General features: G+C 35.6%; 25 protein-coding genes across 25 annotated transcripts in view; 13 read left to right on the forward strand and 12 right to left on the reverse strand.

Annotated features, from left to right (window-relative positions):
- Positions 1 to 39,670: 39,670 nt before the first annotated feature.
- On the forward strand, positions 39,671 to 42,273 carry EAE97_009816 (uncharacterized protein; the record flags this gene model as incomplete). Its single annotated transcript, XM_038880331.1, has 2 exons — positions 39,671 to 39,780; positions 39,834 to 42,273. 2 exons carry the CDS (start codon positions 39,671 to 39,673, stop codon positions 42,271 to 42,273), a joined length of 2,550 nt encoding a protein of 849 aa, XP_038728698.1.
- Positions 42,274 to 44,172: 1,899 nt separating this feature from the next.
- On the forward strand, positions 44,173 to 48,984 carry EAE97_009817 (uncharacterized protein; the record flags this gene model as incomplete). Its single annotated transcript, XM_038880332.1, has 2 exons — positions 44,173 to 48,828; positions 48,910 to 48,984. 2 exons carry the CDS (start codon positions 44,173 to 44,175, stop codon positions 48,982 to 48,984), a joined length of 4,731 nt encoding a protein of 1,576 aa, XP_038728699.1.
- Positions 48,985 to 51,853: 2,869 nt separating this feature from the next.
- EAE97_009818 (uncharacterized protein) lies at positions 51,854 to 54,073 on the reverse strand (the record flags this gene model as incomplete). The annotated part of the gene is made up of 1 exon (XM_038880333.1): positions 51,854 to 54,073. The coding sequence occupies one exon, from the start codon at positions 54,071 to 54,073 to the stop codon at positions 51,854 to 51,856; it is 2,220 nt and encodes a 739-aa protein (XP_038728700.1).
- Positions 54,074 to 58,984: 4,911 nt separating this feature from the next.
- On the reverse strand, positions 58,985 to 59,346 carry EAE97_009819 (uncharacterized protein; the record flags this gene model as incomplete). The annotated part of the gene is made up of 2 exons (XM_038880334.1): positions 58,985 to 59,173; positions 59,332 to 59,346. The coding sequence occupies 2 exons, from the start codon at positions 59,344 to 59,346 to the stop codon at positions 58,985 to 58,987; spliced, it is 204 nt and encodes a 67-aa protein (XP_038728701.1).
- Positions 59,347 to 59,861: 515 nt separating this feature from the next.
- EAE97_009820 (uncharacterized protein) lies at positions 59,862 to 60,600 on the forward strand (the record flags this gene model as incomplete). The annotated part of the gene is made up of 2 exons (XM_038880335.1): positions 59,862 to 59,949; positions 60,026 to 60,600. The coding sequence occupies 2 exons, from the start codon at positions 59,862 to 59,864 to the stop codon at positions 60,598 to 60,600; spliced, it is 663 nt and encodes a 220-aa protein (XP_038728702.1).
- Positions 60,601 to 60,912: 312 nt separating this feature from the next.
- On the reverse strand, positions 60,913 to 62,692 carry EAE97_009821 (uncharacterized protein; the record flags this gene model as incomplete). The annotated part of the gene is made up of 3 exons (XM_038880336.1): positions 60,913 to 61,470; positions 61,519 to 62,450; positions 62,509 to 62,692. The coding sequence occupies 3 exons, from the start codon at positions 62,690 to 62,692 to the stop codon at positions 60,913 to 60,915; spliced, it is 1,674 nt and encodes a 557-aa protein (XP_038728703.1).
- Positions 62,693 to 64,957: 2,265 nt separating this feature from the next.
- On the reverse strand, positions 64,958 to 68,177 carry EAE97_009822 (uncharacterized protein; the record flags this gene model as incomplete). Its single annotated transcript, XM_038880337.1, has 5 exons — positions 64,958 to 65,377; positions 65,428 to 65,767; positions 65,816 to 67,056; positions 67,109 to 68,035; positions 68,151 to 68,177. 5 exons carry the CDS (start codon positions 68,175 to 68,177, stop codon positions 64,958 to 64,960), a joined length of 2,955 nt encoding a protein of 984 aa, XP_038728704.1.
- A 670-nt stretch (positions 68,178 to 68,847) lies between these two features.
- EAE97_009823 (uncharacterized protein) lies at positions 68,848 to 71,935 on the forward strand (the record flags this gene model as incomplete). The annotated part of the gene is made up of 4 exons (XM_038880338.1): positions 68,848 to 68,877; positions 68,941 to 69,097; positions 69,176 to 71,417; positions 71,467 to 71,935. 4 exons carry the CDS (start codon positions 68,848 to 68,850, stop codon positions 71,933 to 71,935), a joined length of 2,898 nt encoding a protein of 965 aa, XP_038728705.1.
- Positions 71,936 to 73,305: 1,370 nt separating this feature from the next.
- On the forward strand, positions 73,306 to 81,891 carry EAE97_009824 (uncharacterized protein; the record flags this gene model as incomplete). Its single annotated transcript, XM_038880339.1, has 15 exons — positions 73,306 to 73,359; positions 73,433 to 74,980; positions 75,029 to 75,375; positions 75,437 to 75,557; positions 75,679 to 77,220; positions 77,279 to 77,438; positions 77,495 to 77,784; positions 77,831 to 78,118; positions 78,166 to 78,537; positions 78,586 to 78,672; positions 78,724 to 78,896; positions 78,945 to 79,621; positions 79,671 to 81,513; positions 81,568 to 81,820; positions 81,877 to 81,891. The coding sequence occupies 15 exons, from the start codon at positions 73,306 to 73,308 to the stop codon at positions 81,889 to 81,891; spliced, it is 7,770 nt and encodes a 2,589-aa protein (XP_038728706.1).
- Positions 81,892 to 85,888: 3,997 nt separating this feature from the next.
- EAE97_009825 (uncharacterized protein) lies at positions 85,889 to 88,026 on the reverse strand (the record flags this gene model as incomplete). Its single annotated transcript, XM_038880340.1, has 5 exons — positions 85,889 to 86,444; positions 86,586 to 86,846; positions 86,901 to 87,640; positions 87,695 to 87,881; positions 87,932 to 88,026. The coding sequence occupies 5 exons, from the start codon at positions 88,024 to 88,026 to the stop codon at positions 85,889 to 85,891; spliced, it is 1,839 nt and encodes a 612-aa protein (XP_038728707.1).
- A 728-nt stretch (positions 88,027 to 88,754) lies between these two features.
- EAE97_009826 (uncharacterized protein) lies at positions 88,755 to 92,129 on the forward strand (the record flags this gene model as incomplete). The annotated part of the gene is made up of 4 exons (XM_038880341.1): positions 88,755 to 88,828; positions 88,895 to 89,243; positions 89,292 to 90,993; positions 91,045 to 92,129. 4 exons carry the CDS (start codon positions 88,755 to 88,757, stop codon positions 92,127 to 92,129), a joined length of 3,210 nt encoding a protein of 1,069 aa, XP_038728708.1.
- Positions 92,130 to 92,540: 411 nt separating this feature from the next.
- On the reverse strand, positions 92,541 to 92,974 carry EAE97_009827 (uncharacterized protein; the record flags this gene model as incomplete). The annotated part of the gene is made up of 3 exons (XM_038880342.1): positions 92,541 to 92,561; positions 92,619 to 92,714; positions 92,903 to 92,974. The coding sequence occupies 3 exons, from the start codon at positions 92,972 to 92,974 to the stop codon at positions 92,541 to 92,543; spliced, it is 189 nt and encodes a 62-aa protein (XP_038728709.1).
- Positions 92,975 to 93,486: 512 nt separating this feature from the next.
- EAE97_009828 (uncharacterized protein) lies at positions 93,487 to 97,605 on the forward strand (the record flags this gene model as incomplete). The annotated part of the gene is made up of 2 exons (XM_038880343.1): positions 93,487 to 93,849; positions 93,905 to 97,605. Exons 1-2 carry the CDS (start codon positions 93,759 to 93,761, stop codon positions 97,603 to 97,605), a joined length of 3,792 nt encoding a protein of 1,263 aa, XP_038728710.1. The 5' UTR covers positions 93,487 to 93,758.
- A 4,557-nt stretch (positions 97,606 to 102,162) lies between these two features.
- On the forward strand, positions 102,163 to 106,392 carry EAE97_009829 (uncharacterized protein; the record flags this gene model as incomplete). The annotated part of the gene is made up of 6 exons (XM_038880344.1): positions 102,163 to 102,243; positions 102,308 to 102,496; positions 102,553 to 105,258; positions 105,307 to 105,553; positions 105,603 to 105,853; positions 105,913 to 106,392. 6 exons carry the CDS (start codon positions 102,163 to 102,165, stop codon positions 106,390 to 106,392), a joined length of 3,954 nt encoding a protein of 1,317 aa, XP_038728711.1.
- Positions 106,393 to 107,771: 1,379 nt separating this feature from the next.
- Positions 107,772 to 108,371, forward strand: EAE97_009830 (uncharacterized protein; the record flags this gene model as incomplete). The annotated part of the gene is made up of 1 exon (XM_038880345.1): positions 107,772 to 108,371. The coding sequence occupies one exon, from the start codon at positions 107,772 to 107,774 to the stop codon at positions 108,369 to 108,371; it is 600 nt and encodes a 199-aa protein (XP_038728712.1).
- An 808-nt stretch (positions 108,372 to 109,179) lies between these two features.
- On the forward strand, positions 109,180 to 110,346 carry EAE97_009831 (uncharacterized protein; the record flags this gene model as incomplete). Its single annotated transcript, XM_038880346.1, has 2 exons — positions 109,180 to 109,820; positions 109,857 to 110,346. The coding sequence occupies 2 exons, from the start codon at positions 109,180 to 109,182 to the stop codon at positions 110,344 to 110,346; spliced, it is 1,131 nt and encodes a 376-aa protein (XP_038728713.1).
- An 825-nt stretch (positions 110,347 to 111,171) lies between these two features.
- On the reverse strand, positions 111,172 to 114,819 carry EAE97_009832 (uncharacterized protein; the record flags this gene model as incomplete). Its single annotated transcript, XM_038880347.1, has 1 exon — positions 111,172 to 114,819. One exon carries the CDS (start codon positions 114,817 to 114,819, stop codon positions 111,172 to 111,174), a length of 3,648 nt encoding a protein of 1,215 aa, XP_038728714.1.
- Positions 114,820 to 116,007: 1,188 nt separating this feature from the next.
- EAE97_009833 (uncharacterized protein) lies at positions 116,008 to 118,406 on the reverse strand (the record flags this gene model as incomplete). The annotated part of the gene is made up of 4 exons (XM_038880348.1): positions 116,008 to 116,622; positions 116,677 to 117,405; positions 117,489 to 117,616; positions 117,731 to 118,406. 4 exons carry the CDS (start codon positions 118,404 to 118,406, stop codon positions 116,008 to 116,010), a joined length of 2,148 nt encoding a protein of 715 aa, XP_038728715.1.
- Positions 118,407 to 120,912: 2,506 nt separating this feature from the next.
- EAE97_009834 (uncharacterized protein) lies at positions 120,913 to 123,776 on the forward strand (the record flags this gene model as incomplete). The annotated part of the gene is made up of 3 exons (XM_038880349.1): positions 120,913 to 122,068; positions 122,179 to 123,356; positions 123,405 to 123,776. The coding sequence occupies 3 exons, from the start codon at positions 120,913 to 120,915 to the stop codon at positions 123,774 to 123,776; spliced, it is 2,706 nt and encodes a 901-aa protein (XP_038728716.1).
- Positions 123,777 to 125,765: 1,989 nt separating this feature from the next.
- EAE97_009835 (uncharacterized protein) lies at positions 125,766 to 126,797 on the reverse strand (the record flags this gene model as incomplete). Its single annotated transcript, XM_038880350.1, has 2 exons — positions 125,766 to 126,397; positions 126,533 to 126,797. 2 exons carry the CDS (start codon positions 126,795 to 126,797, stop codon positions 125,766 to 125,768), a joined length of 897 nt encoding a protein of 298 aa, XP_038728717.1.
- Positions 126,798 to 130,259: 3,462 nt separating this feature from the next.
- EAE97_009836 (uncharacterized protein) lies at positions 130,260 to 132,076 on the reverse strand (the record flags this gene model as incomplete). The annotated part of the gene is made up of 4 exons (XM_038880351.1): positions 130,260 to 130,787; positions 130,837 to 131,478; positions 131,528 to 131,793; positions 131,998 to 132,076. The coding sequence occupies 4 exons, from the start codon at positions 132,074 to 132,076 to the stop codon at positions 130,260 to 130,262; spliced, it is 1,515 nt and encodes a 504-aa protein (XP_038728718.1).
- A 325-nt stretch (positions 132,077 to 132,401) lies between these two features.
- Positions 132,402 to 134,400, reverse strand: EAE97_009837 (uncharacterized protein). The gene is made up of 4 exons (XM_038880352.1): positions 133,868 to 134,400; positions 133,747 to 133,804; positions 133,207 to 133,688; positions 132,402 to 133,158 (listed from the first exon to the last, which is right to left on the reverse strand). The coding sequence occupies exons 1-4, from the start codon at positions 133,970 to 133,972 to the stop codon at positions 132,670 to 132,672; spliced, it is 1,134 nt and encodes a 377-aa protein (XP_038728719.1). The 5' UTR covers positions 133,973 to 134,400; the 3' UTR covers positions 132,402 to 132,669.
- Positions 134,401 to 134,715: 315 nt separating this feature from the next.
- On the forward strand, positions 134,716 to 136,417 carry EAE97_009838 (uncharacterized protein; the record flags this gene model as incomplete). The annotated part of the gene is made up of 2 exons (XM_038880353.1): positions 134,716 to 135,367; positions 135,420 to 136,417. 2 exons carry the CDS (start codon positions 134,716 to 134,718, stop codon positions 136,415 to 136,417), a joined length of 1,650 nt encoding a protein of 549 aa, XP_038728720.1.
- Positions 136,418 to 137,118: 701 nt separating this feature from the next.
- On the forward strand, positions 137,119 to 139,418 carry EAE97_009839 (uncharacterized protein; the record flags this gene model as incomplete). Its single annotated transcript, XM_038880354.1, has 2 exons — positions 137,119 to 139,138; positions 139,231 to 139,418. The coding sequence occupies 2 exons, from the start codon at positions 137,119 to 137,121 to the stop codon at positions 139,416 to 139,418; spliced, it is 2,208 nt and encodes a 735-aa protein (XP_038728721.1).
- A 2,975-nt stretch (positions 139,419 to 142,393) lies between these two features.
- The window catches only part of EAE97_009840 (uncharacterized protein), a gene marked incomplete at its 5' end in the record, with an annotated part of 5,946 nt that continues 4,160 nt past the window's right edge, over positions 142,394 to 144,179 (reverse strand). Inside the window, one exon of the mRNA XM_038880355.1 lies at positions 142,394 to 144,179. This exon is cut by the window's right edge and continues 1,390 nt beyond it. Within this exon, the coding sequence (XP_038728722.1) occupies positions 143,122 to 144,179 (1,058 nt within the window). The 3' untranslated portion in view covers positions 142,394 to 143,121.

A 144,179-nucleotide genomic window follows, 5' to 3' on the forward strand; every position in this document is an offset into this window, starting at 1 on the left:
TACATTGATAAAATAGAATGAATAAATTAGAGTCGAGAAATATGTAGTAGTTTTCCAATTATTTAGAAAAGTTGAATTAGTCATTCTAGGAAAAATGATAACCCTAACGTTCATGTTTTGAAACATGGGTTATGACCGGCAGCTGGTTGATTGAGAAAGTATGTAAGGTTTGTGTAGGAATATCAAGATGTAGAGTTTAGTTGGATTGGTGAATTGGAATTAAATGAGTTATAAAATGAAAATGAAAAGAGTTTTATTATTTTTTGAATGGAAAGCTTCCCAATGAAATGATTTTCTAAAAGTATTGATACATTATAATTTATTGAAGAAATAAGTACTTCAAGAATTGAGAGTGTTGAATTGAAGCTCTAAAGTCTCTTAGCAAGTAAAGAAGCATTTTTGATTGATTTAAACGCTAAGAAATGCAATAGAAGAGATAAGACATCTTGAGCTTCTAAATTAAAGGCATTAAAAAGGGGATTCGAAAAGTAATTTGAAAAAGGATTAGAAAAGAATCAGAAAGGTGATTCAATAGGTGATTAGAAAGGTGATCAGAAAGAGATTCAGCTTTAGAATCAGATTTAGATTAATTAGATTCATTACATTTCTTAGATTTATCTGATCTGTTTAATTTATCAGATTTATCAGATTTAGTGTCGCTTTTTACTTTCAATTTTTGGAAGTGTTACTTTTTTAGTGACTGTTTTGTAGTATATTATGCGAAGAATTATTCTATGACTTTGATGTTTTCTACTACTCCATAATATTATCTTTAAAACTTAATTAAATATTATCTTTATGATCTTAAAAATAAGTTAATCAACTTTGAACTTGAATGAAATTTATTCAATAAGAATAAAAGTTATTTCGTACTATTTATAAAAAATACAGTATTATGTTTTACGATTGAAAACAAGGGGTTGATTATTGAGAAAATATTTTAATATCAATTGCATAGAAACCTTGTGATTTATTATTCGAATGCTTGTCATGTTTTCAATTTCCTAATTAATGCTATAAATTTATTGCTAGAATAACAGTTCATAATATACACTCTGTTAGGTATGTAAATTTGACCTCAAAAATCTAACTACAAAAAGTAAAAGGGATTCTTTGGTTTTAATAATTTTTGATGCTAATTTGATATGGTAATCAACAGAATATTGTATCAACAAATAATTTAATTATTCATTTTAAATTTAAGTATATTAATATTCAAAAATTCTTTTGAAAAAGGAAGATGAATTGGAGGGAGATTTCTTTTGAATATATACGGATCAAAAACTTGATTGTCAATAGATTCATAAAGTTCTCATTCAAAATGCATCTCCGAGATTTTATATAACAATAGAAATGATTATAATAGAATCTCATCTCTTTTTGAAAGTTTTCTGATTTTTTGATAGAGGGTGGAGATCGTATTGAACAAACAAATTTCTTTTGATGTTTTTTTTATACATATATACATTGTTTGGGGAAAAAATTATTATTCAATATATGAAACTTCTAGAAATCATCGAAAATGTGATACCTTTAGAATCAAAAAAACCAGATTTGAATGTATAAAAATCAGAAACTCTATAAGAAAATTCCAGAATTTCATACAATCTTGAAAAGAAATTTAGAAATTAGAAATCCAATTCTTTTGAATATAGTTTATTGATTTCCTATCGAATGCAATCGCTAATGATAAATATTATTTTGAATATAAAGAAATTGTTGTATAGGGCTTTTTTATAAAATAATTCAAATTTCCTGTCACGGATAACAATCTTACTGACTACTAAATTATCTTGGTTAATATTATGGATTCTGAAAATAGCATTGACATGAAAAAATTTGTATAATCAAAGCTTTATTTCAAGATTTAATTTTTGGAAACTAGTTTTATTAACATAGCATTTAAAACAAAGGTCAATCAATATATTATGTCAAAATCAAATAATAATATCACATATGATATTTCGAAGGAACTTGATTTATAGGATCATTGAATAGTTATAATTCGATGACTAATCAGAAATCATCATGAAACATAATTTCAAAGTTATTATGTCAGGGACCCACGAAATAGAAACAAGTTTGATATAATTGATTTTCAATATATTCAATACTTTAAGGTAATAAAACTTTCTTAAGACGTGTTTAAACTAAAATAGATAAAACTGTTTATTATATTGACATTTTATAGTATTACGAAATGTTACATGAAGAATAGTCAAGTTTGATTTAAATTATGATGGAAATATCAAAATATGAATTGAAGAAATATTCCTGGAAAATATAGTTTATCATGCTGAAAGATATTTCAATATTTATTCGAAAAAAGAAGAATCATTATATTAAGATTACCGCTAAAAATATTCAAATTATAAGAAAGTATAGAAATTACATTAGTTTTAATAATACTTATTTAGGTTTCAATAATTAGATCATTTCAAAAGCTTAATTTTGTTATTCTGAGTCTCTATCTCAATATGAGATCGACTTTTCTGACCTAGGTAATACTACTAACAATCCAAAAGCTCTGGAAATGTTATGAAAAATATCAACTTCATTTGAATAATCGGTTATCCAATTATTATTTTCTGAATTCTTTCAAGGAAACTAGCAGACTTATTAAAATTATCTTTATACATTCTTTTCATTTGAAAAAACATGATTCAAAATTGATAAAATTAGAGAAGCTTATGAATAAATTGCAAAAGAAACATTAAAATTCATTTTCAATATAGTTGTAATGTATAGATGATATATGCTTAGGTAATTATATTGTTTTTATGTATAATAGAGATTTCTTTGTCTATAAAATATTGAGCAATATAATTAACTATCTCACCTTGAACTATACTTTTGACATATTGTTTGCAAGTTTTTTTTGTTCAATATTGTTTTAGATTTCTCAATACCAGGGAATTATTATTGGTTATACTATTAGAAATCCATGAAGTAATGAAAATTGAGCACTTTTGATAAAATTAAATAGTTTTTACTTTCTTTCATTTGATTTCGATCCTTCAAAAATACAAAACGGTATGACTATTATATTAGTCTATCATACGGCTGAACTAAAGCTTATCTAATCAAAATTTGTAAAGCTCTAGCTAATTTTAAAATATACTTCATATCTGCGATTACTTTGCCCAGTATAATAGGTCACCATAGAGCTAAGTAATGATTGATCTTTTCTGTTACAGTAATCAAATCCATATTGAGAAGTTGATTGATATTATACCTAGGTACTGAGAATCGAAATCAATTCTTCTTTCTAAACTAACGGATTATTTCTAGCTACTTTGGTACATAGTAATCCGTCTTCATTGTCTGAGCCGATAATATATCCAATTTTGATAAAATAAAAAGTATTATTATTTTCCGGTGGACGAAAAGTTTGATTTAATACACATACCTTACTGGCATAAGTGGGAATTCTGAGCAACACCCCCATACTATCCCCACTCTGTATAATATCCAATCGGGATACGGTGTTTAAATTGCATTTCTGATTGGGTATAATATATATACTTCTGATATAATAGAAACAATATCAAAATATAATGAGTTTTATAAGTTTCAAAATCGTTGTATGAATATAATCTTATATAGTATTCGAAGAACTTAAATTGTATATATTAATCCCTAAAATAATAATGTAAATCAAATTATAGAGGTATAGCACTACCACTGAATAATAAATAACTTTTTTGAATTTTTATTATTAATATTATTATATTATATAATGATTTAAGTATTGATTATAATATTATTTTATCAAAAGCTTTTCTTTTAAATCCCTAATTAGGTATAATAAGGGTATCATACAGAAATTCGAGAACTATAAAAGTATTAGTCTATTAGTATTAATATTATTCAGAAAATTTGAATACCATTCAGGAGTTCGAGTATTATTCTAATTCGAGTACCATAAAAATATTACTCTGGTAATATTAGCACTACTGACATCATAGAAATGCCACTTCATTAATACTAATACATATTCGACCATTTTATATCCCTGCTTGCCCCATTAAGGTATATAAATTGCTGATAAAGCGAAAATAAAATGAAAGAATTCATATAGATAATTTGTTGAACTAGAATATAAATAGGACGAAGAAAAGAAAGTCTGACTCTTCATGATACGTTATAAAATATTTATAAGAAAAGAGTTTTAAGGTTTTAAAATGGTTTGATTGAGTTCTTTAGTTTCGATAAAAACGGAGACTTCTTTTAATTGATTATTTTCCTTGACATAGCACGTTGGAATAAAATATTAACAAGATTTATATGCAAATGTATTGTCTTAATAGGTATGATTTTAATAGTCTTATTTCAAATTTGTAGATGATATCATTAGTTAAAGTCAAAATTGGTCCCATAACATATACTATTATTATATCAACAATTGAAAGTATTTTATACAGAATCTTCCTCTCTCTTGAATAATGACTCTGGATGTTTCTATAAAATTTTAAAGAAATGTTATGACCATTTAAGAATAAATAAACAATCACTTTTCTCCAAGAGCTGCCTCGGAAAAATGCTCTGTTGTGTTTAAGATATAGAAGAAAGAAACTAGTATTAATCATAGCGATTATAGTTGATAAATACACTTGACTCGTTTTTGATGTACAATAGAGAATTGTACTATAACTTTATCAATTTTTGATATTATATTATTGTGGCTGATAGCATTTCTTCTGATCATTTTTGAAAGTTGCACCATAAAAGCTAATGAATTCAATCGAATTGTTGGGTAATATATCCCCAATCAAATGATCATTTATATTTATAGAGTTTAGAATTATAAGATATTAAAAATTCGTTTTCGTTTACTACAAATTTCTATATATCGTTTCTCGAATGATATTTGAAAGAATCCTATCTATAATAATTTTTATTTCAATTCATTTCAATTCAATGAACTCTAATAAATTTCAACACATGTACTGTCTTATACAAATGAATTCATTTTTTTTTAAGGTTTCAAGAAAGCTTTGTATAATGATTCTACAAATGGTCATTGTAAACACCATATGGATGTATACATGTATAGATATATTTAACGAAAAATTATAGGTAAGTAAGTAATTAAAGAATTTACACTAACCAAAGCAAACGGAATACTAGCTAGACTCTCTAAAAGTCTCACAATTTTTGGGAAAAAATATTGAAATTGTTTGTATAGCTTCTTTTATTCAATAGCATCAGATAAAGCTGTTAAGATTACCTTGGTATTGAAATTCTTTTCATCCAATATTGAAGTCATTTCGCTTGCAAACTAATAAGACGATGATTGTAATTAGATTCAAGTAATTACAAATTGATGGGTAATATCTAACGAAAAATTCAAGTTAAATAACGTTTAACATTAACATATTCCGATTTATGTTAGATAAGTTTCAAACCTTAGAAGGAACAAAATATCTTGTGGATAGGATAGTAATGTATTTTAATTTATATAATTTTCAAGTTATTAATAGATACAAACAAATTTTAATGAGAAAAAAACATTAAATGACGATGTATACAATATATCTTATCATTAAAGTAAATCAGCGGTTTGAAAGATAGAAAAAAGGTTAATGTGGAAAATGGAGACGTAATGTCTTTCTTTGAATATTTTAAAATATTCTTCTTTCTTAATAGTAGTAGTGATAATACTATTTATCAATATTCGAGGAGTTGGTATTAAACCAATTCTAGAAATCTATTAATAAGTATAAAAATGCTTATTTTCTATTACAAGCAATATTGATAATAAAATTGATAATCAATTTTTTTAGAAATACATAATAAATAGTATTTCATTCATAATAAGAGTTTCTTCTCAATTGAATCTATTATAAAAACATTATATTATATTTTAATTATATGTTTAAACTCAAAAGGGTTTGTATGATATTATAAGTAATTGGAAAACTAATTTATAAATTTGAAATAATTTATAGCTATTAAATAGCCTTTGAATGTTGGATACTTTATTACAAATTATTAATTCAATTTGAAGAGTGACTTGAAGATTTTTTTAATTTCTATTTTTATCAATGATAAAAGATTTTAATTGTTTTTTATTTTTGATATTTTAATTATCAGATTTTATTCTAATGTTTACCTCTATTAAAAGTAATTTTAATCACAATGTTAATTATATCAATAATAAACTTTAAAATGAATCTCGAAACGTGAATAAATGTACAGAAATTAAGATTAACAAATCTGGTAGTTGTTTCTTTTTTTTTGATTCTAACCTATTCAAAGGATTAATAAATTCCAATATCGAAAATCCAAATACATTGATGAATATTGTATTATTATTTTTATTAGATCTATCAGAAGTATATCTATACCAAGATCCGTTATTTTCATAAAATTTATAAATGAATATTAAAACAATAGAATAAATAATATAACCTACTTTATGAATGAATTTACTCAAAATATTGATAAAGCTCAGACTATTATTATTAAATTAATATATAAATTTCCTAATTGCTGGTATCACCATGAGGATAGTGAAGACAACATAGTACTATGATTCACACTGTTGTAATATTGCTTGAGGTTCTAAAAGCTAGGGCTATGATACGACTATACTATAGTGCCGAGGCACTAGCGCAAGCGCTAGTGCGGTCACATGATCACTTTCCCGACACCCATTTCAAAATACTATATTAAATACTATAATTGTTACTAATTAAATAATGAATTGATAAATAGAATGAAAATATAATTTATTATTTTATTAATATTTCATCGAAAATATTAATCGAAAATAGCATTATAATTTATAATGACTTTAAAAAGATTGTTATTACAATGAAATCAATACTTTTACATAAATATTTTATAACATGTTTTATCAGTGAATAGATTATATCAGTAAGTAAATTACTTTCACTTTAATTTATTCTTTTAAATTCATATTATTCAATAATTATTAAGTCGATTAATTAAAACTATAAAAATTATAAAAATTTAGAATATATTATATTATTTTAATAAGTTTTTACATCATATCTAATCTTTCTATACTTATTATAATGTCAATTAGAAAATACCTTTCTATTAGAATTCCTTCCTTTCTAACATTTAATACATCAAATCTAAATATTAATCTCTAACTAAAATAATATACCAAAAGCTTTTAATTTAATAAATATTTCTTTTTAATATAATTAGATTTTTTGGTATATCAGTACTTATTTAATACTTTATTTATTATTTAAAATATATAATTTTTTATATTTAAGAATATATTCTTATAAGTTAATCTTTTTGTATTTTTAGTTCAAATTGATAAACTTTTAAATATAGGTATAAGAGAGTTTGAATAATCATAATTTATTCGAGATTTAATTAATATTAATTTAAAAACTTCAATTGGATTAGAAAAGGTTTGAGAGATTTATTGATTTAAATTGAAAGAGGGGGTAGATATATAAATTCGAATATCTAATTCTGAGAGTATAACTTTAGATTTAAATGGGATTAAATTTGTTTTTTGAAATTCTGATTTCATATTTTGAAAAATGATTGATTTCTTATATATAATTTTAAAAGCTATAAAGAACTCAATCTTTGAAAAATAACTGATTTTTTATATACAATTTGATAAATTTAATAATTCAACTATTATACAAACATCTCAGATTATTAAAAAAATCTACATTAAATAATTAAATCTAAATATATAATATTATTCCTTTTGTAATATATTTGAAAAGCTTTTAATTTGTAACTTTTATATCTATCTAATATCAATATTCAATATTCACCATTTCTTTAGTTTTCAATATATTTATTAAAATTTTTTAATTATTTTAAATCTATTTTATTATTCATCTATTTATTGGATATAGATTTAATAATCTAGTCCCCAGGAAGATTGATTTTGATGTATTAATTAGAAAAATAAATCTATTCTTAAATTACTAAAAATGAAAATATAATTTTATTTTCCCTATTACTACATATAATTACTATAATTTATTCTTTATTATCTGATTATATTATTTTATCTCTATTATTTTATTTAATATTAATTATTACAATTCTTGGGTATATTATACCTATTATAAAGCCTATTTTATTAGAAATTATAGAACTTATTATTCAAAATATTATAATTTTTATAGAAAAATTTTTGAAATTTATGAACATAACTAGCATATATTTTTTATCTCATTTAATATTTTATGAATAAGAATATTCGCTTCAAAAAAATAACTTTAATATAATAACTATTGTATCAAAAGAATTAAGCGAATACAAAAGAAATTAGTTCTTTTAATAATATCTATATAAGGCCTACTGGTTTTCTATATAATTAGTTTTTTAGATAGGATATAATAGAATATATAAATATTATGTTCTTCATATTCTTCTCGGATTAATATTAATTCATAATATTATAAATTGCTTAATCAATTATTCGAAAAACCTTTTTATCTTTTTTATTCTTATTCTTTTATTTCTATTATCAAAAATATAATATCTTGAGTGAGTTTATTTAGTATTAATTTTAAATAATCTAGTAAGTAATCTAATCCATTTATAATTATATTACTAATACAAATCTATTATAAAACAATAAAAATAATTTTTATAAAAAGAATGAATAATATTTTTTATTATTTTTATTATAATAAAGTTATACTTCTAGAAATTAAAGCTTTTTACAATAAAAAAAAGGAAAATTTAAAAGATATAAAATTTAAAGAGAAATTCTTAAATTACTTTTTTTTAAAAACCCTTTTTATAATCAAGTAATTTTTTAAAAAATTTATTTCAATTTATAATTAAATAATTCAAGTAATTTCGTTAATGTATCTATTGATTTTGTGTTTAAATAATTCATATGTAAACTAAATACCGTTTTGATTTATATATGAATTTCTTTCAAAATAAAATCTTTATTTATTGCTATAATTCTATAATCTTGAATGATTCCAAAAAAATTATAATTATTAATCGTACTAGATTTTGTAAATAATTAAAGAATATAATATTTCATTCACATCTATAAAATATTCTGTTGACTCTGTCTATTAAAAAGAAGTTTCAAATATTACTATTCATAAAAGTTCATATTATGATTGTGATTATTATATTTGGAACATCAATTCGAAAAGAATCTGGATAATTCTTATTTTTTTCTAAAAAAATGTAATAGTGAAGATAATAAATCTTTATTTGAAAAACAAATCACATTTTAATATTAAATATAAATTATAATAAAGTGATTTTTAACGCAAAACTATAAAAAATCTTTTTAAATGATATAATTTGAGAATTGATAATAAATATATTACTTCTAAAGTTATCAATATTAATGAACTTTATAATTATCATAGAGATTTTCAAATCAATATAAATATCATATAAAAAAGAATTGTCAAAAAACAGAAAGGTAAGAACAATATTTATAAACAATTTAAGAAATCAAATTGAATTATAAAATTCATAATGTTCAGATATTTGTCCTTAAATTTATTCAAAAAATCATTAAATGATTTTCTAGTGATATTTAATACATTTAAAACTAGCCGTTGTGGGAGAAAAGAATTCAGACTAGAATTTCGTAGAAGTCTCCTTTTTCTTTTTAATTATTACAATGATTTTAATACTCTACAAATCTTATAAATAAATTTATATATATATTTCCATCAACATTTTCAATTCAAATAATCGATGCCACTATTATTATGAGGCTTACTCTAAAACTAATAATAATATTTGAAAGCTTTCAATTTCTTTGATATATGTACTTCTTTTTAAATAAAATTTCTTTTCTTTTAAGATTATATATTAAATCGAGATAATTTTGCAAAACTTTCCCTTTTTGCCCCATCAGAAAAATCAAGTTCTCTTTTATTTGATTAGAATAACCAGATTCTAATCAACTAAAAGTCTTGTATATTATTTACAACTAATCAGAAGAAGGTTTGTATATCTATGAATATAAAAATGATCTGCTATAGAAACATATAATTAAATAATATATGGAGTATATAACCACTTGGTTTGTTTCGACGAACCCATTATTATATTAAATTTTAATCCGATATTGATTGATCTAGTATTATCAAATTTCAATTTTGGAATGTTTAGTTTGAATTAAGTCTGATTCAATTGATGTTGGAATTTTGGGGGGGGGGATTCTTGAAAGCTTCAAATGATAATATCAGACATTTCACAACCAAAAAAAGAAAACATCCTATTAATATCAATTGTCATAATCATTCATCAATTCGGTGCATTCGAAATATTATAATTGATTATTGTTTCAAATTTGTTTTCATGATTCATCAATTGTATAGAATTTGCCTGTTACATGATCAAATATTTCTAAAAATGCAATCGAAAGAATTTATAATATATTTTTTATGATAGTGATATTTATAATAATCTACTAAACCAATATGCTGTAATGCTTTATTGAAGACAAAAAGAAAAAGGATCAATTCATAATACCTCTATATTATATAATACTTGATTAGAATACAACATTTCATATATATGTACTCTCAATCCAATATAATAACATATATACCCCTGATATAACCAAGATGCTATCTAATATTGAAAGGTATAATATATATAAAAGTATCATAGAAAGTTTAAACTGTAAACATAGAAAAGCCCTCGCCATAAACACGAATGAATGTAATTATACATGATATAATTATCAAGAATGGAGGTTCAATATTCCACTTGAAATATGTTTATAAAACGCTTTGATTTAATAAACCATATCTTATTCATGCAATCAAAATAAACATAAAGATTTATATTCTGTAATGTACATAAATGATTTTGATAAATGTAACAGTCCATGAAAAACATTATTGAAAATATGTGAAGATTATTAGAGTGAGTTAAATATCTTGTAGTACATTTCTGATATCTTTAAATTACTAAAGCGATTCACAAACTAGGCTTTATGTTACATTGAAAATTCACAATGGCAACATTGATCTTGAAAAAGCCTAATTATTAATATCTAAATAGATTACATTAAACTCTACATCATCCCTAATTCTCGACACGATTTGAAATCTATGAATGTTTCCTAGTATAATACATACCATTTACCAAGAACTATTCACAATTCCTTTGGGTACAAAAAGGGAGTTTTCTCAATATCAATTTTTGATGAGTACAGTACTAGGCATTAAGTCTACGCGAAAGGCCTTTTTCACCAAAACTCACCTTATTCGAAATAATATCAAAATCCAACCCTTTGTTTCGATTATAATAAAACTAGAGATTCTATAAAGATTTATTATAATATTAATAAGAAATCTGATTGATTTTAATTCTCTAAATAAAAGATTTATTGTAAAATATTCAATGTATAAAAATAAATATTTAATTGAAATCAAAGTATTAATATCTCTATTCAATGATATAATTAGAGATAATTTTATTTGAAAATCTTTTATTATTATAAATTCTTTCGCATTATATGATTTGATTAATTATCTATATAATTTCAGATTTTGAAAGAGATATTTAGAATTGGTGATTTTCAATTATTTATCAAAGTTGTTAAATTTATTAAAATAATCAACTCGCGCGAATTTTATTGAGGTTACTGTACTCCATTTTTGTACTTGGTTATAATTTAAATGAAACTGAAGTACTACATTCTAATTGGGTCAAAGTCTTAAGACTGTGTATAAATCAAAATTATATGTTGATATGAGTATATCAAAAAAATTCCTCCGGAAAAGTTTCATATATTTCAGATTATTTTACTCATTCTTCATTATCATATAAATCTTTGAAAATGATAGTCGTCTCGAAACTATTTATTATAATGACTCTCAATTCTCGACTGAGATATCAACTGAAATCTTTTAAAGTAATATAATATTTCTATCTGATCTGACTCAGGATATTATAATACATATATCCCTATTATATTTCAGATTTTGTTCATAAAATATTACACAGAGACTATAAGATATGCCTTAAAATAAGCAATTTGCTGATCCAGAATCTATATATCAATATTTCTCTGTATAAACTACTGAGTTGATCAAAATGACTCAAAGATCTACCTAGGTATATAATTATTATCTATAAAACAAAACCTCATTCGTCTCAATAAACATCTCTTATTTAATAAACTATTCAAATATAAAACTTATAATGAATAATCATCTTCTATTAAAATATACTTCAACCTTTTTCTATCTAATTATTGTTATCATAAAATTTTTTTCATAAAAAGATTCTTTCTATATATCTAAACTCAAAACTTTCATTTTAAAAACATTGACTTTTCTATAATTTTTAAAGATAAAATCAATCAAAAAAGGGATTTTATAAAAGTCAGAGTAGGATAACAAGAATAAGTAGAGTCTATTTAGACATAGATATTATAAAATTCTTATTATTGAATAAAAAATGAATTTTTTAAAAAAAATATAGAGATTTCACTATTACTGTTCTATTATCTTAAAAATAAAATTGCATTTTCTTTGATAAAGATCTTATCAAATTTTCAACTACTCTAATATTGATTTTCTATCTTTAATCATAACTTTCTTTGAAAAATTTCTTAAAAAAAGGGTTGAAAGATATGCCTAGAATATTATTTTACTATATACTATTTCTAATTAAATATAATGTATATATCACTAACACAATCAAAGTAATGTGTTTTATTAGTGTGCGGCCTATATTACCATACAGCCCACTTTCACCCCAATATATACTTTCAAACTCATATTTTTTTTTACAGTTATTAAATTAATTAATCAAAACTCTTAAGATTTTAATAATCTAGGATCTATTATATTATTTTAATAAATTCTTATATTATATTTAATCTTTTTATATTTACTATAACATCAATTACAACGACACATCTGCGAGCTTAGATTACACTAAGCCGCACCTTCCGACTACGTAAGCTCTAGTATCAGACACAACTATAGTCATCACTAAAGATATAAATGCTATAGCAACTATCCCTACGAAGATATTAATTATAACCAATCCTCAATTTACTTGTGATTAATTATTATTTTCATTCTTATTATTTAATTATAATAATATAAAAACTATAAGAATTACTATATCAAATTTATAAGTAATAAAAGGATTCTCTATTATAATTCAACTTAATATTTTCAATAAACAAATATAATTTAAATACAAGATTTATAAAGTATTTAAAACAATATTTTACTAATTCAAAGCCAATAATATATTAAAGAAAATAGTTTTTAATAAAAAAGTATATAATATAGTAATAAACAATATTAAAACTAGATTATTATAAAGTATAATACAATTTATAACTGAAAATAAGAATAATAACAATTCAAATTGTATTTATATAAATATTACAAAAATCCTCAAAAACTAGAGTATATTTATAAATATAATTATATATATAAGAAAGTAGATCAATAAATAAAAATCAATCAAACCCTAGAAAATTAGAATGAATATCTATCTATTAATAGTAGGAATTACTATATTATTTGAATAATAAGCCATTCGAATACTTATATATTAAAAAAAGCAATTAATAAAACTATTTCTAATTTAAAAAATATTAATATTATAATTATTATTCCTACAATTGTTAAATGAATGGTATATGCTGTTAATAATATCATATACAATAAACTTCTCGAAATCGAAAATATAAAAAAAATCAAGAAAATCCTAAATTATAATAATCTAGAATAATTTATAATTTAGTATTACTATATACTAGAAGGGATTCCAACTTTTTTTAATAATTTAAATAGAAATAAAATATCTATTATTAAGAAAATAATAGCTAAGAAAGTATTAATATAAATAGGCGTTTCTTTAATTGATTATTAAATTACTATCCAAATAATCAATTTTTATAAGTAAATCTGAATTATTAATCTATTAAAAGAAATCTTTTCCTTTAGATTTTTTAATAAATTCAAATAAATTTAATATATTAAATTAAAGTAATATCTTATCTATTGAAATTTAGAATACTAAAATTTCTATAATTTAATGATATATAAGAATACTTTAAGATATAATAACTGCAGTGTTTTATAAATAAATCATAATAATTTTCTAAAATATTATAATAAAGATACTCTTTTTAATCTATAAAGAATATATTATTATATATAAAAACCTAAATAATCTCTAATATACTTTTTAAAATATCTTCCTAATTAATAATTCATTTAAAAATCCTTATTATTTTAAAAGAAAATGCCTAAATAAAAGCAATTTAAATAAAAAAGGTACTCTTCGATATTATATTATTATAATATATTTATATAAATATCAATATCAATCTAAATAAATAGTTACTCCTTTTAGCATTATAGTATTAATTATTAAACAATTATAATCAGATTTATATAAATTAATTATAATGATTTCAAGATATATAATCCTTATTATAAATCCTATTTGATTAAAATCATAGAAATCTCTATTCAAAATATTATATTTTGTTTTTATATTTATAATTGATTAAAATTAATTTTTAATAAATTTAGAATTTTCATAAAAAGTCTTTTAAGAATTATAAATATAATTAAAATTAGTTTTTAATTCAATTTAATATTTTGTTAATTAATATATCTAAAGTTTTTCAATATACTTTATATCTTTTAATTCAAGAATATATTTCATTATAATTTTTATATTTTTAAATTTAAAAAAAAATCTTTTATATTTATATTAAGTATATATTTAGAAATAATATTTTCTTTTATTTCTAAAAAATTATAAAATATAGATTGATATTTTAAATAAAAAGTAATATTATTAATTCAATATTATAAAATTATATATCTTTAGAATTTTTTATCTATTTGTTTCTATATTTTTTTGAATAATTTTAATAATAAAAAATATATGAGCTTTTTAAAGATTCGAATTTATTATGAATTATCAATAAAATATATATTAAAAAAAAAAAGAATAAATTAGAATGAAAATAAGCTATATAATGATATAGGCTGTATACTAATAAAATATGTTATATAAAAGAGACTTATTAAAACTCTGCGGAAAAATCTAATAAAATTTCAATATGTTTGTTTTACTTTCTAAGTCTTTATAATAATTTGTTTCATTTAAAAATCAATTCAAGCAAATTAAATAGAGACTTATTCAATATATATGCTAAATTGGATCTTAAAGAAAACTAAGAAAACTAATGTTTAGTTTTGTTTCCAAGATGAGAAAATAACTAACAATAAAGACTTTTTCCTATACGATTTCTCATGATTAATAATTTTATTCTGAAATACCTTACCTGGTTATATTATATTTTTGATATAGAAAAGGTTAGTTTTAATATGTATCTTATAATATAGAATATTTATATGGTACTCTATTCAAAATCAAGATAAAATTTAATTAACAATTTTCAAATGAAATCCTAAACTTTTAATTTGTTAAAAAGCATGATATGAGATAAAATAGTTATATTATTCGAAGTTTTGTAAATCAAGAGAGATCGTTATGATATATATAGATGGGTATATGTAATCAGGTGTTGTATATATGTTATAAATGTACTAAGAGCTGAACCTTAAAAATATTCAATTGAGATAATAAAACTTATAGTGAACTAGATTAGATAAAGAACCGGGTCAGGTATCTTTATACCAAAATTTGTATATAAAGTTTGATATAAAGATACCTGACTCAATTCTCTATATAACCTGGTTCACTATAAGTTACATTATAATGTTTAGTTTTTAGTTTGAATAGACATAATATATACAATCTCAATATAATAAAAGTGTTATTAAAGTATTATATATTGATTTTTATAATTATATTATAAAGATTGTAGATTTCAATTCTTGTAGTTAATCTTTATAAAACTTTCAATTAATCTTTATAAGATCTATAATATAAACCAAAATTCTTTTAAAAGAAATAGAAAATGAGAGCCTCGAATGTAAACGAATCAATAATCTTCTAAAAGAAATCCTAGCCGAACAAGACTATTATTCAAAGAATCCAAAGATGTATTTAAAAAATCTTAAACAAGTTGATCAATAATCAAACCTTGTATAATATAACTATTTATTTCATCAAAATTCTAATAAAAATAGATTAAGGGCTAGTTTGGATATACAAATCCGTGCTGAATCCGCTAAATATTTTATACTTTTTGAAAACAGATTTTGAATTTATATTTAGATATTAAATCACGGATTTTATTAAATAATCTATCTTTCAATAAATTTAATACATTTTGAAATAAAAAAAGAATATATCATTTTAAAATAATATTAAATAATTCGCATTTTTAATAAATTTATATAAAAAAATAAACATATAGATTGAAAATAAGAATTAGAAAAAACTAGTTTTATTAAATCTATTAAAATAATTTATTCTTTTTATAAATCTTTATAAACTTTAAAATCTAAAGCTTTAATATATAAAATCTGAAATTATAATAAATAAAACTTAAAGCTATAGATTTATTTTGAATTAAAGTTTATAATTATATATAAATTTAAATAAAACTATCCCCACATTTATTTATTTAATTATTCAAATAACAATAGTATATTGAAAATTCCAATTATTTTATTTAATTTATATATATATTATATATATACTCTATTTCCTTTTATTTTGATAAATTATTTAATGGATTTGATATATAAATTATAAAATCATAAATCAATAATCCACTCTTTTTAAAACAAATTGCTATTATTGTGAAATTCGTGGTAGTATAAAGAATGGATTATTTCAGTGGATTCAGCACGGATTTTGTAATCAAACAAGCCCTAAGCTTTATAGATTCAAAATCATTTCAAAAATGACACATTATAAATATAATATTTATACAATTTCAATAATGTAAATCATATATGTATTTCTAAATACTATTTTATATTGAATTATAGAGATATAAAAGTATTCTTAAGTACAATATAGAATTTTTTGGTATTATAAAATCTATAATACTATAATTATATTAAAGTTTGAGCAACTTTTTATAGTATATGATCAAGTAAATGTTGATTTCAATATAATTTTATCAAATATTATTATAAGCTTTTACTTTCTAAATCCCTAAGTGAATACAACAAGATATAGTAAAAATATGAAATTAGTATTGTTTAGAAGTTTAAATATCGCTTAGGGTTTTAGAAACCTTAAAAGCATCATTCTATTGGCATTAGTAGTATTTCTTAGTGGTTCGAATATTATTTAGATATTTGGAAATTATAAAATACTACTAGTATTATGAAAATACTGTTTTATTAATCCTAATATCATACCTTTATTATATTATATCCTTTTTTATTTTCTTAAGATACTTCTTTTGAAAATTATTTTCTATTTTTGAAAATTGATGAATATAGTTATAGGTTTTAATGGAGCTAGTTACAAAGCTTATAAGGTTTAAATATGAAAGCTATCTTAACAGCACAAGCAGGGATATAAAACGGTAGAAGTACGGTGCTATTATTAATGGAGTAGTATTTCTACAGTACTAATAGAGTGGTATTTCTACCGTATTTGGATCCCTGAACTGTACTCGAATTCCTGAACGGCGCTAGTACTAATGGAGTGGTACTTCTACGGCTCACAAGCCCCTGAACGGTACTCGAACCCCTGTGCGGTACCCCTACCGTACCCAATCAGTGACCTAGAAAAAAAACTTTTCATAAAATAGTATTAAAATTGATATTCAAATTATTATATAGTATAATAATATTATCAGAATTATGATATAATTATCATATGATTAATTTTATAATATCAATATAAAAAATCGAAAAAAGGATATTTTATATAATGGGATTTATAGACCCCTGTAATCTGATCTAAAATATTATTTCAGGGATTGATATATATAATTTAAATTCCTTAAATATTATAAATTATATATTTATAAGACTGTATTCATATAATGATTTCGAATTAATAAAACTCATTACATTTCGAATAAAGCTTTCATATAAAGAATAATAATATCATCTGAAGGTTGATTACTAATCAAGCTTTATTACAATTTTGAATACAATTTTCGTATGTAATTTTCGAATATGATTTTTGAATATAATATTTTTCATTTGACTATAGCTGTGTTTTTTCGCTAGGGACTCACTTCAAAAGATGACTAATCACTTCAGATTTTGATGCTAAAACTTTTTTTTAAGGCTTATAATATAGAGCCTACAGGGATTAGCCACAGGGGTTGATCAGTCGTACTTTGACGGTGCTTCCACCGTACCCAATCAAGAGTATAGCTCAGACACCATATCCCGATTGGGTAATGTACAGCATGGGGTACTGTGGGGGTACCGTACAGAACTCCCACTTGTCCCCTTAAGGTAAATATAAAAGTTCAAGCTTATAGTTTTAGGATTTATATAGTATAACTATAAAGATTAATCAATTATACTTTTAAAATAACGTGTTTTATTAGTATACAGCTCATATTATTATATAGCCTACTTTTATTTTAATTCATTCTCTTCTTTTTTAATATATATTTTATTAATAATTTATGATAAATTCGAATAATCAAAAAGCTTATATATTTTTTGTTATTAAAACTATTTAGAAAAATAAAAATAAAATATATAAAAGATTATAAAGATATATAATATTTCATATGTCATATTATAATATCGAATTAATAATATTACTTTTTATTCAAAATATTAATCTATATTTTATGATCTTTCAAAAATAAAAAATAATTTATTTCTGAATATATATTTAATATAAATATAAGAAATATAAAATATATTAAAAAGTTTTAAATATATTAATTTGTAAAATATTGAATTAAATTAAAAATATATTTTAATTATATTTATAATTTTCAAAAGATTTTTTTATAAAAGTTCTAAATTCACTAAAAATTTATTTTAATTAATTATAAATATATATATAAAATATAATATTTTAAATGGAGATTTTTATAATTTTAATAAAATAAGATCTATAATAAAAATTATATATTCTAGAATAATTATGATTAATATTAAATAAAATAATAAAAACAAAATAATAAAAACAAAATAATATAATTAAATAATAAAAAAAAGATTATAATAATTATATATAATAATAAAGAAAATAAAATTGTATTCTTATTTTTAATAATTTAAAAATAAAACTTTTATTATTATTAATATATTAAAATTGATTTTCCTCTAGATTAAATTATTAAAGCTATATTTAGTAAATAAATAAATAATAAAATTAATTTAAAATGATTGAAATATTTTAATAAATATATTAAGCATTAAAGAAAAAGCAAATATCAAATATTAATATTAAATAGATATAAAAGCTATAAATTAATATTATTTCAGAATTATTATAAGAAAAGTAATATTAAATATATATATTTATCATTATATTCAAATTATTTAATTTAATTACTTAATATAAATTGTTTTAATAATCTGAAATATTTATATAATATTTAAATTAATAAATTTATTCAAACATATATCAATTATATTTCGAAAATTGAATTCTTTATAGTTTTCAAAATTGTATATTAAAAATCAATTACAATTTAGAATATAAAATTAGAATTTCGAGGAATAGGTTTAATATTTTTCGATTTTGAAATTATGTTTTCGAAATTAAATATTCGAAATTATATATTTATTTCCTTTTTTTTAAATTAAGATTTATGGATTTCTTAAATCCTTTATAATATAATTAAAACTTTTTTATAATCAATTTTAATAAAATCTCGAACAATTTGTTATTAATCAAGCTTTTTTATATTTATATTTATATTTATATTTGTATTAATTTCAATTAAAAATATAAAAAGATTAATATATAAAAATATATTTTTGAATATAAAGCTTTGTATATTTTGGAAAGTAAATGAGATATTAAGTAAATATTAATACATATAAAGATCTCCATTATATTAAAAAAGAATTTTTATTAAATAAAAGATCTTTAATATATTATTTCAATAAAAGATTAATATTCAGATTTAATATAATAAGTATCAAGAAGGGAGAAATTCTAATAAAAGTTTTTTAATTAATAATATAATAAATATAAAAAAATTGAATATATAATAAAACTCATTAAAATAATATAATAAATCCTAGATTATTAGAATCTTCAAAGTTTTAATTAATTGATTTAATAATTATAGAAAAATATGGGTTTGAAAGTATATATTAGGGTGAAAGTAGACTGTATGATGATATAGGCCGCACACTGATAAAACACATTATAAGAAGATTTATAATCATAGATAAATTTATTGTTATTAATTCGCTCAAACGTTAGAAGAGATTTATAAGAGAAATTAATAAAATGATTCATAATATTTAAATCTTGTACAAATACTATTTCAAGATATCACTTTACCTTAAGCTGTATGTTATATTTGATCATAATATAATTTGTATATTTCAGAAGCAAATTATTTTAAAAAATCATTCAATAACTATAAAAATTGAGTTAATTACAGTTCAAATAGTATACATGATTTGGATGACTATAAATTGAATCTATATAATTTTGTGTCGAAATTTTCGAGTTTAATTTAATACTTTTAGATAAGAATATCATTCGTTCTGATGTTGAAAAATAATAGAATCAAAGTAAGAGAATAAATAAATAAATCAAAGCCAACAAATATTTAATAATCTTTCAGTTAATAATAGAAACAGATTTAATCAATTTCAAAGAAATCACAATTCTCAACGAATAAAGATTCAGTAAATTACTTTAATACCACTAAAACTAAATTTATTTATACTCACACCATCAAAATCGATCTAAATTCACTCTCGTGCTATTTAGATTTTATAGGAACTAGATTCTATAGTTTTTAAATCATAGTCCATGATTTTTGAAATTAGAATTTATAAAATTCGAAAGCCAAAGTTTGTATTATAAAGCTCATTTTTATATCAAAAAACTAGAACCTATATCTAGCAACTACAATCTAAATTTAAAAAATTAGAGTCTAGCTTTAAACTATAGATTTTGATTGTAAATTATAAATCTTTAATTCAAATTATAAACTCTAAATCTTAAATCTTAGATTCTATACTTTAAGTTCTAGATTCTAATTTTAACTTTAAATTCTATATCTTAAATCCTAGATTCTATACTTTAAGGCTTAAATCTATATATAGATTCTAACTTTAAAAAGCTAGAATCTAAATAACATGAAAATAAATTTAAAACACTTTTAGTGTCGTAAAAGTAATACTTTGGGCTTTTAGTGGCACGAGAGTAATTTACCAATAAAGATTATATGATTATAAGTTTAAACAACACAAGATCCCTTTACTTATAACCAAAAAGATTTGATATAAAAGAAACTAACAATATAATTTAAAATTTTTATAGACAATTGTTGAATATTGGTAATCAGTCTCAAACTATATTTGAGGACAAAGCTGTTTTAAAAATACATAAAAGATGAAAATGAGAGATATCTAGAAATTTATTTCATTTTCCTTTTGATGAAAAGGAAATAAAAATAGTTATACGTTGACTATAGCTCAATAGATACATTAAAAAACAAATCATGAATTTATTGTGAATAAATTTTATTATAATAATAGTATATCAAATATACTTTGAAATCAAATGTTATAGATACCGTAAGAAAATTAGCTACAAAAGGTCCATATATTTAAAACGATTTCACTTTTGAAAACAAAATAGAGTTTTTATCAAATCAATTTGAAATATTTATGATTGAATATTAAGAATATTAAAAAGAAAAACATAAAGTCGGGAATAATGATATTTCATAATGTATTTTTATATAAATAAATAAAATAACTTGCATCAATCTTTTATTTATATTTCTATCATTTTGATTACATTAAATTTATATAATTTCAGAATAATAGATTTAGAACATAAAATAAATCATTAATAATCTGAGTTAATCTATTAATTATAAAAAACCTGAAAAATCCTCTCAATAAAATATAAAATATGGATACAAATGATCCTTCGTTAAAGGGATATAGAGATATTTGATTATATCATTTGGTAAATGATGAGTCGAGAAAGATTATTTCAATTGATACTTTTGATAGTTCAATATTATAAAAGAATTAGATTTTCATATCAATTTTCAAATAAAATGATAGAAAATTTGAATTTGAATCAAGAGTTCATAATATTATTAAGAACGTAATTCTTGTCTTACTTTTATCAAAAATGATTACTTGGTTTTTTTCTTACTTCTCTGAATCTATAGTTGAAATGATGATTAGTATTTATAATATCATTAATTGTAAATAATATAAAATTCGTACTTATATTTTAGTTCACATATTTAGATTATTTAGATTAAAAAGGTTCTGAATAGTTATAAGATATTATGGTAGAATTGAATTTATTTCAATATTCTAATGTTGATTATATATAAAATTTATACAAAACTGAAATTCAAATAAAGATTAACGTAGTTTAACACCAAGTGATCTATATTACCAAATAGCCCACTTTCATTTCAATTTACATCTTTCACTTTGAACATGCATTTTATTAAGAATCTATAATAAATTCAAATAATCAAAAAGCTTATATAAGTCGGATACCCCACTTTCGGGCCACCCCTCTTTTGGGCTACCTTCTATATCAAAAATCACTTTTTTAATTTATTGATATTTCTATTGATATTGAATATAATTTAATAAAAATCTATATATATATAATTCGAGCTATTTCAATCTTATTCTAAAAATTTCAGATTTCTAAGATTTTTGTAAATCGATTTCTAAAGATTCAAAATATCGATTTTCAATTTGTATAGAAATTACATACAAATTTGAAATTTTATAAAATCTACAATAACTTTTGATAAAAATAGCTAAAAATAAATTATAAAATTTTAGAATATACTTATAATATATTTATTCTAAAAAATTCTAAAAAATAGAAAATTTCTTATAAATAAATATTTGAAGAAATACCCTCAAAATTACAGGGATGATCTATACTATTTTAAATTCATTGTATATCATATCTTTATATCTATTTTTTTTTCGATTTTTTTTTTAATCTCTATATAAATCCAGATTTGGAATTTTCAAAAATGTATACAATTTTCTTTCAATTATTATTATCAAAAAGTTATTAAAGATTATATAAAAGTTTTAAATTTATATATAATTTCTATATAGATTCGGAAATCGATATTTTGAAGCTTTAAATCTGAATCCAAAAAAATCCTAAAATTCTAAAAATTCTAATATAAATCCAAAATGATTTGAAATATATGAATATAAATCTTAATTAAATTATATTCAATATTGATAGAGATATTGATAAGCCAAAAAAGTGATTTTTGGTATAAAAGGGTAGCCCAAAACAGAGGTGGCCCAAAAGTAGGGTGGTCGACTTACTCCTCATTATCGAATTTATTTATAAAAATAAAAAACTAAGTATTCGAAAAGTTATTATACTTTATAATATTTTTTAAATAATTTTTCAATATAGAATAAAAGATTTATCTTTTTATATATAAATTTGAGTTAATAGTTATAAAATTATAGAATTAAAAAAAAAATATTTAATATATATTCGATTTATATAAATTCAAAAAAATTTCTATTTAAATTAAAGAATATAAATTATATAATAAATTACATTTTTGAATCAAGGGATATGAAATATATTAAAAAGGTATAGATATATTGATTTGTGAAGTATTAAATTGAATTAAAGATATATTTTAACTATATTTATAATTTTCAAAAAGCTTTTTATAAGAATTCTAAATTTATTAAAAAGGAGTTTTGATTAATTATAAATATATAAATGAAATATAATATTTTGAATAGAGATTCTTACAAATTGAATAAAACAGATTTTATAAAAGAAATTATATAACGTGGTTTATCATCGAGTGGCCTATATTATCGAGTGGCTCACTTCAAATATATACAAAATTCGTCTATGTATAACTATACACTTTCTTTATTTATTGATAGAATTTTTTGAAAATTGAATATATAAAATTTAATTATAATAGTATTATAAAAATCTAATCTTTTTTTGAAAATTCGAATTAATATAAGAATTATTATTAAAATAAGTTTTTTGTAACAAAAATCGTAACATTTTCAATTTTTTATTGAATACGATAAAAATATTTATAAAAAAAATAGATTTTTAAGAAATTGAATTTTTATTATTATTTTATATTCTTTTATTTTTCAAAAATAATGATTAATTATTAAAATAGGAATATTCAAAAATGACCAATTTTGATCTATTTTGAAATGAGTTATTCGGTGATATGAGCCATTCGATATTAAACTATGTTATATAATAATAATTATTATTAACATTAGGAAATATAATAGAAATAAATTAATATAATCAATTAATCGAGAATAAATTATAATAATAATATATCGAAATAGAAAAATAATATTATTTATTTATTTTTAATGATTTAGGATTAGGTCTATTTTTTTAATTGATATATAAAAACAAATCTTCTTATAAAATAGATTATTAGAAATATATTTAATAAATAAATAAAGAGACAATTTTAGAATAATTAAAATATTTTAATAAATATTAAGAATTGAAGGAAGAGCAAATGTGTGAACAAGGGTATTCACTTCAAAGGAATGACTTCAATACAATGGCTACTATATCAAAGGGATTAAGCAAATAAGAAAAAAGCTAGCTCTTTCAGTAATGTCTATATAAGGCCTATTATTTTTCTATATAGTTAGCTTCTTAGATAGAATATAATTAGATATACAAAACCTACAATACGTGGGTACTACGTCTTTTGTATCCTTCTCGAACCAATAGTAAATATTAAATATTAGTATTAAATGAGTATAAAAGTTATGAATTAATATTACTTTAGAATTATTATAAAAAGAATAATATTAAACATATATATTTATTATCATATTTAAATGAATTAATTTAATTATCTAACATAAATTGTTTTAGTAGTCTGAAATGTTTATATAAGAATCAAATTAATAGATTTATTAAAGTATATATTAATTATATTTTGAAAATTGAATTCTTTATAGTTTTTAAAATTATATATAAAGAATCAATTATCTTTTAGAACACAAAAACAAAGTTTCAAGAAACAAATTTAATCCTATTTAAACCTAAAGCTATATTTTCGAAATTAGATATTCGGATTCATATATCTACTCTCTTATCTTTTAATTTAAATCAATAAATCTCTCAACCCCCTTATAATCCAATTAAAGTTTTTTTTTCTTCAATATTCATGAAATTTTGAATGATTTATTATTAATCAAGCTTTTTTATTTTTATATTTGAAATTGTATTGATTTTAATTAAAAATATAAAAAGATTAGTTTATAAAAACATACTTTTAAGTATAAAGAATTATATATTTCGAATAGTAAATAAAATATGAAATAAATATAGATATATGAAAGAAATCTAATTATATTAAAAAGAAATACTTATTGAACAAAAGGCTTTTAATATATTATTTTAATAAAAGATTGTTATTTAGATTTAATATAATAAATATTAAAAAGAAAAGAATTTTAATAAAGAGCTATTTTCTAATCGATATAATAATGAATATGGAAAAACAGGATATAATATAAAAATATATTAAAATAATATAATATCTCTTAGATTATTAAATTTTTTCATAATTTCAATTAATTGATTTAATTGTTATTGAATAATATAAGTTTGAAGATGTAAGTTGGGATAAAAGTGGGCTACTTGGTGATATGAGTCACTCGGTGTTAAACTACATTATGTAAAATAGAAATTTGTTGAGATTGTTATATATTCAAATTGATCTATAACAATACTCTAGAATTGATTTTCATAATACATTCAGATAATATTAGATATTCTTTGCATTTTAAAGATAATTACTCTAGATAAAATAAGGGTTTTTTTCTAACAGTAACAATGATATATTAGAATATTTTTAGTAATTCGAATTTAAATTTAAATCTGAAAAAAAATAAAACTTGTACACCTTGAATACAAAGTAATAATAGTGAGTTTAGGTATCAAGTTTTAGACACGTTCTAGAGATAATGGTATTTAATAAAAGCTCATTATATTAGAAAATTTTAACAAAATAGAAAATCTGAAAAATGTAGTTGGATATGTTAAAGCAAAATAATTGTTTTGCGAAAAGACTTAAAGTTTTTTATTCAAATATAATCAAAATTCCTTATTATTATTATTTGAATACTCAGAATCTTTATTTAAAATATGAAAAGATTCCTTTGAAAACTATATAAAATAAAATTCTAATATAAAAATTTCAATATTTATAAATTCTAATATTTCTAATGTTTTATCTTTGTAAAAAACAAATAATATTAAAAATTGATTGAAATGATTCTTTTAAAAAAGAACACTTGTATATTTTTGACAAAAAATGACAAAATCATATATTTAAACAATATTTGTATTATTGAATTTCAAACTCAAATAACATTTATTAATTAATTTTTTTCCTCTTCTAGAAAGCAAAGAATCTATCATAAAACTTTCGTAAAAAAGGTTAAATTTTAAATAATCAAAGAAATTTCAAAATAATTTAGATAGATGAATATTTTTTTCTAAAAAAAATGGGGAAGATTTTTTTGAATAGAGTTTATAATTTCGATAAAAAAAATAGGTACTGTTTTCTTATAATCGTATAATTAAAAGTAGAACATAGAGAGATTCTTTATATTTCAATTTTCATTATCAAAGTAACACATCATAATATTGTCAATTAGAATATCATCCTATACGTCTATATTATCTGTTAATTTATTATTAAAAAATCTATTCTGTTCAAAGCCTTGCGTATAAGAACATTATATAACTATCAGATTCCAAGGTTATTTTATATATCCTAATTCATGATTATTCTTTTTCCCCTAAATCCTATGATATTTGATGTAATGATACTTTCTTTAGTAATATAAAATGTAGGATATTTGAATTTGAAATTATCATAAGAACAAAAGTTTTAATATATCAATTAATATAAAGAAATTGTTGATTTGAGAAGGATACTAAAGACGTAGCACCCACGTATTCGTAGGTCTTAATGCATATATTGTATTCTGTCTAAAGAGCTAGCTATGTATAGAAAGTAGTAGACCTTATGTAGGCACTATTAAAAGAGCTAGTCTCTTTCGCATTTGCCTAAAGCTCAATACAGTGGCCATTGAATTAAACTCATTCATCTACATTCATATAGGAAGACGATTAATAATAAGATGGTTTTATTTATAGAAAATAAATCTCAAGAAATGATATAATTATTGATCAATAAATATCTAAAACAAAAAAAGATATTGTCAAATTCATCATTTATCATAAAGTCTATCCAATGATATAAGATTTTGAATAATAAGATCTATGATTTATAAAATTATATTTATGATTATTATTACTTTTAACCCTGATCTCAAATAAATAGATATTGAAACCTTTTTTGGTTTCTAAGAAAAAAAGAAAAATTTTAAGTAGTTTAACTTATAAAGTATGGAAGAAATATAAAAGAATATATAAATTAAAGAAGCTTCATATAAATTAAAATAGGTATTATATATAGTATAGAATGTGTATAGAGAGAGTCTCTAATATAAACTAGATTCAAAACTTAATCGGATATTATATTCACACTTTTGAGAATATATTTACCTCACTTTAAATTTATTTAATGATCATTCAAGAATGATATAAATTTTTTTTATTATTATTATGAAAACAAAAACCTAACATATTTTGTAGTTGAAGAAGAGCCTTTTGTTATTTAAAACATATTTTGATGTTAATTATATGAAAGATCTTAAAGTCTATTATTGAATCGTTGAACATACTTTCAATTTTAGAAATGATTTCAAAAGTTGACGAGCAAAATAATAGTCAATGATATTTATTTTGTTATATACATTAAAACTGAAAGTTTAAGTATGAATAATAGGAAAATTCATTTGATTTTAATAGTTCTTAATTGAAATCGATAATAAAATCAAGAATTCCATTTCAATCTTAATCTTGTGTAACAGCTTCAAAATTCTTATATTGACCTGAAAACCCAATATTTTATTTCAAATTTAAAGATATTAATATCCTAAAATTGTTTCGCAAAAAGAAACTCATTTTAGAAAAAGTTATTTTTAAGTGTACATATAAATCAAGACTTAAGCTATTAATAGATTTATAGGGTTTCTATTTAGAAACACATTTTTGAAATTTCATAGAATAACAATGGTGATAATAGTATAATATTGATTTCTCCAGAAGTTTCTTTTTTGATTAATAATAAGGATTATATCATACAAATGAATCCTAGTTACTACTTTCTTATCTATTTCGTATTTTATTTTTCTTATTTTTCATTCACAAAGGGTTTTTACTTGATTTATAATATATTTGTAAATTATTAAGAACGCAATATTCTTAAAATTGAAACACTAAATTTAAATATATGAAAAGAGAGAATTTTAGAGAATCTTAAAATCTCAATGAAAATGAAAATAAAACTAGGAGATGATTCATTCTGAATATATATCATTGATGTGTTAGTGATTGTTTATCATAGACACAATTCTGAATATAAAATTTCTATAGGAATTCTGTATGAGACAACTTATATTTTGTTTTATGGACAATAATTATGTTAGCTTTTAGATTATCTATCAAGCTTTATACTTTTCATAAACAATACTAAAGTGTAAAGATTGATATAATAAAAAATGTGATTTCAAAATTTGTCTATAAAACCTATTATATATATAGAATAATAAAATTCAAAAGCTAATAGATTATTTATACTATAATACTTCAAATGATTTAGGTTTATGTTATTGTAAAATATGCGTCATTCAATAGATAATCGAAAGTCATTATTTCTAAGCATTTGTAGCATAAAGATAAATAAATAAAAATCAATTTCGAACGTACGAAGTTTTTTGAATGGAACCTAATAGAAATATATTTTTATTAATATATGATTCTAAATTATATTAATATTGTTTAATATTGTAGTATTTTAGAAATAGAATAAGGGCTCGTTTGATTGCAAAATCCGCGTTGAATCCACTGAAATAATTCGTTCTTTGTATTACCACAAATTCCGCAATAATAGTAATTTATTTCAAAAAGAGTAGATTATTGATTTGTGGTTTTATAATTTATATATCAAATTCATTAAATAATTTATTAAAATAAAAAAAATAGAATATATATATAATATATATATATAAATCAAATAAAATAATTCGAACTTTTAATATATTATTATTATTCGAATAATTAAATAAATAAATATAAGAATAGTTTTATTTAAATTTACATATAATTATAAATTCTAATTCAAAATAAATCTATAGCTTTAAACTTCATTTATTATAACTTTAGGGTTTATATATTAAAGCTTTAAGTTTTAAAGTTTATAAAGATTTATAAAAAAAATAGATTATTTTAATAAATTTAATAAAACTAGTTTTTTCTAATTCTTATTTTCAATCTATATTTTTATTTTTTTATATAAATTTATTAAAAAATATGGATTATTTAATATTATTTTAGAATAATTTATTTTTTCCTTATTTCAAAATATATTAAATTTATTAAAATATGGATTATTTAATAAAATCCATGATTTAATATCTAAATATAAATTCAAAATCTATTTTCAAAAAGTACAGAATATTCAACGGATTTAGTATGGATTTATATATCCAAACTAGCCCTAAGTCTATCTGAATAATATTATGACCAAAATAAGAAAACATTGACTGAATATAAATAGTTGAAGAATTTAGTTTATTATTTTTTCTAAAAAAAAGCTCTAAATAACTTTTGTGAAATGGAAATTGTGATATTAAATATGTTTATAAGCCTTAAATTATAAAGAGTTGTTCATATTATATAGTGTCTCACAATCTCTATTGAGAATTTAATAATTAGAATATTTTGAAAGTTTATTTATATTATTTTAACTCCTCATCTTAGGGGATACAATCTCTACTTTCCCTAATAGTTCTATTAATCTAGAAATTCGAAAATAATATCAAATCTACCTAAAAGTATTTTCTTCAATTAGTCTTTTGTTTAAGATTGTTTCATAGATTATTCAGTTTATCAAGGTTATTCATATATGTCAGTAAAAATCACTTTTTATTCTCATTTTATTTCAATAAAAAAAGCGTATAAAAAATCTAAATAGGAGTATAAAAGTTTTGTTTTTGATATTTTCATAATATATATATATATATATAATAGAGATTTTCCCCTGCCTATAAAACCTCAAGCAATACAATCGTTTTTACTTCGTAGCATACTTCTTGATCGGTAAATATTTTATAAAATAAGAATATAATAAAAATACTTTTTAGAATTCCTGTTTGTATTATTGACATATTAAGTTTTGATTCATATCTTAATATTATAACATTTATAAGATTCTATCCATGCCAACGATTGAACATAATTTCTATATCATATATTTAATCAAATATGAAATTTAAGAAGCTCTTAGTGAAACCTTTTTTCCTTTTAAGTTCCTGATTCAATAGAATACAAGCATAACACTAACACCATTCACACATTTGGGAACCATAAAAGTACCACTCCGTTAACACTAATACCGTAAAAATACCAATCAATGAATATTACCTACTAAAATCAAAATAACACCATTTTACATCTCTAACCGATGGATTTAGATAGAATTATTGCAAATACAATAAATTCCATAATTTACTAAATACATTAAGCTTTTGATCAGAATTGTTATTACAGTTATTAAAAGCTTCCAATTTGTTTATGAATTTATCGACTTGAAATCTACAAATTTTGAATCTATAAATCTATGAATCTATGAATCTTTGAATCTTTGAATCTATAAATCTATAAATCTATAAATCTGAACATTCATAATAATTGTTTCTGTAGGTATTTCAAATCACTATAATCTATTCTCAATAACTATCCTTGAAACTTCAAATATGTTGTTGATAAAAAAACTTATTATTTAGGTATAAAAAAAATCTGTTTTGCTCTATACAACTTATAATATGATCTGATTAAATTTTATCTCTCAATATTTCGAGTTTTATTTGAGATAGTAAAAAATCGGTTCAATATGGAAAAGTTTGATCGCATTATGAATTACATGATTTTTTAAAATATCGACAAGATAAAATGATTGTTAACCAATATACCACTAATTGAAGTAATGGGCAAGTATCCCAATAACAATGATTATAGATTTTATGTAATAAAATTTAGTATTCAATGTATAAACAAAGTTTATTCAATTTCCTAGGGAAAAAAATGGAAACATGAAATGAACGTTCTTATGAAAATTTTCATCCTATACAGTGCCCAGTTAGAACATGATATCTAATTCAAATCACTGATTTCATATAGGTAATGTATACATTTCCAACATGATGAAGAATGTTTTCGAAGTTATGCTTATAACTTCTCCAATCATTTTCGTAAATTTTGAGATTTTCATATTTGAAATATTTATTTTCATTATTTCAATACACAAGAAAACTTTAACGGTTTATAATATATAAGGGTTGATAATATTCATACCCGAACCTTGACATAAGAAGTCTATTGTACCGAAAATATTATATTTAGAAATTTTTACATAATCGTTGATCAAGTTTTATTTAACAGTATAGATTATTATATCAAGCTTTATTACAGTGAATAACAATGAAATGAAAGGACTGATTGGTAATCAGGGCTTATTTTGATTTACGATATCTTTTTTGCTTAAACACTCTCTTTAATAGAGGTGTTACATCACTCTTTCATTCTGATAAAATGCTTTGATGGTTTTATATAACTTTGTTCAATTTATGGAGATATTTATAACGTGTCATGGTTTATAAAATAAATATAAGTTTTTGTTATTGCAATTTGTCGAAATGATATAGAAGAAATCATGGAATTCAAGAACGATTAAAAATAAAAATTAAAATTCCCCAATAACACAAATAGGTATTTTAAATAATATCTCCATTATACTCTTATACTATGTGACTTCCAATTGAAGTATAATATCTTAGTTATTTTTCTGATTGAATCGTATAATATATATATACCTGATATAATAAAGATATATGCAAGGTATTGTTAAAATATACAGTAGCTTTTGTAATCATATTTTATAAATTCTAAAACTACGCATTCGAATTTCTATAATCATATCCTATAAACTTTATAGCTAGTTTTCATAAATCCAATAATTTAAATATAAAAATATATATATATGATACTTGAAGTTTAAAGTGATTAGTAACCTTTTAAAATTAGTTATAATGCAAACAAAGTTTATTATTCCAGAAAAACCAAAAATATATTTAAAAATAAATTAGTAACTATATCAGAGTGTAATGATAGAGAACTGATTAAAGACATGCAAGAATATATTAGATTCTTTATCTTCTATTTTTCTGTAGTTCTTATATCATAAATTTATTTTTTTCGCCATGTAAAACCTAAATCATAAGCTTATTATAAACCAAATCCATATTCCTAAAGTTTACCATTCACTGTTCTCAAATCATATATAAACAGCGTCCTCCGAGATGACTAACTGTGTTCTACAGTGAAAAACTAATTACTAATTAAGTTTCATGTATTGTTCTTATGTATTATATTAAAGATTTTCTACAAATGTAATAAAAATTTTAAATTCTAAATCATTATATGAATTAAGTTCTATAAACATATAACTTATACCATTTCAGTATTTCAAATTGTATACATTGATCCCTAGAATGATATTATAAATTGAATTACGGGGTCATGAAACTATTATCAAATAAAATATGATTTTTTTTATTTTTAATAAGTATTACGAAAGTCATGATATTTTAATTGTATTAGAGTTTCAAGACTATTTTTGTAATAAACAATTAACGATATATTAATTTTCATAGTATTTTGATATAATTTTTAGATTTTTTTTTTCCAAAACTCTGATTAAGTATAATACTAGTACTATATAGATTCGAATAATGTATAGGGACATAGAAATTATAGAACTAAAGCTTTATTATTACTATTATCATGAAAGCCAAACTCCATCAATGTTGTTCAGAAGTTTGAGTACTGTTCAAAGGTTCGGGAATTATTAAAATGTCTTCTCGTTAATATTAGTATTGTTAAAAGTATAGGATTATTATTTTATCAGTACAGATACTATACTTTCATTGTATTATATCACTGCTTGTCCTGTGAAGGTAGTTAAATTGGGAATCAGTAGTTATTTTTTTTATCTATCTTTTACCAAGTTATCTATTTTACGGTAGAAAGAAATGAAGTAAATAATAGTATCATTTTAATTTATAGGAATAAAAAGTATTGCATAATTAGAAAATTGATTTACTAAAAACAGCTTCAGGATAATTGATCTATCCTCAATCAATTTTTTGATTTCTATAATATGAACGATTGATCTTGTTTCCTGGACTTTTATATATTTCATTCACTCATAATCTTATCAATCATCTTTATAAAACTGTATAGTTTATTTATACTAAGAGCTAAAAGAATTCTAATGAGTTAAGCAGAAAAAAGTGTTATATAATAGTATTAATAGATTTGTAGAAACAATCCAAGTTTTTATATGATTTTTGTAATATATAATTATAAATTTCTAGAAAATCATATCATTTCTAATCTTTGATTCATTTATGATTATATTACAAAATTATTGCAACCAAATATATAAATTGAAGCAAATCAATAAATTGATTGAAAAATAGATGATATTATTGGGTAGTAAACTATTCTTATACTACTAAATTTTATTCAAGTTCATCTTGATATGATTTAGATTCTGTAGTTTTTAAACTAGATCCTATAATTATTTAATTAGAATTTTTAAAATTCGAAATCTCGATTCTGTGTTATAATACTAAAACTCTTAGAAATATTTTATCTATATGATATATTACCAATCGATCTCACTCGTATCCCCGAATCCACTAAGTAGCTTTTAATCATCAATAACGCTTTCAACCATATATCTTAGTAAATTTTAAAACACTTTGGATAATTCAAATTCAATTAAACAAGTCAAACATATATATTTGAATAAGAAAATATTATCAATCAATTCAAATATTGAAAGCTCTAAGGGCTCGTTTAATTGCAAAATCCGCGCTGAATTCACTAAAATAATCTGTTCTTTGTATCACTACAAATTCCATAATAATAGTAATCCATTTCAAAAAGAGTGGATTATTGATTTATAATTTAATGATTTATATATCAAATTTATTAAATAATCTATTAAAATAAAAGGAAATAAAATATATATATAATATATATATAATATATATATAAATTAAATAAAATAATACCAATTTTTAATATATTATTATTATTTGAATAATTAAATAAATAAATATGGAAATAGTTTTATTTAATTTATATATAATTATAAATTTTAATTCAAAATAAACCTATAGCTTTAGATTTTATTTATTATAACTTTAGATTTTATATATTAAAGCTTTAGGTTTTAAAGTTTATAAAGATTTATAAAAAGAATGAATTATTTTAATAAATTTAATAAAACTAGTTTTTTCTAATTCTTATTTTTAATTCATATTTTTATTTTTTTTATACAAATTTATTAAAAAATATAAATTATTTAATATTATTTTAAAATAACCTATTTTCTTTTTATTTCAAAATATATTAAAATATAAATTATTCAATAAAATCCGTGATTTAATATCTAAATATAAATTCAAAATCCGTTTTCAAAAAGTACAGAATATTCAATGGATTCAGCGCGGATTTATATATACAAACTAGCCCTAAGGGTGCGTTGGATTTGTTTTTTAATTTATTTAAAGAAACCTGTACTAATATTAAACAGCAAGGGTATTCAGGCTAGTATATTTGAATGGTATTGAATATATTTGAGTGATGTTGAAAAATGACAGGGGTAGATAATAATGAAGATTTGTTGAAGATTTATTCGTAATGCTTCAAAAAGCTGCTTTAAGACAAATGTATGGCAATCTTGAAAGCATTTGCTATTTTAATTTCTTTGGATTATTAAGAATCGTAATAATTATTTATGAATAAATGCGTTCGGCAAACGAATTTATTTATCAAATAATTCCTAATAATTTGGTTCACAACCCCAAGTGTTCGATAAACCCATTATTTGACCTTTTTGGGCATTATTTACTAAATAAATTAGGTCTAGTAAATAGAAATAATTTAAAAGAAGTGATCCGAACGCACCCCAAGATTACTCTGGAAACAATAATATTCCTTTTAAAATCAATTACATTATATCATCGAACAAAGAATAAGTTGAAAATATATTCATAAATATTTTGATCAAAAATAAATAATAATCTCGTTGAAAACTTAAGGTTTTTTAATCAAATCTTTATTGAAAACTCTTTATTATAATCGGTAAATTACTTTCACACCATTAAACGTCTAATAAATTATTTTCATACCACTAAAATTGATATCTCTTTACTTTCATATCATTTAGATTTTAATCAAAACAATCTAGATTTTATGATAGATTTTATCTGTAAATACATAGATTCCTAGTATTTTGAATATAATATTTAATGAATATATACAATTATAGATTCTATCATATCATCATAGATTCTTCGCTTCTACTATAGATTTCATTATAGATTCTGTACTCCCTATCACCCTCTCTTCCCTTTCTCTTCTTTTTCAAAAAGAATGAAAAATGTATCTATATAATCCTAATTAGTCCTCCCCCCCCCTTTACTGTAAAAAATAGAATCTCTATAATCTACAAATGAAAATTAGAATCTATTGTAATAGAATCTATAATAAAATTATAGAATCTACATATATAAGATTAGAGTCTACTATAGAATCTAGCTTGTTTTGGTTAGAATCTAAGTGGTATAAGAGTAAAAAGATATTAATTTTAGTGGCATGAGAGTAATTTATTGAGGTTTTAGTGGCATCAGAGTAATTTACCATATTATAGTATATTATTCAGATATCCAGAGCTATTACAATTATAATAACATGACTTTATCAAAAGAAAATAAATGAATAGATAATGTTATAGAATAAAAATCAAATTCATTTCAAATAGTTTAGTTCAATACGAAAGAATACATAATTATGAAATTCAAATAAAAGAATAAATTGATTGATAAATTCAAAATTAGAGATCTATAAGTTGAATTTCAAAGAGATTTAACTACTTTACAAATTAAAAGCTTTGTTACAAATAATATACTATCAATGAATAGAAAACTTGTTAAGGATTTATCACAAGATCTGTTTGAAGATTCATAAATTTTTTACGGAAACTGTATTCTATTTGATTGAGTAATGAAGTTTTAGATTCGATTGCATTCTTGGCATTCTTAAATAAATAATAAGCAAGAAAGAAGTAGAATATAGAAACAATTATAGTATTCTGTTTTGAGTTTCATCTATTAATTTTCTGAGATCTTTCAAACTTTTTAAATTTCTAAAATTTCTAAGATTTCGATTTATTTATTACCTATGAAGAAATATTTCTATTGATTATAAAATCTCAAATAATATAATATCCCTCCCAGCAAACTTGAAAATAATTCTTCAAGATTAATCTTAACTTTCTATCAGCGGTTATAACGATTTTCCAAGCTTCAAGACTATTTATTATGTATACTATTGTCAATGAACTACTCTTACAGTACTAAATATCCAAAATGTTACTAAGATATCACTCAAATTAACATGCTTTTGTTTGTATACTATTTAAATTCTCACTTATTAAATCTAAGATCTACGCATTGATTCTATATTCTCAAATTCAGATTTAATAGATTTAACAGATTGAATATTTCAACTCTAAGTTTTAGCATTCTATGGTAAATTTCAATTCCGGATCAACAAATACCATTTTTCAATAATTATAGATTTTATCTTGAAATGTAGGATCTAGACCATTTAAAAGTCAAATAAGATTCAAATAAATTTATACCAGTTTTAATAGTATACTCAACTATCTACATTATTGTTAATAGATTAGACTCCCGATAAGTTTTATTCATTCTTATTTTTTTTTAATAGTTTACTACTAGAATAATAACCATACAGAATTGTTTAAGGGCTAGTTTGGATATGAAATCCATACTGAATCCACTGAAATAATCCATTCTTTATGCCATTACAGATTCCATAATAGCAATAATCTATTTCCAAAAAAATTAAAAAATAAATTGTAATTTTATAGTTTGTATATCAAATCTATTATAAAATCTATCAAAATAAAAGGAAGTAAAATATATATATAATATATATATAAATTAGATAGAGTAATACGAATTTTCAGTATATTGCTATTATTTGAATAATCAAATAAATAAATATAGAAATAGCTTTATTTATTATAACTTTAAAATTTATACATTAAAGCTTTAGATTTAAAAATTTAGAAAGGTTTATAAAAAGAATAAATTGTTTTAATAAATTCAATAAAACCTATTTTTTTAGTCTTTGTTTTTTTTAATTCGTGTTTTTATTTTCTTATATAAATTTATTAAAAATTGTGGGTTATTTAGTATTATTTTAGAGTGATTTATTTCTTTTTTATCTCAAAATATACTAAATTCATTGAAATACGGACTATTCAATAGAATCTGTAATTTGATATTCAAATATGAATTCAAAATCTGTTTTCAAAAAGTGTGGAATATCCAGTGGATTTAGCGCGGATTTGTTCATTCAAACTAGCCCTAAGATTCAACTATATTCCCTAATCTTTATATGATTTATTATTCAGATTTACAGACTTATACAATCAAAATTGATTAACCAGAAATAATGCTGAATTCATTAATAAAAATGAATACAGAAATAAACATTCATAGAAATACTCTATCTTCATTCTTATAATTTTAACATACGCTTAGTATTAGATCTTTTAAATTATTTTGGGTCAAGTTAAGTAAGAATTATTTGACTAGTATGAACAGAAGCCTTGTATAATTATTTTTGATCAAAGTACTCTCTGAATTATCTCGTCTACTTTTACATACCTAACATGCATCATGATTGCAATTATAGTCATAAAGGGAACGACTTCTACTTTACCATATCCCACTCGGAACCTTCGAGCTTCACATGTCTAAATTTGAATTGTAGTTCGTACTCTGGAATGCAATCTCCTAATCTCAATGAATATAGCCCTTTTTCACACCTTATCACTTTTGACAATCCGATAATATTCTTGTCATTGTTATATCGTTGCTGTATATTCATAGTTCGGGCCGAACTTCACAAGAAGTCAAAAACAACGTGCCACTTGGGCAATCATTCCCTCATATATTCATCATTTCTTACAATCATTATAACAACAGGCGAGATTGAATGGGCAGCGCAGTAGTCTGGACTACCATATCAAAACTCGGATTTCACAATTTGATAAAAGTGTAAAATTCGAAATACATACAATCCCTACCATTTTATGCATGTTGAGTGATTAATCAGATCTAGAGATTGAAAGCTTCTGGTTGCCAGACTGCGGTTCGGACTATTGGAAACTATTCTGTTGGTATGAACACTTCTTAAAAGAATTTGATGTCACTGTGAGATAGACATCGTACTCTCCAACCCCGGCCAAAGACCTGCCTGATATAATGCCTGTCGGCCAAAAGATAGGCAACGCTTTCGAGCATCATCAACTGACCTTTGACTTCTGAATACCAACCACGCCTGGGAAATGTACGTGAGTATACAGAGCAGGGAGGAGAAAGTAGACTTGTCTCTATAATGACATTCATCCATCCCCTCTCTTTATTGTTTCGCTAATTAAGTTGGTCTGGACAGGGCATTCGGTTGAAGATATGAGTTCGGAAGCTGGAACGGTAAACAATTGCATAGATCTTGTCCTTGAGTAGTGGACGGGTGGAGTATAGCCAAGTCCTTTTCGCACTAAAAGCGAGGAGCTTCAACAGTACAATCCCTCGCAACCAACAGAGAAAATCGAACACCGCACCTACAAAATCAGCACAATATTTTAATATAAATCTTTTTCAAAATCGCATTTTAATTTAGGGTTGTATCTAAAATCCTTTCCAATTATTTATGGAAAAATCAATAGTCGATGAACAACCATTCCTGAAAATTTTAAAAAGTATTATCAATTCATTGATTTGATATCAAATTTCGATCGAGGTATAGGTTGTTGGTATTTGGCTTTTGCTGTCAGTCGTGAGCCTTCGTGTAATTTATTAGGAGTACGATACGCGTATGAATACCCCACTGTTCTCCGCATTTTCTCTCGAATGCCGCCGTTCACTGGGAACAAATAGACTCGCGATAAATTCATCCGAGGCCCAAAAAAACCTTCTGTAATTGCTAGTCATTCACACCCACTTTCACGTATCGTATCCCCACACCGACGATGGTTAGATTTCACTTAGCTAACCTGACATCACACAATCGGCAGAGAATAAACCCCAACCACCCGTTTCATCGCAGACATGATTTCGTATCGGTATAAGAACGTGCTTGATGTTTCCTATATCAGGATAATTTCAAGCTCCAGCACATTATCTTCGCCTCCCCAAAAGCACGTGACCGCACTCATTCCGTGTTGGAGCAGGAGATTGAGTGATTCTGATTTGCAGGTTTTATGGTTGATATTGTCATCATGAATCCGAGTATCGCTCATTACTTGACAACATGGTTGTTGATGACAACTCAAGTTGCTGCACTTGCGACAGGATCAAGACTTTCCTCCCATTCCCGAGATCTTCACAGGCATGTTAACAATCGAAATGAATGTGAAAAATGCTAATCTTACACATGAACAGTTCGTCTACTTCTGTGACTAAACCACTTAGGATAGGACTGGCGACTGAACCAACCTTACCCCTATCGAGTGGGGCCAAATTTGAGCTTACTCCATCGACACCAGTGGCCACGCTAGATTATGGCCATGAAGTCGCAGGTTATCCATACTATGATGTAGAATTCATCAGTGGGAAAGTTCAAATTGAGGTCAAATACTCGGAAGAATTCAAGGGTCTCAGTACTAACTTCTCTGACGGACCTTTCCCCTTTGCAATTGGTCTTTCGAATACGTATCGTGTTGAAACCTTTGAACTCAATGAGACTGGACCTTTCCAAGCATTTCTACTTCAAGGAGGACAAAAATGGCAATCAATCAGCCTCTTGACATCGGGAACCGTAACGTTTTCAACTATTGGATTTACTGCGTCAGTATCGAATATTGATGTCAGTACACTGCCCGGTGGGTTTGAGTCCGACAATGTCATGCTTAACGATATTTGGGCCCTTGGAGCTAGGGCATCATCATTGGCCTGCATCGATCGCGGAACTCAGGGTTCTATGTGGGAGTTTGATATGAATGGTGCTTTTGTAAGGGGTATGAAACCAGGACTTACAATTAAAGGCGCTTCGTTTCAGAATTACACGTTGGAGTTCAACACTATGATCAAAAGAGGCGGGATAGGTTGGGCGATTGGGGTTCCAATTGCTACACCCTTAGGCCTTCAATTGAACTTAATTGGGGAGCTACCTAAAAATACAACTTTTGTCAATACGAACACTACACTTACTCCACCAAATTCCTTGATTCTCTCCTATGGTTACTCTTTAGTCAATGTCACTACACTTCCTTCTTACCGCCTAGATGTATTCAATACACCTCCCATAAAAGAGAACACCTGGTATACGGTGCGGACCATCCTTGATACTGCAGACAACCTTGCGGTATATATAGACGACGCAGAAATTTTCAATACTTCTTTGTCATCTTATTATGTTGGTGAAACACCAATACAGACGGCTGGCACTTTTGGATTTGGTGGCTGGCAAGATCAGGTTGGCTACATCAAGAATGTGATCGTTCGGGACACGTTCAATCAGTCGCTTTTATATAATAACACGATGATGACTGATACAGATTTGGTACTGACTGAGTACGGCGTTCACTCTAACCTCCAAACAACGTGTCTAGATGGCGCGAAACGAGATCGCCTAGTATGGTTAGGCGACTTTTATCATACAAGCCGCATAATACCGGTCACCACTTCTCGAAGTGACCATTTAAAGGGGACTTTGAATATCTTTCTAGACTGGCAAACAGAAAATGGACTTTTACCATTTGCTCCACCGATTGGTTACAATGCATCTGGCGCCAAGCAGACATTTGCCTTCGGTGGTGATGCATCCGCTGGTCTTGAAATTTATGGTGCTGTTCTAGCTGATTACCAAATTCTTGGATTGATATCCTACTCTAATTATATTTCGTCAAGTAATGACCTTGAATTTGCACATCAAACATGGTCAAACTGGCAACTTCTGGCAGATTGGTTGATCGCACAACTCAGTCCTGATACTGGTCTACCTGTCTTTCTCTCTTCGTTCCTTGGTCCAAGCCAAGGCTCTGCTGTCTCCTGTGCCCTTGTGCAAGCGTTGAGCCAGCTTGTGGAAGTGGCTATGGCTTTAAATGATTTGGCGTCGGCTACCAAGTATCAAACCGCGGCAACGAAAATATCCACCGCGGTCAACAGGCAGTTGTGGAATCCAACCATCGGCGTTTATTCCCTTTCTGCCGCTTCGCCTGGCGATTATTCTATTGCGGCAATTGGATTCTGTATCACATCAGGCACAGCAAATACGACCCAAGCACTTCAATCCTTACAAGCTCTCGACGCCCTAAAGCTAGGGCCGGGATATAAAGATTCGACAAAAGTCAATAGTTCGGATCTCAGCACAAATATTTCGCCTAATATAAATGGATTTTTGCTTGCAGCGATTATCTCACACAATGCAAGTAGCAAGGCTTTGAGCTTACTCGAAAGCCTCTGGTCTCCAATGTTGTCAAATCCAAAAACATCCACAGGTGCGAGCTGGGAGTATGTAAATCTTGAAGGCAACCCGGGACTTGGTTTGTTCACAAGTCTTGCACATCCATGGGGTGGAGCACCTACATATTTACTTACCGAATGGGCCGCGGGATTGAGACGTGCTGATGGTCGAACTGGGTATGGCTATAGAAACTGGCTTATCAATCCGGACGTTGGTTTGGCTATGGGGCTCAAGACTGCCAGCGCCAGGGTAGTGACTGCTTTTAATGGAAGCTTGAGCGTGAAGTGGACATTGAATGAAGGAGTTGTGGACGTCATTATAAATGCACCGAGTAACACAAGTGGTGTCTTTGAGGTGGCTGGAACGAGAAAAGTGCTCGGCGGTGAAAATTCATACAGGTTCAATGTAAGTATATAAATCTTTGATTGAGTTGGTTCTGAGAATCATGCTGCTTAATATATCAATACATACATTTTTGTCTCCATAGAAGTGTCGCTTCCGACTTGTTACTGCCAGAGATGACAACTCCCCCTCCACAGTAAAGTCCCTCTCAATGGCTTCATATACCCCGCTGAATCAACAAAAATGCAAGGATAGGAGGCTATTACCAAAGAAATGAAAGAAGGTATAGGCAGTAGCACAGGAGAGTAAGGGTTTACGCCCGTTTACTTTATTGCAAATTGCTTGCAAAATACACTACTGTTTCATGAAAATGACAACTCTGCTCAAATGTGATGCCAAGTGAATGCTGCGATTCGTAATTAAGAATAAGGCCTAGAGCCAAATTGACAGAGCCCGGTACTTATTCTGTTACGCATCTTGGAAAGCGATTATGGTGTATAGATTAAATGGAAAGTATTGCCATGGTATTGAAGCCTGAAGATAACCTCTACAGCCATGATCTTTGTCGAGAGATCACCTGCAGGGCGGGATAAATATTTAGACATCTCAAGGTGAACGTAATTATGCTCATAAGACTCCAATCATTTTGAATCCCGTGGATAGAATATAGGGAACTTGCGAAGCGTATCTAACAGCTAAAGTAAGAATGTGTGTAGAGCTTCTCTCGTTACAAGAGCGCTTCAAGGACACCGGAAGGCGCACGCAACAGGAGAGTATTTTGCTGCCATACAGCATGAGTGAAAAGAGGCCGAGATACAGGCAACTCACCCGTTGGATATAAATTATAATGTTCACCATCTCACAAGTCCTAGCGTAGAAGCCAGGCCTAAAATTGCTGTAAATCCCACCAGCAAGTGTGACAAGAGCCTGATGTGTCGAACGAATCTAAGATACAAAAGACTGAAGGAGTTTTGATGCGATACATCTTGTCAAGAATTGAAAGGTACCAAGACTAAGAATGGGAGATAATACAACCATAAGACAATTAGATCTTGAGTGATTCCGTGTTGACATTTTAGTACTTCTCACCCGAGAATATCCAGTGAACCTAGCTTTCCTCTTCTTCGATATCTAGTGGAAGTCTGACAATTGAGCTCACCGGCATATCTAGGATCGATGGCAGCCAAGAAAAACTAGGAGTTTTCATGAACCGGAGAAAGTTGATGAACCGGAGAAGATCAATTAGTTCATCTCCAAACGATTTCTACATAACGAAGGATTTCAGAGCCATTTTCCTCGGAGATGTCAAAAAGTAAGACAGATGCCAGGTAAAGGTTAGGTTAGGTTAGGTTACGGAGTTGTGGTCTGAAGATATGCTGCTGACGAGAGACTTGCTGATTGTGTTGCTTAGTAATGATTGATTGTGAAGATGCAGAGGCACGCACAGAGCAGAATTGACAACAAGTAAAAAGAGGGTACCAGGTCAAATAGATTATATATGTCTTTGTTTGATTTTTATTCACCGACGGAGAGTAATAATCAAGTAGTGCTAAGTACCTAGGTATTTATATCATGAGTAGCTAGAAAAGACAAATACATAAGGTCTCTCTATCAACGTCGTATTTTATCTTCACAAATAACCCATTCACACTCGAGACCTGCATCGAGCGCGATCTCGGCTCTTTGATTGAAATCCCTGCCAAAAAAAAGTTTCGGATCCGGGTCAACTATTGAGTCAACCATTGAGTCACTCACTGTGAGTCCCTCATTTTTGGATACTTCCCCTCTTACTTCAAGTGCTAATAAGTAATCTTAAGTGAATTTCTCTTTGCCTTTGCTGACCTTATGGGTAATTGGCAAATATAAGTGTTCCCCCGTCAATAAACCCTCACATCTGTCATTGAGAAAAAGACAGAGAAGACGATCCTTTACTACAACATTTCGAGGTCTGAAGTCGGGTCAGGTCAACTCAAGATGGGAACTTCAACGCCCCAAAATCCCACGCGGATCGCCATTCTAGGAAACGAAGATATCATTGTTGATTTCGATATCTGGCGCAATTTCGTTGCAGCAGATTTGCTCTCAGACCTCCCCTCATCTACCTATGTTCTCATCACAGATACCAATCTCTCACCCCTCTATGTCCCCGCTTTCCAGCAATCCTTCGAGGCGCTTGCTGCCAAGTCGAGCTCAACACCTCGACTTCTTACCTACGAAATCCCCCCAGGAGAGAATTCTAAGAGCAGAGAAACAAAGGCCGAGATCGAGGATTGGATGTTGTCGCACCAATGTACAAGGGATACGGTTATAATTGCTTTGGGGGGAGGAGTCATTGGTGACATGATTGGTTATGTTGCCGCAACTTTCATGCGCGGTGTACGATTCGTGCAAGTCCCAACAACATTGCTAGCCATGGTTGACTCCTCGATTGGTGGAAAGACCGCAATCGATACGCCTTTGGGAAAGAATCTGGTTGGCGCCTTTTGGCAACCAAAGAGAATCTACATAGATTTGCGATTCTTGGAAACCCTACCGGTTCGCGAATTCATCAATGGCATGGCAGAAGTGGTCAAAACTGCCGCAATCTGGGACGAAGCTGAATTCTCTGCCCTTGAGGATAATGCAAATCTTATTATGACTACAATTCGAGCCAAGAATACCGAACGTTCTACAAGATTAGCTCCTATCCAGCACATATTGAAGAGAATAGTGCTAGGCTCAGCGAAGACCAAGGCAGATGTTGTATCAGCAGACGAGAGAGAAGGTGGACTACGAAATATTCTAAACTTTGGACATTCAATTGGACACGCATTTGAAGCAATCTTGACACCGCAGGTTCTTCACGGAGAAGCCGTAGCTATTGGAATGGTAAAGGAGGCGGAATTGGCTCGACATCTGGGTGTTTTGAAACCAGGAGCAGTTGCTCGTCTTGTCAAATGCATAGCAAGCTATGGCCTCCCCACTTCTCTTGCAGACAAGCGCATCCAAAAGCTTACGGCAGGCAAGCCATGCCCCGTCGATGTTTTGTTAGAGAAGATGGGTGTTGACAAGAAGAATGATGGAAAGAAGAAGAAGATTGTTTTGCTTTCCGCCATTGGTAAAACACATGAACCTAAGGCCAGCGTCGTGGAGGATCGAGCAATCCGAGTCGTTTTATCTGACTCGATAGAAGTTACCCCAGGTGTGCCCGAGACTTTGAAGGTGGAGGTGACACCACCAGGCTCAAAGAGTGTTTCCAACAGAGCGCTTGTACTTGCGGCTCTTGGCACAGGCCCTTGTCGCATCAAGAATCTCCTGCATTCGGATGACGTAGAATTCATGCTTACATCAATTGGTAAACTTGGTGGTGCTACATATGCATGGGAAGATGCAGGTGAGATTCTTTGTGTGCAAGGTAAAGGTGGTGATTTGCATGCCAGTCCTACAGAACTCTACATTGGAAATGCAGGCACCGCATCTCGTTTCCTCACAACCGTTCTCTCGTTGTGCAAGCCTTCAGCCACAACAAAGTCTACCGTTCTTACAGGAAATGCACGTATGAAGGTCAGACCTATTGGCCCATTAGTTGACTCATTACGTACTAACGGTGTTGATATCGAATATCTTGAAAATGAACACAGTCTTCCGGTCAATGTTGCTGCTTCCGGTGGGTTTGCTGGAGGAGACATTAATCTAGCCGCTACTGTCTCGTCCCAATATGTGTCCTCTCTTCTTATGTGCGCTCCATACGCCAAGAATCCGGTGACTCTACGCCTTGTTGGTGGGAAGCCAATTTCCCAACTCTATATTGATATGACAACAGCGATGATGTCAGCTTTCGGTATTCACGTCGTCCGATCGCAGACGGAAGAACACACATATCATATTCCTCAAGGAGTCTACAAAAATCCAGAAGAGTATGTGGTTGAGAGTGATGCTAGCTCGGCGACTTACCCACTTGCTGTAGCTGCTATCTCTGGAACGACTTGCACGATCCCAAATATTGGATCCAAATCGATTCAAGGTGATGCTCGATTCGCTATCGATGTTCTGAAACCAATGGGATGTCATGTAGTACAGACTGATTATTCTACTACTGTGACTGGTCCTCCCATCGGGTCACTTCAAGCTATTAAAGAGGTTGATATGGAGCCAATGACAGACGCTTTCTTGACCGCTTCAGTACTAGGCGCAGTGGCAAAGGGTACAACTAGAATAAGGGGGATTGCTAACCAGCGTGTTAAAGAATGCAATCGAATCAAAGCCATGAAAGATGAACTTGCAAAGTTCGGCGTCACATGTCGTGAGCTCGAAGATGGAATTGAGGTTGATGGCCTACCTATAAACGAGTTGAAGCATCCAGTTCAAGGCATTCACTCTTATGATGATCACCGTGTTGCAATGAGTTTCAGTGTGTTGTCTGTCGCTGCAACCCAACCGGTTCTCATTGAAGAGCGTGAATGTGTTGGCAAGACCTGGCCAGGATGGTGGGACATCCTTTCGCAGTCATTCCAAGTAGGACTTGCTGGCAAGGAAGTTAAAGCTGCGCATAGCAAAAAGAGTGGAATTCCAGCCCTTCCAGACAAGTCTATCTTCATTATTGGCATGCGCGGAGCTGGAAAAACTACCGCTGGTGCCTGGGCTGCGAAGATTCTTGGTCGACCTTACAAGGATCTTGATGTAGAATTGGAACGCATCTCGGGAATGCCAATACCTGACATGGTCAGATCGAAGGGTTGGGATTTCTTCAGAGCTGCTGAATTAGACCTTCTAAAGCATTGCTTGAAAGACCAGTCAGAGAAGAATGTGTTTGCTTGTGGTGGTGGAGTCGTCGAGATGCCTGAGGCACGTGAGCTCTTGATCAATTTCCATAAGTCTGGTGGAATTGTCCTTTTGGTTCACAGAGACACGGAGCAGGTCATGGATTATCTTCGCATAGATAAAACTCGACCAGCATATGTTGAGGATATGATGGGAGTCTACATTCGTCGCAAGCCCTGGTTTAATGAATGTAGTAACTTTCAATACCATAGTAAGGGCAGCGGGACTGGTGCTCTGTCCGTTGCGGAACAGGACTTCTCTAGGTTCCTACATCACATTTCAGGAAAGAGTTTACACTTTGATGAGATGCGAAACAAACCACACTCATTCTTCGTTTCCCTCACAATGCCTGATATATCATCAGCAGCAGATATATTGCCCGGCATTGCGGTAGGCTCCGATGCCGTGGAAGTGCGTGTTGATTTATTGGAGGACCCATCTTCCACGAATGGAATTCCGGGTATTGATTTCCTAAGTGTTCAGATTGCACATCTGAGATCGATGGTTCATTTACCTGTGATTTTTACCGTGCGGACAGTTAGTCAGGGAGGTCGCTTCCCGGACGCTGCACATGAAGAGGCACTGAAACTTTATAAGCTGGCCGTGAAGATGGGTATTGAATACATCGACTTGGAGATTGCTTTACCTGATGATATTCTCCTGGAAGTGACTGAAGCTAAAGGATTCTCTAGAATTATAGCTTCACACCATGACCCCGCGGGAACTTTGTCGTGGAAAAATGGTGGATGGTTCCAGCATTACAATAGAGCTCTTCAGTATGGAGATATTATCAAGCTTGTCGGATCTGCTAAGAGTATCGAGGATAACTTTGCTCTTGCTAAATTCAAGAAGACGATGGCCGTTGCCCACGATACACCTTTGATCGCCATTAACATGGGCGTGGCTGGAAAACTCAGTCGTGTTTTAAATGGGTTCATGACGCCGGTTTCGCATCCAGCATTGCCATTCAAAGCAGCTCCTGGTCAACTCTCCGCTGCTGAGATCAGATCAACTTTGTCGACTCTTGGAGAGATAGAACCAAAATCATTCTATCTTTTTGGTACCCCTATCTCCCAATCGCGATCACCTGCGCTACACAACACTCTTTTCAAACAGACAGGATTGCCCCATCAATATTCCAGACTGGAAACTGATAAAGCATCTGATGTACAAGATGTCATCCGTGCTCCAAATTTCGGTGGTGCATCTGTCACAATTCCATTGAAACTCGACATCATACCTCTTCTTGACTCGGTCACTGATGCAGTGAAAGTCATTGGTGCAGTCAATACCATCATTCCTAGTGCAGATAATCCACCTCGTCTCATTGGCGAAAATACGGATTATCTCGGAATGACTCATTCACTCATATCCGCCTCTTACACTCCCTCATCCGTTGACTCACCTTCTCCCGCCCTCGTCATTGGTGCTGGAGGTACTGCTCGCGCTGCTATCTACGCCCTACACTCTCTCGGCCACTCTCCTATCTATATGGTTGCGCGCACCCCTTCTAAGCTCGAAGTTTTGATCTCTTCTTTCCCTACATCTTTCAACATAATCCCGCTTCCAAGCACTACTTCGGCGACTGAACTCGCCATTCCTCCTTCGGTTGCTATCAGTACTATACCTGCTGATCGCCCGATTGAAAGCAACATGCGGGAAATCCTTGCCATTTTGTTGAGACACGAGAAGAGGGACGAGGGAAATCAGAGGACATTGTTGGAGATGGCTTATAAGCCTTCTCAAACTCCTCTTATGAGAATGGCAGAAGATGCTGGTTGGGTTGCGATTCCTGGATTGGAGGTTTTGAGCGCACAGGGTTGGTTTCAGGTTAGTCTATCTTGTTGATTCCCATTTTCCTTGGCTTTTTAAGGGTGCGTTTGGATGATCTTACTAATACTCATTGTGTAGTTTCAAAAATGGACAGGAATTAGACCTTTGTATGCCGATGCTCGAGCAGCAGTTATGGATGATAGTATTGCTTAGATCAGGGATGAGTGTACTTCATGTCTAGGTATCGATGATTAGATGAGAGATAAATGCATGGTATGAGTTATATGGAAAGAAAAAAGTGAAATAGCTGTTGATTTGATGTGAAATGAAAACTTGTTTTCTTTTATATATGCTATATATCTTTCTGAGTGCGATGCTGTTATCCATGTCGATAGTTGATTGGGTGACTCGGTCTAGTTCTGACCAAAGGGGTATATGGTGAGTGATGAGAGTAGTTGACAATATTCTTTCAGAGATTGAATGGTTACAAGTCCTATATTGCTAGCTGGTAAAGGGGTCATTATTAGATGCAATGAACTTATAGCACAAAATCGTTGCCTTTCAATGTAATTTCGTGTTTTTTATTTTAACTAGGTGTGTACACCAGTTCATTTGTAGTCAAATGATATAGTTCCCCTTCGATTTCTCATTTCAAATGGTTGATTTCCTACTCATCTCATAAACTTCGAATTGTCATTCAATAGGTATATGTTCGCATCCTAGATCTGGATCTGGATTGGGATGCGAAAGAAAGATAATGATAGTGAGATGATAAGGTGTTGGAGTGAGGGAGGTGTTATTCAAATTGATATTGATATTGATCAATCATTCGGAGCTCATCTTGTGGGTTTGTATCACTCCATTTGAATCTCCTGAGATATCGAACGCTTCATGGGTTATTTGATTTTGGTCCAGGTTTGTTTCATCTCGCCTTTTTTGTTGCATCTTTTTTGTTACTCTCGTATCATCACTCTCATCACTCTTATCACTCTTAAATGCCACTTGGTTTCGAAACATCATCTCTACATCTACCTAGCTATATTATCTAGTACTATCTTGATACTGAATAACAATAGTCATGACCTTACACAGGCTTAATTACCTTATTAATTTCATCTCACTTCATTAAACGACATCAATCGAGTCATCTACATTGATTCATCTTCCATTCATTCATTGATTGATCAAGATCAGAACCAGTGATCTTTTGTTCGAATGGGTTAGATATCAAAGACACCCATTTTATCACCAGAGTTCATCAACATTTCACACCTCATGCCAACCAACGAATGATTTAAAATTGATTTACTATAGTGTAATACGCATCTAATTTCTAAATATTTTTAATACATCTCCCTATATCATAACATGATAATGAGATCATACTCTTTCATAATACATTACTCTCCTCTTCTCTTAGATATCCATCGAGTTCATCATACAATCTTTTAGAATAAGAAAACAAAGGAAGAGATGAGAAAGTAACAAGATAATAGAATATAGTACAATCGGTATAGTGAGGATGATAATATACAAATCCAATCGAAGCCTTTCAGCCCAAAGGAAAAAAAAGGAAAGGAGATGAATAAAATAGAAAGCATGAAATATTTTAACTGCTGGAGTATTGACAAAGTAAAATAAATTTAGTCCAATTGACTAATGTATCCCAGCATGCTATGCCCAATGTCCCTTGGGCCCAATTCCCGCTAAAAGTCAATCAAGTATAATTTATTCCACCCCATTCCATACCTTTTCGCAATGCGCTTTAAGATGCGAATTTTTAAAAAATAAAAACAGTAAACAGTAAACAATAAACCCCTCCAAAAAACCAAAACCTGGTGCTGACCGCTCATAACATGTTTTTTTGTTTAAAATCATAAGGGCATAATACATTGCGTTGTTTGTATCACATGACCACTTACAAACAATCTTCTGCTTGTAAATGTGTGAAAAATCGAGGGTGTGAAGGTATGAACGTGTCAAAGTGTAAATCGTCATGAGTCTTTCGCGCGCATCGATGATGATGTCATGGAACCGAAAGTGTAACACCACAGATCCTCTCCCCCCATTGCTCAATTGAGTTGACGGACTGTTCTAGTTTGTTTGGTGATAAAAAGTCCGAGCTTCCGAAATCGAACCATTTCAAATAAACAACTAAATCCAATACCTATGGATCATGAATGGATGGTACCGTACCCGGTATCCACAAATATGCGGAGACCAAAAAAGAAGAAAAAAAGACCCTTCGTGCATCAAATCGTGCATAAATGATTTCGTCATCCAATATCTATTTTGAATCCCATCAAAAAATCCATGAATCATGAAATCATGGATTTCTTGAAAAAACATGGATTAATTCGGGCTAAGTTCCCTTGAGTTCCGAAGTCAAGAAAAACATGGGCTTGGAATCTAGATGCCAAAAAGGAATGCGGATAAGGCCGATAAGATAGAGCCTTGGAGTCTTGGACCGTTGGACTGTTGGAGCAAATGGAGTCGAGGAGTTTGAGTTTGAAGAAAAGACGATAATATTTCAATCATCCTATCATCCAATCACAAACAATCCAGAAAATTCAATTTCTAGTTTCATTTCCGTCTCCCCCATGATGAGAATTCGTAGAGTCCAGCCCAAATCCGAACCATCCAATCAAGCCATTCCAGTCATGTAGATCATGATAATAATAATGATGATGATGATATTGGTCATGTACTAGGGTACTACAGAAAGTAGCTATGATGGATAGATGGTCGGTAGGAAGAAGAAGTCAACAGCCGACTATTAAAAGTGGAGTTGGTATGAGCACAAAACCCAATAAAGTGGAGTGATGGAGGTGGATGTGGCTGAAGTGGTGCGATCGAACATTATCTTCCTTCACACAAACTTCCAGTGAACGAATCATCTCGAATCTCGAACGACCAATCATTTCATTATTCGTAATCGATAATAAAATGCTGATTAATTGACTCCATTTATCTCATTTCGTCTCATTCCACCACATCCCATTTACCATGGAATTTGGATCCTGATGGTTATCAAATGCCCAAACGGGAAGGAGAAGGAGAGTAGTTCAAAGTAGAAACACTCTTAGTCTGAATGAAGTCCCAGTCCTCTTCTTTTTCCTTTCGTAATGGTGGCCGGAATTTCGGGATGTACAACTCTTAAATGCCGAGTAAGAGCATCATTTCGACTGAATGTCTTCTCTTCGGTACAATATTTGCACCGTAACTTTTGCTTTCCTGCATTGTGAATTGTATCTTCATGTCGGGTAAGATCATATGGACGAGAGAAGATGGTGTTGCAGGGTTTATTTGTTGATGGGTTGATCCGTTCGCATTTGTGAGGCCCACTTTGGCTGTTTAACTTTTGCGCCATTGATGTAATTGCACCCCGAGTTTCCCCACCCATGTTGTTGATCAAGGATGTCGAGTTCCGATGCATATCCCTCTTATGTTTTTGAAGTTGGGGAGGTGTCTCGAACCTTAATGTACATCCATGATATGTGCATGTATATGTTCCACTACCTGCTGATGTATCGCTTGGTCTTTGGATTTCTTGATCGGGTGAATAATCACTGCTGCTAGACTCCATTGACCCTAAGGTTGGTGTAAAGTCATTGGTCATGTTCGACATATTTGACATATTTGAAGTATTACTTGCTTGTCTTTGCGTGGATGGAACAAATGGATAATGTTGTGGTATTTGTCGTAGATTGTCTCGTGTAATTATAGGACTCGTCGATTGGAACTGAGACTGCGTTGGGGTGTTTTGCGAGGTTGTAGAAATTGCCGATGAACTTTCTCGTCGAGTTGTAGCCATACTAGCGTAGCTTTGTTGTGATAATGACAGTTCTTCGGACTCGGATGGCTCTGGATCAATTGATGGCTGCTGACGATAACTCGCTTTTGATTGTGCAGGTCGTGGTGGTGGAAACAATGGGTTGTTGGCATCCTCCTCGGTTTCGTTATACACCAAGTTGACATCCTTTGGCGAAATTGTTTTTGGAGTGACTTGTCCTGGATTACTCCTCTCGTATTGGACTTGCATAGCTAAGGCGTCGTCCTTGGCCTTTTGTTGTTCTCGCATGTGCTTTGCAGTGCCAAATCCCATGTTGTGGGCATTATACCCTCCCGGAGTAGGAGCTAATGGTGAGCCTGGTTGAAAAGGTGAACGTTCGCGAGGAGACAAGACTGAGGCTTCTCGCTGAGTACTCAGGTGTCCATTGTTCGCTGCTTGTAACCTTTGCGTGAATATGTCATTACTTAGATTCGAGGTTGTTTGAGTCGAGGCAGGAGTTGTGGAAGGAGCGGAAATCATGGATATGTTGGGGTTGAATAGCTCATCATTATAAGCATCGGTCATTGTGCGATCGAGTTTTGGCATTTGATGTGGAGAAGTTCTGTGAGAAGCTTTGAAATCGGATGAAAGTAAGTATTCGTTCAACCAAGAATCCACACTAGAAGTCATACCGAACTGTTGTCTTTCATCCTCACAGGCCGGTGGCGTCGAGGGTGAGTCATTACTCGCCACTGTAGTTAGCGATGGCCTACTCGACCCTTGACTGTGATAAATCTCTGGTGCCGACATCAGCTCGTTGCCCGTCAATCTTGGTAAGCCGTCATTAAGCATTGTGAAGGGATGATTGCTCTGATTTTGGTATTGGCTTGGATGTGTGTACTGAGACGAGAAGAAATTCTCTTGTAGTGGTGTATGTGCTGGTGTCAAGGTTTTCGATGCTGTTGGATGAAAGTCATGAAAATCATGATATGACTCGCCAGCTACTTGAGGATTCAAAGTGGATGGTGCGTAAGGTGAAGCTGGCGCGGCTGGAGAACCAAATGACGACAGCGAAGACTCTCGATGGTGGTTTTGTCTGGAAGTCGAAGTGGGTGTCAATTGTCCGTTAGACATCAAACTATTCGATTGAACAGGTTGTTGCATGTGAGATGGTAATTGAAAGATTCTATCCGAAGAATATTCGGCAGTTCGTAATGGAGTTTGTTGTTGAAATCGATTCGAGGCAAACGATAATGGTTGTTGGATATCGAATAGAATTTGATCGCCTTCAAAATCGAAAGTATTGTTATTTGAAAGATTATTCGTGGTAAATGCTGAGTGTGGTGTGAGTGTTGAAGACGTCAAAGATTGAGATTGAGATTGTGATTGTAATGGAGTTTGAGGTTGTTGAGATAGTTGTGGTAGTTGATGTGGTAGCGAAGGATTAAATATGGAACCGTGCTGATTATAAGATGGTTGTTGTGGATGATGTGGTAACTGACGTCTCGATGCTGAGTTATGAGCTAACATAGTGATATGGCTTTGAGGATCTGTGAAAGGGTTTTAGTAAGGAGTTTAGACTTTTATTAAGGTGGCGAATGTTTATATATGGAAAACATTTCGACCTCGGTCTTCTGTGACTCGTACTCGGGAAAGTCTTAATCAATATGGAGAAAGGGAAGAATGAGGAGGTAGGTACCTTTTTTTTGTTCCGCGATAGTTAGATACTAGGTAGCAAGCAGGTAGTAGTAGTAGTAGTAGTAGTATCTTTTGGAATGATATAGAATAATCGGATTTTAATTGATGTATAATCAGATCATCAGGTCAGCAGATCAAATGGAATTTTTGATTCTCAGTTCTTCTTTCTTTTTCTTTTCTTTTTCCCTTTCTCTTGTTGACAGTGACAGGTATTGGATATTTATTATCTCTGATGGGGGGAAGTGGTCTGGTTTTTGTATAGTGGTGTGTGTTGGAGATGGAATGGAAAAAAGGGTGATGAATGACACTAGTGAGACCAGACACCAGACTTATAGATATAAAGTATTAAGGATTAACTGGAGATGGATGACTGATATGATATGATATGATATGATATGATGATGGAATTCTATTGAGAGACTAAAAAGTAACCAAGATCAAGAAAAGTGAAGATCTACAAGTTGATGATAGTGTGTATGATAAGTATGATGAGTATGATATGTATGATTGATATATGTATGATATATGTACGAGCGTGTATAATATGGATATCGGTTAAAGGGGAGAGCTATATAGGAAAGAAGGATATCTTTCCGGGCCAAATATTTGAAAATTCATATATGGAGTGACGATTTCCATCGGTCCCTTCCTGACCCTTACGCAAGGATTGACAAATTAAGCATCAGCACAGCATGCACAGTCAAAAGATTTTTCTTTGGGAAGTAGGGTCCTGGGTAGGGTTACAACCGCGTCCGACCAAGGGTTTGGCAAGACGATGGATGTGGAAGATGTGGAAGATGTGGAAGATGTGGAAAGATGCCTTTTTTCTCTTCTTTTCTTTTTTCCCACTCGACTTGTAAGGGTCCATGCAGCCATAATGACGCACAATGAGCAAGGATCATTAGCAGGAAAAGCTCAAAGATTCCCAAAACAAAACAGTGACATCTTGACTGACAACATAAAAACCAATAATATTCATTCCAAAGTCTTAACCGCCAAAAGAGAAAATGATCATGTGCAGCCTATATCTATGTCTACCGGTACATGTACATGCCTGCTTGGGTATTGATTCTTCGACATTTGAAGGAAAATGTATGATATATTTATTATACCTACTGGGTACCTACGCGCTTTGGTAGTAGATAATATTTGATTAATATTCATTAATTCGCTCTACAATGTAATACCCAGATGAGTAACTACCCACACACTAAAAGACCCTTTAGATTTCCAGCGGGATAGTCCTAGCGCATTATGGTTAGCTCGGCTTTCAACGGAAGAAGGCTTCTCATCATGATGCTTTCGTAACAAGCCACAGAAGATTGTACGAGCCACACTGCCCACTAAAATTTTCTCCATTATGCCATTTCCAAGCTTCCTTGCGAGAACGAGAACGAGAACGAGAGAAACCCGGAGAAGCGACGGAATGCTGTCCACACTTCACAGCCATTGCGTCGTCCTTTGTGTAATGGGAAACGCTTGTATAACACAAAATGGATTTGTAAGATTGTTCCAATCTCACCAAGCTTCCCCCAGGGTTACAAATGCATAATACTCTAAAACAAAGAACCACTGACAACAAAGAAACTGCCTACACCGTTCTCGGATACTCCATTTCTCCAAAGCACAGCCACAGGAGGAGTGTATCATTACTCTGTTGATTTATAGATGTATCAATCTTGGAAGTTTATTCCTTCGTATTTACGAGCCCATTTCTTGTAAGCGTTAACTCACTCACGGAGCTAAAGATCCCATTCGTCAAATAAGGTGCTGACTATCGAGATTTGCAAAACGTTTGTCAATCTTCGTCGGGAATACCGTTAATCCTATCCAGATCCTCTTATTCCATTTTCGATGCTCTAAGACAGATAAACGAAAGTCCAATTGTTCAGCCACATTCGTACCCACTCTTTTCCTCCATTCTTGATTTTAGGAGAGTCCCGACCAGCGTGGTACGAGATCCGTACTCGTACTAATGTTACACGAAGAGATGTGCCCCCAAAGAAAAGTCGGTACCCATTGATGACACTAGTGATACCGGCACTCCCATCTCCTCGGGTTTACCTTGTAAATTTCAAGGTTACATTTTCTAAGTGGGGATCCCGTTACTCCTTTGGGATCACCTCTTCCATGACCACGACATGTTGACCCTTGTTCAGTTTCCCTTGCTATGCGGAATGGGATTTTACGATTATCGATAAAATCTCATGCAGATTTCGATGAATGGCAGCTTGTCGATTTCTTTGACCATTGCCAATATCCAATCATCAGCGTGTCAAAAATTACGATAAATGAACTCTTTCCACGAAGAAGCCGCTGCCTAACTGTATAGTAGTCTCTCTCTAAAGCACTTGCTAATGATAATAGTGGCTGAGGGGCCTATTGAAGACCTGATTTTCTCGTTTTGATTCTATCGATAAAACATTTTACAATCTGTCCTTCCTTGATAGCTACCAAGGACCTATAATTGGTCATTTGATTATGACCCACGTGAAAAGTTATCGATCCACCGACCAAAATTAGGTCTATGTAATGGCTTGCAGTAAATAATCTTCCAAGCTAGTCACAATACATTTGTTCACCTTACTCGAGAGGCCCATCGTGTGACTCCTTCCCGCCGCAACTCCGACTACCAAAGAATGCAACTTGTCACTCGAAATTTCCCCGCAAACAGAACACATCTGTCACAATTCGTGAATATGTCAATGCATGCTATCCTAGTGTCTTTACTCAATGCTAGTCAAAAGAGGAATCATCTTGAGTAACCCAGCCCTCACCAAGGAGTCATGCACCACGTCAGCTTTGCTCAACCTAGCTGACTCATATGGCCTTGAAGCTAAATTTTTAAGATGCCATATCAGGAAACGGCCGATCAAGATGTGGTACGGCACTCACGATAACCGAGTGGAGTTGGCTGGGTTGCTTCGAAAATCCACACGGGATATGTGACATGTTGTCGGCTTAAGTCCGCAAATCCTCGGGGAAGAGGCATTAGGGGATTGCTAAGCCGGAGCAAATGGCCTACCGGTGATGGTTTAATGTGCCAAGCTACGATTCGTAACCCAGTATCATTACTAGGCAGAAGAGAAAATGGGTGACTCCTCCTTCGCTATTATCTGTTGTTGAATGCGGCTCAGCAAACTTTGACAAGATACATTCTACTCCAGAAGCAAAATTTTTATAAGCAGGGACTCTTTCACACTACTGCAGGCACCTCGTGCAAACTGAAAAAACAACGTGGGCATCAAACACGACATCCATGAAAAGCTGACCCGAGAATTTTTCACTGGCAGGAGATAGCGAGAGATAGTAAATGGACAAATGAGAGAATGACAGCTTCACTTTCCCCGCAACAATGCCAGTTTCTCACTCGCGTGTTGGAGATCATTAATCAATCTAGAGGAGATCAATGCTGGTCTAGCTTTCAAGCGACCTTTTTTTTATGGGGGAGGTTCAATGCACGTTGCACAGCCACTATGTTTGTTGTCCACTAAGCCCTGAAGAACCCTTGATCTTCGGGGTGAGCGAAAACTTCCGTCTGCAGGGCCCAGAAACATTATATTATGTTCACATTGGGACAATTATGCCCCGATCCGTCTTAGGCAGTAGCGACGCATAATTACGGCTCAGCACAACATTGTGAAATGCAAATAATTTCCTAAGTGAAGGTAACGTGATTGTTTCCAATTATGGATCTGGCCGGGCTCGCCGTGGAAATGGGCTGGCTACACAGCATGAAGAAAATCATTCTCTTGCACGAAAAGAATCTTCGAAAGCACACGCAGTGTACAATGTAACACGCCGCCGGTTTGCAGAGCGAAGATTCCAAATATGAGTGATTCCATGTTATGGGATAAATCCAAAGAATACTTATCTCCTTACGATTAAATCTGGAAGATGTCCATTGGGAAATTGCAATCTCCATTGTCTTGAACTGGAATAAATATCAAGCTCAGTCAATCAAGTACTCATTTCAATTCACACTCCTGTATTCCCTTTCTCAATAGATCACTCCTCCATTTCCCTACTCTGTACATCTTGACCCAAAGGTTCCCAAGCAGCCGGAAGAATCTTGCGGCACCTAAACGCGGAACCGACGAGGAGATTACCGGATTACTACTCCATGCGGATATGCAGAGACAGTGTACACAGTGAGATCGTTTCCCTCATCGCATGGTAGGCATGCATGATGCCAGCCATGGCTGTAAGGCTTGAGTAAGCCACATCGAAATGACATTCTTACGCGAAGGATTCAGATTTAATTTCCAGATAGAGAGCGTTTGTCGGTTCCATCTATTGATACAGTAATGTTCTGGATTCTTCCTCACTACTTCCTGCCACATAAATTCCGCGGTGTTCCCACATTAATTCTTTTCTTTGAGTCTGGACCCCCATTTCTGACAGCATCTCAACGACATAGTTTCTTCCGAAATCTTCCATCGAGCTACAACGACAGGATTTTTCCAACCAAGACATCAAGAATTATCTCCGTTCTATTGATAGAAGAATCGGGATCTCGGTATTGTCGGGGTTGAATTGGTAATCCCAATTCATAAACACCAGCGTTGATCGTAAGTCGACATGCAGGTGTAACTCCATTGAAGCGGAGTCGGATTTATCAGTGCATGAAAGGTTCTCGGCCGTGAAAATTGGAATAGTTCCTCCGAAGAGTTTGAAAATTCTGAGTATTTCCGGCATTTGATGTACATGCATTGAAATTCGTTTGGATGAGTTCCACGTCAATCACCAGAGTGGATAGCGAGTTGCGGGTGTGAGACATAAACTGCTAAATGCGGGCTCGGCGACATAGACATCGTATCTTGCGCTGAACGTTGAGACGTGGAATGCATCGTATCTTAATAATCCAATACGAAAAATTGGCAACTTGGAAAGAACGACACGAGCTCCGATTGCGCTGTCGTCTTCATCTGCCTTGAGATCAATTAGCAGAACCATCTTATGCCCGAGGTATTGTGATGATGAACAATCGCGAGAGCGAAGCCTCTTCAGGTGTAACTCTCGTTGCGTAAGCTACCAATTAATTGTGGTGAAAATGAGTAAAAATATATATGTCATCTAGCATAACAGACCTGAAGCTTCGTCATTTTGTACCAGAGTATACGAAAATGAAATGTATGTGTGGAGTGGCGGATAGGAACGTTGTAACTTGTGAAGAGTATGGAAAGAAATTAAGTCTAGGACTTATATAAAGTAGAAATGATCAGATAAGACAGGTGGTGCCTTGATAAGATAAATTTAACTGCCGCCGCTATTGATCTATATCGCCCGAGCCACACTCCCACATCTGCCAATTTTGACAGTTTCTATGTCGGTACCAAGTAGGAAGGTAATTTGACTTCGACGTATAGTCTGGTGGACAGAGAGATATGTATTCACTGGACTTCACATCTCTACAAGTAAAAGTGATCCAACCTGTAGCTGTATCAATGTGCAAGAGCTCCATGCAATATTTGATTTGGGTGACTGTTGATTGGTAGTGGTTAAACTTCGGATCTCTATTGCTCATAAGGCTGAAGAAGTTCAAAGTACATGGAATTCTAGATACCCAAGAAAGTTCAATACACATTTTATCACAACCTCAACAAAATACCACCAAAAAATGTCTACCAAACCGCTATCACCAATTCGCAAAGCCTGGTACCAATGGAAAGCCCTGCGTCTTCCCTGGCGCAAACGCTTCTTCGTCGGTTCGTACACTTCACTCTCCCCTCCCAGCTCGCCACTCCTCTCCCGCTCTTCATGAAGCTAACCAACGCACTCCAGGTCTCGATCTCCAAAATAATTCCTTCTGGGAGTTCCGCGACGCTATAACCGCAGGTCGTATGCGCAGAATAGTCCAAACACCATCCTCGATTCAATATTCAGATGTAAAAATAAGTCCCCAGTGGCATCAGTGGCTACGGCATACACGCGAAGATCCACCTAGTATAGAAGAATTGGTGGGAGATTTAGCGAGGCAGGAAAGATTAAAGGTACTAGCTAGACAGGCTGATGAGAGATGGAATGCGAAAGCGAGTTTTCTGGATCAGCCAGCGACGAGGCAGCAGGCGTTGCCGGCCACGCAAGTCAGAGATGGAGGGGCGTATACGGGAACGGATCCGAGGGGGGATGGGAAGGGTGTGGCAAATGCTATTGCGAGTGAGGCTGGGAAGGTGGACGAGAGTGTGGTTACTACGGAAAAGCCGGCGAGTGATGAAATACTTTATGATGCGGCGACACAGCCGAGAGAGGAGAAGAAATATAAGGATGATCCATGGAAGAAGGCAAGAGGAGGACCAAGTGAAGAGTGGCAACCTCAGGCCTGGAATCCGAATGATATGCCTGCAGCTCGAAGATAATGTATTAATATTATTAAAGTAATTATGATTCCAAATGTACGAAGTAGAAGGCAAATTCGCCCACCCTGTATCTTAATGTTACTTAACGAGTATCTGTTAAGATATAATTTTGCTCGAAGTGCCACATTTTTGCTACGATTTCCACGAGCCACCGTAGCTAAGTAGGTAACCCGTAAAATTGGCAAACCCCTTTCCTCCGTGTCATGATAGCAAATGGTATCGTTGAGAACTCCAATGGCCAATAAACTCCTTGCTGACGTGAACCCCTTCAGTCCAAACGTGATTAACTCCAATGCGATTTTAATGATCCAACTAAGTACTAGACTCTTCTACCCAGTCCACTAAACTTCTTAATCTTCTTGAGCTTGCATCTAGAAAGAACTTTGCAATTTCCTCCTTCCTCTTGATTGCATCTGCTTTCCGTCTTCCATCCGTCTTGCACTTCTTCTCTCTTGCGCTGATTCCCCTTTCAATCGCGTCATCTAAATCAGGTGTGTGAAGACCTTCACAATCCGTCAAGAATAGGCGGAATAGATTTTCCACCAAGATCGAATATTTGGCATTGTCCTCTATGGATGAAGTCATAGGACAATGCGGAAGATAACAGATCTCGAGGATTCGTTGCGTGAGTGTGTCGTTCTTGAAATCCTCAACATCTTGAGGACGAACTGCAGATTTTGGAAGATATCGCGAGCATAATAATTGTATAAGCGAGACAAGCACCACAGAAGGGAAAGGTGATGTATGCGAGATATTGAGGAGAAGTGAAAACGATGCGATAGGAAGTGCTACGGTGAACTCTGCGAGGAGGTCATAAACATCACGTAGAGGCATGGATTTTTGCGGAATGGTCGCGGAAACGCGTGATAGCTGCGAAGTTTAGTAGAGAATTCTGAAAGACAGGAGGAAATTTCCTACCAGAGTTATGATTCTTTGACGCAAGCGAATAGAGTCCGGGTCTCCAATATTAGAAGAATATGTCAGGCCGCCTTTCTTGCCCTGCTTTGAGGCTGCTTCCTCTTGACCCTCTGATGTATCTGATGCTAGATCTCCCTCTTCCTCTTCATCGAAATCACCGAAGCCCATTTCCTTAATATCTTTGCTGTCTTCCCATTTTCGTTTTTGTGATTCGTCTTTCTTGATGTCTTTGGTTTCATTCCCAAAAATTTCTGGATATGCCTTCATGGATTGCGCGGATCCGTCCGCAAAGGCTGCCTTTACGATCCGTCTAACAGCGGTCCCATTACGATTTTGACCAGAGACGCCTAGATATTGTACCAGTAACGAACCTTGAAGCATCTCATTCCCTTGGCTCTGATTTACTTGAGCGTTGAATGCCGCTTCATCCATAGTCTCTCGCTCGTGCCAGTCCGCATCCAGTACGTCTAATAGATACTCCAAAAGAACCTTCCAATACCTCCACCTCTTGGGATACCTAACGCTGCAATTAAATGACCAGCCCACTATTTGCCAGAAGTCCTTGGCGCATCTCCACAGTCCATTTTGAGATACAATCCCTTTTATATTATCGTCGTCATCACTGTTAGAATCACTCTCTCCATCGCCATAGACTCGACGGGTGTGTCTGCCAGATTCAAAGGAAAATGCTTTTTGGAGATTGGCATTCTTAGGACCAATTTCAGTAAGGGTATTTCGTAGAAGAGTAATGGATCTGGAGGCTACTTCAACATGATCATGCTGGGCTCGAGTTGTAGTGATAGGATGTACTAGCAATGTGCTGGCTATTTGTAGAAACTTGGGGATCGGTATACAGGGAGCTTTCGAGGTTGTAGTTGAATGTGAAATGCCAGAGGTAAGGACATCGGAAAGTAAGATGAGGGCGTGGTTATCTATTTAAAATGTAAGTAGTCGCTCAACAACCAATGTAGTCAAAATATGAATTCATACACATCCGCTCATCAAAGTATATTTTGACATGGTCCTCAATTTCTCTAGAGATTTTGTTTGCTTGGCAATATTGCGGATTCTCTAAAGAATTCCCACGTTCATCTGTGCTGTCTGCCATAGAGGATGGAGACGGCGACGATGGAAAATCCAAAGCCGTGTGAAATGAGGATGGGGAGCTCAACATTCTGGCGTTGTGGGTGGGTAGGGGTGTCGCGGTGCTGTAATTTCGACGTGGATTTCGCGTTTGTGGCCTGTACAACCCCGCTTCTTAAGTGGTTTTTACCGATTTTTGGCGGGTTTTGCTCCCTATATCAACCGAAGGCTGACAATCTAAAACATCAATGTATTGAATGAATCCAGTTGTTACACATTTTTCTTTCACGGAAAGGGTTTAACTATCTACTATGATGCTGATTTTGAAACCTCTGAAGATTGAGGAAAGAATCAACAACAAAGTAGGCCAGAATACTTTCCACAGTTTAAACTGGAATATTTGGTGATTGTATTGTTGTTGCTGCTATGGAAGGATATCTGCATTGGGGGTTGTTTGTGAAAATTTGTAAAGTTATAGATTTGCAAAATTCAGAAGAAGTATACATATCTCGAGTGGACGATATTACCTGGTACCAGTTCGATTACATGATTGTGCTGAAGTCATTGTCGTTACAGCCTGAGTGAATTGGAGGGCAGCACAGTTACCGTATTAGATCCTCCTTGTGTTTGTATTACATTCATTTCTCTAGTTTCATGGTACAGGTTGAGGCATCAGCCCCTGCGGCTGAATGTGCTGAATACTAGAGCTTCTTGATCATTCATCAAAAAAATCATTGCTATCATCAGACCCAGATGACTATATCTCAAGAGTCTCTGTTCTTCAGAACATGCAAATTGCAATGAAGTGAGATGAGATGAGAGTGGATGTTGTTTGTTGAATGTGCTTGCTAAGAACATTCTTGAATTTGAATCCCAACTAAGAGATAGATGAGCTCTTATTTCTTCTAGAATCACAGGCCAAGTTGTCGATTCTGACGGTGAACATCCATTGTTGAAATTACCGACTCTGCTTTTGCTATATTTACTTTATATATTATGCAAAATCCTCTGGAGTAGATTCTACCTTTATGTGGACACCCACTCAAAAAAAAAACGCCGAATTCTATGAGCCCATATTATTTGCTACATTAAAAGCTCAGCAGAATAAGTTTCTTCCTAATTGAAGTCGACGTCTACCAATTTAGGCTGTAAACCTCAATCTCTCTGCTATGACCCAAACCACGAGAGACTTGACACGATTATGGGAACAACATAGTACTTGAATCTCATCATGGTACAATCCACGAGCAATGCTCGTGTGAGACCTCCTTGGTTGGAAGTCATTGATCGGGTCGAAGCTGAACAATTGGAGAATGATAGTATTTATGAAGCTAGGTTGCATCATCTCAACAACGACACAGCGGCTGCCGTTGAAAAGAGCCTTACCTTTCTAGGTTCGGAACACTCTTTCACAATCCTAAAATCAAACATTCGAAGGATTCTCTGTCCAGGACTCGAGGCAGACACCACGAGAGCCGATTCACATGCACATCTTTCTATTTTACAAGAGAGAACATACGTCAATTGGGTATATACGTAATGAGGTTGCGTTTGTATTACATTCGTAATTATCATCTTCATAGCCTTGAATCTCTTCTTAGGTGTATACTTTACGATTAAAAAAGATTACATTTATAATTTGAGTGCTTTTGCTCTACCTAGTCATGTCACTGGCCTTGGAACTTTGATCGGTGGAGCACTTATTGGACATCATTACCAGCATCGTAAGTACTGGTGTGAAGAGATGCCACGATCACATCAAGTCTAGGGTACTCGTCAGAGTAAATAATCTACAACGAAATCATTAGGAACTTTGAAATGAGATAGGTAATTGGCATCATGATGCATGGTAAGATTTCTTAGATTTTGGTCACGAGAACATTATATTGTCAATACTATCATCCCGCGCTACATGTTTCGAAGAGGAGAGCTCTGTTCGAGAGTGTTCAAATCCTGCGTTTTGACCGCAGAGGTATCAATAAATCGAGAGAAGACTAGAGTGAAGCGACTGCATGGATTTTGCCTGTGACGATCCGATTAAACTCACTCTTCATGTTTAGAAAACCATGGTGCAAAGTTTCTTGCACTGGAGCATAAAATACGTACATCGAGTATTTGGTGTTGGTCATTTATTTTCAAACTTTAGTTCTAGCATTGAAGCCCTAAAATTGGTAGTGAAAGGGGTTCAATGGATAACCGAGTTTTGCGGTTGTTTCTCCTATCATACGATACCTCCAATAATCTTCAGATTTGCAAATCTCTCAATGTTAAATGGTCTGCCTTTTCTGAAGGTAGTTTGATATGCATGCGCGCCATTGAAATACCCGATGCATCTCAAATGTGACAAAGTTTTGGTTTAATCCACACCTGACTCTTCTTCGTCTTCATCATCATCGTCATCGTCCTCGTCCTCATCGTCGGATACGTTCTCACCAAGGGCCTTTAAACGTTCCTTATACTTTGTCACCTTCTCCTCCATGTCGCCGAAAACCATCAGTAGATCATCAAGTTCGCTTTGAGCAGCCTGTCTTGCGGTCTCTTTGTCCTGCAGATTTGCTTCCACTTTGGCAATCTTGTCTCGAGTAGTACTGGCTTGTTCCTCCATTGCCTTCAATGTCTCCTCTGCTTTAGCAGCGTCGTTTTGAGCGGTGCTGACTTGCTCCTCCATTGCCTTAATTTTCTCTTCTGCACGCTGCAAGCGTGCCTCTTGTTCGGCCTTGTTTGCTGCGTATTCATCATGCGCAGTTTGCAGATCTTGAACGTGATCGTTGTTCGCCTGTACCATATTAGTGAACCGTTAACCATTAGGATAGACGAAAAGCATACCTTTGTAAGATCAGATTCTAATCGTTCAATCTTACTCTGAAGATCAGCTATTTCCGCGTCCGCCCTTCGCCGCACACGTTCAGAGTTAGCCTCAGCTGTCTTTTGAACATGTTCCAGCTGTCTCTGATAATCTTGGACTACCCGCTCATTCTCAGCCCGTAAATTCTCAGTCTTAGCTTCCGCAGCCTTTTGAGCTTGTTCTAGTTGTTTCTGATGATCTTGTTTTATCCGATCGCTTTCTGTTCGAATACGGGCAATGTCAGCTTCCGCTGCCTTTTTGACTTCTTTTATCTGCCGTTGATGATCTTGATTCGTTCGGTCATGCTCTACACGCAATTTCCTTCTGCTCGTTAGCCCTTGAAGTTTACCTGGCGCGAATTATACATACCTTAAATCTTCTTCATGGTGTCGCTGGAGAGCCTCGTTGACATTCTTAATTCTCGAATGTTCCACTAATGCGGTCTCCTTAGTCCTTCGATGATCGGCCTGCTCCTGTCCTAACTGTCCTCCCAGAACCACCAATTCTTCCTCCGCCTCTAACAAAGCCTTGGACTTCTCGTCTAGCTCAGACCTCAAATTGTCTACCATCTCTCGAGAAATACCCTTTTGAACACCATTCGCAATGATTGCAATTTCAAACCCAGGGTCTCGGTCGATTGCACGTAATAAACGACTGAAATTGTCTTTCATGAAATCCACGAATGATTTGTCAAAAAATACATCAGGTAAGCTTCCTGGTGCTGCAGAGCTGAGCTTTTGGGGAAGAACTTCAAAGTCTCGCAGTAACGGGTGAGCTCTGAGTTTTGTAAGTCGATCTGTGTATTGTTCTCTTCCTAATTTTGAGCCAAGAATCGGATGGATGGTTGCCCGGGGTACTGGGGAATCTTTGGTTGAGAACTCATAGACAATTCCAAGCAGAGCAGCACAGAGTCCTTGAACCATCACGCCGTCGCCGCCTGTATGCAGAGTAGCTTGAATCAGACTTTGAATGTTGCTACCTTCGCCCAGGAAGTCATTCACAGCATCTGGATCTTCGAAAAGCCACCCACAAAGAAGCATGAGATACGCAACCAGGACGCGCTCATCCACAGCTTTGTGAACGCCAAGAATTAGATTGGCAGTGATAGATTGTATACAAGTTATTACTTCCTCTCCATTTTCAGCATCACCCTCAGCAACGCCCATCGCCATACTCTTCGCCTCAGCGTCTTCGAATATCAAGTGGAACAGAAGAACCGATGCAAACCAGTAACGGTATGGATCGCTCGATATATGACTGCCTAGAGGTTGAAGAAGTGTCGTTAATACATTTGCTGTCTCGTCGGCCCCAGAAACATGACCATCTATTGCTCGGCGGAGGAAATGTTTGCGGATGGCTGGGTGATTGTAAAAATAAGCCTTGATACATTCACAAGCAGCAGCACGCGAATCAAAAGCTGATAATGTAGGTACGCTTAATGTCAAATCAAGTAAGCCATCAATGACGTAAACCATTGGAATGGCGTTGTGTTGTGTTTGCCCATTGCTATCAGCTAGAGGCTCATCAAGCACCGAGGTAACTTGTTGTTGAGCAAAGTTCTCTTGAAGAGCTGCGTTACCTCGAATCATATCCGCACAGGTTGAGAGAGCCTATACGTTGAATCAATATACAAGCATTTTTTTGTGGACATGGATTGCATACCTCAGCTTTTATTTGAACTTCTGTGGATCGACTGAATGCTAATTGCAACACTTGATTGAGAATACCGTGCTGCGCAAAAGACACCTGATTTGCTTGAGTTCCCACCCCTCCAGTAATTAGAAACAATCGTAAAACTGCAAGTAGAGCATATATGTTTCTATTCCGTTGAACTTTAGCCCATTCAGCCACCTCCTCAGCTTCATTTTCGGCACCCAATGCATCGTTCAATAATTTTGATAATTTAGCAACGCAACCTGTCTCTCGGAAGAAAGACTGATTAGAAACGTTAAGCCTTAAAAGATTTGCGAGAAGGATCAGGCAGTCTTCTACTATTCTATCACCATCCTGAAGGGAGCCCTCGAGCTTTATTATGTTGAATATGCGATCGAAAGCATTTTCAAAAGCGACTAGTTTCTGCAATTCTGAGGAACTTGGCGTCAAATAGGTCAACAAGGAGAGTCCTTCATTTCTTATTGCCTCCCTCCGATCATCTAATACCGCCACTAATCTGGATATACCCAAAGGAGCCGTAAATATACATTCTTCAGTCCTCTCGGCCCGGGATGATAAAATTAGCGACAGGAGTTGTAGTGAGTATAGACGCGAATAGAAATCATTGGTATCCAGAAAATCCAACAGTAATGTTATATTATCTTGCCGTGTGGTAAATTCATCAGCTATGAAATATGCAAGCTCCTCCGATGCTTCAGCGCTGTTTTGGTTCGGGTTAAAGAGGAATAGAAGGGTCTCAAGGACCACTTTGATGGAATCAACATCTTCCCCATCTTTGCGCAAACTTGTAATTAGTCCTCGTAGGGCCTCAGAGGCCACAGAAGCAGGATAATCTTTTGCAAAACTGCGAAGGCCTAAACATGCTGCTCGCCGATCTTCTAGAAGGGTAGAGGAAGTAAGTCGAGAAGCGTAGACCTAGTCAATTTTGTGTTAGTTTCGGTAGTGCAATACGTGAGTAAAACACCAGGGGGCTCTGAGTAGATAGTGGAAATGTAAATGTAAATGCAGATATAAATGTGACCATACTTACGGAAATCGTCTCCCCAACTTTCGACATTTCCCAAAATAGGATATGAAAGGTGTTCTTGGTCGTACCCAAGTTCCCCCCTTCTTCGTTATGATTTTCTGACTTCTATTTGTACATTGAATATGGATAAATGGTTTGCAAGTTTGAAAGGCAGTGGCATAATGTCACCTTTTTTGCATATTGAATCCGCCACAAGGAGTATGTGTGTTCGAAATTTGGAGTTTGCTGGATTAAATCTCATTTGGGAGCTTCTCCAGACATACATGCAAATGTAGACTAGCGCAATTGAGCCTCTAGCGTCGGTAAACCGAAAAACATTCCGTCCCTAGTTTGCCTAGAGCCTGTCCACTGGTGGTCCCAACCGAAGTCCGAAGCTAACATACAATGAATTGCAGCTGCAGCATCTTTTCAATGTTCTATTTCTATTTCTTTCAACTTCACATATACAGTTGTGCCACGGTTCTCTGAATATATCATTTTGCGCATCGCCGTGATATTCAAAACTTTCATACTTTTGAAGGCGCATCCGCCTAAGAAAAGTCTCGCGATTTATTCTTCGCGACATTTCGATAATCTGATAAGTAGATTGGACTAGCGCAAGGCAATCTCGAACCTATACCAGCTCTGTACCTATTTTGAAGACTTTTCTCTTATTTTATCACTTATCACCTTCAAATAAATCGTAGATCATCCTTTCGCAATGGGTGTTCCAGCACTGTTTAGATGGCTGGTAAGTTTTGATTCTCACACTTCATCGTTTCTTGATTTGCTAATAATATTGTTTGATTTCTAGACAAAGCAATATCCCAAGATTGTATCGCCTGTCATTGAAGAGCAACCACGCGAAATTGATGGACAAATCATCCCTATCGATATCAGGGGACCAAATCCTAACGGAGAGGAATGCGACAACCTTTATTTGGACATGAACGGAATCGTCCACCCTTGTAGTATGTTCATTTCCATACACCAGATCGTCGACAAGACCAATTTTGCCATTCTGACTTATGCTAATACTTAATCTTCAGGTCATCCGGAGGATCGCCCCCCACCCAAGGATGAGGAGGAAATGATGTTGGAAATCTTCAAGTACACGGATCGAGTAGTTAACATGGTGCGACCCAGGAAACTCTTGATGATTGCTATTGACGGAGTAGCGCCACGTGCCAAGATGAATCAACAACGCTCTCGCCGATTTCGTTCAGCGCAAGAGGCGAAAGAGAAGGCTGAAGATAAGGCAGAGTTGCTCAAGATGTTGAAGTCCCAAGGTAGCCATATTGAAGATGCGGAAATCAAGAAGGCTTGGGATTCCAACGAAATTACACCGGGAACTCCATTCATGGACATTTTGGCCCTTAGTCTCAGATATTGGATTGCATACAAACTCAACACTGACCCCGCTTGGGCAAAGATGAAAGTCATCATCTCAGATTCTACCGTCCCAGGAGAGGGTGAACACAAAATCATGGAATTTGTTCGATCCCAAAGATCTTCTCCTGATCATGATCCTAATACCCGTCATGTCATGTATGGATTAGATGCCGACTTGATCATGTTGGGTCTTGCAACACATGAACCTCATTTTCGTATATTGAGAGAAGATGTTTTCTTCAATGATGGAAAACCAAGGACCTGTAAATTGTGCGGCCAACATGGGCATGAAGCCCGAGAATGCAAAGGCATGTACAAAATAAAGGATGGTGAGTTTGATGAAAAGGCTAGCGCCCCTACTCTCAAACCATTTATTTGGCTCCATGTCTCAGTTCTTCGAGAATACCTAGCTGCAGAGATGTATGTTCCTAGCCAACCTTTCAGATTCGATCTTGAAAGAGCTCTAGACGACTGGGTTTTTATGTGTTTCTTTGTCGGCAATGATTTCTTACCTCATCTTCCCAGTCTCGAAATTCGAGAGGACGGTATCAATACTCTGATTGCCATCTGGCGTGATAACATTCCGTACATGGGTGGTTATCTGACTAAAGATGGCCATGTAGACCTCGAAAGGGCTCAATTCATCCTCGATGGATTGGCTAAGCAAGAGGATGCCATCTTCAGGAAAAGAAGAAGGAATGAAGAGAACTTCCAAAAGAAGCGCAAGCTCAACAATGAGCGAAATGCTCGTGGTCGTGGAAATAACGGTGGTCCACAGGATTCGCCATCCAACGGTAGACAGCCTCCTGGTGGAGCTGCTCCGACCGGCTTGCCACTGTTCACTCCAGGCACGGCCAACAAGGAAGCCAAGGCTATGACCCATGATATGGTGATGAACCGAGGTGCAGCTTACAAGGCTAGTATCGCTAACAAAAGCGCGGCTGCAGCCCTGAAGGAAATGATGAATGGCAAGTCAGCTGATAATAACGGTGAGCCTAAAGCCGATGATCCGTCGGCGGAATCACCAGCGACGGCACTGGGAAAACGCAAAGCAGAGCTCATTGAGGATGATGACAGTAGCACGCCAGGACGCAACACACCCACTCCTGGGACACCGGGAACCCCAACAACACCAGGAGACGACCTTCCTCCTGACACCGTCAGGCTATGGGAAGATGGATACGCTGATAGATATTATGAGCAGAAGTTCAACAGAGATCCTAAGGACATCGAGTTTCGTCATGAGGTTGGCAGAGCCTATGTTGAAGGACTGGCCTGGGTTTTGCTATACTACTTCCAAGGATGTCCATCTTGGGATTGGTATTACCCTTATCATTATGCTCCTTTTGCCGCAGATTTTGCCAATCTTAAGGATATGAAAATCGATTTCCAGAAAGGAAGGATTTTCAGACCGTTTGAACAACTTATGGGAGTCCTTCCAGCCGCTTCAAGACAAGCTATTCCGGAGCAATTTCATCATCTAATGACCAATGAAGATAGCGAGATCATCGATTTCTATCCCGAAGACTTTGTAGTTGACTTGAACGGTAAGAAATTCGCTTGGCAAGGCGTTGCTCTATTACCATTTATTGATTCGGAGCGATTGCTCGATGCAATGGCTAAGGTGTATCCCACGTTACCTGCGGAAGTTTCAGCTCGCAACGGCCTTGGAAAAGATGTTCTCCTGGTCTCAGAAGCTCATCATGATCTTTATGATGAAATCACCAGCAAATTCTACTCAAAGAAACAGGATGCACCCTATATGAAATTGAACCCCAAGGTCAGTGAAGGGTTAACAGGACGGATCGAGAAGAACGAGGACTACCTTCCATACAGCTCTTTGGCGTTCCCATTGGACAGTGATGCAATGCCAAGCCTCGATGAAGATCGATCAATACGGTAATTATACTTCAACTCTTCAATAGTACCTCGCTTACAATTTATCTAGTGTACATTATGAGATGCCCAAGTCTAACCATAATCACAAGTCTATGTTATTAGTAGGAGTGGATTTCGGCAAACCAGCACTCAATCAGAGCGACATCGAAATGACAAAAAGCAGGGCATCCAGATCAGGTCGAAATCACGGTGGAGTGCCGTTACAAGGTGATGGAAGAGGTCGCAACCAATTCAACTATGGTTCTGGTAACAACAATCGCGGCAATGGCAATCGTTACAATGGTCCAGGAACGACAGCACCTAGATATAACAACCAATCTTATGGTTCTCAAAACAATTATAATAACTACAGTCAACCGCCTCCTCCACCAGGTTGGCAGCCACCTCCACCCGGAGCTGGAGGGTTTGCTCGTGGACCTCCACCACCACCACCAGGCTCATATGGTGCATATCCACCACCACCTCCCCCCGGATACGGAGGTTATAACAATTACAACAATTATGGTGGAAGACGTTAAATCAGGTTACTTCAATAATTTTCGCTGATCTACCATTAAAAGATGTTTTTTTTCTATGTACAATACGATGATATTGATCCAGAGGCCAAACTTGCTACATCGAAATCAAGAGAGCTCAAAAGGACCAACAGGAGTAAGGAGGTAATTGAGCAGAAATTTAAAGAATTAGAAGAAATCGAGAGGGGGAAGAATGAGACGGGAAAAGAGATATGTTGATCTGACCTCATGCATGTCTAATATTATAGGCTTGTATCATCCATAGGGCGCAAAGAATTGGGACGACATGACATTACCTAGAAAATAATTGGGCGTTTCTGGATCTCAAGTCAAAAACTCTATCAAAATGTTAATGTCCTACCTTTGAAAATATCTAGAATTATCAGTGAAAACCCAATGGCGTGACTCTGCCACTGTTACCAAATATTAGTAATGGTGCCATGACTAAAATGTGCCGTGTATTATCTAGAATTGTGTGTATCAATGAATTCTACAAATGGGACTTGGTCGTCAGGAATCAAAGGGACAAATCTAATCAGCCCAAGCAATGTAAGATGAGCATTTGGTGCACTTTCATGGCCACATATGCATGTAGGTAGGCTGTAGGTAGCCAAAACTCGATGGCATGTTGACATGTTCCTGAAATTTCAATTTTGTCTCATGTTAATGTAACAAACATTATGAAACGAGGGTATGCAAGTCATTTCTTTAAGGATAAATAGCGGAAGCATGGAACGATGATAGTAGTAGATAAAATTCCCGCTCCTGTGCATTTGGCCTTCCTAGGTAGGCGTTCACTTGTATTGTCAACTCGTAGAGTACAATAACAACAAAGTTACCAAACATCAAACAACAACAACGATGCATTGAATGAATATGATTTAGCCTTCACATACCTGTCACCTATGTACGCCGATAGTAGGTAGGCACACTCACCCTCTCTACGTATTTGTTGCTGAACCTCAGTTGCCGAGACCAAACCGGAAAAAAAAAGTCCCATCCCATCCCCCAATACTTTCTTCTCCACAGCGAACTTGTTTATCCATGACTACACGTGTGTGAGGTGCGAGTTCCAAGCAACCCCCAAAATCTACAACTAAGTAAAGTTCAAGCTACTTCAGGTACACCTAATATTTCCGACCCTCTGAATTCTTAAATCCTCACATTAATAAGTGTCATGCCCGTGGTGCTACAGTTAAATTGCAGCGAAATTGCTTCTCTTCCTCAGTTCTAGACAAGATAGTAAACAGATTCTAAAGCCCACAGCTTCAATAAGCCCCTACGAAGAACGACGAACGCACATGCTTCCAAGCGTATGTCGGACAATCACTGAGTAGTCTGGCTAGTTGCCAACGCCGTCCGCGAAGAAAGTCATGAGTGATAACTCAAGTCTAGTCATTACTTTGGTGGAGAGGTTGATTACAAAAGTATAATTCCAACTCGGAGTCGCATTCCTCTACGTGTCGCAAATCAGCTAACTAATTGCTTGTTTAAATACAGCTCCCACACAAAACTGGCGCCGATGCACACCATCTCAATCGCGATGAGATTGCCCTTTTGAGTCGCACGACCCTCGTCGATATCAGTAAACCATCTATAGCCGTTGTCGCCGAAGCTCTTGTGCAACTGCTGGAAGATCTTGCGAGGCCGTATAAGACGATATCGGCGCATCCATTGCATGTTTTACACTCAGAATTCTACGTACTAGAGCTATTGGCGGAGTGCTGCACAACGCACTGGGAGAGCATCAATTCTTCAGAAAATAGTAGCGACCGAGAAAATGCGCCCTCTCAAGGTTTCAGATCAAACGATAGCATAAAACCCGAAGGTCGAAGGGCATCTAGGAACAAACTTTTGGCGCGTGATAATCCTCCGGAGGCTTTGGACGATGATTTGGCCAAAAGAATAATAGATGTGATAAAATTGTTCTCGAATCCTATACCGGACGGCTATGTACTTCCGGCATTCAACATTCTAGACGATGTCATTGGGACCTCTCCTGCTGCTCAATCCCCAAGCTTGGATCTTTTGAATGGTACAAATGGTCAACAGAATACAACGGAGGCTGCAATATTGATACAGGAACATTCCGAATCCACAGAGGCATGCATAAGGAAAGTTGTGGAGTTTGTTTCCTTTTCGAATTGGCCCCGGACTCTGGAGTATTTGAGGGGTTCTCTCCGTGGTCTGCTGGCGGCCCAGTCTTCAAATGGAAACCAAGCACAGAATGGTGCTGTAGTCGATGATGAGGCGCTCGTTACTGTACGCTTAATTCCGTCGTTTTGGGTTGATAGTCGAAAACTGGGGGTTGTCATACAAGAGTTGTGTGGCAGCTTCCTGCACCTACGAAAGGCTTTTCAGACTATTGTGGCAATAGTCGTGCCTCTATTAATCACCCGATGGCTGGAACGAAACCCCGAGGAGTTCATCCAACTACACACAATGCACAAAAGGCTCGACGGTGGGGCGGAAACCCTCTTTGATATGACCAACACAATGATAGATGCGGGAAGACGAAAAACATTATTATTTCCATTTCAGACATCTTTGTTATTTCTTCTGCCAGACGTCTTTGAAGTCGCCAGCAATATGAGAGATATTAAAAGTAGCAGTATCTCCAAGAAGGTATCGTTTTTGGAGATGCTGAGGAAGACTTTGAGAAACAGAAATGAAGCAGCTATTTATTGTTTGACCTCCGTTTTGCGAGTCGCAAGACACTTTCCGCTCGATAGTGATTCGGCACTTCTGAGCTATGCCTTAGATGTCCAGGAAGAAGTGCGTGAAGCAGTATTCAGGAGATATACCGTGGGTGCAGAAAATACAAGTATAGACTCTGGTTTGATGACCGCAGCATTTGTCAGTTTGGCGCATCTAAACTTTAGAACTTGCATTGATAGCCTCGCGCCTTTCTGTCTTGCCCCCAATACTTCTCCAGATTTTAAACTCGCTGTAATAAGAGCATGTACGCATTTCGCCAAGCAGTCTAATGCTAGTGATTATCACCCATTATATGTTAAACTGTCTGAATTCATTCGCACTTACATGAAGGTATGGTGTTTTCATAAATTTCAAGATGCATTGCTAATTCTCAAGAAGGGGACAACATTGAGATTCAGAGACTCTTATCCAATCGAACATGTGACTATGAATAGACAAACGAAATTCTCATCGTCGGGGGAGTTGGTGTACAGCATGCTAGTATTCCTGGATGTGTACCCAATGGCTTTGTTCATCGGCATGGATCTAGCCTCACACAATAATGACGCCGCTTTCGAGGACGTATATGCTGCTCTTATGGCCTTTTTGACCTCCGAGGACGAGAAAATCAGACTCCTAACTAGTGAGGTCTGTCGGTCATCATTGACTGAAGCAACGATGTCTGCATGGCGAAGAAAGGACTACAAATTCTCGAATACCGCAAAGTTTAACTTTTGGGAATCAACGTAAGTTTTGAGCTCCGATCACCATCCCCACTACCCAAGCAGCTGACGCATTTTTATCTAGCTCCATTATACTTAGTTCAATATCAAGCAAAATTATAAACCAGACTGTTGACGAACACAACGCTCTTAGTTTTGTACATAGTTATTTGCAAGCAAGACTCGATCTCCTGAAAAAGATCAAAGTAAGTAACATTCATATAGTTCTCAAATGCATCTCACTCGAACAGTCAGCTCATCGAATGGTTGTGCGATCAGTCGCGCAGTGAAAGGCAATCTTCGAATGCAATTTCTCACGTGTTATAGGACTTAACCGAGTTGGAGGAAGATATTTCAGAGCGATTAGCAGCATACTCTATGATGGAGACAACCTTCTTAGTCACGGTTTGCTCGCCCGACATCGCAATTTGCCAGCTAGTTGCGTCAAGTGTCTGCTTATTTGCAGAAGAGATTCGTCTCGTTGAATCCGCGCCAGACTTCACAAAGCATTCCCTAGCAAGCGCGCGTAACATGGAGGTGTACCAAGAGCTCGCTTCGAAAGACTTTAGATTTACAGGTATAGTTGCTTTCCAGAAGCGAGCGAGGGGTTGTTTACGCCGAATGCAATACCCTACAGCTGGTATCATTAACGCATGGGAGACTATCTTTGATCGATGGGTTAGATTATCCAAGCAACTTATTGCGCGGCCTGAAATTGTTGATGAAAGGTCTTTGGGAGAGTGGCGCAATTGTTCTGGATTTCTGGCCTCTCTTGGTGGCATTTGCGTCGTGGGCCAATCTCTACTCTCTTCCTCGGATGACCAAGTACTTGCTGGTTTGCGATGGATCGATAAGGTTCCTGCCGAAAGCTACGATGATGAGACTTTACTTAGTCGATATATGCGGCAGAGTGTCCAACTGTTGGCTAGCAACAACATTAGGATACGAGAAGGTACTAGAGATGCCCTCTCGAGTGATCTTGCCAAAGCACTACATATGCCTCTATTTGAAGCCCTCCAAACAGAGCTTGATATTTTGTTTGATAGTCCACGAAGCAACGCGATTCCTGTCGACTCTCGGATCATCTTCGCAGAACAGGCGGCAGCACTACTCAAAAGTATTGTTGAGAAGCTTGGAAGCCCAGCTGAATTGGGTACAGGCATGTCGGTTGATATTGGTGCTTTGGCACTCAATTTCGCGAAATTTTTGAACAGTTCAGCAGATGGGGCAAGCGCGTTAAGGGTTAAAATTAAGATTTGTCAATTATGTGAGACTCTCACACAAAAGAAAGAGCTCTTGAATTTGAGACACGATGTGCGTATCCGCAATCAGCTTTTAGAGGTGATTTTCGGATGGATTGCGCGCCCAGGAACTCCAAATGCCGACACTGGTGTTCATTTGGTAGGTACTCGTCTTGATGAACTGTTCCGTCTGCAGAAGGACCTTGATCGAGCCTCTTTGAAGGCATTAGCGGAATTGACATATCGTCTCCCTCTACAACCGGCGGAAGGCCAGTCCGATGCAGATACAAGCGATTTAAAATCACAGATGTTCCATACTTATTTCAATAGGTTTCTATCTCTTCTCAATTACGAAACGGTTGAGATAGGTAGGAACGAGGTGCGACTTACATCAACTGTGAGCGATGATTCTATGAGCAGCCCGGAGCTTGCGATTTCCGCGCTCTCTAACCTTTTGAGTGCGAATATTGATGTTGGCCTCAAACATTCCTTAGGTATTGGTTATCATGAAGATATTGAAGTTAGAACAGCTTTCGTCAAAGTTCTTTGCAACATTTTGATACAGGGTACCGAATTTAATAATTTGTCCGATGCAGCGGTAAATCAAAAGTACGATGAACTGCTCGAGGTCAGTGTTAAGATTTATCCTGTTCAATCGACCCTTTACTAAAGATAGCCATTAACAGTTACTTGTCAATGATATGACTCTTACAATTGCACTTTGCGATGCCTGCCCAAGTACGGAAGTCGACGAGATGACCATCTCACTTCTTAATATTTTTGACTCCCGGGGTATGGGCTTTGCCTTGCTTGAGGCCCTCATTGAGCATGAGGTCGAAGAGACCGGCAAGTTCTGCCATGCATATAAAACCTCTGCTTGCATGCTAATTTTTTTATTTTAGAAAATGAGGCTGAACTCCTCAGAAGAAATTGTGTTGCTACTAAGCTGCTCTCTGTTTATGCCAAATGGAAGGGAGCTGCGTATATAAAAGCAACACTGCAAAAAGTCCTGGAGCGCCTTGTTCTCACTTCAAAAGACTTGGATCTTGAACTTGATCCTGCCAGAACAACATCCCCCGAAGAGTTGCAAAAAAATGCGCTTCAACTTCGTGTAGTGACAAAAGTCTTTATCGATGATATATGCAATTCTGCATCCCGCATTCCAGTGTCTTTTCGAAAGATCTGCAATATTGTAAGCTAATCGAATTCGCTATTGTTGCACTACTGATATTGTTTAGATATCTTCCTGTGTGATGAGAAGGTTTCCCGATGCCAAATTCACCGCTGTTGGTGCTTTTATATTCCTGCGATTTTTCTGTCCAGCGATTGTCGCTCCTGATGCAGAAGGACTTATTGCATCCCCGCCATCAAAAGAGATGCGCCGAGGACTTCTTCTTATTGCTAAAGTAGTTCAAAATTTGGCAAACAACGTTCTTTTCGGGGCAAAAGAGCCATACATGTACCCTCTAAACGACTTCTTGACACAAAATATATATCGCGTAACGACATTTTTACGGGAAATCTCAGTATGTCCCTTTATAATAGGTAGAAAACAATAAGCTAACAGCTAAAGGCGCCTCCCAATGTAAGAGAAACACTTGCGGAATCTGAGTCGTTTGATTTTGGCTCCTGCGTTGCCCTACATAGATTTTTGTATGATCACTGGGACCACGTTCGACAAAAGCTTGTTCTACGGGAACGGCAACTCTCTCTTAGATCTCCAATCGACGGCACTAAAAGTCATACTCCAGTTCTGGATGCCCTCCGAACACTGATATCTAACCTCGGACCACCGCCAATGGACGTATCTTGGAATAGACCAGCAATCTCACATAATACACCGCCTTCATATTCGCGCTTTCAACATTTCATGCTTAGAAACGCAGGCCGAAGCTCGGAGGCTGTAGTATCAAATAGAGCTGTATATGATGGAGGCGAAAGCAAGGTATGTAACCATTATCGTGTTGAATGCGCCATGCGTTAACATGAAAAGGATGGGTTATCGATGATTTGTATTATACTTCGCAATATCGATACAGACGGAACAGACTATGACCTGTTGTTATATGTCTACTTGAAGGTTTGTAAAACCCCGTTAATTCTGAACGACGTTGTTTGCTGAATATCGCAGATTGCAAGCCGTATGTGGCATAAGCCATTTGGTATTTTGATTGATGCGACTTGCTATAATGGTCAGAATGAGCCTGCAGATGCTCTCTTTCGGAAACTTGATCTCCTTACACCGACAGAGCTCTCGAAACAGCTGTCTAGAGTATATGTCTACAACATGAATAGTGCATTTAGGTGAGTATTGAGTAGGACCTGAGAGGAGCCGAACTAATACAAGCGTAGGAAATGTTTCCGGCGCATCCTTCGACTATCTGCAAAGAGTGAGAACAGTGCGTTCCACCCGAAGAACGTTGATTACCACTTGATTGGTAGTCTTCAAGACTTACAGTCTCACTTCCATCTCACGCAGCTCCACTTGCCAAAAGAGACAATTAGCGTTGTCACAGACACGAGATACGTCTTCCAACCGATCATAAGACTATCGAAAACAAAAGGTAAGGTTGAGGTGATAATCAAGATTGGTAGTCAATTCGTCCAAGTGACAACAACGAAGAAACAAGAAGTTGTACCAGGACTTAGACTACATGCTACAGTCAATGATATCTTCCGCTTATCAGAGGTCGACGAGGCACCTACTTCGATACAGACCGAAGATGATTCTGCATTCGGTTTAAGGACTGACAACGGCAAGATTGTGATGTATTTCACAAGTCCAAGAAAGGGTGATATTCTACAATCCATTCGCAGTGCTAAGAATAGACATGGAAAAGAGCTGAGAACCTTGAAATCGTTTGAACGACTGGTCAGACCGCAAGACGTACCAGGGACACTTCTCAACATTGCTCTGACTAATATGGCGAGTCCTGACGCGGTGCTACGTCTTGCAGCATACAATTTATTGTGTGCTCTTTGTCGAGCCTTTAAGTTCGCAGCCGATTCCAAATTCATGAGCACAAAAGGTATGAGTTACTGCTTCCATAAATCTGGATCCTTGCTGACAAATCTCAGAATTATGTGTTCCTTTGAACCCATCTCAATTTATTATTGAAATTAGTGCACAATTGGCACGCTCCGAGCCTCAGCTTACTGGTGACTTTCTCAACGAATTTTTCGTTGGATGGGAAAGTTTTCCGTACTCGCAAAGGCCCTTGAGCTTGGCATATATGGCACCCTGGCTACCAAGTCTAAGGACCCACCTAATACCTAATGAACCAGATAGTGATAAAGGAAGAGACAAAGTCGCAGTGATTTTCAGGAAGCTTATTGAAGTCGCAATATCTGATGTTGTTCTTAGCACTACTCTGGAACAGAGTATCTGGCCCATAATCTGCAAGGATGAAGTTTATATTGATATTTTCTTGGAGGAAATTCTTAAGCCAGCTCTCAATTTCGGCATCGATGATGAGCGGACCGAAATTCTTGGTTCTATTCTTGCGTCGCTTGGTACAGTCACGATTCGGGGCAAACTAATATCAAGGCTTCGCAAGGCTCTCAATCGTACTTCGCTCAGACCGACAAGGCATCTTCACGAAAATACCGTTTGGGGCGAAATTTGTGTTCTCTTAAGACTTTCATTGTCTGTTTCTTTCGACAGCGGTGTCCAGTCTCAACTTTATCTCCCTGAAGTCTTCCATCTTGTCACCATGCTAGCTAACACAGGCTCGTCCGATTTGAGATTAATCGTCCATCGCTTGCTTGTCAATACTATACATGCTATGTGTACCACATTTGTGTTAGAGGAAAGCAAACTTGCTAAACTGAAGATTTTGCTATCTTCAATATCGGAGCCACGGCAAGAATCTCTATTTAGCATAGCATCAAGAGACGGAGCATCTCTTCCTTCGTCACAAGACTCGGGACCTTCAGCATTGTTAGCCACAGAATCTCTTGCCAGTCTACTTTCCGACATAAGTATTGTGGCAGCCCCGACTGTTGATCTGTCAAACGCATGGCGTGCCAGATGGATGAGCTTGGTTGCAAGCACTGCTTTCCAAAGCAATCCAGCCATTCAACCCAGAGCATTTACTGTTATGGGCTGCTTGGCTCGGGAAGATGTTGATGACGATCTACTCTATCAAGTGCTTGTAGCACTCAGAAGTAGCATAGGTCGATATATGGATGACGGTGACAGTGAAATGATGGTTGCTATAGTCACAGCTCTGACCAAAATGATGGATAAATTACCATCGGCATCACGTTATGGAACCCAACTGTTCTGGCTTGCGTTATCCCTTGTAAGATTGGTTCCGATTGGACTTTTCAACTGCGCGGCAATGTTTCTGAATGCCGTCTTACTCAACATTGGAGCATCAGGTGAACTCGGTAACGGGCGCATGATTCAAACATTGTTGCTAGGCCGAGCGCCTCTTGATGAAGCAGCAATACAACTAGATGAGATATATGGAATCCATTTCACCGCAGAAAACTTCCACTTTGCAGTTTCTGCTTGTATGGTAAAAGGCATGACAGATTCATTGACAAGATCTACTGCTATGCGTGTTATCTCAACATTTCTCGACACGACCACCACTAATGCACCTGAAGGAATGTCATTCCCGCAAGATGTTAGTTGCATGCCATACCTTGGTCTCCTCCTGGGTCGAGCTCTTAACCCAGAAGATGCAGGGCATAGCTTATGGCTAGCAACTGCCACACAAGGAGATCGTGCCCCACACGCAGAGCCAGATATGGAAAGTATAATGCAAATTGCTGGTCTCAACGAGAGGGAGTTGCTCCTTACTTGCGCCATTGGACTAGTCGACTTTCACTACTTAGACGATACCATACAAAACAGTGCATTTCAATGGCTCAATAAACTTGCCATATCATCGTCAAACGTTATGTTGCGACTGTAAGTCATTTCTCTATGCTCTGTTAAATCAAGACTATTACTAACTATGAGAAGGGCTGGCCCAATCACGAGCATATTAGACGACGTTCTTATGTCTTGTCAAAACTCGATAACGCTCGAATCTGCACATCAGTTACTACGCACCATTACCTCTAATCCTCAATTCTCGGCCGCGATGAGAGATGCTGATGTACTAGACAGAGTATTGGGAAGTATAGGTTTTGGAGGGCTGTGGAAGAATTCGACGTACCAGGGCCATCATGAGGTCGCCAGAGAATGTACTACTCTGACTGATAGGCTCATTGAGGTATGCACCATTCTTTATTTTCTTGCTGGAACGTTGAGACTAACTTCAAATTGCAGCTTATCATAGCATAAATAGATCGAATGGGTGGAATGGCGCTGTTTTAGGAGAAGGAGGGCGGGGTTATATGATTAGTCAAGTTAGTAGCTGATAACGAAAGCGAAACGAGGCATGAACCACGACTTATGATAGGATAAAACTGCTCCTTTAATTGTTTAGCATTAGCTTTAGGATAAATGATACCCTGTTCATATAAGTACATGCTCTAGGCTACAATCTAGCATGAAGATATCCTTAGTGGAGCTATGCGTAACTAGTAAATGGCGTATACATTATGTAAAGATTTTATATGCTGTATACATCATGTTGAGAATTTATATAGTGTATATACAGTGTAAAATTCTCTACATAATGTACTTCTTTTATACGATGTCAATCTTTTTACATGCTTCCGTTGAAGTTCCGAAAAAGCTTACTAAGCATTAGAATTAATTCATTATTTTTTTGATGAATATTGAATAGAATTTTAAATAATAATTTTTTTTATTCAAATTGATATTCCCTGTAGTACAGCGGTAGTATATATTGCTTTGAATAAAAAATTTAAAAAAAGAATAATAATAATATAATATAAATATAACGTAGTTTAACACCGAGTGGCCCATATCACTAAGTGGCCCACTTTTACCTCAATTTACACCTTTCTTTTTCAATATATATTTTATCAATAATCTATAATGAATTCGAATAATCAAGAAGCTTGTATACTCCTTATTATCGAATTTATTTATAAAAATAAAAAACTAAGTATTCGAAAAGCTATTATATTCTATAATATCCCTTATATAATTCTTTAATATAGAATAAAAGATTTACTTTTTTATATAGAAATTCGAGTTAATAGTTATAAGATTATAGAATTAAAAGAAAAAGTGATTATTCAATATATACTTGATATAAATTTAAGAGAATTTTTATTAAAATTAAAGAATATAGAAGATATAGTGAATTATATTCTTGAATCAAGGAATGCGAAATATATTGGAAAGTTTTAGGTGTATTAATTCATAAAACATTGAATCAAATTAAAGATATGTTTTAATTATATTTATAACTTTCAAAGAGCTTTCTATAAAGATCCTAAGTTTATTAAAAAGTAGTTTCAATTAATTTCAAATATACAAATGAAATACAGTATTCTCGACTATGATTTCTATAATTTCAATAAAATAAACTTTATAATAAATATAATATACCCTAAAATAATAATAATTAGTATTAAATGAAATAATAAAAACAAAATAATACAATCAAACAATAGGGAATAAGCTATAGCAATTATATATAATAATAGGGAAAATAAAACTATACTCTTATTTCTAATAATTCAAGAATAGGTTTATCTTTCTAATTAATATACTAAAACCGATTTTCCTATAGATTAAGCTATTAAATCTATATCTAATAAATAAACAAACAATAAGATAGATTTAGAATAATTGAAATATTTTAATAAATATATTAAAAATCAAAGAAAAAGCAAATATCGAATATTGATATTAAATAGATATAAAAATCATAAATCAAAAGCTTTTTAAATATATTATAAAGAGAATAATATTAAGTATATATATTTATTATTGTATTCAAGTTATTTAATTTAATTATTTAATATAAACTATTTTAGTAATCTGAAATATTTATATAATATTTAGATTAATAGATTTATTAAGGTATATATCAATTATATTTCAAAAATTGAATTTTTTATAATTTTCAAAGCTATATATAAAAAATCAATTACTTCTCAGAATATAAAATCAGGATTCTGAGAAATAAATTTAATTCTATTTAATTCTGAAATTATATTTTCAAAATTAAATATTCGGATTTGTATATTTACTTCTTTTTCTTTCGATTTAAATTAATAGATCTTTTAAATTCTTTGTAATTTAATTGAAGCTTTTTCTTAATTAATATTAATTAAATCTCAAATAATTTATTATTAATTAAGCTTTTTTATATCTATATTTGAGATTATATTAATTCTAATTAAAAACATAAAGAGATTAGTTTATAAAAATATATTTTTAAATATAAAGATTTGTATATTTCGAATAATAAATAAAATATTAAGTAAATATTAATATACAAAAAAAACTCAATTATATTAAAAAAGAATATTTATTGAATAAGAAATTCTTAATATATTATTTTAACAAAAGATTGATATTTAGATTCAATATAATAAATATTTAAAAAAAAAGGAATTCTAATAAAGAAACATTTTCTAATCAATATTATAATAAATATGGAAAAACAGGATATAATATAAGAATCTATTAAAATAATATAATAGATTCTAGATTATTAGATTCTTAATAATTTTAATTAATTGATTCAATTGTTATTGAATAATATGAGTTTGAAAGTATGAATTGAGGTGAAAGTGTGCTACTTGGTGATATAGGCCACTCGGTGTTAAACTACGTTATATATATATATCTCTAATATTAGGTTCAGACGAGTATTTTTTAATTTGAATTGGAACTAATTCTAATTTTAGACATCGATTCTATTGGTCCATTATATTTTCGGATAAATTTTTTATATATTGTGTAACGTGTTTTATCACCGAGTGAATCATATCACCGAATGAATCATTTGAAAATACACTAAAATTAACTATTTTTAAATATTCTTATTTTAATAATCAATCATTATTTCTAAAAATTGAAAGATTTAAAATAATAATAATAATTCAGCTTTTTAGAAATTTAGTTTTTATATAAATTTTTTTATTAAATTCAATAAAAATTCGAAAATATTACGATTTTTGTTACAAAAAAAACCATTTCTATATTAATTCTTATATTGACTTAAATATTCGAAAAAAAAATTAGATTTTCATAATAAGCTTTTAATCAGATTTTATATATTAAATTTTTAAAAAATTCTATTAATAAATAAATAAAGTGTACGGTTATGCACAGACGAATTTTGTATGTAAATTGAGTGATCCATTTGGTGATATGATTCACTCGGTGATAAAACACGTTATACACGATGTAAAATTTTTTATATGAAGTTAACATGGGATCAAGCGGTACACTATGTAAAAACGTTTACATGGTGTATACACTATTCATACATCATATATCGGTTACGCATATCACCACTAAGGATCGCGAAGCGGTGCAAGCGCAGCTTATTTGTTTTGGTGTATTATGGACTTTGATGACGATAGTTTGTGGTTAAGTGATTACGAAGCTGAAAATTCATGATCTTTTAAAGTCTGCGGCAATTCGTCGGAGTGAAATGCATTGATACAACGAAAGTTTGATAGCAGAAGCAAGCAGCACTGTACGTACAGATCAAGCTTGAGCGGAGCGAGAGATCGAGAGTGGAGTTTCGCATCCATGCTGGGACTGTTGACCATGAATGATGGTTGCTGGCTTGGAAATACTTACATGGAAGATGACCGATGTTTCGAACTCATCGCCCGAGAAGCCATCTTGGAGTCACTAAACAAGCATAATGAGAGTATGGTGAGACTAAAGCCATGGGAGTTGATGATGTAGTCAATGGTGCTATGGTTCATTGTATCTCAAAGTTTGAATCATGTATGTATGGTGATACTAACAATGTGACTGAAGGAAACAAGTTTCCTCGGGTCTGTAAGATTGTTCAAATCTTATGTAAGACATCAACTTGATAATTATTTGTACTTCAAAAATGATAATTGGAAAATATCTTAAAATCTTAAAATCAGAATACAACAGAAGGAATTTCAAATTTAGAAAGATTTCGTTTAAACTATTTATCAGGTTGCCATTCCTGTCAAGTTGGTGTTTTGCATACTCTTTGAGGAAAAGTATAGACCCGATACTTATTTTTAGTCGCATTGTTAACGACTTCTTAGGAGCTCGGTGTAGAAATCATTTTTGGAGAAAGTGCTGATTCGTTATGCAATGCTATTACTTGGATTAATCTACATGTACAGTTCCAACAATTACAAGTTTTGGTCCTGGCTACTTGTCTCTTATCACATCACCATCACCATGATCATGTTTAATCCTCTATAATAAGCTCTGCTCCCCTCTCTGCAACCGCATATACTAAACTCTGTAGGTTCCCTCTTACCAACAGTGGGAAAACACTAGCATCAATCACTCTTAGTCCCTCGACACCATATACTCTGAATTTCTCATCAACTACACCGCTCTTACCCAAAGGGAGCATTGAACAAGTACCAATGGGGTGGTATTCAGACTGCAGGTTTGCTTTGATGAACGATTCAATGTTAGTTTCATTGAGAGGGTAATAACCAGGCTGGTAGATAGTGCCATTTCCCTGAAGGTAGGTGGAGAGTGGAGAGACTGAGGCGAGGGATTGGAGGTGATATGCGATGACGGTGAGTAAATTTAGATCGAAGGGATGAGAAAAATAATTGGGGTCAAGTATTGGGTAGACAGATGGAGAAAAGGAGGCTATGTGGGTGGATCCACGGGAAAATGGGTGTTCGAGAACGCCTAGGAGATTGAGGAAGTTGCCAGGTGAAGAGGCGAGGAAAAGCTGGGACGAGTCGTTGGACTTGAGAGGGGACATTCCACCGCTGACAGTGAGCCTATGACAAACCGTTAGTTGAAGGAATGAGGGGGCCCGACGGCCTATGTTTGCAGTATAAATATCCAGGGTTTCCAGAGAGACAAATAAATTATTATCTACTACTTAAAAAAAAAGCAGTTCCTATCGAAAGCTCACTCACTCTTGTGTAACTGCCTCACTAGCAAAATATTTCGCCTGCAATTCATACTGCTCCTTTAAACCAGGAGTGAGGGCATTTGAAAAGTTTGCAGGTGGTCTCAGGTTCTCGCAGCCAATTTGTGGACAAGATAAAAGTCCTGAACTTGCTCCGGTGGTAGCAAGAGGACCAGTAGCATTGGCAACATATTCTTCATATGCAGCATCGAAGAATGCAGGATCGGTGAAATTGTCCAAGGTTGTTATACCAGTATTGACTTTGAAGCTGAGAGGCTTTGTTAGATATAGTGTTTAAAAGCGACATATTTAGATGCCTTACCCGATGGGGATGTAAACATGATCTTGTAAGTTCTCGCCCACATTTCTGTTGTTCACAAGAACTTCGATTCCTTGCTTCTTGAGAATATTGGGATCTCCGATACCTGATAAGTCAAGGACTTGGGGACTTCCAATTGAGCCCGCGCATAAGATTACTTCTTTCTTTGCGTGAGCAGCAGTTCCATTTGAATATTGCACTCCATTAGCTGTAACTATATCATTACCCTTTTCGAGGATTATCATCTCCACGAGTGCTCCAGTGATGACTTTTAAGTTCGGTCGTTTTGAAGCAGTGAGATAATATGCAGTTGCTGCATAACTTCTCTTTCTACCATCCAGATCTAAGTTCAAGAGATTAGTGTATCCTCCTAAAGCTAAACCATCTCTCGGATCACTTTTTACTTCTAACCCAAGAGCTTGAAAAGTTCTAGGCCACGCTTCGTCTATTGGGCCGTAGATATCCGGAAATGTGTTTACAATTGGCCCATTGTCACCATGTAAAGTTGTAACGATATTTCCAGTCTGTAAATCTTGCTCAACAACACTTGAAGGTGAAACGAATTGCTCGGAGCGCTTGAAGAATGGATCTAAGGCTTCCCATGACCAGTTCGCGTTTCCAAGCTCGCCCCAGCTATTGATGTCTTGTTGAGAGGCATGCGTCCAATATAGGAAGTTTATAGCACTCGAACCTCCAAGTTGTTTGCCTCTTGGGTGGGCTATAACTTGATTGTTTGTGTGTATCTTTGGAAGTTGTCAAGATTTACTCCTCGTGAGGGAAAATAATATCGAACCTACCTGAGGGACAGTTTTGTAGTTCCAGTCATACTCAGGATTGCCATACATGCCGGTATATAGACCGGGTGCGAGTACATTAATACCAGTTGAGTGATCAGTCCCAGCTTCTAGAACAAGCACAGAATTTTGAGGATCTTCACTCAGACGGCTCGCTATTGTTAGGCCGGCTGTACCGCCACCAATTATGCTAGAATGGGTCAATTTACATGATGACATGGAAGACTTCCTGTAACTCACATGTAATCATAGCTTTGAACGGCCCGGGAAGTGGTAGCAGTGGAGAGGAGTGCCTGGAAGCAAAATGACTTAAACAATGACAGGAGAACCGCCATTGTATCAGTGCAAATATTCAAAATAATTCAGAACATTGAAACATTTGAGGTTTCACACCCTTATATATACTTAGACTCACTATTCCAGACCATGCCGCTTAGTACGGTTTGTAATCAACAATATCCCAAATTGATACTTGGCGTGTGTTTATGTGTAGCTGAAGCTTGGAAGAATGAAAGGTGATCAGAGAATACCTATCCGGAAGTAAGGGTATGGAAACCCGTAACAGAACAAGACAAGATACCGAATACCCCTGGGGGGGGGAAGGAACGCCTGGGTAGACCATCTCAGGATACTATGTCTTTCAAATCAGTCATACTGGTTGGATTCGTAACCTGAGAACTACCACAGGCAGAATTCGAACTCCATGTATCATGATTACTAACATGATGAATGAGCAGATCTTGATTGAATACATGAAGATCATGCAAAAAACCGAGCTGTCTGATGTGATTACTTGCCGTCCATTTTCGGGAGGTTCGAATCAATAGTTACGGCCATTAATAGGATGGTAATACATGTGGACATTAAAAGGTTTAGCGCTTGGTGCTACGCAAGGCTGACTGACAGCCTCGATTCCACCAGATTTGATTGGCTAAGGGACAATCAATTTTGACTCATACGAAATTCGGTGCCCGCCCCTCGTTTCGACCCCGCCAAATTTATATACACAAGAAACTCCTTCCAACACTTCTTGAGACTTTCCATAACTCAAACACAAGCAAATATGGATTTTCCAAAAGAAGAAGAAGAAATTCTCAGAAAGTGGAAGGAGATCAACGCTTTCGAGCGACAACTCGAGTAAGTCAACCTGCGACGAATGTAAGCAAAATCAATATGTTCTGACATTGTTTATTTTGATTATAGACTTTCTGAGGGAAAGCCTCGATATACCTTTTATGATGGACCTCCTTTCGCCACTGGTTTACCTCATTATGGTCACTTACTCGCATCTACCATCAAAGATATCATCCCTCGATATTGGTCAATGAAGGGCTATCATGTCGAGAGACGTTTCGGATGGGACACACACGGCTTGCCGATTGAGCACGAGATTGACAAAAAGTTTGGTATTTCTGGAAAGGATGCTGTCATGAAGATGGGACTGGCAAAATACAATGAAGAGTGTAGAGCTATTGTTATGCGATATTCGTCAGAATGGCGCACGACAATCGACCGATTGGGCCGTTGGATCGATTTTGATAACGACTACAAGGTAGGTCTTTATAGAAGTGGATTGGCATCTTCAAGCTGACATTCTTAGACAATGGACCCCAAATTCATGGAATCAGAGTGGTGGGTATTTAGCGAAATCTTCAAGAAGGGATCTGTCTACCAAGGCTACCGAGTCATGCCATACTCGACAGTTCTCACCACAGCTTTGAGTAATTTCGAAGCAAATCAAAACTACCAGGATGTCACCGATCCTGCAGTTGTCGTATCTTTCCCATTATTGAAGGACCCCTCAACATGTCTTTTAGCATGGACAACCACTCCTTGGACCCTCCCGTCGCACACTGGTTTAGCCGCGCATCCAGATTTCGAGTACGTCAAAATTCACGACGAAGCCTCGGGAAAGAACTATATCTTGTTGGAGAAACTACTCGGTACACTATACAAGGACCCTAAGAAAGCCAAGTTTAAGATCGTGGAAAAGATCAAGGGTAAAGATATGCTTGGTTGGCAATACGAGCCGCTTTTCGACTATTTCTATGAAGAATTCAAGGAGCATGGCTTCAGGGTCCTGAATGCTGCATACGTCACCGACGACAGTGGTGTTGGTATTGTTCATCAAGCACCAGCTTTCGGAGAGGAAGATTACAATGTCGCAATGGAAGCCGGCATCATCAATGAGCAGCGACCAGCTCCATGTCCAATCAATGAGACCGGTCACTTCACTGAGCAAGTTCGGGATTTTGCTGGTCTTCATGTTAAAGCAGCCGACAAAGCCATCATTAAATATCTGAAGGGAACTGGGCGTCTAGTTGTCGAATCCTCTATTAAGCATAGTTATCCTATGTGTCCGCGGTCAGACACCCCATTGATCTACCGAGTTGTTCCTTCTTGGTTCATCAGAATTCCCGAAATTGTTCCTGATATGTTGAAGAATATTGAAGGCTCGCACTGGACTCCATCCTTTGTCAAGGAAAAACGTTTCGCTAGTTGGATTGAAAATGCCCGTGACTGGAATGTTTCGAGAAATAGATATTGGGGAACTCCAATCCCAATCTGGGTCAGTGACGACTATGAAGAGAAGGTATGCATCAGCAGTATCGCCGAGTTGAAGGAGCTCAGTGGTTATGAGGGTGAAATTACCGACCTCCACAGAGATAAAATTGATCACATCACCATTCCAAGTAAGATGGGTAAAGGCCAACTTAAACGTATTGAGGAGGTCTTTGATTGTTGGTTTGAGTCTGGCAGCATGCCATATGCCAGTCAACATTATCCATTCGAGAACAAGGATAAATTTGAGCAATCTTTCCCTGGTGATTTCATTGCGGAAGGTCTTGATCAAACTAGAGGATGGTTCTACACCCTTCTTGTCTTGGGTACACATTTGTTCGGCGTTTCACCTTTTAAGAACTGTGTTGTCAATGGAATCGTGCTTGCAGAAGACGGCAAGAAGATGTCAAAGCGCTTGAAGAACTATCCTGATCCTGGCATTGTCATGGACAAATATGGCTCTGATGCTTTGCGTTTGTATCTCATCAATTCTCCAGTCGTAAGAGCTGAGCCATTGCGCTTCAAGGAAGCTGGAGTTAAGGAAGTTGTGAGCAAGGTTCTTTTGCCTTTGTGGAACAGTTACAAGTTTTTCGAAGGACAGGTAGCATTGCTTAAGAAGATGGAGAACGTTGACTATGTATTCGATCCTACTGCCGAAGCTACTAACACCAATGTTATGGATCGATGGATTCTTGCTAGTTGCCAGAGTCTCCTGAAGTTTGTAAATCAGGAGATGGCAGGTGAGTCAACCCTCTATGGTTTATTCTATGAGTGATAACTAATGAATTCAGGTTACCGTCTCTACACTGTCGTTCCCAGATTACTGGATCTCATTGATAATACCACAAATTGGTACATTCGTTTCAATCGTAGACGTCTAAAGGGTGAATCTGGTCTTAAAGACACTAAGCACGCACTTAACACCCTCTTTGAAGTCCTTTTTACCCTAACGAGAGGACTTGCTCCATTCACACCATTCCTCACAGACAACATTTATCAACGTCTGTTACCTCACATTCCCAAGGAGTTGCAAGCTGAGGATCCACGAAGTGTACACTTCTTGGCTTTCCCAGATGTGAGAGAGGAACTCTTTGATGTAGATGTTGAGCGCCGTGTAGGTCGCATGCAACGTGTTATTGAGTTGGGCAGAGTTTCCAGAGAACGCCGCACAATTGGTCTTAAGACCCCTCTGAAAACTTTGATTGTCATCCATCACGACCCAGTTTATCTTGAAGATGTCCGTTCTTTAGAAGGCTACATTACTGAGGAGCTCAATATCAGAGAACTTATCCTCACCTCGGACGAAGCGAAGTACAACGTCCAATACAGTGTTAATGCTGATTGGCCAGTTCTTGGAAAGAAGTTGAAGAAGGAAGTTCAAAAGGTCAAGAAGGCTTTGCCAGGATTGACTAGTGAGCAAGTTCACAACTACGTGTTGGAGAAATCAATTGTTGTCGATGGTATCAAGCTCGAAGAGGGTGACTTGGTTGTCAAGCGAGGTCTTAAGGATGATGAATCGTCCAAAAACCTCGAGACCAACACAGATGAGGATGTTCTTACTATCTTGGATGTTGAACTCCATGCAGATCTTGCAGATGAAGCATTGGGCCGCGAGATCATCAATCGTGTGCAAAGATTACGTAAGAAGGCTGGTCTTCAACCAACTGATGATATTAAGATGGAGTACAAGGTGTTAGAAGATCCTTCGAGCATTGGTCTACGTGAAGCTTTTGCTAGTCAAGCACAGGCCATTGAGAAAGCATTGCGAAGACCTTTGAACGAAGCAGAAGGAAGTGCAGCAGGAGAGAGCGTCATTCTGGAAGAGGATCAGGAGATCCAAAAAGCTACATTTTCGCTCAGACTGTTGAAGTTATGATTTGATGTTTCATAAAAAAAAATCGGGTATAAACAGAAATTCTAGATATCTTTCTGACTTACAGATACACTCTTTCATGAAAGCGCGAGAGTCATTGCATAGGATCTGTTCATTTTATAAATTCGTGAAATTAGGCGAAAGACTGTGTTTATGAAAACGTGAAAATTACTGAGAACTTAAGAATGTTTTTAGGATAAACTCAGTTGCTTGAGACACTCAAAGGTGACAGCAATGTGACAATCTGCTGTGTACATGCCAAACTTTGCTTTGAATACATTCAAAACTACGAGATAAAACTTCACATACAGCGATGCAAACAAGTACACATTTTAGTTGAACAAGACGTCAGATAGTATACGGCTCTTGAATGAGATAAATTTCCTCTTTTAGAAATAAACCAACAAATCTCCTCTACTTTCTCTTCGCGGCAATCTAAATAATTATAAGTCATGAGCAGTACTAGTGAAGATATGAGTTGAATACACTTACCAAATAGCAATCTTTCAATTTCATGAATTCAGTAAGACATTTGTCTTTGTGGACGGAATTGTAATCGGCTACTATGCATTTGCCGTATAGGGATGCCTATGATTGGGGCTGTTAGTTTTTGACGAGGCGGTGATATGAGAGGCAGTAATGGGGAGGTTGTGGAGGCGAATAATGTATGCCCAGGTGTTTGTATAGAGGGGTAGGGTTTGAAGCGGGATGCATGTTGAAGGCAAATGATGTGAAGCGGGATCAAAGTAGATAGAAGAATCAAATCAAAAACGTACCTCTGTAGAGCATTTAGCAACTGCTTGTGCAAATTTCTCAATTGGTCTTATTTGAGTTGTTCGTGGAGGCATGATTTGTGAGGATATAGAATTATTCAGTATTTGGTGACAATGATAGTGGTTGAGTAACTGGTGAGTGAGGCAAGAAAGTAGTGAGGTATCAACCAGTACCTAAGAACCTATTAGTGAAGACTAACAATAACAAGCACGTGAACTTTTACTGGTATTTGGGAAAGGTACACCTGATATGGCGCTTCAATTGGCGATTGATATGAGATGAGTGATGTTGTAGTGAAGACTAAAAATTATGATTTGTATTGATAGAGTTCAGATACTAGGTGGGTATGATAATTCATTACTGGTAGTATATGATGCTACGAAAAAAAGGACGGTGTTCGATTCTCATAATTCCGATGATTAGTCATTGCGATAAGACATGTTATCGATCCAATCAAAATCACGCTTTTCGAAGCTCGCTAGATTTAGCTTTAAATACAGGGACACTTAGCTTCGATTAGCGCCAGAAAGCTTCAGCACCAAAATTCGACCGGTAAACTTTATTCTCGTCGCGTCCGACAATTCCATTTCATATTTCCCATTACCCAAAGTCGCGAAATCATGTTCCTCTCTTCAGCCCGCGTCGTACATTCACAAATTCAGATATCAAAAGCTTCAAAGAAATTTTGCAATTCCAATTCTCATTCTCATTCCCAGTTTAATTGCTGTATACCCTTGCTGTACCTTTCTTTTCCCTTTTTTCGCTTTTGACTGCTGTTTTATCGCCAAGACGCGATACTGTATGTACAAATTATAACAATCCTACTTTCCCACGTATATGCCCTTTTGATAAGGTCCCATGTCTCCTTTGTCACTTCCGTCCCTCTATGACGGCGGTCAATCATACAGTTGGACAACCACCACTGATGAACCCTATTATACTGATGATGGTGTGTTTCAATTCAATTGAACATGCGCAATGGTTAATGCTAACATGTTTCATAGATTTGATTATTTTACATGATATCGTCGTTCGCGCACAACATCTCTTACCCACTCTACCTCCAAAGGATAGACTCCCCACATTAGCACTCGCCAAAGCATACTATGAATTCCTCCCTGATCTTGGAATTCATCCCGACCATGACAGTCGATACTTCAGGTTTATATTCAAAATCGGCGTCACTGGAGAACCCACCGGCACACTCTTCGACAAGTTCGAAGAATGCTTGGCCAAAAGAGGCATTACTCTCGAATTCGATTACAATACACATGACTATCTACGAAGTAACAAAGCTACTTCTCAAGATGTCGCAGATAATAAAGAGAGCGACACTCTCTACAACGATGAGAATGAATCACCATTACCACGACGCAATTCTGAGACAGGCGTCCTGGATCTGGGGATTGCAGCACAGGCACAAGCTCCACCGCAAGAGCCAAAACACAAAAGGAATAAATCAGTCTCTCCTCTACCTCTTGGGCTTGCCACACCCGCAAAACTAAATGAACTGAAGAGCTTCATTTCGGAAGCTACTCGCGCACCATCACCGGAATCTATCCCAGAACCTACACCACAACCACCTAGAACTACCCAAAAAGGGCGCGAAGAACGTGGATTAAACAACGTTAGAAATTGGCTTGAAGCCAGTGAGGACGGGTCGCCTCGCAGTCAGAGCAGATCGATTTCTGCACATGGCAGCATTCGCTCAATCAATCGACACCCAGAGAGAGGTGCTCCAAGGGGTCGTCCATCTGGTCGCATTCCCATAAACAACACCACATACGAATATCAAGACGTCAGCGACGAGTTGACCACCCCTTCGCAAGCTGAAGAAGACGAAGCGCAAAAAGCCGAAGAACAAGAAGTCGAGGAGCGAAAGGCTGGACAGCTCGAATTTGACGACGAAGATGGCGAAGAGCAATTTCATGACTCGTTTGAGGAATTGGAAGAGGAAGAGGACGACGAGGAGTTCTATGACGCGAGCGAAGTATTTGATTTAAATAACCCTTGGGTTCGACACGTAATCAAACAAAATAAAAAAGCGAAAATTATCAAGGAACATTACTTTGATGATTTGGTGATCAGAAAGCTACTTTCATGGCGAGATCAAGCAAGGGAACGTCTAGAACGGAAAGCGAAGCTGAACGCTGTAGCTATGAAGCACGACACTGGCGCCTTGAAAGAACAGGCCTTGTCTGGCTGGCTCGAAAGAGCTCGCGCCAAAAAAATCCAACGATTGCTGCTGGAAGCCCAGGCGCAAAAACAACAGCGTCGACAGGAAGAGCAACATCTTCAAGAGGAGCAACACCTTCGGGAAGAACAACGCCTTCAAGAAGAGCAAGAAAAGCAACAACTTGCCCATCAAGTTCAATTGGAAGTCAAAAAGGCTGAACCGAAAACTGTTGTAATGAAAAATAATAACAACGCTCTGAAGGAGCAAGCACTGTCTGGTTGGGTGGAAAAAATCCGGGCCAAAAAGGCGCAAAAGCTACTCCTAGAAGCCCAGGCGCAACAACAACGCCTCGATGAACAAGAGAAGCAGGAACTTGCTTATCAGGCTCAATTGGAGGCTGAGCAGAGACTCTATGAACAAAGAATACATGAAGCTCAACAAGCAAAGCTTTATAAGGCGCAGAAAGATGCCGAAAAAGCGCGCCTGGCCGAACTGGAAGCTGAGAGAGCCGAATTAGAATTTGAGCAGAAGTTCCGGGCGAAGGGAAAGAAATTTGCAAGGATCGGATTAAGAGCCGTGTCGTGCAGAAATGATTTTCTCAAGGAGAAGGCTTTCACCCATTGGTTGGCGATAGCTCGAGACAAAGTCGAAGCCACAAAAGCGGCAGAAAGACAGATGATGAGGTCACGCACTTTCAAGGCCTGGAAGTCTCACACGAAGGAGAACGAGGAGAAAATCCAGCTGGGCGAGGAAAAAGCTCGACAAGTCCAACTGAAAAAATTCCTCGGCAAATGGAAAGCAAAGAAGGAAAAAATCGAAGTGGATGAACTGGAAGCTGCTGAAGTTGACAAGTGCAATATGCTTGAACGAGTCTTTTCAAAGATGGCCGAGAAGAAAAAGGTCACAGATTTTTCCAAAGAAGTCGAGCAAAGGAATAAGCAACGGGCTTTGTCGACATGGGTAGAAAAGGCACAAGCTGTGGCCGAAGCCACTCAGCTAGCAGATGACGAGAACCTACTGAAGGCGGTGGAGAAAACCATGAAAACTTGGAAACAAAAGACGGTAAAACAAGTTGCACTCAACCAGGAAGCCGAGATTATAGCCGAAACGAAGAAAAAAGCCGATTCTATGCAGAAATGGCACCGCGAAGCTCAGACAGCCCCTGCTAGAAGAAAGGTACAGGGTGGCCACAATGCAGGTGTACTCAAAGGCGCTTTGCATAGTTGGAAAAAACGTGCCGAGAAAGAGAAGCAAGCTACAGAGATGGATCGTGCCAAGATCCTCCGTGAAGCATTTACCAAATGGCGACATCAGACCAGGGCGAAGATATCACAGGCCATCTCAGAAGGCCGTGCTGTAGCCAAAGCCTTCAAGATCTGGGAATTGCAGACAAAGTTAAAAGGTGCCAAGGCACAGAGGGAGGAAGATATCAAATTTGCATGCTTGGAAGTTTGGTTCGATAGGGCTCAAGATACACGAAGCAGACGCTGGGAACGCGAAGAGACGGCTCGACGATACGACAACACAAACCTAGCAACGTCTGTTCTCAAATGCTGGTATGCAAGAATGGATGAAAAGGCAGATTTTGAGGCCCAAGCGACGGAACTTCAAGCTCCTCGAATTCTAGGTGAATGTTTCGATTCCATGCGCGAGAAGGTCAAGAAAATCGCCATAGATAATAAAACCGCTCGCGGATGCAGAAAATTCTTCCTAATGAGGACGGCTTTGTATGCATGGCGAGACGCAACATTTAAGGCGAAACGAGAAAAGCGTAAACAAGCATATATTAAAGTTCGAAGAAACAGAAAATACGCTATTGCAAGAAGATGGTTTTCATCTTGGCGCGCCAAGGCACAAGAGAAAATGGCATTGAATGAGCAGGCCGGTCAGTTCGCCCAAGGTAAAACATACATCATAGGTATGGACAAGTTTGACCAATGGAGAGCTCGAACGGATGAAGTAGCCGAATATGAACCCCTTTGGAAAGAGATGGTCATGAGGAAGTTCTTCAATAGATGGAAGAATCGCACCGAGTCATTACAAGTGTTGAACATCGAGGCAACACTTGACCACCAGGAGCACAACCAATCCGAGGCGCTTCGAAAATGGAGGTTGAAGGCGATACAAGCAAAAGCCAGGGCGAATACTGCAAAGGAAGTTCACGATAGGAGCACAAGGAGGGGACAGAGAAAGATGCTTCATCACTGGCAAAAGCGAACTGCGAATCAGCGACCAATCGTGGAGGATGGCACACCTCCTGGAACTGAGACAGCAGAGAATTGGTCAGATTTTGGAGATGAAGTTGAGATGGATGAAATCTCGCGAAGACTTTACGAAAAGCGACCGGCTATTGAGAAGAGACCGGCTGTCTTGAATCCAATAACCCCTGGATACATGGCTACACCCTCTCGAAGAAGAGTTGCTGCATCTGTACGTTATCAATCTACAAGTGCCAGAGGGGCATTGCAAACCCCGAGAACTGCTCCAATCAAGAGTAGGTTCAGCGAGTTCAGGAGCATCAGGGAATGATTATGCTGGGATGACAAAAGGTGGAATTTTTTAAGACGGCGTTTTTGGTTAATGAAGTATAGATACCCCCTTATGAATGATTGGAACGGAATGGGACAATTGGAATAGATTAAATATCAATAATAAAGTATTAAAGTATTAAAGAAAACATTCTTCCTAATGTCAAAGTGAAAATAGGGAAATTTATAACGTGATGTAGTAAGATTAACGTAGTTTATTAGTGGATCGGCTATATCAGTGGATCGGCTACTTTTATCTCGAATTATCACTTCAAAGCTATATTATTCAACAATAATTAAATCAATTAATTAAAACTATTAAAAGTTTAATAATCTAGAATCTATTATATTATTTTAATAAATTCTTATATTATAATCTGTTTTTTCATATTTATTATAATATTAATTAAAAAATATTTTTCTATTAGAATTTCCCTTTTTTGGATATTTATTATATTAAATTTGAATATCAATTTTTTATTGAAATAATATATCAAAAGTCTTTTGTTTAATAAATATTTCTTTTTAATATAATTAGGTTTTTTTTATATATTAATATTTATTTAATATTTTATTTATTATTTGAAATATATAATTCTTTGTATTTAAAAATATATTTTTATAAATTAATTTTTCTATATTTTTAATTAAAACTAATATAATCTCAAATATAGGTATAAAAGAGTTTAATTGATAACAAGTTATTCAAAATTTAATTAATATTGATTGAAAAAGAATTTCTATTGGATTATAAAAAGTTTAAGAGATTTATTAATTTAAATTGAAAAGGGAAAGATAGATATATAAATTTGAATATTGAATTTCGAGAATATAGTTTCAAGATTAAATAGAATTAAACTTATTTTTTGAAATCTTGATTTTATATTCTAAAAGATAATTGATTTCTTATATATAACTTTAAAAGCTATAAAGAATTTAATTTTTGAAATGTAATTAATATATATTTTAATAAATCCATTAATTTGATTATTATATAAATATTTTAGATTATTAAAACAATTAATATTAAATAATTGAATTAAATAATTTGAATATGAGAGTAAATATAAATATATAATATTATTCTTTTTATAATATATTTAAAAAGCTATTGATTTATAATTTTTATATTTATTTAATTTCAATATTCGATATTTACTCTTTTTTCGATTTTTAATATGTTTATTAAAATATTTCAATTATTTGAAATCTGTTTTATTATTTATTCATTTATTAAATATAAATTTAATAATTTATTTTATAAAAAGATTGATTTTGATATATTAATTAAAAAAATAAATCTATTTCTAGATTATTAGAAATAAAAGAATAATTTTGTTCTTTCTATTTCCATATATTATTATTATAACTTATTCTCGATTATCTAATTATATAGATTTATTTCTATTATATCTCTTAATATTAATAATAACTATTATTATATATATAATTCCCATTATAAAATCTATTTTATCGAAATTATAGAAATCTTTATTTAAGATATTATATTTCACTTATATATTCAATTAATCAAAACTATTTTTCAATAAATTTAGAATTCTTATAAAAAGCTCTTTGAAAATTATAAATATATCTAAAATATATCTTTAATTCAATTCAATATTTTACAAATCAATATATATCTAATATTTCTTAATATATTTTATATTTTTCGATTTAAGAATATAATTTATTATATCTTTTATATTTATAAATTTAAATAAAAAATCTTTCAAATCCATATCAAAAATATATTAAATAAATAATTTCTTCTCTAATTCAATCAAATTATAATTTTTTAATTAACTTTTAATTATATTAGATTTACCTCGAATTCTATTATTCAATATAATTCGAAATATATAATAAAACTAAACTATTTTTCAAATTGATAATTTTTTATTTGATTTAATAGCTTAAATAACTAAGATTATATATTTTTTTTTAAAATAAATTTTTATAATTAATTATAAAGAAAACATATATTGAATATAGAATAATAATTCGAGATAAAAGTGGCTGATCCATTGATATAACCAACCCACTGATAAACTATGTTACAAGTATTATCAAATTTGAATAGACCTGCTGGTAATGGTGCAAACTTTCGTATGGTTGTGGTATACATATACACACCCAACGCGATTTCTCGTCTTTGGAGAGTATTGTAGGCGATAGTTTGTAAATATCGTTTCACTGTATTGTTATTCTATTCCCCCTAGTACCTGAAGACACGTTGCCAAAACGGCGCCAGCTAGGGCTTTAAAACTACATGTGCGATCGCATTCCTGTAAATTTTCGAATAGTGGTAAAGTCAACGAACCTATTCCGGTACATCAGGCGAATATATCCCAGTTTTCGACACACAGGCTGACCGAAAAGAGATTCATTTTAGATTTTAATAGGAACTCGAAGATTTGCCCCTTCATCGGATGATATCCAAGCGAGGAACCTTCTCAGAACTTGTACACCAGTACTAGGTATGCGTTGATCACCACGAAAAGATCATTGTTGTAAGTATGAAGAGGGATTTCTTTCACCAAAGCTATTGTTCTTACATTATATATGCACAAAGCCATACTTGCCATCCAGAGCCCAACAGCATTGTTTAAGAGTAATAGTTAGGTACTCGAATCCAATCTCAAGGTCGAGGGATCTCTGTGATTTTGTCAGTCGGACCTTTTTACATAACTATTCAGTGATAATATAAATCAAATTATTTACTGGTTGCTTATAACCATGTACTTTACGGTTTTATATACTTTCAGATTTCAAACCATTTAGAAAGAACACGATGATAGGATAATCTTAGATTTTGTGAGGTGTACGATGTTCGACCTCCTTTTTCCCCAGTCGCGTAACGTTAACCGATATCCCTACATCTTGCACAACCCTGTATCTTGCACAATTTGATTTATTAAACTAAAAATCGATATTAAATTCAAATATCATTATAATGATTTTAAAACTTGTATAATAGGATCTTATATTTATCAAAAAATAATATCAGGAACTTAAAAGATTTGAAATATTCAATTAAATATTAATTGATTTTGAATAACAATATTTTAAAATATTAATAACAAAATAAAAACCTATATTAGAGTGAATTATATAATTGAAAAATAATTTTTTATATTTTTTATTATCATTATTATTAATCAAAAGTTTGAAGTTTCGAAAAATATTAATAATCAAGTTTTATATCAAGTTTTAAATTTTTATATAGTTTTAAAAAAAAAGAAAAATAATTTAAAAATACTTTTTAAAATATTATGGAATATTTATTTTGAGATTTTAAAAAAAAATAAATTGATATTTTGATTCAATTTATAAAAATATATTTTTATATATTAGAGAATATATAATATAATAATAATAAATAATATTAAAATAAAATATTATTTAGAAATTATAATTAATTATATTATAGAGTAATATAAATAAGAAAAAATAATAATTAAAATAATTGATTCTTATATTTCAATCGAAAAATCTATTATATATTTTTTTTTCAATCAAAAATATTATAGTTTCTTTTTTAAAAGAATTTTATTTCTAAAAAAAGTCTTTAAATTTTATATATTTCTAAAAATTTTATAGTTTATATTTAATTTCAAATTCATTTTATAATATTTAATACTAGTTATTAATTTTAAACTTAAATTTAATTCGAGATTTTCTTTTACAAAATATTTGAATAAAAAACCTCTATTATTAATTATATAATTTTAATTTTTAAATATTAATATTTTTAAATAAATGATTATATATATAAGTATATAATAAAATATAGTTTTTATTATTTAATTCTCAATATTAATATATAAATAGTATATTATATAATTAAATTATATTCAGAATATTATTAATACTTGAGTTATAAAAGATTTTTGTTTTAAAACAAATTATTTATTAAAATTCTTATTATATATTAATATAATTTCGAATTGTTAATATAAAAATTAGCTTTTTTTAATTCATTATATTAAAAGATCTTCAAATTTATAGAATATATTCTAAAAACAAATTTTTATTATTTTTATTATTAAATAAATTAATATATAATAAATTAATATATAATAAATTAATATATAATAATTTCATATTAATAGTTTTAATATCAAGATTCCTATTCAATTATTAATTATAATTATGATTTTATTATTTTATATATAAGAAATAATATTATAATATTATTATTTTAATTTTCAATAGAATTTAATGATTGGTTGATTATATATCATTTTTAGAATATTATTTTCAAAAGAAATAAAAGTGTGCAAGATGCAGGGTTGTGCAAGATGTAGGGATATCGGTTAGTGTATGTAAGAACCAGGGTGATCATCGTCATCCTGCTGATTTCTTGTACGGAACCGCACTATCTATTGACCGAGACATCAATTCCAGCTACAATAATTGGGAATCCTCTTCACCAACAAACTTGATTGCTTTCCGACTCCTTTTACTCTTTACCATTGAGAATTATTCATATTGAGAGTATTATTCGTGCCACTTCACTGGAAATATGCTCCGGAATGCGCTCTAATAAATAGGTATGAGAGCAGTGCTTCCTGGAAAGGCACAGGCCAAGCTTCAAGCTGTCTGTACTGGTTATTGGAACGACAGGAGGCTAATAGTGAGTTTGCAATGATGTTCCGGGCATCTTGTATAATTTTATTTCTTGCTAAAGTGATGCGCAGACCTACATTACGGGAAATGCGTTTGTCATACTTACCGGCGCAGACGCGATTCTACAAACGATATACGATGACGACGACACTCAACTCGAAGCTATTGCGCTGGACGAAAGCAGTGGGAAGATAGCAACGTGTGCGGGATCTAATGTTCGGATTTACAAGCCATATGGTCAGGATGAAGGGGTGCTAAAGGTGACTATTACACAATCAGAAGTGGCCTCTTAAGATGCGGCGCTGAATCTATTTAGTGGTCTTTACAACATAGCATTTCGATTGATGAGAGCGGGATTGACACAGCGAACACATTATCATGGGGAATATCAGAAGAGTTGTTGGTCGGGAGCTCGTGGCTTACTTTGTATTCGACAATCGATGCGCCAGTAGTGGTTTGGAAACAACAACTTGCGAATCCGGTGAAGTTCGCAAATTTCTCGTACGATTCGGCATTCATTGCCTCTAGTGGAAAATACGACAGATTTGTGAAGATATGGAGGAGATTATCATTTGGGAACGACGACTCAAGATTCGATTTTACCTACTTGCCACATCCGCGAACAGTCACGAATATGCACTGGAGAAGACCGTTCCATATCGATCAAACAATTGACAATGTGCTATATACAGTGTGCGCGGATAATTTGCTAAGGATCTGGACGCCTACAGATGTGCATTCATTGCAGAGTCTACAACTTTGGGGTCAGATTGATTTACATGAATCTATACAACCAAGAGGATTAGACGGGGACAGGGTGTCGAAATTACGATTCGCATTTATCATTGATGGGAGAGATTTTACGGTTGCCACGGAACACGCAGTTCAAGAGAGAGCAGCGACCGACTCGAAGGAGGACCACGCCCTGGCGCATTTAATTGAAGTTGCAAATCGAAATCCGGAAATATGCGTTGTACTAGATGAACATGGACATCTTTCTGCATGGGGACTGGAGAATATTGGGTCTAAAACGAAACAACCGACGAACATTTTTAACATTGCACATGTTGATGGTCTGGAATTGGGTTTGCCAGCGGAACTGGGCGATGACGCAAGCTATGTTCAGCTTTTTAATTTCTGCAACCATTCCGGTGGCAATCTTAATGTTCTAGTCCACCATTTTGATGGGAAAATTGAGTTTTTCGAAGCCGATGTAGCCAACTTATTTGACCCTTCACCGAGGTCACACCGATTTAAATCGAAAGCTCTATGGACAGGCCACTCAGCTGCCATCAAGAAGATTGTGCGTAATGTCAGTGGACGAGCAGTAGTTTCGCGAACAGATGGCAACGAAAGTATAGTTTGGAAGCATATGGAACATGCAGGTGGAACTTCAGTATTCCGCCAAAGTATTATCACGCAATCTGAACACGTCCATAGGATATGCGTCATGAGAAAGGGAAACTTCGTGATCTATTTACACCACGATCACATTACCCTATGGGATACTAGGCATTCCGCAGCAGTTAAACTAGCAGATTGTAAGTTTTCGATCACGGGAAAACCTTTGTGCATTCTCATGCTACCTGAGATTAATAAGGAGGGTCCTATTGCTCATGTCGCTACGATTACTTCCAAGATGAAGGGTATTGTATGGGAGGTCAGATTACCCCAAAGAAGGGGAAGTGCTCAGGTCAATGGATACCATCAAGAAGCTTCCATTCGCGAATTTTGTCAATTTGACCTTGGAAATGATGACGATTTAGCCTATGTTCTACCAGTAGACCCAGCTGGATCCCCTCCAGTTATCTCGGGATTCTTAGATACTTTTGCAAGAGATATTGCAATTTCCTACACGCATTCTGGACTGTTAAGATCTTGGACCGCCCGGCTCGACATCGAAAAAGAAACGGTTGACTGGCTACAGACTTGTTCAGTAGATACAGGTATAAGTGAACCTGGTTTAGCTAGTGGAAGCTCCATCAGGAAAGCTGCACTTGTAAACTCAAGTAGATCAGAATTGACGATTTGGGACGTCAGAGGTGCACGACTTGAGTATTCTCAGGACTACGAATCCCAGGATACTATTCAAGATCTGGATTGGACTTCAACGCCTGACGATCAATCGATTCTTGCTGTTGGTTTCCGTTACCGCGTTATATTATTGGCTCAAATGCGATATGATTATTTAAATAAAGGGCCAGCGTGGGCAGCAATCCGAGAAGTCAATATCCGAGATTTGACACCCCATCCAATTGGTGATTCGACTTGGTTAGGAGGTGGCAACTTCATCGTTGGCGCTGGTAACCAGTTATTTGTTTATGATAAAGAGGTGGACCCGTCAGCATCAACTTTTCTACCGCCTCGCAAAACTCCTTGGGACCTCTTCAATATTGTTTCGAGATTGAACGGTCCACTCCCGGTTTATCATCCACAATTCCTGAGCCAGTACATCCTTGCCGGAAAGAATTTATTAGTTCAGCATATTCTGTTGGCACTATATAAGATTCTTAAATATTATATTGAAGGTGAACCAATCGACTCCCATCTGGGGATGAACATAGAAGATTTCTATATCAGCTCGGAAAATGCACCTTCAGCTAGCAAAGGAATCAAGTCTACATTCGATGGCTTCTCCGAAGAAGATGAGGTGGAAACAGTCACAGAGAGTGTTGCGGCTGCTATAACCGAGAAATTGACACAGATTGCTCTACCTCAACTTTCGAGGCAGGAGCAAATTCATTTGGCTGATATCGTTGAATGCGTAGCTATCGTTGAGCGTCAACGTAGATCAATGGATGATAATGCCGCAAGATTTATGTTATTCTTCAGACAACATGTTTTACGTCGTGGCCGTGCGAACGAACTTAGTCTTTCTTGGAGGGAGATCAATTGGGCATATCATAGTAACAGTCAGGATATCCTGGCCGATATGGTATCACGGCAATTCCATGGGAGAATGCTTTGGGAACATGCACGAGAGAGTGGTATCTTCATGTGGATGACGGATGCAAATGCTCTGGTATGTAAATATTCTATCTCCAAACTCAAGGAAGCTAACAGAAAACAGAAAGCTCAATTTGAAGTCATCGCTCGAAATGAATATACGAAGAGTGATCTCAAAAATCCTATAGATTGTAGCTTGTACTATCTTGCTCTCAAGAAAAAGGCGGTACTGCAAGGTCTATGGCGTATGGCTGCGTGGAACCGTGAACAAGGTGCTACCACAAGACTTCTAGCAAATAATTTCTCGGAAAAGAAGTGGAGAACTGCTGCAATGAAGAATGCATATGCTTTGCTTGGGAAGCGTCGGTTTGGTGAGGAATGTATTGATTGTTCTTATTCGGTATTTCTAACCATAATCAGAATATGCTGCCGCTTTCTTCTTGTTGGCCGATTGCCTTAAAGATGCTGTCAACGTCATTCTGAGCCAACTCAAGGATCTTCAATTGGCCATAGCAGTTACTCGTGTGTACGAAGGAGAGCATGGACCTGTTCTCAAAGAACTTCTCGAAGAAAAGGTTCTACCATTAGCCGCTCAAGAAGGCAACCGATGGCTTGCATCATGGGCTTTCTGGATGTTGCATCGTCGTGATATGGCCGTGCGAGCTTTGATTGTGAGAAACCCTCCTCTCATTTCTTAACGTTTCCCACCATGCTAATGCCGCCCCTCTAGTCTCCGGTCTACACACTCCTCGAAACACCTCAATCACCAGATCTCAATGCTAAACTCTTCCTAACTGATGACCCCGCTCTCGTAGTTCTTTACTCACAGCTTCGACAAAAAACCCTACAAACCCTACGCGGTGCCTCAAAAGTAACACCAAAAGTCGAATGGGCTTTCGTATTACATAATTCTAGGTTGTATGATCGGATGGGTTGTGATTTGTTAGCATTAGATTTGGTTAGAAATTGGGAGTTCCTTCTTCCGACTAAACCAGATTTCAAGAGTTTTAATGGCGAAATTAATCCGAGAAAGATGCTAAGGAGGAGAAGCTCACTAGTGGTGGCAGATTTACCGGATAGCGGAATTGGGATGGGCTCTGCGGCTGAGGATGAGAAAGACATGCCAAAAGGACAACAAACCCACAAGCCACCGCCAACAGTCTTTGAGGAACCGGAGGCAAATAGCTTGTTGGATAGTTTTGGGTTTTAGGCGGTGGAAATCCAGGGGCAACGGTTGAGGAGGACATTTTTTGAATGGCGTTTCATTTTTACTTCTACTATGTATTACATACCCTACCAGATCTGGTCTTTAAGGTGGGCGAGTTCTTGGGCTTGCATGGACAATTAGGAGCGCAAGGTACATCGCGCATGTATAGCGTATGGGAGCAATATATGGTAATATGTTTTGAGTATATATATTTTATTGTTGATCAGAACTGTGATTTGATTCAGTAACTGGAGTTGATGGATATAATCTCATTGATTTCGTGAGCTGATTGTGCAGTGTTTAATTGTACGAAGGCTGGCTGTTAGTGTATTCTAGTGGATATGAACCCCTTTATTCAACATGATTGAGTTGCTAGTTCGTCATGGGGAAATGTACATTACTTGTATGGAGATTTCCTGAGAGTTGTCGGGTACGGGGTACACTCTACTTTATTTTGCAGAAATTCAGCGAGGTTAATTGATGAATTTGTATCTTCTTAAAACATGATCTCAATTCTCAATACTCGATAATGAGTGCTTTTAGTATTCATGATCCTCGAGGTCGCGTGTACATCCATGATCTCATACTCTTCTGATTATATGACTGCAAGCATATATTATCACTCACTTCCCACACGGAAGCTATAAACAATATTCATATGTGGGGGTTCTGATACAACAGATGAGATTCTTGAGCAATACATGCTATTTATAGTCATTTGTAGTCATTTTCAAGCCAAGTTTTTGATGGTTCGGAGTCACTATGTGATGAATTCGAAGGGCTTGTAAGTTTGAGAGTCATATAGGTCCTTTTGTGTCATAGTTGTTGCATTATTACTGTTTTTTTAACTTCTTCGGGAGTTTCATGAGGGTGGAAGGAATGAGTAATCTGTATTTAATGTATTCTGACCTATGAGTTTTCTTTTCTCCTTCTTTTCGAATGCTTCTTATAGTCATATCAAGTCAAGACTTATGAATATTGTGTATCTAATACAGTCTACACATGAATTTGTCCTCTCTTTTCATATTCGAGTCATTGCTGGTATCCGTTTCCAATTCCCAAATGGACATAAAAGAGCTGGGCTTGTCTCTTTTGGAAATGAGTTCTGTTGAGTTACATCTATCCCTTTCTACATCAAAGATTTACAACATCAAACGCATCATTCTAGTATTGAAAACTTTCCAAGTCGAGCATCTTGCATATACACTCAGTCACACATAGCAAACCTTGCAACGTTGCTGCCTGTCTAAACTTATTCGGCACTCCCTTCTTCCCTTCATACATTCTCCAGATTCAAAACCGTGGAGCATCGTCCCACCGGCCGTCCTCAAGACCACCCAAACCACAACACCACTGTTACATCCACCAGAATGGGCATGTGAATGCTAACATCCGGCTTTGCGCCTGGTGCCGAGCCAATAGCACTACCGCCAGACGGATTAGTCGATCTTTACCATTGTGCAGGATGCAATGACCCGACCAACGGGACCCGAGATTGGAAGAGAAAGCATTTAGATTCTCGTATTGATTTTAAGGTGGCTTACGAAAGACACACTTGTCGGTTTCCAAAGTATGTTACAAATGACGAACATGAAGTCTATGAGGCTGATGAGAATAGAATTCCAGCCCCGTTACCGGCATCGGATCCAAACGGTGACAATATTGTCTTTGATAATTATGGCGATTATAATGCGTATGCTAATAATGCCCCTTCGGTCGCTGTCTCCTACGATACGCAACAGTCCTTATGCCCGCAAGCGAGTAGTAGCGCATCTCAAGCTCAAAGTTACTATCCAGCAACAACTATTGGTATTCATCAGAGTGGTCAGTACTCCTCGACGACTGGCAGTGCGCCTCAAAACGAACAATACTATCCGGTAAGCAGTAGCGGTTCTCAAGGACGGGGATATACGAATGAAACCCGGAATAGTGGTAGCGGCCACCATCATCGCCGCGGTGATGGTAGCAGCCGAAGGGGCTAAATGCTTATGATAGCGAAAGGGTGTTTGGTATAAAGGATGGATGGGATAGGTTAAAAGCTTGCCTGGTTTTATAATAATAACAATAATAATATTACGTTAATGATTTTCCAAATAAATTCTATGAATGATACTTATGTGTCCATTGTTTCTAGTATTGTAAATATCTTTGTCAAGTGATGCTTGTAAAGTCATTCAAGAATCATTGCGTGATCACTTCATTTCCATTTTCGAATTACTTGCAATAAATCCATAAATCAGATTAGGAACGATCTAACCTCAATATTCGAGAGTCACTGCGCTCTCTGATAGAGCTTTGCTAATAAAAGTAAAATGAATAGTACTTTTGAACTTATTCGACAGTCACATATAATCCCATTCCGAGAACAATACTCATGTTCACCTCATTTGTATCATAGTGATTATATTGTACTCATTGTATTTCCATCATGAGCAACTCTCTCTCGACTCATAAATTATGAAAACTCATGATTAATGTATATTTATGACATTTGTCTATGAATATGTTCTTTTCTTCTCTTTTCGAGTCATGTTGGCATATGAATGTACACTCTCCACCACTTTCGAATCATCTTCGAAGTACAGTTTCAACATCTTTCCAGCTCCAAAATGTGCTTAAAAGCGCTGCATGTCCCCGATTGGAAGTACTCTCTATAGACTTACAACCATATCCATTCCCGCTTCTACTTCTAGATTTACGCTTACATTTAATTCAAAGAGGTATTTTTTGCATCGAAAAGCTACAGGGAAAACTCCTACATAAAGCTCCTGTATCCTACAAATCGAAGTTATGTCGAAAAGTCCCCATTCAAGAGACGAGGCATCTCACGGTCGTGACCGTGGTGCCGGAAGATCTTCTCGTGCAACTTCGCGAAGACAAACCTCACAGAGCTCATCTTCCACAGCACGAGCTCGTGCGAATCATGGAAGTTCCCAACGTAGGTCACCGCGAGACGAGGTCCTACAAGGCTCACCATCTACGACACAAGCCCGTGGTAGTGATGGTGGGTATCATGCAGAGGCTTCAGAAGTAGTCTCGCGATCTCAGTCATTCATGCCTTCAGTCAGCATGAGCATGTTGTGTTCAGAATTTACGCCTAGAGTTGCTCCAACAACAGATACATCTATGAGAGATAGAGAACATTGTGGAAGCTGTGGTGAATACAGGGAAGCACCGATGCTTCCAGAGTGGTGGAAAGGTGAACATTTTACAGATCACCCGGAATGTCTCGCAGCTTACCAGGCAGGAACTTGTCAACTGGAGAGGACCGATGCTCAAATCGAAGAGGCAAATGGCTCTGACGCCGCTTTCCGTGGGCAAATTAATTGGGTCCCACCGATAAATACAGAAAATCCAGTTCAAGATTGTGCTCCTCAGACGATGAGCACCAGTGTCTGGAGCCAGGGCGCGTCTCAGCCTTCAACCCAACCGTATCTAGTTAACCCCGCTTATTCCAATCTCTAAAGCAACAATCCCTCCACCTTCTATAACCAGTCAGCTGGCTACGCTGACCCTACCGGCCAGACTGGCAATACTGGCTACGCCCCTTCAAGCTATGTTGCCCAAACTGCGCCTCACTACTCCGACAATACCGGCTACATCGCTCCTAGCTATATGCTCTCTCCTCCGGTCCCCTCTTACCCCAGCAATGCCGCTTCAACCAGCTATGCTGCTCCTCCAGGACGTATCCGTACTGGTCTTTCACCCCCTGGCCAAGCCCCCGCTACCGACTATCCTCCCCCTCCCACCCATCACATCTCTTACAACATCCCCTACAGCACCCAACCACAAGCTACACACCAACCTGCGCCCAATAACCCACCTCAGGGTGAGCAGTACGCCTCAGCAACTAGTGGCCTACAGCAGGGTAGTAGTCATCGAGGTAGCAGTGGCCATGGTCACAGTCATAGCCAAGGTCGTGGAAGTAGTCGTCGTGATAATCGTCCCAAGAAATAAGATGGAGATCTGGATATCGCTTGGGGGTTCTTACATTTCTTTACATCTCTTACATCTCTTTACACCAACAGTTTCTCCACCTAGATACTTTTAATAAATCTCATTTGTCTCCCTTATTTCAAAATTCCAATTATTCAACACTCAAACAGATTAGATTATATTATATTAGACTAGATAATAATAATAATACACCTGCCTGACTTTACCCACCCCACCTACTTTATTATTTACAGTATCTGTGAATATCACAGTATCAACGGTGAATTGCACTCAAACTACTCGTATATTTAACTATAGATAAACCGCTCCTATACACAAGAGTAACCCCCCCAATTCAAAACACAAAACACAAAACACAAAACACAAAACATAAAGTGAAGTATTCATTTATCATTTATCATCTATCAACTATCAAACTATTCATCTAAGAATCTGCTTGATCGAAATTAATCTTCATCTTCCTCGTATATTTATTGCTCTGCCCCTTACTTATCTCTCCGCCCCTGCGCCCAGCCATTCATCAATATATGCTCTAGCCAAACATACATCGTATCATATGACTATGTGCTAACGCGATATCATGCAGATAGAAACTCGAGACACTCAATGCTCGTTCCTGATGCAAATGCATGATCTCGCTGATTGAACTCCACGCCCAAGGTATCAAGACAAAGGAAAAGAATCGCAAATAAAGCCACCCTCTATGAAAAAATTGAAAATGGAAGGAAAAGTGAAAGAAAAAAGTGTTTTATCATCAATAAAGTTCCCCACAATGTGAATGAAGATGCAAGAAAGAATCAGGAAAGTCAAGTCAATAAACACCAATCAAGCAATCAGTTGTGGCGTATCCTTTCCCTCTGGCTTCGCATTTCCCTCTTCAATCACAACCTGCCTTTCATCATGTCCTGTTTCCGGATGAACCTCTCCCTCTCCCTCTCCCTCATTGTCTTTCTCAATTCCCTGTTGTCTCCTAATTTTGTCTTCCTCTAATTCTGCCGCGACTCCTTTCCTAGGTCTTTCCGCTTTCTCCACTTCCTTCCTCTGTCTTTTAAACACCGCCTTAACACCCCCTTTATCTCCTTTCTTCTTCGCCTGTACCGCTCTCTCCGCAGCTCCAACCCCCTCAAACGCTCCATTTGAACGCCACGTCCTACGTTCTCGCATAACCTTCAATTTCCCCTTCAATCCCATTCCTCCGTCCCGTTTTTTCTCATCCATCAATTTACATACCTCTAGTATGACATTCCATCCATGCGTAACTCTCTCTTCAACCTCCTTTCTCTCTTTTGAATCTCTACCGAGTACGTTTATATCTCGCTGCCCCTGAAGGATTCTCGCTCTTCGGATAAACGCAGTGGGTTGTTTGTTCTTCACCATTTCTTTATGAACACCTTTTAATGTGTATCCGAAAGGTCCAACGATGGCGCTAATATCCTTCAAGACGAAACCCGTTAGACCCATTCCTACACCCTTTACAAACCCTAATGCGCCGTGATCTCGAGCTCCGGTGTATGGTTGTACTACTAATCCAGTAACTCCATCATAAATACCAAAGATAAATTCTTCACCGGCAGCCTTTAATCCACTTTTCATACCCGTGATTCTTGTTGGTCTTCTTACGGTCGTGTCTCCATACAAACGAGGAGCATTGTGGAAACCTTGAGCGAGAGCAAGTGCTAAATCCATGGGTGCACGAGCTACTGCTTCCGCTGTTTCACCAAAGCCATGCCCGATATCTTTAACCACTGCTTCGGCTTCGTTATGTATGGGATCGGAGGAGATAACTGATTGATTGTCGATGTTATTTTTAGGCTGTGAGTTTTGTTGCTGTTGTTGTTGTTCTTCTCGATTAGCTTGACTGTATTGGCGAGTCGGTTCACCGCTTGTAGTATGATTTGCCATACCAGCATCACATGGAGAATTCACGGCGGCCTCAGGGCTGGTATCGTGTGTTTCTGTTGCTGAATTGGTATTTTCAGTCTCTTTGGATGGGTTAGCGTTTTCATCTTGATGACTCTCTTCTTGTATCGTTTGATTGTTGAGTGTAGAAGTATTCGAGGTATCGACATTCTCTTGAGAATCAGGTTTCTTTTCAACAAGAGTGGACCCACTTCCATTTTTCCGTGTATCTTCCGATTTCCTCTTCTTCCTCTCTTCATGCATACTTCTTCTCTTGATGGTCTTTCTGACCTTGAAAGGTATACTGCCTACACCAGCGGCAATGCCCGTAACAGTACCCGTAACAGCTGTTGTGACACCGCTGATAGGTTCACCTGGTCCTTCGAAATCATTCCATTCATGATGTCTAATGAGTCTCAACTGTTTCCAGGTGATTTTCTTCCTCTCCACTAACAACTCAGCAGCCAATGCGCTCAATCGCAAATTCGTCCCTTTCATGGTCCAAACTGCCACTCGATCTTCCAGAATCGAACACCGCATAGAATGTTCGCCTCGGAGCGTAAGGCTTCGATGGAATGACTTTACTGCATTCTGTGCACCATCACCTTCAACTTCAATATCCTTCGCGATCTTCTCTACCGCTTCTCTAGCTTCGTCCGTCAGACACTGCTTGATACCTTCTGCTAATTTATCAGCTGTCAGTTCCTTGTAGGGAACAGGATCTGCTCCTGCCCCTGAAGTACCAATCATGGATCCCCAGAACTGTTGATCGCCAAAGAATGGAACAATCATAGTCGGCTTTCCGCATTTAAGGCCTATTGCAGTCGTTCCAGCACCGCCATGATGCACTACCGCCTTGACTTTGGGAAAAAGCCAATCATGTGGTGTATTTTCGAGCATGAACACATTCTCTGGTGTATTTTCACCACCGAGGCCACCCCATCCTTTTGAAACCAATGCTCTTACTCCAGCTCTCTTCACAGCTTCAAAGATCATCTCAGTAAATCTGTCAGGATCATCAACAACAATAGAACCAAAGCCAATATAGATTGGTGGTTCGCCATCATCGAGAAACTTGACAAGATCGTCCGGTGGTGTGAATGTATCTGCTAGATCGAGGAAAACAAAACCAGCAATATCAATTTCTGGTCCCCAATCTTTGGGTTTGGGCACGAGTCCCGGTGACCACAAGTATGTATATGGAACTTTGAGACGGTAAAGTTGACCTGGAGCCCATAATGTTGATACCGGTTCTAGACCTAAAGTCTTTACTCTGAAATTATTGACGAGATCACCTAATCCTTGCCAAGTCATCATTTCCACCAACGGATAGGACATAAAATTCGTATAACCTGGATCGACATTTGTTTTCTTGATGTTAGCCAAGGGATGTGGAAATGCCTGCGTGGGGGTATATGGGAATGTGAACATGAGATGAAGAGGAACGCCAAGTCGTTCTGCGCAATGAATGTGTGCAAAACATGGAGGGTTCGCAATAATAGCATCTGCAACGAATGGCGCCCTATCTCCCATCATTTTGAGATTTGTAACATCCTTTTCCTCGTCTGTTGCATTAATGCAAGCTCGCCAGAAACCTTCAAACATTTCAGCCATTTGCTCCCTTCGTCTTCCAACTTCTCCTTTCTTGAGAGTATCCATTGTCGGTATCATTCCTGGATTTTTGACCATAAATGCCATAAGCTCTGCAGGGTCTCCTCCAACCGAGAAAAATTCCAGCCCAGAATCGTTCTGAACGAAATCTCTGAAGGCGGGATGTGTTGCTATTCGTACTCTATGTCCATATTCCTTCAAATTCTTTCCCAACTTTAAAAACGGTTGAATATCGCCACGGCTACCAATGACCATTACAACAATATCCAGCCTCGGTCTGGGTATGTTTGAAGTGACTATTTCTTCCGCTGAGGATTTTGAGAGTTTCCCTCGTTGACGTCGGGCAAGGTTGGCTTCTGGTGTTTCGCCTGTCATGTCATCATGCCCTACCTTATTGAAGAAAGTGGCGCCCAAGGCCTTTGCGAGATATCCACGATTGCTTGTCTCATTGACACTGATGTTTAATCGACCATCTCTCTTCGATACCTTTCCCCTAGTACTGTAATCATCATTTCCAACCTGGAATTTATTATATTGTTTCCGCCCACCCGTATCGATCGCATTCTTCTTTCCTGGGATGTAGTTCCTTTTCTTCTTCTCCGCTGGGGTATCTTCCTCGTCCTCACTGCTACTGCTACTACTCGTAGATCCATCATCTTTGTAATCGTGACTTCTACTCCAAATTGCTTCATTCAACAATGACGTATTTGTTTCTCCTCTTTTATAAGCTGGTGCCAGCAGAGATGATTTCGTGGTTGCTCGCGGTCTTTCGGTTTGCCATACTTTCGCAGGTGCAAGGTTAGGCCGTTTTTCCTCTTCTTGTTGGACGTTGTGTGTAATATTCGCAGCAGGAAAATTTGTTTCAGTGGTGGACAATGATCTCAATTGCGAATGAATTTGTGCAGGTCCATCTGCCATTGTCGGCCCACGATTAGCAGCCATCTCTGTCGATGCTTCTGACATTGTATTAAGTATTAAATATTAGAGACACAAAAGAATATGTGATGATAAGGGAAGAAATAAAAACTTTTCGCCAGATTCAATTTGCCATTGACAAATACCAATTGTCAATAGCGCAGAACAAAGTAATATAGTATCAAGGAAGAAGTGAATGACTGCGCAGCAAAGAGACAAGAGTCTAGATGTGAAATGTGTAACTGTAGTACCCGATTGTATACCAGCAGTAAGTGAAACACCTTCTTTATTCCGATATCAACCTCAAAAATTTCTGTAGAGACAGTTGACCTTAATCCAATTACTTGATATGCAAGAAGAATTGGGAGTAAATGGTCCGCGCTTGGATTTTGAATCTTTTTCCTTGATAGAGTTTACCTTGGCTCACCTTGGTTTACCTCTACTGACTTATATTTCCCATGCCGGATCCAAAACAAGTTAGATCTCAACACACAAATTCCAGAAGGAGTATCGTACAGGAGGTTATGATCCGATGCGTGGCCTGTTAACCTCGAGAGTCAGGTTCCTCAGCATAGAAAGAGATAGAAAAAGGATGTCATCGTCATAGCAATAATTTCCTTACAAAATAAGATCTGCACTAAGCCATTTTGGGAATCAGCCGCAACCTTGATTTGACCCCTTGTCCCTGGAAAAGTCCCGGTATGGTATGGACTGGGAGCGAAAACACTTTCTCGTCCGTAAGAAACGTCATATTGATTCAACTACCGGTATTTAAGGTTGCAGCAATGAATCCAATCCAATAAAGGATTAGAATCTAGAACGCTTCGGAACATTTTCATTTTTGTTCCTTTATATCCTCAGATACCTCGGTGGGTAATTTTCTAACACAGAGAAGATGATATTACATGATAGGTAACACACACATCCAACACTTCTCATAAAGCTTCAGTAGATGCCCTCGATTCGTGACTCTATGTAGTCTCATTCTATTCGCTAGCCATACTAATACAATACCTAAAAAAGCGCACATGTATACACACGCACCTCTTCCCCACCTACAATAAACTATAATGAGTACCCTCGCATTCATAATGTTGCCCGTTAGGTAATAATCTTACTTCTCCATGTTGTCAAAACACTCCAGCTTCAAATGCCAATATCAACATGGTTTGCCATAAACACAAACCACAACGATACAACCCTAACAGGGCTTCCTTGAATACCATAAACCCCATCTTATTCATCATCCTCCAGCCTTCCTTCATCGCTTTGAGTCTGCCAATTCCTCATCTCAGCATTGCGAGCTCTAACTCCATCAATCCAACTCTGTTCATCATCACCATTTTCTCTCCCACCATAAAGACCTCGAAAGCCATCATCTGACATTCCTGCTGGCGAACCTGACCTCTGTCTCGTTCTTCTCGCATCAGTCACATACATCCATCTTTGGCTAGAATCTTGATGGAAAGGGTCGCTGGGTCGAACTGGAGTTGATGCACTGTGCTCGGTAAGGATATTTCTCAATCGACCCATGGATCGAGTTGTGGGTGCAGTGTAAGATGGATGATAACGAGATTGATGTCGAGCTTCGGGTAAGTGGGCCGGGGTCTGAGGCTGAGAAGCTGCAGGAAGAGAATCGTTGTACACTGAGTATCTCCTAGATGGAGTATATGTTTGGGGAGCTGTATCGCTGTCTCTTCTTGGAGTCGGCTGTGGGCGCGTGCGACGTCGACGTGGCGATGGAGAAGGTGAAGGAGGAGGAGAATTGCGTGGGGGCGAGCGGGAATTGGGACTCGAAAACAAGCGTGCAGCAGCTCTGACAATAGGATTCAATCGTCGACGCCCAACGGACTATTGCGTGAGGAAGGTTAGAAGAGGTGAAGGTATATATTCAAGCGAACTTACAGGTGGGCTCGATGCTTGCCTATCATCATGCTCTCGGATTAGCTGACTAATAACAGAGCTTGAGACAGAGATATTCCTTGAAGGACTTCCTGAAGGGCCACTCGAACAGCTTCTGACGATGCTGGTGGGTGAAGTTTTGTTTTGATATGCATCTGATGGGGAGCTCGGGAGTGATCCTGCCCTTGAATTCGACCTGGAAACGGTTGAGAATGGTGGTGGTAAATGCACTTGTTTGGAGCGATGAAAGGAAATGGTTGTTGATATTATTGACTGCTCTGCAATTGAGACAAGACTGTGTGGGTCCATTTCTTCATCACGAACGGGCTCATAAGTATTTGTCTCACTTTCAATCTCTTGTGGCTCCATTAATACTGCTCGGTCTGACGGAGGACGCTCTTGACTGCGAGCAGAGCTTGCAAATGAAGGTATTCGAGAACTCTGTAAAGAGCTTCCACGCAATTCTTGACGAAGATTGAGGCTTTCCGATGGTCGTGGTCGACTATCGGTTGTAGATGAAGATAGTGCTCTCTCTTGTTCGTAAGCGACACTAGATCTTTCCGAGTCATCAAATGAAAAGCTATTCGTTTGGTGCCTCAATGTGCGAGGTTGATGTGTAGATTGAGTATGAGGGCTAGGTCCAGGGCGTCGAGCCGGCTGCGCAAACAAAAACCCTGGAGTATTGTGGGTAGCTATGCGAGATACGACTCTAGGTGTCAAACTAGCCGTAGTCTACAACATTATAGAATTAATAATGACTCCCGGGAAGACATGCAAAGCAATTAAATGGATCTGATAGTGAAGGGTACACCTACATGTCGCTCTGGTGAGCTTGATGCATTTTGTGCCAAGGACAAAGGTGAGCGCGGTAGTCTTGTACGAGCTGGTAGTCTCTGTGCTGCTGGTGCCTGTATATGAGGGGTTGTCGAAGCGTCCTCTGGTTCTAAGAGATATTAGTAATTTTGCTAAATTTTGATCAAATTAATGATTTAAAGAATGTTCAACACTCAAAGCTTTTGCGTGATGATGCCAGTTGTCCTGTAGAGTACAATCTTACCGAAAGGTGAAGATCCTCGACTCTGGTCACTTTCTTGCTGACTGGGACTTTCAACAAACCCGCCGTAGTCGAAGTTGTCTTTGGAAGGGGAAGAGAGCCGCCTAATACCGGAGTTCTCGAAAGATTCATCGCCCGCTTCAAGCTCCGCCGACTCTTGGCTATTTTGGGTCTCCGGCACGTCAAATATCTTTCCACGCCTCGCATCTAGCCATTCTTCGAATGTCTCCGACTTTCTGACATTGTGCATCTCGGGAAGCTCTGCTTCATATGAAGAGCCATCCACAAATTGGTTGTTTGTGATTGTACCATCAGAAGAGCGGGGCGATGCGTTTTCCCATTCCGAAATATCAGAATCCTGAGTATGAGCATGAGCAGGCAATTGTATAATACACTCCAATGGAAGAGGTGATGCAAGTCTTGGGATATGATGACTTTGAACCGGTTCTTGATTGGGCTGGTTTGTGAGATGACTTCCATCGGTGTTTGCTATTGTGTCAGCAGATGAACCATGAATTCTGCTTCTGTGACTGATGGATCTAATTGGTAGAATAATCTGATGTTTGAAAGGCGCGGCTTGTGGATTTAGCTGTGACTTGACCCGACGTTTTGTGCGTCTGTCGTAGTCTTTGATATCGCCCAAACCAATGGTTATAAGGGATGGAGGTAGCCGAATCATCACTATCTTACTGACTGGACATAGAATTGAGAAGGGAAAAGAATTGGTATGCTATGCAATCTTGCGAGAAGCCATTTGTTCATTGCGGAGAGAGCTCGTCAAGGTGGTCCACCCGAAGAGGATCCACCTGAAGAGGAAAGAACAATACCCTCATCGCGAAAGGAAGGATCAGATAGATCGACTTTGGATCTCTCGAACCATCGATTGATGAGAAGGAAAGAACAAATCAGAATAAAGCGATGCGAAATAACACATTTCTATTGGCACCCCAATCTACTGAGATTTGGGATAATAATATCGTACGTATAAGTTGCAAGTGAGAATGGATACCTAGTGACGTGATATAGCCGTATAGAGACTTATGTGAAGGAGATGATCTTACACGATTAAAAGATGCATTTCCGAACTGGCTTCTTGAGAAAAAGAGGAATATAATATTCTGATTGTTTGATGTCAGAACTCGGGAGATCAAAGGTCAACGGCGGTTTGAAGGCTTGTTTCCTATAAATAACAACCAACAATTTCGAATTTAAATCAAACAGGCTTATTAGTCAAATCAGCGATAAAGCACGGGTTAGTGAGGTAGAGATATAGTGAAATAAATCATGACCGCACAGAAGAACGATAAAGATGGTATGGGAGATCACGTTCGTGGTAGTTGATCTTTCATAAAGACCAAAAACAAGACGATCTGAAAGCATGTAAGTGCATTGCTAGGTAATTAACTAGCTCGTAGTAATCAATGGTATGGGATGGAAGAAGTGGTACCTGAATACTACCTAATAAGTATTTAACCTCGGGTGGCTTAAGGCGGTATTCAATGCATATGAACTGCAGGACAATAATCAGGAGAATAATCAGGAGCAGCTGGAGTCCTTTTCATGCGAGGAATAATAAGTAGATTTTGATGAATGTAAATTTTATATATTAGATACCGGTAGTAGACTGACTACTACCATAGTAACTGTCGCAATTGAAATGACATCTCACGACCATCTCCAGAACATCTCCAATGACTAATCAGAAAGAGAACCACTGGTGAACTGTGCTGGCAATATTTCACTGCTATCAGTGCCATGTGACCGACTGACTATATGATGAATTCACATCTATATATATATACCCATACTATGTACTGTATATATATATATATATACTACATTCATTCAATCACTACTACTACTACTACTACTACGACTACGACTACACAGTTATACCCATCTTCCCAAGAAGTGACTACGATGTCTCTGATTTGATTGATGAATGCTCCCGTCTGTTCAAAGAACAATGCATGCCTAGTACATAGGTATGTATCTTCATAAGCCATACGTATAAAATATACTGAATCCACCTGGGCATGCAACTACCACCTGGCATCTCCTAAGTTTCCGTGTATCATTTGTTGTATATTGTATTAGAGAACAAAGTAGCCAAATATAGCTTTTCCCTCATGATCACCTAGTATCCCTCAGCCTCCTCTCACTCCATCCACACATATCCATCCACACATATCCATCCACACATATCCATCCATATGGACATATGGACATATGTCCATACGAATATCCACACAAAAGACCTTCTCCTCTGTCACCTTCTTTGCCTCGAACCCGAACCTTCTTTCCACTTTCAATTCCTCACTCATCACTACAGCAGCAGTAGTCATTTGGGAATCAATGGAACACCAGAAGATCTTTCGAGCTCTTCATTTCGTTTGTAATTAAATATTAGTCTTCACTACTCACTCTCAAGTCCCAATTCGGATGAAGATTGGATTTAATATAACCATTCAATCATTCTAATTTTCCGAATCTCAGCCGTCCGAAAAGAGTGAGTGCAATGAGAACGAGAGCAGCAGATGTATATCGATCGCACGTATATCATATCATATCATTTTATATTACTGCTGCTACTACTACTACTACTACTACTACTACTACTACTATTATTATTATTATTATTATTATTCTCTCTTCATGATCAATCCTCATCCTCAGTAGTTTGATTTCTCCGTTATTATTTCTATCTTTGGATCACCCCAGTAAAATAAAACACCAAGAATTTTAAAATCAGACCTACATACCCGGACACGGTACATACCTACACCAAAGCCACAATAGCGTACGCAGATCAAGCAACATTTTGACTTGTCTGTCGTACAGATACATATCCATTTCAATTCCAGATTCAAAAAAAAAAAAGTTTAGGACTACCAAGACTCTCCCATATTCGATTCATTCGTTACTCATTCTCTTCTGCTTAGGGAATTGAATTATACCCATTACCTTTCTATTTCTTATTTCGCTCGCTCAACTCTCATCCTGCCTTTCTTTCCATTTTCCATTTGCCATTTCGACCTACTCATACCATCCGCTAGAACAGCCAGGGCCGACCTTGATAAGATTGGCATTGGGATGATAAAGTCTAGGATCAATTTCGCTGCTTGACGGCCATTTTACCACGCTACTGTTTGGTAAACTCCTCACAACGACGAAATAGGGCCATTATGGAGAACGATTTATCCCTATCCCAATCCTTAGGTGGTTTGCGGATAGCTAATCCTGATGATGCATCGTCCGGTACATCAACTCTAGAAACTTCAAATGATCGCAATCACGAACATACAAATCACGAATCGACATTTATGCCACATCAAGCCGCGGATTCGACCTCTTCGGAATCCAAGGACGCGCGGAAAACCCCAGATTCCCAAACGCAATCAAAACGACATTCCATCTTTAATATCCTCCGACGTGGCTCACCTACCGACCCTTCTTCGAATTCTATCTCCACCCCCGAATTTCCACAGACTTCAGATCCGAAACGCCCGAGTTCACGCTCGGCATCGAGTAGTGGTGAATCTACAAAAGTGCAGGCGCAACAAGAGCCTCTGCCAAGACCCGTTGCAGCGAAGCCCTATCGACAATCAATGCCAATGAATCATCAATCTCAACAACAACAAGCATTTCCCCCATATCAACCACATCCAATGCAAAACGGAAATCGAGCATATCCTCCTCCCGGTGCCACTCGACCAACCTCAGGTGTCTACGCAGCGCAACCTCCTCCAAACGCAATTCCAAATAGAGATCACGGATCGTACAGAGTGAGAAGCGAATCTTCGCAATCTTCAATACACGGGGGAATACCGTCAAGGAGTGATTCCAGGTCGGCAGCCACAGCAATGCAGGCAGGAGTGCCCTCCAGAGAAGCGAGTCATCGAGAACGATCATATAATAACAGCCTTAACATGCCACCGGGTAACGGGCCTGTGCCACCAAGGCGAACTTCGAGAGGAGTGGGCGGAGGTTACGATAACCCGGCACATTCCATGGCTGCTGCTAATACACATTATGACACCGAAGGAAACGTGGTCACCGCCGAGGAGTGGAAAGTTAGAGGTGCCGCAGTCGGTGTTCGTGAGGAGGTTGATGCGGATGGAAAAGTACACTTAAAGCAAGTAAGGAAGGGAGTGCAAGATTTTATCTTTGGGCGAACTTTAGGAGAGGGCTCATACAGCACTGTGTTATTTGCAACCGACCGTCAGACACTAATAGATCATGCCGTGAAGATCTTGGACAAGAAGCATATAATTAAGGAGAAAAAGATCAAATATGTGAATATAGAGAAAGACACTTTGAATCGATTATCAGACCACCCAGGTAAGCAAGATGCCACCGGCTGACTTGTAAAAGAGTGCCATCCAGGTGTCTTTTTCTTGTTATTCACACATCCCATCACAGCGCCATTTTATTCTGACATTTTTACACAGGCATCATTCGATTATTCTTCACCTTCCAAGATAGCGCATGTTTATACTACGTCCTTGAGTACGCTAGCGGCGGAGAATTGTTGGGAGTATTGAAGAAGATTGGATCATTTGATGTGGAGTGTACAAGATTCTACGGCGCTCAACTTCTTGAGGCAATAGACTGTATGCACCAGAAGGGCGTGATACACCGAGATCTGAAGCCAGAAAATGTTCTATTGGATGATAAAATGCACATTAAGATCACGGACTTTGGAACTGCTAAATTACTCCCCGCTCCTGGCTTATCGAAGCCATATGACATAACTAGCAATGGCGAAGATGAATCAACAAGAGCAAGTTCTTTTGTTGGGACAGCAGAGTACGTCAGCCCTGAATTGTTGACGGATAAAAATGCTTGCAAAGCTAGTGATTTATGGGCGTATGGGTGTATTATATACCAGCTCTTGGCTGGCCGACCTCCATTCAAAGCTGCGAATGAATACTTAACCTTTCAAAAGATTGTCAGTTTGGAGTATGAGTTCCCCCCAGGATTCCCCCCTGCTGCTAGAGATCTTGTCGAAAGGCTCCTTATTCTTGACCCACAAAGAAGATTATCGATCGAGCACATTAAAAACCATGAATTTTTTGATGGAGTTAGATTCAGTCGCGAACTGTGGAAGGTTAAAGCCCCCAGATTAAAGCCTTATGTTCCACCGGCGCAAGAACCTCAACTGATCATGCTCAACAATACATTTTCGACCACACCGCCGGCATCACGAGTACCACCGCAACCTACTCCATCAAATGGCAATTCAAGGCCACAACCCAGGATAATCACCGAACTTCCTCCACCAACTCAGCTGGATATCGAATGGTCACCCGTATTGACACGGAACAATGAACGCATCCTGAAATTGGGAAACTTGATGGTTATATCGTCGCCGTTACCACATAGTCCCAATTCGAGGAATGGTGAAGAAGTTCCTGAAAAGAAGGGAGGATTTGCTAGATTTTTCGGAGGTTCAACGACTAAGAAAAGAGCAAGGCTTGTGATGGTTACATCTAGTGCGAGAATTATTCTTGCTGCTGCGGGAGGCGATGAGAAGAAGACTAAAACAGAGATCTCCTTACTAGCTTCCGATTGCTCATGTAGAGTGCAATCTGATTCCAAAGGTCAATCTGTGTGGTGCGTGGACACAGTAAGTTATTCCAAACCCAACAATCTATCCAATACTAATCATAAATAGCGCGGGACACATTATACATTCGAAGATACCAAGACTTCAACAACCGCCAATGATCCTTCGAAAACATCGGTACAGGAATGGATTGAAGCCATTGAAAAAGCCAAAGATATGGCTTTATCACAAAATATGGTTGGCTCTTATAACAGTGGCGCTGGATTTGATATGTCGTCCGCCGCCACGAGTCCTACTAGCACTCTTCATGGACCAAGCATCTATCAAGATAATTATGGTCCAAGTGATCGGTCAGGTCGAAATCACTTAACCAAAAGTCAAGCTAGCCTTGGGGGAGAAGAATCCTTGGGCGACGCTAAAAAGAAGTCACATCGTTTCAGTAAACGGCAATCTAAGAACGGACTTTCAACACCCTTCTAATGGTTATCCGTGGGGCTCAAGAATAAGATTCGTCGAGTTTTCGAGTCATTTAGGGTGGGAATGCGTTTGGACCTAGGTTCCGAGACTTCCGCGACACGGCAATTCTAGAAAAACACGAGTCCATAAATCTATCCCATTTGTCATACATCAAATGATTTCTTTTCCAATCATTGTCCATTTATCGATCGGCATTTGCTAGCGTGGCGCAAGGTCTCGGGATTTTTTACTTCGTTGGTGCATCTGAAGTGCAGCATTCGATAGCCCTTTCTTTCTCGGTTTCATGGAGCTGGAAGCAATCTATAACGACTTGACATGAATTTCTGTTACTTTTACTTTTCTTCGTAGCCATAACTCTCAGCTGCTACATTACTCTCTCAAATTTCGCTTTCAAACTCGCTGTGCATCTATCACCCATTTCTTTGCTACGATTTGTCGAGACGGAGAACAACCCCCACTGGTCTTCATATATTTGCATCTGTGAAGCAAATGTAATCAAGGCTGGGGTATTTTGAAGAGTGTTCTCTCTTCCTTCCTTGTTGAGCGTTATCCCATCTCAAAATTTTTGTACACGGCGGATCTTTGATTTCGATGTATTCCATCCTACTTCTTTTCCTTTGTTACAATTGGCAGCTCGTGTTTGAGAATCATGAAAGATGGACCAGAGAGAGGTTTTTTTTAATAATTATATTCGCTACCTACTAGGTACTTAGCTTGCTGGGATACAATGGATATGGACAGATGGGCACTAGCACTTTTTTCTTTTTTGGTACCTTTTGGGATTTGAAAATTCGAAATGCGGGATTGGGAATCGATCGCGTTTTGAGGGATTTTCGTATTGGGATTGGGATTTAGGAGAGATATGGGATGGGGTGCGATGGTAGGATGTTTGATTGATGTGTTGTTTAGTTTTAGAGAGGTGTGGAAGGTGAAGTTGAAGATAGAGGAGAATGGGAGGGTTTGGCAGAGGGGAAGAGGAAAAGAAAGAGGAAAGCCAAGATAGGATTGGATGGGATGGGATGGGATGGGATGGTAGAATGGATGGATTAGTATGGCGCGGTTTAGTACGGCGTAAGATTATGGAGAAAGAAGATAAATGCAAATGCAAATACAAATGCATGGGCAAATCAATACAGATATAAGAAAGACTTTGAGAATATCAAAAATGAACATCCTTGAAGAGTGCTGATTAGATGAGATGAGATGAATTGAAAGGAGAAGAGTTGTGATATATATAATGGATGAAAAGGAGAGAAGAGAAGAGAAGATGAGAGGTTACTAAATCAATTGATGTGTATATTGTATATTGTATATTGGAGGTTTGCATGATTTTTTCTTCTCTGTCTGGAATGTGTGTGTGTGTGTGTGTGTGTGTGTGTGTGTGTGATAGTTCATATCAAATCTCATATCTCATTTCTCATCTTGAAGGAGGGAAGGTGAGAGGGGATTAAGGAGGTATAGATGGATAGTTAGATAGATAGGTCGATAGATGAATAGGTATATAGATAAATCGATATATAAATGGGACAGATGAATCAATATATGAATAGGAAAGTTGAATGTATTTAGTACCTAGGCAGATCTGCTGGATTTATATTTACTATGTATTATGTACTGCGTATATAATTGGACCAAGTAATTGGAAATGAATGATATGAGTGTGTAGATAAGCAGGTAGGTAGATAAGTGTTATGATTTATTCACTGCGAGGGGGTATATATGGATGCAGATTTTTGATAATTATTCATATATACATGGCTGGTAGGTACTGTTCGATTTACCTTGCTTTGATTCGAGCTCTAGTAAAGTGGGAATGTTGGGTACGTAGGGATGGGGGTTTCTTGGGGATGTGAGGTTTAACATCACATCACATCACTTTACTTTAGTATCGATGACAATCGCAATAGCAGTAGCAATCGCTAATCATTCAATTTTCATCCCATCTCAACCCCTCATCCTTCTCATTGATAACAACTCACAAGCACACACCCCTCACAAATCTTTCTTCACAAACTCTTCAAACTCCGACTTATATTCCTCCCTCCACCTACTCAACGGTAATCTCCCATTTACAATATCTCCCGCTCCCCACGCCATCCTCTTACGATCCATCTCCTCACTCACATCCCCATCCGGACACACGATGTAGAATTTCCCCTCTCCCATCTTCTCCTCTAGATACTCCGTCACCTGATCTGCAGACCACGCTCCCTTGGGTTTCTTCTCCAACCCCGCTTTCTCCGCCTTATCCGCATTAACGATAAAAGGCGAGCCACTCCCTGTCAAGCCGGTGTATGTCCACCCGGGCACGAAGAGATGAACACCTACATTTTTCTTCTCGCGCAAATCGTAGGAGAGATGTTCGGCGAGCGTCTTGACAGCGGCTTTCGAGGCGTTGTAAGCGGGGTTTCCGGGGGGATTGGTGATTCCTTGTTTGGAACCCGTGATGATGATAGAGGAGGGGTTGGTGTGGGATGTTATGGAGGGGAGGAGGGTGTTGATGCCGTTTATGACACCGAAGAGGTTTACAGAGAGGATTTTGCTGAAGTATGAAGAGGAGGAGGGGGTGGCGAAGGAGCCGCGGGTAGAAAATCCTGCGTTGAGGAAAAGGATGTGGAGGGTTCCTGGGAGCGGTTAGTTTACTTGTTTATTTATCTTTCTTTTTCCCTGTTCTATTCTTCGATTCCATGAATAGGTAGAAACTCATGTATCCATCCCCCAGAATCAGAGACAAACTCCCCAAAAAAGCAGAAACGTACCATCAAAATCCCCCTCCACAACATCCTTAATACTCTCCCAGTCCTCCTCAACTCCAACATCAATATTCAACCCTACCACCTGTCCCTCCCCATTCAACTGACTCAAATACATCTGCGCAGCCCCCAGATTGTCTCCATTGTTATCAACCAGAATAACGTTCAATCCCGCCTTTACACATTTTTCCGCAAAACTAAATCCGATTCCTGAGGCGCCACCCGTGATCAAGGCTGTGTTACCTGGCTTCAAGGAATTGATGGGTGACATATTTGCAGAAGTTTTGGTATTCTTGTTAGAACGTGATGGGTGCGTATGAAACGATTTCGTAAATCGGGAACTGGTGTCAGAAAATTGAGAAAAGTTGTTGGATCCTGTGACACGCTGTTGGTGTGGAAGACCCGAGTTGGAGATGGATGACGAAGGAGACGCGTTGATGTTGTGAAGCTTTACTTGCAGCAGTGATATTGAACGATGAGTTTGTGAGGAATAGAATCTTGATCTTGAGGTTTGGAATATAGTTTGGAGAGGAAATGATCTCTTCATTTGTATGATTGAGAAGCTTTATAGAAGGGTTGGGAGGAAGGAGGGGAAGGATCTGCTGTTACTTTCTAAAGCGCTTCGAAGAATGAGATGACTCAGATGAGGGGTTAATTGAGCTCAGCTCGTCTGCATTGTGACGTATCACTTTATAAATTCGAACGTACATCTTTCCTACTATGGAATAAGCTTTAGATGTACGATGTGATTAGATGAATACTGTGGGTTGTAAAAGCGTCTGGATTCTTTGCATCTGGAAATAGGACATAGGAGATAACCTTCAATTCAGAAAGGCTTAATGTATTTCGGAGTTGTCGGGTTTACACACACACACAGTAGCAGGGGTAGCTATTTACCTAGGTACTCGGTGTGAATGAATACGGGACTGAAAATTAGTGAGTTTGCTTGCCAGAAACTATGTTAAGTGCATTACTAAATGTATGATCGATATGCAGAAAGAGCTTTTAACCTTTAAGTTCTAATTGATTATAAGACGAGAGTATAGATGACGTAGCACCCACTACATAAGTCCTGTCAATGTTGTCCTTTTTCTTAGAGACGGGAGCTAAGCTATGTACAGAAAAAAGCAATTAGTAAATAGAGACTGCAATGATAATGTATTTTGACTGGCATTCAATCGTAACCGATTTCCCTACTACGTGCACGTCCCTGCTATATGCACGATCTTGATCACCCATTTTGAATCACTTTAAAAATTAATAACAATTCCAATTTATAAGATAAAGAGCTAGCAATTTAATTGATAAATGACAAGATATAATACTATCTAAAAACATAATAAAATCTTCAGATTTTGAATTTCGATGGAACTCGTAGTGCTCGCCCTCTACTAGATCGCAATATGACCTCCTCCTCCTTCTCCTTCGAATTATTAGCCTCTACAGCATCAGAGAGCTCTATAGTCTTTGTTGATGTTAGATCTATAGTAGAAGAAGCTTTGGGGAACTTTTTATCTCTTTTGATTGGAGATTTCGTTGATTTTAGAGTCTTTTTAACCTCCTCTTTCGCATCACGTGCAATCTGACGATCAACCTCCCTCTGCAATACTCTCTCTTTCGTCTCAATCTCCTTCCGTTCCTTCTCAGCTTTCTTTTCAGCTTTTATTTGAAGCTTAGCTTCCTTCTCTTGCTCCTCTTTAAGTGCTTTATCTTCTTGATACGCTCTAGCTTTAATAATAGCAGAGGGTGACCATAAAAACGCACCATTCCCCTCCTCTCCAATGAGATTTAAACGCTTTGAACGAGCTCTTTTCCTTTTTTCAAGCTTTAGAGCCTCTTCTAAACCTTTAGATCTATGCCCCTGTATAGAAGCTTCAGCTCCTAATGTAGTTGCAGCCTTAAAAAGCTTTAAAGTGATCTCATGGGTGGGAGCGCGACGAAATTCTAATTTCATTCTACGCATCGCTTTTGACGTATACGGTGTAGCAAGAGCATCCCTGCGAGTTTTAAATGATGTAGGTGGCGTAGAAGGAGCTTCCGGAGCAATACAGTCGATCGTAAGACTCCTATTCATAGGATATATGCCCGTTTTTTCGAAGGATCGTAAGATATTATGCCTCGTACAAGTGAGCTCCCAAGCCTTTTTAAATATGCCCCAAAACATGCGCTTTGTCATACCAACAATTCCCCCGCTATTGTGCATCAAATCATTCAATAATGTACTGTAATTCGTTGAAAGGGCACCGAAGGTTCCAACGTCGAGAGGCTGTAGTCGATGTGTAGAATGAGGGGGGAGAATTAAGACAATAATCTTTAATTCATCGCATTTTGAAAGGAATTCCATATTGACATGACTAGAGTGACCATCGACAATAAGTAGACGATATCTTCCACCTGCTTTTCGACGTGTAGCAGGGTCGAATACGTTTATAAGCCAATATAGGCCAAAAGCATTCGACGACCACCCATTGCTTGAGGCTCCAAAATAGGCTTTATCCTTCTCCCCTACATCCTGAACCCATGTATTTTGTAGATCCCCTGAGTCTCCTTTATAAATAAGAGCGGGAGGGAGAGCTGTCCCATCAGCACATATAGCTGCCAGTAGAGTAATAAACTCTCTTGATCCATCTTGCCTAGCTTTTGTCACTCTGCCTCTATTATAGGCGCTAGCACTCATTATCCTCTTCATAGTCCTCCCCATACCGATCATAAAGCCCTTCTCGTCCCAATTGTATATATCTCTCGGCCGTATATCGTATTTTATGGTCACTTTTATCAACTAAATTAAAAAAAGAGGGGTATTAGCAAGAGCGTTTTAGGTAATAAAGATCAACAACAATAGAAAATAGCTCAAACCAGATCATAAAAGTAATCAAATATAGCAACATTATCGGCTTTCACACGCAAATTATCAATGCAACGGAGATACCGACTTTTAAGACGTGTTGAATGCCTCTTGACAAAATTGCTAGTCCAGTTCTTTCCCACCTCTCTGCCTAGGATCTCTTCTGCAAGGTTTCTGACTATGCGGCTTGTAGGAGGGATAGATCTCTGTGTCAGCTTGTTGATTTGATCAATTAAAACCTCCTCCTGATCACTAGAAAGCGCTTGTTTCGTATCGGAGAGGAACTGTTTTCTCGAGGTGGTTTTACCTCTATGCCGCCGGGAGAGCGTGGATCGATCAATTTTGAAGAAATTAGCTGTCTGGGTGTATTTAGGAGCTTGAACCCCTTTCAAATGATCTAATGCAAGCTCTATACGAGCCTCTAAAGGCATATCATCGATGTTTGAAGCCATAATGTTGATATTTCCAAAGTCGTGCACGTAGTAGGGACGTGCACATAGTGGGGAAATCGGTTACCAACACCAAATTTGAGCTAGTAAATATCAATTCAATTAATCCAATGTTATCTTATCGCCGAACAGCCTCGTATCTCCTTCAAGCACCAAGGCGTCAGTATCAGATGCTAAGTCATTGCCTTGAAAGTGTCATTTTTGCTAATACTCGTTCTTCGTTTTAATCTCATCTCGCGTCTCATCGCCTATTTCTAGGAATCCCCTATTTATCCATACAATAATTATTACACACAAACAGAAGATCATTCCATCCATTCCACCGAATCAATTCCTAACTCCCTCCAAATAATCTTGATATCATGAATGAAAACCGATCTTCAATCTTAATCCCATACCTTACTAATCTATCTCCCTCCAAAGAATCGGCTTCAAGATTCTAAACTGTAGTCCTGACTTTTCCAGTACTAATCATCAAAGCGGCAAGTTCCTTCACATTAGTACTTCCCCAAACACCATCTGCACCCCCCTTTCTCCATTCATCGCTTGTAGCATCCTCTCCACCGCCTCTCATTCCATCACCAGCAATGATTTCCAAATCTCTCTTTTGCGAACTGATCCATTTTCTAATAAATTCCGTAGGATTTTTCGAAAGGGCATCAAAGAATGAGTGTTTTGATTTGGAATTAGCAATGGCTTGGACCATGACCGCGAGTTGTTTATCTAACGTTGCGAGCTCAAGAAGATTGGCAGCGTAAGCGGGGTTTCTGGTGGCAGCTTCGAGGGCAGCTTTCAAGGGATCCTCCACTGTTACTTGCACGTCATAGATCGTTGGTTGAGGGTTTTCGTGAAACTCTTTGTCTACACGGATAGTGTAATGGAGACGAACTGGCTGGAGAATTGTAGTATGTGATATAATGGCATCACCAAGCTGGGGCCAATACCCTTTTTCTCGACCTGGGAAAAGCTATATAGTGTTAGTGTGGATAATCGGAAAAATCTAGTAATCAACATACTGGTCTGAGTCTCTCGTCAAGCTCGAAAGTTCTCTTTTCATCATCGTCTGCAAGTCCCATGGCTTTGATATAACTCCAGATACCCATTGTGACTTCTTCACGAGTACCAACATTAGTATCCAAGATAGCTGCGAGAACCGGACTTAATTGGAATCTTTCGGGTGTTTCATCGCGGACCAGGTTGATAACAATATTGCAATTCTCATCGCCTGACCTTTTGAATTCTAATTGGTCAAAGTCTGCAGCTGCTGGAAGACCATTGGCATTTGGCGCAACACTAGGTTTCTTCCACTCCACACTCTGATCTGCTCCGTCTTTGGTTCGTTGATTTCGATCAAAGTCGACTGTCATAGATTTAAAGAAATGTGAAAATCTATAAAGTCGTCCCGGAGGTCTCGTCTTCTTCTTCTTATCCACATCCATTGAATCGGCACCCGCTTCCGCTTCCGCTTCCTCATCCTCGTCATCGCTATCATCACTTTCCTCCTCATCGTCATCCAATAATCTTCCTTCAATCTTAACCCGAAATGAAGAGTCCATATTGGTGCTGAAATCAAAAGCATCGACATCCAATGTATTATCTGATTGCCAAGGTTGATCTTCCACAGTATTACTGATCCAAAGTCTTAACGTTCGATGTCTCTGTAAATAATCAGCCCTACCCGGACTGGCCATACTCTTGATAACAAACCTTAACATTCCTATCCACACTTTCTCGGATGTCCAGTCTCTTCCTAGTCATTGTCGCATCCAATCTTCTTTCAAGGTCTCTCAACTCTCTATATCTCTGCACACCATCCCCAATAACCACATCCTCTACTCCGTCTGGAATGTTTTTATCCGTTGGTTCGCTTGCTCTCTTTTTCGCCGCTTCCTTTTGCTTGAGGATAAGCTGCTGCTGCTGTTGATATTGTTGGGCCGACATTTGTTCTCTAGTTTGTGCGGCGGCCGCAGGTGCTACAATTGCGCATTAGCTCGGTCCAAGATGATAAATTTATAAACTAGAGTACATGTTTTTAGCAACACAGGACAAAATTTGACTTGATGAATTACAGGCTGAGAAGAGAGATATATTGTTTGAAAAAGAGGACTCGTTGATGGGAAAATCAACGTTCAATATGAGATGACTGGGCGCAATATTTGTTTTGTGCATATACATACCTATACCTCTTCTATTACCACCACCGTGAGACGCCCGTGAAGGTGTCCCTTGTTGATAGGAACGGTATTGCGCCTGCATCTTGAAGACTACAGATGCGAATTGGCGCTTGGGGAAGGTTCAATGATTGGGCCAGATAATAATCTAAAATTGGAATTTGCGACCTTTCAGGTTCTTTCCCGGTGAGACTGTTGATGCAGAAACTCTGATTTGTTCCGTTGGACACTCCCGGAGGTCAACTTGATTAATAGTTACAATTACTTCTCAGCCTTTCGCGTTCAAGCGCGACGGCCACTAGTCTGGATTTGGCTTAGATCAGCGATGTCAATTCACCTCAAGTACCGGTACAAGCATGCATCAGCCTTTTCTTTCTCCAAGACAAAATGCAAATGCCATATCACTAGACCATTGGTTTGGACACTGATTGTATTTGATTTCCTTTCTTATTTGAGACTTCATGATCTATCTTTGAAATTAATAGCACCACAATTGTAAAAACGCCTGTGCTGTGTACAATGATCGCCGCCAATCCGTTCATCATTCATTCATTCAAAACCTAATGCTCCCAACTCCGATTATGCTGATGTCGTATCCAGCAATCAATGCCCACCCATGTGTCTCATTTCATCAATGTCTATCGACTCCTCTCTAGCTTCTTCCTTCACCTTCTCCATTTAACGACCCATTAAAAGTGCAGGCTTTTGAGCCGGCTCAACAGGTTGTGGTGGCATTCTCTCTATCTGCTTGATCAAGAACTCTCTCTCGTCAATGAATTGCTCATCATCTGTACGATCTTCTAAGAAATGTTTTAAGAAATTCAATAACCTTTCCCGGTTATTGAGCAGTATCCTCTGTACAGCCATGGATTTATGTGGGTTTGCCACAAAGACTTTGAAGACATGGAATCCTTCATATTGTACCATCTTCCTCTCATCCCGAAGAAGATTCATGCAAATCTTTAAATGTTCTCCTCTGTCAACATATGCTGTCATGACAGCATAATTGGCTCGGTCCAGAAGGATCTCACCAAGAAGTTTTATGGACTGCCTTTTGGTAACATAACTTGCTGATTGGACTAGAATATTGTTGTACTTATCGAAAAACATATCGAAATTTGTTGCCAAATATTGTGCTACAATTTGTTTGTGCTTGGTCAACAGTTCCTGTACCTGCATTAGCTTTATTCTTACCAAAATGAATGCATTGCTTACCCTAAAAGTTGTGAAAGCATCTGCTCCAACCTCGAATGATCCTTGGTCGATCCAATTGAAGAATTTCCAGAAGACTCCCTCTCCAGTCTGTTTGATTTCGGGTTGTATAGCAGTCAAGCCCTTTGTGCTAGCATCTCCCTCCTTGATATCGTTGTACAGAATGATTGCCGCTGCAGCATCACTCTTTAGAACCTCTCGTAGAACTGTACCAGCAGGTGTAGCACTTTCTTTATGTTCGTAACCATTGCATAGTTCAACCAGTACTTCCGGTCTATTATTTATAACATAACTAAGCGCCATAGGTTCACTCTTTGGTGATGCTGTTGCGGGTCGGAACCGTAGGACATAGGAGAATATAACCTGGGCGTCTTTTCTCGATTCGAAGGGAAGACGATATAAATTAACGGCGAGGAGGTAAAGTAGATCTTCCTGGATCATTCCAGTTACAAGCTGATGTACTTGCTCGGGGGTGCTTTCTATTTCTGAGAGGGAATCAGTAATTTGCAGCAAGGCAAGTCATAAATGAACAAAATAACTAACCCTGTGTTCCTTGTAGGATGAATTTCATTTGAGATAGAGCTTTTGCCAGCTCTTCAGCCTGTTGAATAGTCAGTTCATCCATAGTTTACTGCTGATCCCAATGCGCCAAAAATATATATACCTTCACAGCACCTCCAGGGCCATCGAGCTTCAATATCAAGTCTCTGGCCTGCTTCGATAGATCCACCGTATTGGGACGCGGCTTTCGCCCGAATAGAAAGGACATATTTCGTACTGGAGGTCAAATTGTTTGCGATTATCTTGAGCTTCTCTTCTTGTGTTTACGGTGGCTCGATCAAAATCCGATGTGTTGGCATTCAACAAGGATTTTCCAAATAACTTGTGAAATTGGCATGAACATGTATGAGATCATTTGTCAATATCGTGACATTTTTAATATGTAGTTGAACCGTTTTTGAAAGATGTATGCAATCATAATATGATTTCATCCTAGGACCTTCCTTCCACTTTCCATCGAACCTTAACCTTACCAGTGTCTACGATATTGATATTTAGGAGTTTTCCCGAAGTTTAAGCGAACCATCCTGGTTTATTTCCCCGGCAACGTTAACGATGGGATGTTCATTGTAGAAGTCTTTGGTTTTTGATAGATGAAGTTTATATTGCATGGTTTTCTTTCAATCATCAATCTGTTATCGAGAACAACGATAGTACATTCTTGTTATGGTGTTATGGGTGCAGATAAAACAATCATTAATTTGATACCTGTTCATCTTCTTCAATCTATCTGATGCATTCCGGAGAAGTTTCCTATCCTCGACTCTTATCATGGAAAAACACGTGCTGATAGTGAATTGATGAAGAAAAAAAAATCCTCAATCCCACATGAAAAAAATCCAGATGATTTTCGAGTAATCAATTTATTTACATTTGATATCTCTTTACCAGAATCTCCGTTATTATTGTTTTTTGACAAAAAAGTGAGAATTCGATATAAAATCCTATAAAATGTCTGCCCAGGTTCCCGATATCGAGAAGTATGCACCATCAGATTCTGGTAGTTCTGAGGCGTCTGATATCCTTGATTTGAAAGATGATGAGGGATGGGAAGATGCTGAGCCAGAAGAAGAAGAACAAAACCAATTTGTATCATTATTAGATGATGAAGTTTTCTCTGATATGATTGCTATGATTCAACATTGCAAGGAGAAGTATGGCTTTGATTTCTTAGAAGTCAGACAAAGATTGGGCCTAGACTTTTATGGCAGTATCAAACTTACCAATTATCTAAGATCCAAGACTCAAAGTGGTGAGAAGCCTTCTCAAAATATTTCCAAGGCCGACTTGGAAGATGAGAAATACCTCAAGCCAGTTTTGGAGGATGATGCTTTTCTTTTCTGCCTCGATGATCTTCCTGATATCGTCGAACAAAATGAAGGCACAGGAAATGGCAAGGAAGTCGAATCCGGGCCCCTCGTCGCTCGTGTATTTGAGTTAGAAGAAGAGCTCAGAAGAATTCAATCTCAATTTGAAAATTACAGAAACACTGTCAATGAAACTCTGGATGAACGTTGGAACAAGTCCGCGGGACCTTCTGAAGCCAAAAAGGAGGAGAAGCGAGATGATGATAGCCAATATTTTACGTCTTATTCATACAATGGTTAGATATCTGCCCACTTTCCATTCCATACTGCCTAACTAACGTCTCTCAGATATCCATGAGACCATGCTGAAAGATACTGTTCGTACCGATGCCTATCGTGACTTCATCTACAACAACAAGTCTCTTTTTGCCGGAAAGATTGTTTTGGATGTAGGATGTGGCACAGGTATTCTTAGTATGTTCTGTGCCAAAGCTGGTGCAGCTCGAGTGATTGGTGTCGACAATTCAGATATCATTGAGAAAGCCCGCGAGAATATATTCAACAACGGCTTCGCCGATAAAATTACTTTACTCAAGGGTAAAGTTGAGGAAGTCATTCTCCCTGTTCAACACGTCGACATTATCGTTAGTGAATGGATGGGCTATTGCTTGCTGTATGAAGCTATGCTCGACAGTGTCATTTGGGCACGAGACAAGTACTTGAAGCCTGATGGTTTAATGGTTCCAAGTCACATGAACATGTGGGTTGCTCCCGTTGCTGATCCAGATTACGTCGCCGATCACATCGATTTCTGGAGAGATGTTTATGGATTCGATATGAAAGCAATGCAAGCCGGAATTCATGACGATACACAAGTCCTCGATATGCCAGCTAGTACGATCTGCGGCGAGCCCTTCCCATTCTTGCAATTAAGTCTGCACACAACCACAGTCAAAGATCTTACTTTCAAGAGAAAATGGGAGTCGAAGCTCACCCAGGATGTCGACACATTGGATGGCTTCATGATTTGGTTTGACAGCTTCTTCATGCCCTCACGAAAAGACGAGGTTCCTGAGAATGCAAAAGCTGAGGAATGGGCCAAGGAAGAGAAAAAGGGAGTTGCATTTACAACAGGTCCAAGAGCTAAGGTAACACATTGGAAACAAGGTGTGTTGCTCATCGATACTGCTAAACATCAGCCAAAGGAACATAAGGCAGGTGAGCAAATCAGTGGAGAGTTAGAGTATCTAGTTGCCGATGATTATTCAAGAGCTCTAACTATCGGCATGGACTGGAAGTTTGATGGTGAGGAGGCTGCCAAATCTCAAACGTGGAAGATGAGATAAACTACTTGGTTGGTAGATGAAATGATAAAATGGGATGATTTGCTGAAGTCAAGCGTACCATAAAACCCTTGGCAGTAGGGTACAGATTGTCAGTTTCACTGAGCTTGGTCTTGCAAGAATAGCTCTTGCTGGAGTAGCAAGTCCATACTTAGGGAAAAATTGAGTATAATCGTAGTTTAAATAAAGTAGATCTCCACAACCATTTCCCAAATTATATGCTATTCGTGTGACTTAAAGATTTCAATGTTCGACACCCCGAACATGAATGAATTCTAGCTAGTATTTGCGAATTTTCCTTTTCAAGAAACTTCACTTGAGAATTCTTGGTGTATTTATTTTGATAAATCATTTCCATTGTTCTTTATCTATCCGAATTGAAGATATTTATAACCATCAATTCTTTTACTCTCTTTCGGAGATATCTTGGAGATAAGCTCGGGAGATAGGTAATATGCATGACGAAATATGATCCCTACCTCATTGTAATCGCGTATCCCGGCATTGGTCAGCGATAGGTATCGACCATAACCTTTTCTGCTCATTGTTTGAACTCGCTACCAAACGACCGATGATGGCTATATCATTCATTTGTTCCGGCTAGCGTGGTATTCAGACGGCAGCTATATCGCTTCCATGTACATATATATATCTTTATCGACTGATTCAATCCATCAAGGTTATCGACCGACTCCACAACAACAATGGCGCCCGATAGAGGCACAACACAGTCTCCGGACTACCAATCAATCTCCACTCGCACATCTGAAGACAACGACAATGCACTCCGTCGTAGACGAAGCGAGCAACGAAGGTTCATAGCTGTACATGCGGAAGAAGGACAGAATTTCACAGTGCGAGGTATACTTGTTGGACTCGGCGTCGGATTGATAATATGCTTTTCCAATATGTATTTTGGTCTGCAGACCGGTTGGGTTTCTTCCATGGCCATGCCGGCTTCCCTGATCGGATTCGCATTCTTCAAAACTCTGTCGAAACATCTTGATTTACCATTTACGCCGGTGGAGAACGTATTAGTTCAAACGGTCGCTGGATCAATGGGAACAATGCCATTGGGTTGTGGATTCGTGGGGGTTATGCCAGCATTAAATTATATGTTGAAGAAGGAGGAACAGGGGCCAATTTTCTTAAGTACTTGGAAACTTATCCTCTGGTCGTTGGGATTGTGCTTTTTCGGGGTGGTGTTTGCGGTTCCGTTGAGACGACAAGTTATTATTAAAGAGAAATTGAAGTTTCCATCCGGTACAGCGACTGCGTTGATGATTGGCGTTTTACATGGTAAAGAGACGACTGCAGGTGGACCGCCTGTCTCGACTTCCGAAGACCTAGATGGGATAGACGGTATGAACGAAAGAGAGTCTAGAAATTATACAGATGAGAGTGTGGCGGATGTTGAGGAGGTGAGCAAGGCTGAAAGTAGCAGCTGGAAATCAAAGGTTAAGTTGTTAGTGATGTCATTTGGAATATCAGGACTTTATACACTTGGAACTTATTTCTTTCCCATACTGCGGAAATTACCAATTTTCGGAACAGCAATTGCGCAAAATTGGTTATGGACTTTGAATCCGTCCCTCGCATACGTTGGACAGGGAATCATTATGGGTCCAGCGACAACTACACATATGCTTCTTGGAGCTATTGTTGGCTGGGGAATACTCTCACCTCTCGCGAAGAATAGGGGTTGGGCTCCTGGGCCAGTTAGTGATTGGGAAACAGGAAGTAAAGGCTGGATTGTTTGGATTTCGTTAGCTATAATGTTAGCGGACTCTGTGATCAGTCTTGGATACATTGCCCTCAGCCCTTTGATCAATAATAGCGGAGATTTTGCTAGTGAGACTCAACAAAAGATTAAGAGACGGGATTGGTTGGGTCTTCTTTCATTTGGAGCACCACAATCGAACACGGGATACGTGCCTATAAACGGAGAAGAATCTTCTGGTCGTAGGGATCAAAACGTATCAACTACCAGTAACGGATCATCATTTTCCAGCAACAACCTTCAGCCAGAATTGAAAGATCTACCAGAACCCGACGCCCCTTTAGAACATCTCGTTAATTCCCGCACTGTCTGGATAGGCCTCATCCTCTCCATCGTCTTCTGCATATTTAGCATCCGCATCGTATTCGAAGGATTAATTCCCCTCTACGCAACCATCATCTCCGTCCCAGTAGCCCTTGTTCTCTCAATAATGGGCGTCCGCGCTCTCGGAGAAACAGACCTCAACCCCGTTTCCGGAATCTCAAAATTAGCCCAACTATTTTTCGCCCTCATAATTCCCCAAAGCAACAAAAACTCTATCCTCATAAATCTCGTTGCCGGCGCCGTTTCCGAAGCAGGCGCCCTCCAAGCAGGTGATCTAATGCAAGATCTCAAAACTGGTCATTTGTTGGGCGCAGCGCCAAATGCACAATTTTGGGGTCAAATCATTGGCAGTGCTGTCGGTGCAGTGGTTAGTGCGCTCATCTATAAACTTTATACAAATGTATATCAGGTTCCGGGAGATTTGTTCCAGGTTCCAACGGGGTATGTTTGGATTTTCACGGCGAGATTGGTCACGGGAAAAGGATTACCAGACATGGCTGCGCAGTGGGCGATGGGAGCAGCCGTCATTTTCACGGGAACGACGTTGTTAAGGATATGGGCGAAGGGGAAGAGAGTTTGGTGGTACGATTATGTTCCTGGGGGGATCGCGGTGGCTGTTGGTATGTTTCCTTTATTTCTTTTGCTTCCCCTCTTTTCTCTTCCTCTCCCCCCACAACAACCAACATATCAATAAACTAACCACCTCAAAAAGGTATGTACAACACCCCCGCCTTCACGCTCGCCCGCGCAATAGGCGGTTTCATCAATCTCTACTGGCGCTCCTATCGCAAACAAGAAGAAACCCCCATCGTCGTCTTGGCGAGCGGATTGATTCTCGGAGAGGGCGTGGTCAGTATTGTTAACTTGGGATTGGCGAGCGCGGGGGTGCCGCATTTGTGAGGAGGCGAGAACGGAGAGGGATGCGGAGAGTGGTATATAGGTTTCATTTGATTTGAATTATTTTGGTTGGCTTAATTTATAGGCTGGGTTCGTTGGATTGTGATTGGAATTTGAGTTTGAATGTGAATTTGATTATTTGGGGATGGAGATGGGGGTGGGGGTGGGGGTGGGTATAGATAGGTGGTTCTGAGTATAGGTATATAAAGATGAATGTAATATAGTTTATCAATGCGTGCACCACTTTTACCTCATTTTACACTTTCAAATTTATATTATTTAATAATAATTGAATCAATTAATTAAAACTATTTAGAATTTAATAATCTAGAATCTATTATATTATTTTAATAGATTCTTATATTATAATCTATTTTTTTATATTTATTATAATATTAAATAAAAAATGCTTTTTTATTAGATTTACTCTTTTTTTAATATTTATTATATTAATTTTGAATATTAATTTTTTATTGAAATAATATATTAAGAGTTTTTTGTTTAATAAATATTTTTCTTTAATATAATTAGATTTTTTATATATATTAATATTTATTTAATACTTTATTTATTATTCAAAATATATAAATCTTTGTATTTAAAAATATATTTTTATAAACTAATTATTTTATATCTTTAATTAAAATTAGTATAATTTCAAATATAGATATAAACAAATTTAATCAATAATAAATTATTTAAGATTTGATTAATATTAATTGAAAAAGAGCTTTATTTAGATTATAAAAGATTTAAGAGATTTATTAATTTAAATTAAAGAAGGAGAAAATAGATATATAAATTCAAATATCTAATTTCGAGAATATAGTTTTAGAATTAAATAAGATTAAATCTATTTTTTGGAATTCTGATTTAATATTCTAAAAGATAATTGATTTTTTATATATAACTTTAAAAACTATAAAGAATTTAATTTTTGAAATATAATTGATATATATCTTAATAAATCTATTAATTTGATTATTATATAAATATTTTAAATTACTAAAACAATCTATATCAAATAATTGAATTAAATAATTTGAATATAATAGTAAATATATACATTTAATATCATTCTTTTTATAATAATTTTGAAATAATATTGATTTATAACTTTTATATTTATTTAATATTAATATTCGATATTTACTTTTTCTTCAATTTTTAATATATTTATTAAAATGTTTTAATTATTCTAAATCTATTTCATTATTTATTCATTTATTAAATATAGATTTAATAATTTAGTTTATAAAAAGACTAGTTTTAATATATCAATTAAAGAAATAAATCTATTTTTAAATTATTAGAAATAAAGGAATAATTTTATTCTTTTTATTCTTATATATTATTACTATAATTCATTCTCGATTGTTTAATTATACTAATTTATTTCTATTATATTTTCTAATATTAATAATAACTATTGTTATATATATAATTTCTATTATAAAGTCTATTTCATCGAAATTATAGAAATCTTTATCCAAAATACTATATTTTGTTTGTATATTTATAACTAATCAAACCCATTTTTTAAGAAGTTTAGAATCCTTACAAAAAACTTTTTAAAAATTATAAATATAATTAAAATATATCTTTAATTTTTTATATCATTTTACAAATCAATATGCTCAAAGTTTTTCAATAGTTTTTTCTTTTTCTCGATTCGAGAATATAATTTATTATATCTTTTATTCCTTTAAATTTAAAAGAAAAACCTTTTAAATTTATATTAAGAATATATAAAATAATTATTTGCTCTTTTATTTTAATAAATTCAAATTCTATAATCAAAATTTAATTACAAAAATTGTTTTAACATGTTTTATCACCGAGTGGATCACTCAATTTACATACAAAATTCGTCTATATATAACCATACACTTTATTTATTTATTAATAGAATTTTTTAAAAATTTAACATATAAAATCTGATTAAAAGCTTATTATAAAAATCTAATTTTTTTCGAATATTCAAATTAATATAAGAATTATTATAGAAATAGTTTTTTTGTAACAAAAATTATAATATTTTCGAATTTTTATTAAATTTAATAAAGAAATTTATATAAAAACTAAATTTCTAAAAAGTTAAATTATTATTATTATTTTAAATCTTTCAATTTTTAGAAATAATGATTGATTATTAAAATAAGAATATTTAAAAATAGTTAATTTTGATGTATTTTCAAATGATCCATTCGGTAATATGATCCACTCGGTGATAAAACACGTTATTTATTCTTTAAATAAATATTATATATATAATATTATATAGTTTAATAATCTTTCGAATTGAAAGTTTTTTGTTTTTTTGATAATTTTAATAGCTAAAAGTATTCTCCCTTTTTTATTATTCGATTACATAATAAATAATTAATAAATTATATGTTAAGATTAAAGAGTATAAATTGAGGTAAAAGTAGTATATGTATTGATATGATGCACGCCCTGATAAACTACGTTATATATACAGGCTTATTATAGTATTTATTTGAAATAAATGATATTGTACAATTTCACAATCTGAAAGAATAGGAAAACGCAGGAATGATATGAGATCCGCTCACGTTTGATCAGCTTAGTTAATTGTTTGAAAGAATGAATAACCAACTTTATATCTCACTAAATACTTATAAAACTTACATTATATCATATCGCATAACATTATACCACGTTCATTATGCCCTCTACATCAAAAAAACACACAGACTATTTCTTTCATTTTGCATTTTTCATTTCATTTCATATTATTGTCGGATGTGCATTTCCCATTCAATCATTTCATCTAAGTCCTTGCTCGCGCGCAACCTCTTCTACCATTCTTCTTCCACCCCTCCACGCTCGGCCCTTCCCATCTCTACTCTCTACTCTTCCACCTTCTCATTGACCAGCATCAATCATAAATACATATTATGTCAAGTACGAATCATACATCCCCCTTTCCCTCCCCCCCCTCTTGAAAAATACACACGCCATTTAATTTCATCCCGCCCCAACGCTATGCTGTATCCACGCGCATACTCGCTCTCATATCACAAATGTATCTCAGCCACCAGCTCATCTTATTTTTCCCAATAAACAAATCCCTTCCCATCGTTGTCTGGCTTCTTATTCAAGAAGCCAAATCTAATATACACAACTCAATCACTCATACATGGCATTCCTTTCCTTCTTTGCAATCACCCAACCCGCAAGCCATGCAATATCGGATGCACATTAATCAAACGTAGACCATTCAACCTCCTTGAAATTCCGCGCCCCTCTTCAAAAATCACGATCTTTCATCGACGAGAAAAGAGGATCGAATGCTTCCCTTCTGGAGAAACATTCTCCTCAATCCCTAATTCATGAAATCCCAAAGCTTACATTCCGCATGTATCCATCCGTTGCGGCATGTCCACATAATAAAATAAACAGAAGTGTATCGCCCACCCCCTTTTCCTCAAAAATGACAAAAAAACCTCGTACATAGTACGGTATTACTCCAAAACAAAACTCCCGCTCCCCGCTCCCATTTATGAAATCAAAGGGTATGCTATGCGCCACCCTGTATATGTGCGTAAAACCTCTAATCGCCAAAATCTCATGTCCCAGTCATGACGTTAAAGAAGGAATTTTTGTAAGAAAAACTGGAAAGAAAATATAGTAGAAAATCATTATTTGGATTACGATGATGGAGGTCACCTTGCCGACCCGATCATTCTGTTGAATCGGGTGCTTCAGAATTATTCGTAGTTTCTGTGGTTGAATATTCAACCTTTGTGGGATCAGGTGATGGTTCCGCAGCACCTGAGACATCACCCTCTTCGAGGTTGCTTGAGGTAGTGGGTTCAGAATCAGCACCAGCTGATGCGTCACTGGCAGTTCCAGGCTTAGTATTCTCTCCTGTGTTCTCTCCAGGAATATTATCGACGGCTGGTGTATCACCTTCGGTGCTAACGTCCGTCACAGGTCTCTCATCAGCAGTCGAAAGGTTGTAGTGAGGTCCCACATCAATATCAGCCGTAGCATTTAGAACCTCGTTAGTAGCATCCAGCCTTTCATCGTATATTAATGGCCGCTTTGTGTCTCCCCTCGGGGTTGTAGAGCCAGTGTCACTGCCAAGTGAGTCCTTATCAGGTTGAAGAGGTTCTGGTCCTTTCTGATGGGGGTTCTGTACTGGCGATTCGTTGGAAGGTACTGTTGAGGATTGCAATGCTGACGGTTGCATTTTATGAAACCAACCTCCGCGCTCCCATTTTCCTGGTTGGTACAAGCACGAATCCCGAACTTTACTATCAACAATGCCTTCGAGTAAAACGTTCAGCCGTTTGAAGTCGATGGGCTTTAATACCCAGCCGTCAAAGCCAGCATCGATATATGTTTGCCGTTCACGCTCAACAAGAGAAGCTGATACGGCAAAAATGGGTACTCTTCCATTGAGCTTGGCTCGAGGCGACAGATCTAGATGAGTTTTTTCGAACGACCTAATCATCTTTGTTGAAGTAAGTCCATCGACTATCGGCATTTGCATATCCATAAGTACTACGTCAAAAAGTTTGTCTGCCGATGAAGTCGTTGCACCGGATTTCTTGACATTGTCTCCGTAGGCACTTGCGCACTCTTCCCCGTTTATGGTGTGGTAAACCTCATGGCCACTTTTGTCCAGTCTCTTATTGATTATACGACTATTAACGGGATCATCCTCGGCAACCAAAACCTTCAAATTCTCTGTGTTCAAAGGTTTTGACTCTGTTTTAGGTGATATTTCATGAG

The sequence above is a fragment of the Botrytis byssoidea genome (genome assembly GCF_014898295.1).
Source record: "Botrytis byssoidea strain MUCL 94 chromosome Unknown BBYS_024, whole genome shotgun sequence".
Classification (NCBI taxonomy): Eukaryota; Fungi; Ascomycota; class Leotiomycetes; order Helotiales; family Sclerotiniaceae; genus Botrytis; species Botrytis byssoidea.

Coding starts and splice junctions, on each gene's coding strand:
- EAE97_009837 (XM_038880352.1), bottom strand. CDS start 133,972: ATGTCCTTTCTATTCGGGCGAAAGCCGCGTCCCAATACGGTGGATCTA. Junction 133,689..133,746: donor CATCCTACAAGGAACACAGG/GTTAGTTATTTT, acceptor ATTCCCTCTCAG/AAATAGAAAGCACCCCCGAG. Junction 133,159..133,206: donor ATGCTTTCACAACTTTTAGG/GTAAGCAATGCA, acceptor ATGCAGGTACAG/GAACTGTTGACCAAGCACAA.